Source organism: Cupressus sempervirens, chromosome 3 (assembly GCF_028749045.1).
Source record: "Cupressus sempervirens isolate cs-2001-9-10 chromosome 3, ASM2874904v1, whole genome shotgun sequence".
Lineage (NCBI taxonomy): Eukaryota > Viridiplantae > Streptophyta > Pinopsida > Cupressales > Cupressaceae > Cupressus > Cupressus sempervirens.
In genome coordinates this window covers 836,175,583-836,319,761 of record NC_143120.1, presented here as the reverse complement: position 1 = coordinate 836,319,761, position 144,179 = coordinate 836,175,583, and the positions used below count along the sequence as shown (strand labels likewise).

The 144,179-nt window shown below is 34.8% G+C and overlaps 1 protein-coding gene across 2 annotated transcripts; it reads left to right on the top strand.

The window, feature by feature from the left end:
* Window positions 1-69,782: 69,782 nt before the first annotated feature.
* On the top strand, window positions 69,783-125,803 carry EMB2754 (Vacuolar sorting protein 39). 2 transcript variants are annotated; one of them, XM_089822102.1, is made up of 13 exons: window positions 69,927-70,058; window positions 70,189-70,691; window positions 71,002-71,213; window positions 106,028-106,159; window positions 106,278-106,421; window positions 113,784-113,896; window positions 116,854-117,289; window positions 123,099-123,428; window positions 123,659-123,886; window positions 124,073-124,315; window positions 124,461-124,973; window positions 125,056-125,154; window positions 125,279-125,803. In XM_089822102.1, the coding sequence occupies exons 2-13, from the start codon at window positions 70,235-70,237 to the stop codon at window positions 125,477-125,479; spliced, it is 3,108 nt and encodes a 1,035-aa protein (XP_089678228.1). In that variant the 5' UTR covers window positions 69,927-70,058; window positions 70,189-70,234; the 3' UTR covers window positions 125,480-125,803. The 2 variants fall into 2 exon arrangements, with proteins under 2 accessions (XP_089678227.1, XP_089678228.1); XM_089822101.1 differs by having other exon boundaries at window positions 69,783-70,691.
* The last annotated feature ends 18,376 nt before the right edge of the window (window positions 125,804-144,179 follow it).

Below are 144,179 nucleotides of genomic sequence, written 5' to 3'. Positions count from 1 at the left end.
TTATTTGGTGGTGCAATTAGTTGGATGAGTAAGCGACAGGCTGTGGTCACTTTGTCCACTACTGAGGCAGAGTATATGGCAGCTACTCATGCCTGCTAAGAAGCTATCTGGCTAAAGAGATTGTGTTCAGATATAGAGTTCAAACAGGGTGCAGTGACAATTTATAGTGACAGTCAGAGTGCAATGTGCCTAGCGAAGAACCTGAATTTTCATGCGAGGACCAAGCACATTGATGTACAATATCATTTTGTGAGAGATATGGTCGAGGAAGGCAAGGTGAAGCTGAAAAAGGTAGAGACTTTGGCAAATGTTTCTGATGCATTAACTAAGCTCGTGAGCACAGAGAAATTCAGATGGTGTTCAGAGTCTATGGGCCTCTTGGCCCCTAGCAATTAAGTCCATGATATTTCAGATCCCCTGACTCTTGCAAGGTGTTCGACAAGTGGGAGAATGTTGAGAAACATGTGTCTCAACCTTGCAATCTTTTCTTGGAAAATTCCAGAATTAGTTTGTGGGAGTTTTCCACTTGTTTATGCATTGGAAAGTGGTTAGTGTGTTGTTAAATGAGTCTTGTCCTTAGTAGAATATAGGTAGGCTATTTTTAGATCCTTGATGACTCATTTTGTGACTTTTATGGGGGTCTAGACTAAGAGACAAAATTGTGGACGGGATTACTATTTTTAACCTGTTTGTTTTTCCATATTGGAAATGTAAATGTCAAAAATGGGTAACATGTGGCATGGTAGTTTTGCTCATGGTTTTGTATAAGTGGTTTCCAGGTTGTAAAATCACTATAAAAGGAGGGCTTGGGGAGGTGTATGGGTAATTGAGTTTAGTTTGCAAGACTAGTGCTAGGAGTCTCTCTGAGTTCGAGTTGTGCTGATGCACTCCTTTAAGAACTTGCATTGCAAGTGTATTCTAATCATCTTGGTTTGATAATACATTGTGCGAGTTTTGGAGGATGGGGTTTTTCTCCCGGAAGGGTTTCCCCATGGTAATCATTGTGTTGTGTGTTCTTTGTTATTTTGATTATGTTATTATGCATTTCTTGAGATCTTTGCAATAGTTACTTTGATTTGCATAATCGTCCTCTCAAAGATTAGCGTAGGAAGTGATTTCGTGCACCTTTGCTTCCTTACACTCTTCTCCACTATTCCCAACTTATGTTTCTATAAGGAATCTAAAAATTGCAAACATAAGTGCCATATGTATGTGGAAATTAAAATTCTAATGAGACATTATCCTACAGGAAAAGTTGTGTACACTAATATTAAATACAAAAAAAATGCAAAACATATATTTCTACCTATGAACTACAAACATTAGACACAAGACATTTCCCTCTGTTTAGAAAAAACTATCCATATTTTCATCCACATATATGTGATATGGGAGGATCCACTTATTTTATAGAGAAAACTTCATCTTCAGCTAACTGAGTACATTCTATTTTGCCTGTTTTGGGTGGTCGACATATTGCAGGTAGAAGTCCAGAATGGTTTACTGTGGCTAGAAAAATTGCAGCTCCTCTTCTAGATTTGATGACCCAAAATTTGATGCAGCCAAGATTGACAGCATCATTCAAAGGTTAATTTAGCTAGAATGATTATACAAAAATCGATAAAATCTCCACAAGCATATGGACCCTACCTAAAAGGATCTAGTTGTGTTTCAGTTAATTTTAGAACCTTTATAATTTCTTATTGCGTGCATATCCAAACTATGTACCCTACCTAAATGAAGAGTTCAGACTTTTTTCAGATAATGTATTGCTTATTTTTTTAATATAGTTCCTAGGTACTCTATACAATACCAACAGCCTAATCTTGCTCCTTTCACTTAACTAGAGGGGAAATATTGAAGCAAGCAATTAAAAAACTCATTTAAGCAATAGACACATTAGAAGCTTCAAAAGATTGGCATGAAACCAAGAGAGACATGCAATGTTGTCATAAATGAGATAGACAAAACAGAGAAATTTATCCCATAGCTTGTTGGAGAAAAATATATGCATAAGGCATAAGGCACATACATAAGTCTCATATTGATTTTAATTTTTGATTCCTGAGTCTCATTTATCAGTCAACAGTTGTACATTATCAGTTAATAGCTGTACATTATGAATCACCAATTTGTATGCACTCAACTATGTGCCACAAAAGCCTGTCAGAGTAGTCACAAAATCTTATCATCTATTGAACCTAACATTGAATATATATATATATATATATATATATATATATATATATGAGAGTAGTCACAAAATCTTATCATCTGCTGAACCTAACATTGAATATGTGTGTGTGTGTGTGTGTGTGTGCGCGTGCGCGTGTGTTTGGATGAGTATGATTTTCATCAAGAGTAACTTGCTGAAGTTTTTGAATAGGGTATTTTAAAAAAAAAGTCTCAAATAGGAAAGTGGGCATGTACCAAAAAAATGATAAATCCAACTAATATAGGAAAATATTTTTTATGTGATATTTCTACTAGGAGTCAATTATGAATTAATTTGAGTTAAACTCATTAACCCATATTCATGATTAGTGGTTCACAAGATAACATCTCTCATGAGAAGGAGTGGAACACTTGGCACTCATTACTTCTAGGTAATGCTTAGAGAGGTTCAATTCATATTATCATGAGTGCAATGAGTTATTTGTAATGTCCCCTTCTAATTTCATTTTTGCAAATCATTTATTTAATGTTTTTTCTCCTTTTTCTGCATTTAGTAAATTGGGAACAAAGAACTACATATATGTATAAATTTTTAAACCATAGGAAATGTTAAAAATTACATATTGGAAAATAAGAGAGAAGGCAAAATGATACGCAATCAGCAAGTGATACATGTTTGGGAAGACAAGAGGCATGTTTCTTGCATTTGCAAGGTCCAATTTTAGCAATTACCAATTAGTGGAAGGAAAGTCTAGTTTGATTTGTGTGTGGCATGGTCTCACCATCATTCAGTTCTATCTTCAGCATTGAAAGATATGCCCTATGAAGTTATTAGCACAATTTCTGCAGAATAGTAATGACAATTTGTTAAGATACAGAGGCAGAGTTTTTGACATGAGAAAAATGCCACCAAGGAGGCATTGAATATGCTAAGAGTTTGTAGAGATAGAGCTATATCAATAAGAGTTATCTTGAGCTAAGCCATTGGTGTGCTCAAGATAGGTCATTGGGAGAAATTAAAGGGAATTTACCAGGAAATGGTCATGTGTGTGTTCTGAAGCAACCTTTGAAAGACTCAGAGCTTGCTAAGAATAGAAATTTTGACATCTCTTGGTGTTTAGGGAAAGGAAGTAACGGAAATGGAAACCAACAGAGGAAGAATCGTCTATGAGAAGAGACATGAAGATATAATATTATTGTGAGGAGGTGGTGATGGAGCCCAAATTTATATCTCCATGTGTAAAATTATGTTGATGAAAGGAAATAATAATCATGAAATTATGGGATCTAGTATTGGAATAAAGGATAATAGATTAAAGGCATCCAGATGTACAAATAGTTTGTAAAATTTATAACAGAGGTTATGCTGGATATAGGGCATTCATTGTATCAACAAGGTGGTGGTTCTTGATGAAGTTCATGAAAGATCTGTAGAATCTGATCTCCTTCTAACATGTATAAAGCAATTTATGCTGAGAAGCAACAAGATCAGATAGTTGAACTTCTTGGAAGGAAATCTGATCATCTATCAGTATTGGAATCATTTCATGATGGTTGTAATGAAACTGACATGATAGATGGTACACAATACCTGATCCGAGATTTGGTGATGCGTATTCATAACCAAGATCAAGACATAAAAAATAGTATCTTGATTTTCCTTCTAGCTTATTGGACCCTAGAGCAGCAATCATTATTTTTGAAACATACTAAGGATCCATGTTTAGCATAGCAGGATTGATATTGATGAAGTTACTAAAGCCATGTAATTTTGTGATTCTTACAGAAAAGAGCATAAAAAAGATGTATCATGACTGGTTTGGGTTTCAAAATCTCAGGCAGATCAACGTAAAGGAGGAATAGGTCATACTTGTGATGGGGAAGTTTTCATATTGGTTTCACGATTGGTATATGATAGTTTTGATAAATAAAAAACACCTGCAAGGCAAAAACTATCATTGAGGAGAGCTATTATAAGGACAAAAATGGATCTTCTAGTAGCACACAAAATGAAACCACATTGACAGCAAATCTCTGTGCAGTTCAATTTAATGATAATCCCTCTTTCACTACATTACCACTAAGCTATCCCTACATTGGACTCACAACTAACCTCCACCACTTGGTTATCCCTTAGTCTCCTAGAATCACATTCATGGCATCCATAAAACCCCTATACATATCATATGGATAAAATCCTCATCATCTACCCTTGTCTTTGTCTTTCAACTCTAAGACAGCTCTACTCAAGTTACATGCAAACTATTGCATGATCTTCTACAAGCATGAACTACTAGAATACAATCCTTATCCCATTATCTTCAAAAAATATATGGAAGACCTAAACCATAAAGACAAAAAATCTAAAACAACTCAAAAGACTTACATCCATTTTTCCTTTCTTACAAAGATTTTAGTTTTAGTTTCTCTCAAGATATACATATTACTTTATTCAATAGATATTTCTTGATGCTTCCAATTTTCTGAAGTTTTTATTTTAAGTTATTATCCATGTTTACTTTTTAATATAGAATTTGGAAATACTGAATAATACAAATATATCCTATGCCTAAATGTCGTTAGTGATGGTTTATTAGGATGAAGAGAGAGAACATGGGGTAATGACTTGCAACCTACAATGGGCATTTGAAATGGAAGATGCAGTTAGAGCACACTTAACATGCTTCACGCCCCCTCAAACTCATTTTTGTCCACAATAGAGATCTAGAGAAAATCCATAGAGTTAAATATAGTTTTAAATTTTCTTACCTTTTAGTACCTTCTCCTTTGTCCTTTTGTTTTTTCTTTCCTTATCTCTACAATCCTTGAGAAGAGCATCTAAACTTCGGCCAAAAGTTGTCTTCAATTACACCCTAACAAACAAACAAAAAAGTGTATGCCCATGAATCTCAAAATTTGTTTGAAAGATCTAATCTAATTTCAAAAACTCAATGAATGTACTAGTGGAATGGGAAGGGAGAAAGGTTCTGGGGGTTTTGGGTGATTCTAAATCATAAGCGAAACATGAACACTTCCAACCATAGCCCAGATATGGATGACCACACTAAGAAAGAGTTAATAAGGGAAGAGAAAACCCTTCAAGCAAGACAAAAAAGGTGCATAAGCATAATCGATTTGATGGCGAAATGTATTACACTAGGTTTTCCCATACTCCCTGCATTATTAAAAAGGAAAAAAAGGAACAACCTGGTGGTAGAGGTCTCTGAGGCAGTGGCCTTTAAATTGATGTCATGACATTATGATATCATATAGAGGGTTCTCTCTATAAAATCTATTTCCCTCCAACACAGATCATCAGGTTCAAAAAATAACTTTTTCTCAGCAATGTGAGAATCTTAAATCTCTTCTTCATCACTGAATTTGTAATTTGCAATCTCATTCACTTCTCTCCTTAGTTATTCCATGATTTATTAACAATTTGTCCATCCAGGTCGACTAAATCAATGGCTGCATAATACGTCTATTTCTTACCCTACATTCTTCAAACTACCGATAAATGTTTAGACAGAGGGAATTTTGGGCAGGTGAGATTTCATAATACTAGGGAAGTGGAATTCAAGGCTCAATTAGAAAATGAGTATTTATTTTATATTTCTTTTTAATTTAACATGAGTGAAAACGTAAATTTTAGTTTAACGAGATATATAATAATTTAAATGTTTAAGATGAATATTATTGATGTGTTTTTATTTTATGTTAATTATATAAATTTAGTAGTTGGGAAGATATAAAAATTTAAAAGATTATTATTTTTTAGAAAGGGTTTGAATATGAATGTTCAAGGTTCTATAATGTTTTTGTACATTACTTTACAAATCCTCTTTCGAAGTATTTCTTTTCTTATTGTAGGTCATAAATTAGTTTATTAATTCTTAAAAATTTGCTAAATGTTGTAATCAAATCATATGACCAAAATATTCCTTTTACATTATTTTGTTGTAGTTTTCCAATGTTACAATTTTGCAACTTTTGTGTATTTTAGATTTTTTTCCACAAAATGTTACTAAATATTGTCAAATTGGTCTCAAAGATCCTAAATATACAAAAATAGATTTAAAATCTCAATCAAAATAATTTCAACCCTTTCTAGATACTTTTCATCATTTTATCACTTTTTAGACTATCAACCACTAAATATACAACCTTTGAGAGGGGACATTATACATGCCTCTATTTGTCGTCAATCTCAAGGGTTTTAGTAATCTATTCCTAAATTTTCCATTTATGATCTTAAATAATATAGGAAAGATGGTAATTTATGTCTACATGATTCAAAATTAGGGATGAGACTCAATTTGTAGAATGCTCTAAAATTTCTAACATGAGTCACATGTAAATGAACTTCTCACACAATAATCTTATTAGCGAACAAACATTTCTAGTGAAATAGAACTTCTAATTTATATAGTAGTCTATGACAATTTTATCAAATGTTATTACAAAGGGAAAAAATAATTATTCAATCAAATTTTATTTGGGTGATTGTTTATTATTGACTAGCTATTTAGTCATTTATTTGGTAGTTTATTTACTCACTTTTTATTTCAGATGACTAGTTATTAGCACAACTAATTATTCAATCACTTATTTAGTCATTCATGTGGTAGTCTATTTAGTCACTTTTAGTTGGTTTCTCTTGTGATTTTTACCTAGTGACCAAACTAGTCACTTATTTAGTCACCTATAGTTGTAAAGTATAAAGAAATAGTAGAATGTGATCAGTTTTAGTCACGTGACTAAAATTTTTAGTGGTGTGACTAAAAGTTTTAGTCACGTAGTCACATATTTAACAAAATGTACTAGTGCAAAGATTGAGATACTAATCCACCCTAAAGTCCTCTTGAAGATCATCAACAATAGACCTAAGGGACCTATCTTGCAACATGTTGTCTTCACCAAAATAACGTTCCAACCAATATTCTTCCAAAGGGTCCAAGATAGAGCATAAATGAATGAGAAAGCAAAAAATTCTCTTGTAAATATCACTCTCTGCCCAAAATCTAGTCAGGTTCTTTATGAAGATGATTGGGCATGTGATAACAAGTTCCCCTCTAACATGCAACATATCATAGTTCTCTGTCAATGGGATCGTATCCAGGTTCTCAAGAAGAACATCATCAAATAATTTGTGGAATAGATTGGAAATAAGGTCATGGTTGGCATAGAAGTGACAGGCAACTGCAATGAACATGGATACAATATTTGCATTGGACCAAAATCTATAAGGGTAGTTTATGAATTGAGTCCCAAGAGAACACAAGATAGCTCTCTAGATAACCTTGTTCTTCACTTTGATGATTTGCATAATTCTCTTGATTTTGATAGGCCTGTCAAATGTCATAAGATGGTAAGGGCATGAGAGCTTAATCGGAGTATCCATGGCGAATTGTGAGTCCAAAATAGCAACCACCCAAAATAAATAAGGATGAGAATGTTTGCCACCCTGTCCTCATAAATTCATTAAAGGTTCTCATTTTGGGTAGAGGGCTAAAAACAAATGAGAAGTAAAAACCACTCCAAGTATTAATTAAGAGGTCGTGTATCATAGGACTATATTCTAGGGTGTGAGACCACCAAAAGAAAGAAATGACTAGAAATAATGAAAGTGTGCCGCCAAAAGGAAAAGGTATGCAAATTGAAGATACAAGGGTGGAAGTTGAAGAAATAAAGGTAGAAAGACTAAGAGGAAATAGTGGTTACCTATCTCCTTCCTGAACAACCCAAATAAATTAAATTAAATAGTTAGAGCACTAGATTAAAAATAAAATAAAATGAATTAGGATTTGAGGCTTAAGGAGGGAAAGGATGAGGATAAAGGGTAGTTCCCTCCTTTCCATCTGCTCTCTCATTGGCAAGTTTATCAGCCAAACCATTGTCCTCTTGATAGATATGATTAATAGTTAAGTTATGGATGTTATTTGCTAGATCTAAAACCTTGGTTAAGAGGGAATTTAATCTCCAATTAGGAAAAGACAAATTCCTAAATGTATTGACCACAATTGTAGACTCGACTTCAATTTCAACTTGGTTTAGATTAAGTTTAATGCATAACCTTAACTCTTTAATGAGGGCCTTAAATTAAACTTAATTATTGGTGGCCTTTCCTATAGGTTTCATGCATTGAGCTTGGATTTCTCCTTCACGATTACGTATATAACATCCTATCGTAGTTGTTCCTGGGTTGCCTCTTGAGGCCCCATCACAATTCAATTTACTCCAATTTTCAGCTGTTGGATTCCAGCTACAAAGAACTCTTCTTAATTTACTTTCCCCACCTCCTTTTCCATAGAAAGATGGTAGTTTGAGACCCAACCATTTATTTCTCATTTTGTCATCCCAAATCGACATGGATTTTGATGTGCCATTAAGGTTTAATAGTTTGTTGTTGAGGGTTTCTATAATAAGAGCCTCTATTTTTAACGTAAGTTGCTCTCAAGACATAGTAGAGTTTTTAAAGATCCTCCTATTCCATTCCTTACATAATTCCAAAAGAATTATGGAAGGGGAAATTGTCTACAAACCATGGAAGATTCTACCCAAATGCAACTTTGGTCAAGAAAGCATGAGGGACATAATCGTATTAGGAAAAGCCATCTTAAAGTTCAATTTACCATAGAGCCAATACCAGACTTTAGATGAATTGGAGTAGTTGAGAAGGATGTGATCCTTAGAGGGATCACATAGAAGACATCTTGGAGGACCCTCAAAGTGTAATGCCCTGCTGGGGAACCCAAAAGAAATAAACCTAATATGTTACAAAGTTTACTTAACTTTTTTATTTTGTCTAAACAACATCAAAGTAACAATAATGCAGAAGCAATATATACATACACATCAAGAACACGTAGTCAATTACAAATACAATTTCAATTCCGCAAGGGTTCCTTCACATTGATTCACATTTAAGAAAGTTTTATTAATAAGTTTAAGTCTCAATTACAATGTCCATAATCATAAAATGAATAAACATGTACATAGTCATATAAGCAAATGCATAAGTACAACTAATAATATGAAAGCACATTTAATGAATAACATCCACTACACATGTCATAGGGTATGTGAAAATCGATACAAGTAAATCAATATACAATACAATATCCCATAGAATCTCAAAACACATGATACATAGATACATCAAATGAATAGAAGTCTTCAAGAAAAGAGGAAGAATGATGATGGTACCACTGTATCAAGGGGCATCCAACATCTATCAATCTAAGGGAGACCCAAATGGTAAGAATACACTACCCCCTGACCACGTTGTTACCTAGTCAAGCTTCCACTCCCACTGTGTAGGAGAGATAATGTACAATCCACACACAGATAGTCGAATCATAAAATAATCCTAGCACTAGTACAAAAACAACAATATATTACTAAATAAACTACTAAAATTTGTAGATATGTGACTAATTTTGATCACGTGACTAATGGTAGTTTATTGCCAGACATTTATCTCCCAACCAAATTTATGACTATACTATTTTAATCATTGATTAGGTCATTGATTTAGTCGTTTATTGTTATTACTTGGTAGTTTTTATGGTAGTTTATTTGGTAATTTTGGTAGTTTATTTGATAGTTTATTTGGTAGTATATTTGGTAGTTTTTGGGTAGTATATATGGTAGTATATTTGGTAGTTGGTTTGGTAGTGGATTTGGTAGTTGATTTGGTAGTTGATTTGATACTATATTTGGTATTTTTTGGGTAGTATATATGGTAGTATATTTGGTACTTTATTTGGTAGTTTATTTCCAGTAGTATATTTGGTAGTATATTTGGTAGTTTATTTGGTAGTTTATTTAATCATTAATTTAGTCATATTAGGGCACGATGGAATTGAACCACCATCTTCCTACTTATAAAGCAGGTGCTCTTCCATTGAGCTAGTACCCTTTAAAGAATAATGCAAAAAATTGACAAATTTGTATTTCCAACATTAGATCTACCATGATCGTGATTAATGTAGTACTTATGATAAAGATTCATTTTTCATTGCTAAAGGTAAAATATTCTTGTAAAAAATAAAGGACACTCAAAAAATGTTAAATTGGTAATATTATTAATTTATTTGTACCTTTCTCAAATTAAAACTTCCAAAGATTAATTTCATAGTTAGGCAAATACTAAGACAAGCTTGGTTCTATTTTCTTTGTGATTATAGCCATAAAAGATATCTGTGCATGTTCAAACTCTTTGACATACTAAGATTTAATTGTCTAGGGTATTAAATTTTCCATTTACTATATAAAACCCAAAAAAGCCCAACTATATTGTCAAGAGATTTAGTATACCAATTAATTTGAGCATTTGCCATAGAAATAGATAATACGAGGATAGATAAGAAGGTTAAAGATTATAAATTTTGGTGGGTGCCTATATGTAATTAGGGTAAGAGAATTTAGCAAGTGTGATTGACGAGGTTTAAATTTAGAGGAGAATTCTATGGAATGAAGATGAAAATGGGTAGTAAAGGATCCATTTTGAGGGATGAGATACTTAAATTGACGTAATAAGAAGTCAAGAGGTGGGATTAGTGCACTAGTTTCAGAATCAATTTAGAAAAGTACAAAACCTTGAATCACCAAATTATTAAAGAGCTTAGTTTATAGGAAAAAAGAATGGAAGCAAAGCAAGTCTTGAGAGACCTCTTATCATATTTAAAGCATAAATCATAGTTGACAAACTGGAACTTAGAGAGTACTCTATAAGCCAAAAAAACAAAAATTAACTCAGCAAATACTTGATAAAAAATTGACATCTTAGAAAGAACTAAGAAAAAAAAATCTCATAAATAAGCATACTTTTTTAAAACAATTCAGTTACAAAATGTACTAAATTAAAAATTGACATCTCAAAAGAGAAAATGCATGGTTTCATAGTGAAAAAGAGATGTGAAAAAATCATTTTAACTAGTGTTTGACTTGCATCAACATTTGTGCCATTTTTTTTGTGTCTATAAAATCATGAGACCTAAGCTTGTGAAAACTCTCCCAAGAAAATAAATGTATAGTACTAAGTAAGAGATTTTGAAAAATATGGAATAAACAATGTTCTTCACATTTTCTTGACAAGATAGATGGACGTTAGCACCCTTACCTTCCTAATTACAAAAAATTAGAATCTTTCAATCACTTTTTTTTGAAGAGTGTCCATTCCACTGCAAGACATTGTGAGAAGTAAAACCTAATATTTCACTCATTCAAATATAAGTTCTTATTAAATGGATGTTGAAAAAAAATAGTTGCATCTAAAAAATGGTATTAATATCATACACTTCATAAGAAAAAACCCCACTACGATCCTTGTCCTAAGCTAAATTCTAGTACCAGCCTACTTACATTGTAACCTCTTTTCAAATATTTTGTATCTCTACCAAAAATAAGGCATTGTTTTCTCCGAACTCTTCTAGAAGTAATTCTATTTTTTTAGAGCTCCTATTAAATTTCCTATTAGTAGTATGTATTAGTTTACTAAAAATAGTATTAAGAAAATTGTGCTTACGTAAGAAAAGTTATAATGCTTCATGATGGGCTAAGTTACCTAGTTTAATCCCAGTGTGTGTTCTACCAAAAAATCCATCCCAATATTAAATCGATTTGCATTTATGTGGATGGGGAAGATAATTTTTCTTTCAAAAAAAATACTATTTAAAATAAAGTATGACTCCATGAATGACTTCTTATTAGTTAATGAAAGATTGTGTAGGCTCTCCAACAAACCAACCAACTAACATTATTTGGTGTGCTAATATAGTATTTTTATTACAAGTTGTAGATGGGTTAGATTTCAAGGAATTTTTTATTTAAATATAATAGGATAGCACGAATAACTTATTTTCTAAAGAGCAACTATCTACAATAATGGAGCTTTTGCTGATAGTTTCCAATTGACCATACAACACTTGTTTGGAATGAATAAGAATTTCCTACCCAATGTTTGATGTAGTAGACATAAAACTAGAAAAAAAAGTTGGATTTCAATGAAATGGTGATCTAAAAATAGTAAATCCAACTGGCCAATCTCTTGATCCAAAAAGAAAACTGGTATTGTCAACTTCTCCATCCTTAGTTTAACCACCATCCAACAAGAACTCATATTCGCCACTCCCTCCTCTACCAACATATCTTCCATTCTTGTCTTCTTCCAGATTGGGTAGGCAACCAAAAATTCACAACCATCATCCAAGAGCGCCTTTCCTCCACCTCCTTTGCCTACTCAAAAAAAATCTAGTCCACCAAGAAAGTCATCTGCCTTTGTCTTCATGTAAACAAATATTAATGAGAATAATTACAATATTGCTAATGCACTTGCTCAAAAAATAGTGAAATAAATTTATCTATTTATGGTTTTATGACAATACTAAAAGCCTCTAGAAAATAAAATATACAATGGGTATAGGGCTATACTATTCTAAAATTAGTGTTGAAGGATTTGTGACAACCTTTCAATTGGTTCACCACATCACTTTTATAGTTATGTTATAGATAAGGAATTATGATATAGAGGGAAGATGAATACCAAAAGTCTCTACAAGATAAAATATACAATGGGTATAGGGCTATACTATTCTAAAATTAGTGTTGAAGAATCTATGACAACCTTTTAATTGATTCACCACATCACTTTTATAGTTGTGTTATAGATAAGGAATGTTGAATGGATTACTACACCATTTATTAAGTTTAGGATGAATAAAAAATTATTACTATTATAGAAAATTTGGATGAATCAAACATAATCATATATTTTCTACATTAAGGGATCTGGAAATAGAAAAATTGCTGCAAAAACTAAGATATAGTTAAAGCCTAAAGTAATGGAGAGGGGTAGAGCTAAAATTAAAATCAAGGCTACGAATAAATGGTTAAAAGAAATGACTATGAATACAAAGGCAATGAAATATTTTAGATCAATATTGAATTCATATTTAAATGGCAAATATATCATCTATCCCAGAGGTGAAAGGCAAGAATCAATCTATAGCACTAATGCATTATAACTACATAGTTCAAACAAATAAATCAAAAGTTTAAAGGTAGAAAATTCAAAGTAGGTTGAAATAGTTAAAATTCTTATGTTTTTTCTTAAAGGTTAATGCATCTACAAGTGAACTTTGCAAGCAAGGAGACTCCTCATGGAAAGTTCAGATTTAGAAATTCATGGAAACAATATTTGCAAAGTAGGAAGCATGCTATGCAACCTTGCTTATACTGTTGGAGCTTTTGCATTATTTTTTACACTCATGGAAGCAATATTTGCAAAGTAGGAAGCATGCTACGTAACCTTGCTTATACTGTTGGAGATTTTACATTGTTGTTTACACTTTGAAATTTAGGTAATCAAGAACATATTTCAATCTTTTACAGTTCATAGTAATTGTTGGAACTTACCTCCAAGATGGAAACAAATATAAGCAATTAATTGTTGACAAAGTTCAAACAATCCATACAATTCTTTGAAATATTTTAGGATAAAAAGGGCTAATATTGTTTATGTGTAGTGTTTCATTTTGAGTTGAACATTCACAAAAAATAATTAAGGTACACAAAGTGCAAAAATAAAGAATTGGTAATTTATCCATGAAAGATGGATCAATATATTCATATAGAAAGATGCATCAAAAATTATATTTAAAAATGTATATTTTAAAATTTGATAACTTCCATTGTATTTACAAAGAAAAGAGTACACTACAAGATTCCAAACAAGTCATGAATTTCCCATTAAAATTAATGCAATTGAAATATACATGTAAATAAAGTCAAGTTCAACAAGACAGGGGTCCATCATTGCTTGCTAAATTTAGTGACAGATTATGAAGTTTGATGAGTGAGCTATCAACAACTAAAATACTCCATGTCTTCATCATACCTATGGCCAAAAGTGAAAAATAGGATGGGGGTTAGTCTAAAATGACTAAGAAATGATGAATCCACCCCCAATCCCTTAAAGGACTTGTTATGCCTTTATATTCCAATTAAAAAAAAAAAAAATATAGCAATCTAGAAAGCATCACAGAATGTGAAGGGTACAATCAGAAATTTGTGATCAATTTAATTGTGTATATGCAAACATAAAAGTAAGGAGATGAATTTTAATTGATTAACTCATAAATTTACTCTTTATCTTGAATAAATGATACATATTACAACATATCAGTCCATATCAATCCTATATGTTTCAACAATGGAGTAGTGTGATGAAGTCAAAAGGAAAGGAGAAATCAAAGTATCACGTGTTTTTATCCAAAGAGTTGTTAAAATATGTAGGTACAGGTATTTTATAAATTGTTCCCATTATGATAAGTTAGTATATCAATGGAAATGAAAACTTATGAATTCTAAGATAAAGAAAAGGAATATTTTATGATTTTTCCTACTTGGAAGTTGGTCACAACAAGATTTATAAAAGGTTTTCAAAAATAAAAAAGAAAGATCATTATCAGTGATATACAATGGACATACATTAAAGAAATACAATAAGTTACTAAATTGAAAATGCCAATTTAAAAATATTTACATGTACAAACATTATATTTACTTATGCTCCTAGAGAAGACATAATCAAATAATATCAAGAGGTACTCAAAACTAAACAAAGAGGTTCCATATGACATGATAATTATTGTTCACTAGAGCATCCAAGTGACTATCAAAACTGTACAACAGTAAAGCTCCTTGATATTGCACATGCTATGAGCTAGCTACAGAGAACATTATAAGAATGAACTTACTTTCATGAGGATTGATGATAAATTATGTTCATCTACACATCATAAGCCAATGTTAGCATCATCATTAAAATGAACATAATCACCAAAGATCAAATATAGTTTATAAAATAGGAGAAAAATCATTTTTGCAATACATTTTCTCAGCATATGGGGATGAATTTCAAAATTCTATAATATAGGTTCCCTCTAAAATAGGCTTAGTCATATTCTCTTGCAGCAAAAATTGACATAGATGGAAGAATAAATATAATAATAGTAGTCAAGAACAACAAGTGTCAAAGAGCATCATATGCATCTCATATATCTAGCTATGGCAATAGAGGAACATTCAGAGCTTACAAAGTAAGATGCCATTAATGATAGTTTTGGAACAAGAAATAATACAGCCAACAGTAAATACACAAGGCAATGAAATTTTATTTATTTTACTCATAATGAAACTGGCAGAGAAGATATTACAAATTAGAGATAAGACTCGAAATTGGAAGAGCATTGTGCATATTCAAATGTCTGTAATTTTACAAATAAAAAAATGTGAACAATAACACCAAGATAGATTCATTAAATATCAGTATTGTATGGGAAGAACAAGCATAGTCATATTCTCTCACAACAGAATTGACATAGATGGAAGAATGAATATTATAACAGTAGTCAAGAACAACAAGTGTCAGAGCATTATATGCATCTCATATTTCTAGCTATGGTAGTAGAGGAATATTTAGAGCTTGCAAATTAGGATTCCATTAATGATAGTTTTGGAACAAGAAATAATACAGCCAACAGTGAATACACAAGGCAATGCCATTTCATTTATTTTACTTATACAGAAACTGGCAGAAAAGATATTACAAATTAGAGATAAGAATCAGAATTGGAAGAGCATTGTGCATAATCAAATTTCTATAATTTTACAAATAAAAAAATATGACCAACAACACCAAAATATATTCATTAAATGTTAGTAGTTTATGGGAAGAATATGCTTAGTCATATTCTCTCGCAACAGAACTAACATAGATGGAAGAATGAATATTATAACAGTAGTCAAGAACAAGTGTCAGAGCATTATATGCATCTCATATTTCTAGCTATGGTAGTAGAGGAATATTTAGAGCTTGCAAATTAGGATGCCATTAGTGATAGTTTTGGAACAAGAAATAATACAGCCAACAGTGAATACACAAGGCAATGCCATTTCATTTATTTTACTCATACTAAAACTGTTAGAGAAGATATTACAAATTAGAGATAAGAAACAGAATTGGAAGAGCATTGTGCATAATCAAATGTCTATAATTTTATGAATAAAAAGTTATGAAAATCAATACCAAAATATATTCATTAAATATCAGTATTGTATGGGAAGACCATAAACAATAGGTCTGAAATGCTAAAAAGAAATAATGAAACTCAAATGTGACTGGACGAATTGCATGAACCATCTATCAACATTGCAACAATGTAAATTACAATGTTACTATTTTAAACAAATGAAAAGATCTATAGGAATGTTAATTTTTCATCTTTAGTGAGGTATGTCATAGGAACAATGAGTTTGTATCAAATGAGGAAATAGGTACATAAATATTCATCTAAGTTTTATGGAAGAGGCCCTCATTTCGTCCAACCAACACTAATATACAAGTTCGTATATAGAGACATTCGAGATTTTTGTAACTGGGGTGAAAATAATAATATCATTAAACTTCAGTTGAAATGATAGCCAACAAGATTTAAAATAGAAAAATGACAAGGTGCATTCATAGAATAATGCCCTCATTTATGGTTTTCCCAATAGGTAATGACATTTATTCAATTTTTTTCTTATGAATATAAACATCATCTCAACAAATCTGAATAAAATTTAAGGTAATGACATTTATTCAATTTTTTTCTTATGAATATAAACATCATCTCAACAAATCTGAATAAAATTTAAGGAAAGTAAAATCCGCATTATTGGATAAGGTTTTCTATAAAAAAAAATTAAGTAAACCCTCAAGCATTCCAACAGCTGAACGAAATGTCTGTTGGCTGCAATAATAGCAGAGTCATAATGGAAACCCACAGAGATCTCTTTTCCTTAAACATTGACAGCAAGGTGTAATAATTCTACAAAGTAATATGACATTCTTTTAAACCTTTACAAAAGCTCCACCTCATAACTAGCAATAAATATTAAGCTTTAAACACTTTTGTTGTAGGAAAAGACACTTTAAAACAAAAAAAACTCCTTTCAAATATGGAGAAATACATATGACTAAAATATAGCAAAAATAAAACTCAAGAAAACCCAAATAAAGATCATAGTCATAAAGCATTCAAAGCTTGCAACTCCAGCATACTGAAATTTTTCAAAAGCTAATAAAAGTTTCAGAGGTAACTATGAAAGGAATCCTATTCCATCATAGCCGCAACGTAAGAAATGAGATTTTTTTAAACTCGCAGACATAAAACCATACAAAGATATGGAAAATACTATGTTCACTAAAGTCTTACCCAAGATCACACACCAACGGCATCCGAAACCTTCCCAAAATACAAAAATCAAAAGTCACAAGATGAAGAGATCAGCTCCATTCTCATCCAAACCCTCATTTCTTCCATGTCGGTAAATAGGGGCTCCAGAAAGTTCGTGGAGTAAAGAATTGAAGATGGTAATGACTTTAGGATTTTATGCCCTATTTCCTCGTGGATTTGACAGTTTATTGAAAAGAATTTAAATAAGAGTTACCTTTCTACATTTTGGTATTTTATATTTTATGTTGAAATTTTCTATTTAAAATATTATATCTTACTTTTATAATATATTCTATTGTATTTGCAAATCCAATTCAATGTGATAATTCATTATTTATTAAAATAGAAATTGTAAATATATTCTAATATATTATTAAAAAGATATCTAATATTGATTTACTTTCTAAAACTAAATGTGTAAAAAGTAATATTTATAGTATTTTAGATAGATTTTTTGTGACACTAATATTTATTGCTTAAAATAAAGGATGGAAATTTTAGTTTGAACATGCATTAAGTTTTATTCTCTTATGATTCTAAATTTTAGAAATGAGTAAGAGTTATCTTCTACTTTCTCCACAATGCTATATAAATTTATAAGTAATTTTTATATTTATTGTATTAAAAATATTTAATATTATACTAATTATTTATATTTTATCTAAGATTAAATTTATATAAAAATAAAATAATATAATCTATTAATGTGTTTTTATAATTGTTATATTAATATAATTTAATATATTCTTATGATATTATACAATTAATCATATTTAAATTTAATTATACTTTCACATTATACAATATCTAGATTTAATTGTTTTTAATTTATGAAAAAGATTTTATTATAATTGTTATGATATGATTCATTTTATTAGCATATGCATTTAAACAAGACTGATAATTTTGTTTTCATGTACTTTTTGACTTGATGTATGGATATGTCTACTTGTCAATTTACTATTCATTTTTAATTCAAATATTTTTTTTATACAATTTAAATATATTTTACTTAATTTAAAAATAAAGAGTACAAACTTATTCCTTAACATTGATAAACAATAGATGTTTTACATCAAGTCAAAAAATAATATTAAAAAAACTAAGTATTTAACAATTATAATTAAATATATCTACGTTAGTACTATAGTTTTTTTGAATAAAAAGGTGGTGATAATTTATTGAACCAAGAAGAAAAACAAAGTACACAAATCAAATGACATTTTTAACATTCACTAATTGGTCTAACTATTAGGGAAACTCCAAAGATAATTCCTTTCTATTCCCTAACATCATAAAATTTTGAAATACTTTTAAATACTACACCCCCTACAACTATGAATTTGAACTTCTATAATGATAATAGCAAAGCGCTTGGATAAAATTTGCAACCCTCCAATGAGACCTAAGAGACATACATAATTGTTTTATGCTTTAAATGAAAAACATGGAACATGTTTAAGGGCTTAGTTTAGACATGAGATGAGAAACCACCTAGAAACGAAGTTGAGGGACACTAAAATGAGGAGTGCAAGTGGACTTTGGTGTTGTTTGACCATTGATAGGTCATAAAGAGAAGTGTGGGTTTGGTACAATACCTAGGAAGTTGATCAATTTGATGTCATGATAGGGTGTTGTTACAAAAAAAAGGTTAAAGATGAGTTCCTAATGAGTTTGCATTAGAGTCTATTTTCCCTCCTCTTCATAACAATGTGATGTTTATTACAAAAATTGTAATATTAATGGGTTATTGTTAGCATTATATAATATTACCAAATATGATAATTTGTTTTAAACTAGTGGATGACTACTGATTTCATATTAGATTGATATTCTTCCTATGGCAATGTTTGTTGTGTGCCAAGGTTTTTAGAAGTATCTTGTAGTAGCAAGCAATTGTGGTATTAGCTCACTATGTTTCAACATTTTCTAAATATAATCGATTGAGTGATAGCACTGCAATTTCAATTTACAAGAAAGTACACAAGTTTTTAAGTCATAGATGATTTCCATTTCTATTTGAGTTTGATGCATCACGTTGGCAGTTAGCTAATAATGATGCATTGGTAGGGAAAAAACTTCATTCATGAGTAATAAAAGTTATACAAAGTTAAAATAATGTATTAATATGATAAAAATATCATCTATCATTCATTTTGTCATTTATTTAAGTGACCAATTGTTTAATCATTTATTTGATCATTTATTTAGCCACTTATCTTTGTATAATCTTATGATTTTACCCAATGACCAAATTAGTCATTTATTTAGTCACTTAATCTTATAAATTGCAAATCATTACTATAATTTCATTACTTTTAGTCACATGACTAAAAGATTTAGCCGTGTGACTAAACATGTTAGTCATGTGGTCATTTATTGGCCAAAATTCTACTAGTGTAGGCAAGGAATCTTGATAGCCAAAACTAACTCAAGGGTAACACAAACTATTCAAGAAGAAGAGATAATCAAAGTTGAAAAGACACTCATCCAATACCAACACCAAATACCAAGTCAACATACAAATACCAAGACCAAAAATATACAACAACCTTGAAATCAATGTCAAGTGTCACAAGCACAATGACCAACAAATAACAATTGTCATCAATAAAAGTAAACTACCAATCACTAACTCTGACAATAAAAAAATACCACCAATGAGTAACTAATCATTCATTAATAAAAGTCAACTGTCAACAATAAATAATATCCAACCAATAAGTAACAATTCACAATAAATACACCATCAAAAGCAATATCCAACAAGTACACCACTAGAGGCAAATATGAAAAAATCAGGAAAGAGACTCAGGCTACATACTATAGAGTGACATCACATGAGCTAACTCTAGAGTTACCCTGGTAGTCTCTCAAGACCCCGACCCCCTAGTGACTCTATGTGGAACTAGAATACCCTCTCATGATGATGAGGAAACTAGTCATATCTCTCAAGGTATGATCTCCATTTCATCCTTAGTCTATACAAGCACTCAAGGCATGGACGAGGAAACATCTCTAACTTATCTTTTTTATGTATCTCAAGGAAAAGGGTTAGGCAAGATATTTTAATTACTATGTTATCACTTGTTACACAACTTACAATGAGTTATCATGACAGCCACTTTGGGCCCTGACCCCCATTGCAAGCCACTCCCATAGAAATGCACCTAAACTACCTTCCCAAAAATTGCAAACCACAATAGTGTCCCACACCACAAAAAGTAATATTGATCGAATTTCATTCCTAAATAGGCAACCCAAAAATAACATTGGTTCCCAAAATCTAAGTTCTCATAATTGTTCAATATCATAAAACTCATAAAATATCAATCGCAATCCAAATAATAAAGTTCATCATGATATCCAGTCAAATAATCATAAAACAATCCTCAAAAATGCCTCTAGTGCACATCCTAACTTGGCCAACTAAACAACCCACAAAGAAAAACCATCAAGAAAATAAACATCACAAGACTATAAATAGAATGTTAAAAAACACATAGTTTTCAGCCACATGATTTAATTTCCACCAATTTGTCTTGTTTAGTTTTGTTAGTGTAGTTTTTTATTTTTCCTATTTTGCTAGGTTTTTCCTACACTTTTTAATAATCTCGCTTAGGTTAATAAAGCATGTCTTATTAGGTGAATGGTTGTGAGGTGTCACCTTCCTACATGTGAGCATCCATTAGCTATCTTGGGAAGATACTTTGCTATCTTTAGTCCGATAGATGGTTGCTCTTCATTGGTTGGTGTTGACACCTCCTCCCTCTTCCTAGCCTATATAAACATGCTACCTGGCTTGTATTTGCATCTCTTGTTTTTGCATCCTCTTAATGTTATTTTGCTTCCAGCATTTGCATTACTCTATTGGAGACTAACTCTATGATGTTATTTTGATTTTGTATCATTTGCATTCATAGTTTAGATATTTACTCTTTGCACTAGTTTTCTGGGTTATTAATCTTTTCAGATTCTAACATGGTATCAAAGCTTTTCTATGTGCAAGAGTAGATTTTAGTTTCCTTATTTGAGAGATTCGGGGGGGGGGGGCAAATAAAATTTATTGTAGTTTTTTGAAAAACGAAGTATGCTCTTCTCTTGCATCTTTGGATGATCCTGAGAATCAGAAAAGTTTTCACAAAAACAGTTTTTCTCTAGGGTTTCAATCTCAAATCTGACAACCAACTTGCATATTTGGAGTTTTCAATCAGTTTTGCAGGTTCCAGCATGCCATTGATGGACTTAAGAAGCTGATCCAGCATTTGCATGTCATATTTTGGTTGCTGGGGTCGTTTTCTGATTTTTGGAGCCATTTTTTACTGTTAAAGGCGTCTGATTTACACTACAGCAACATCTTCTGTTCATCAACAAGAAAAACGCTTTCTGGGTTTTGTTTGTAGCCTCGAAAAACCATCTAGGTATTTTTTAGATTTTGCATGCAAGATGTATATTTTTTCAAAATCGAGCATGCAAAGCTATAGCCATACCCCTCTTCGTTGGCAGCCGCAGATTTGAATGCAGTTTTCAAATGTCTCGTTCTTGCTCATACGGACTCCGATTTTGATGATTCTTGTTATGAACTTGGCTATTTTTTTGTGCTCTATCCACTAGAGGAGTTATTTTTTGATTTTCATGCATGAATTCTTCAAAAATTGCAGATTCTCAGCCGTGACTGTGTACAGTTCTCATTTTGGAAACTTCGGAGGATCATAACTTTCTCATACGACCTCGTAACGAGGCGATTCTTTTTTTGAAAGTGCATGATTTTTTTAGTAGATCGCAGCGGTGCTATTTGTTTCCTTGATTATTGTGCCCAAGTTTCACTTTTAGCATATGCTCTTCATGAGGGTTTGTAATGCATTGAAATCAAGACCACTAAGTATCTCTTTCTAGTGGTAGTTGTAAATGCACTAAAATAAAGTGCCAAATAATATTTCTTTGGGGGGAGGGGGGGTTCCTTGATTGAGTAAAAAGGGGGGGGGGGGGGCGGGGGGGGGGCATTGTCGTGGCTGGGTTCTCTTCTTTTTAGCATTTCTTTGCATTCCTTCATCATGGATCAAACAAATATGCCCATCCTAACTCCATACAATTACTTTGAGTGGAAATCGCGCATGATAATTCACTTAAGGAAAGCTGGATTAAATAGGATAACTATGGGACTTGAAACTGAACCTGCTAAAGATGAAGACAAGCCTAAGTGGTTTAACAAATGTGATGAGGCATATGGAACATTGTGTTTGTCTATTTCTCCTGACTTGCTATTTCACATTGAGTCTTTGGACACACCAAATGAAGTATGGACAAAGCTAGAAACATTATTTGGCACACAAGATTCAATGAGGGGTCATATGTTGGAAAATGAATTAATCAGTTTGAGTCCAGGCAATTTCAACACAATCCAAGATTTCTTCACCAAATTGAAATCACTAAGGCTGCAGTTAAAACAATGTGGAATTGAAAAGAAAGATAAACTTCTCAGTATTCTCTCTAAGCTAAGTTCAGAATATTCTGTGTTTGTCTCTACCTTCTATGCTACTAAGGGTGCACTTGGTACTCAATTCACCATGCCATCTCTAGATGATTTTGCTGTCAATCTCACTCGAGAACAGGACAAGCTAATCCAGATGGGCACTCTTAAGTCCTCTAAGTCACATGCCTTAGCAACCAACCAAGGCACAAAAGAACAAAAAGGACAAAGTAGTAACAACAATAGTAAGGATGAGAAACAAATTAATAGTGAGGAAAAGAAGGATCAGATACCAATTGCTTCAAAAGCAACTATTGATACCTCATCCTCTAATGGCGATAAGCCTAAGAAAGAAAAGGTTAAATGTGCCTATTGTAAAAGACCCAGTCATGATGAACATAAATGTTTGAAGAAACAAATTGATCACTTGACATACATTCTTGAGAAGAATAATATTAGTGTTCCTGAGTCTATCAAACAAATTTCTAATGAAGAGTCTAACAAGGCAAAAGAAAACAACAAGGGGAAAGGAAAGGGCAAAGCTCTTGTTGCACTTGCTTCCTCACCATCCACTTGGGTTCTTGATTCGGGTGCTTCGCACCACATGGCTTCATCTAAGGAAGAACTTGCATCCTTGGAGCCATGTACTATGCCTTCTATTTTGATGGGTGATGACACTCCTATTGAGGTGTGTGGGAGAGGGTCTGTTGATGTGGGGGATGGCACATTCCAAGATGTTCTTTGTGTACCCTCATTATCAACTAATCTCCTATCAATATACCAAATCACTCACATAGGTTTAGGCAAGCGGGTTGAGTTCACTCCTGATTCAGTGGAGATACATGAGTTGCATAGTGATTCTGTAGTTGCAATTGGAAGAGCAAATCATCAGTCACGGCTCTATCTATTTTCTCACTTTGTTCCTGATCCTCCTTCATCTATTTTGCTCACTCACTCTAATGATGTGAGTAAATTATGGCATGAGCGGTTTGGCCATCTTAACTTTCGCTATTTGCATCAGCTCAACCAGCAGAGCATGGTCACAAGGTTGCCTTTGATTCAATTCTCAGGAGGTGTTTGCCAAGGTTGCATTCTTGGTAAGCATCCTAAGGAAAAGTTTGACAAAAGTAAGGCATGGAGAGCTTCACAGATACTAGAGTTAGTTCACAGTGATTTGGCTGGTCCATTTCAACATCCTTCTTTTAGCAGGGCCTGATATGTCCTCACATTCATTGATGACCTTTCTCGATATACATGGGTGTACTTTCTCAAACAGAAGTCAGAGGTATTTCATCATTTTCAAGACTTCAAAAATTTTGTAGAAAAGCACTTTGGGAAAGCCATCAAGGTTTTGCGCACAGACAATGGTGGTGAGTATGTCAACCATCGGTTTGAAAGATTTTGCACTTCATAAGGGATTGATTTACATCATTCAGTTCCATACAATCCTCAACAAAATGGTGTTGCAGAATGGAAGAATAGATCCTTGAAGGAAATGGCAAACTGTATGATTCACTCTAGATCTCTTGCACCACAGTATTGGGCAGAAGCCATTAACTGTGCTTGTTATATCCAGAACCATGTTCCTCACCGAGCCTTGAAGGGAGTTACTCCTTTTGAAGCTTGGAGCGGTCGAAAACCATCAGTTAAGCACTTTCAAGTTTTTGGCTCCCCTGCATGGGCCCACATTCCTATAGAGAAACATAAGGCCTTGGATCTGCAAAGCAGACCTTGCATATTTGTAGGTTATCCTGATGGTGTGAAGGGTTATCGGTTGCTCCACCCTACTACACATGAGTTATTCATTGAGAGGAGTGTTCAGTTTGAGGAGGGATCTTCAAGCTCACTTTCTATCACTTCTCCAACTCCTTCTACCTTGACATTGGAGTCACTTGGAATACATGACAGATCTTCTAATGAGTCAGATTCACCTGAACAGTCTTCTACCTCTACTTCTGATGCAGAAAGTGATTCAAAGAACTCACCTCCTTCCTCTCCTAGTCATCATTCAGAGGTTAATGATTCCCCTCCAGATTCTCCATCTTCTTGCCCACTTTGGGCTAGACAGACCTTGCAGTCTGCAGGTGATTGGGTTGGGGATCCATCAGACACCAGGCGAACTCGTTCACAATTCCAGGATGCTCCACATGTCTTCATTGCTACTGCCTCAGATCCATAGTCTTTTCATGAGGCTTCTAGTATTTTTGAGTGGGATACAGCTATGCAGGAAGAGTATAGTTCCTTGATGAGGAACCACACTTGGGATCTTGTCCCTCTTCCTAAAGGAAGAAAACTTGTTCGATGTAAGTGGATCTATCGGACAAAATTTGCAGCAGATGGGTCAGTTGACAAACACAAGGCTCGCTTGGTCGCCAAAGGATTCTCCCAGGTTCCTGGGATTGACTACTCTGAGACTTTTGCGCCAATTGCTCGAATGAATTCCATTCAAATTGTTCTTGCCATTGCTGCAGCTAATCGTTGGGAAGTACATCAGATGGATGTGAAGAGTGCTTTTCTTCATGGTGACCTTCATGAGGAGATCTACATGGAGCAGCCACAGGGCTTCCTTCAGGATTCTTCACTTGTGTGTCGTCTTCGAAAGTCTCTCTATGGTCTCAAACAGGCTCCTCGGGCCTGGTATGCCAAGATGGACTCCTTCCTTCTATCAATTGGGTTCACTCGGTGCCATTCTGATCCTAATGTGTACATTTTGCAACAGGGTGATTCACTTCTATTTTTGGTTTTGTATGTTGATGACTCGCTAATCACAGGAAGTTCTTCACCCACCATTAAGGCTGTCAAAGTGGCCCTTCAGGACAATTTTTTGATGATTGACTTGGGCTTGTTGCATTACTTTCTCAGGATTGAGATCCTTCAGTCTCCTTCTGGGATCACCATCACACAATCCAAGTATGCTCTAGATTTACTCTCGAGGTTTCATATGGCTGACTGTAAGCCTGCTCCAACTCTCTTCCTTTCTGGAGTCAAACTTGAGGGTCAATGTTCTTCTCCACTTGTTGATGGCACTTTGTACCGCCAACTTGTTGGGAGTCTCATTTATCTGACTCATACGAGACCTGACATCTCCTATGTTGTAGGCATGGTCTCTCAATTCATGCAGGAGCCCCATGAGTTACATTGGAAAGCAGCCAAGCGGATCCTTCACTACATTCAGGGTTCTCATAGTTGTGGGATTCACTACGCAGCAGGTATTGAGCTTGATTTGGTGGGCTACATAGATTCAGATTGGGCAGGTGATTCTGAGGATCGCAAGTCTACTCCAGGGTATAGCTTCTCACTTGGGTCAGGTCCTATTTGTTGGTCGAGCAAAAAGCAGTCTGCTATTGCTCTGTCTTCTACTGAGGCTGAGTATCGGGGGGCTGTAAATGCCGCCACTGAGGCCATTTGGATTCAACATCTTCTCACTGAGTTTGGTATCCAGATTAGACGACCATCATTCATATTTTGTGACAACCAGAGTGCCATTCAGATCTCATGGAATCCAATTCATCATCAACGGACCAAACACATAGAGGTCCACATGCACTACATTCGGGAGCTCATCCATGGTCATGTCATTGACCTTCGCTATTGTCCGACTTCCGAGCAAGTTGCTGATATCTTCACCAAACCCTTCACTGAGAGCAAGTTCCTTCATTTGCGAGCTTTGCTGGGGGTGCGGGATGCTTCATCTTTTGGGGGGGCCTCTTCCTCTCACTCGGAGTCCTGACTTTTTTGTGGGGGGGTCTCTTTTCTCTCTCTTTTGAGAAATCTTATGTACATGGGTACCTCATCAGGCTTGACTTGCTGGGACCCATTTCTACATCCACCTAAGCTTCGCTTATGGGGGGGTGTTAGTGTAGTTTTTTATTTTTCCTATTTTGCTAAGTTTTTCCTACACTTTTTAATAATCTCGCTTAGGTTAATAAAGCATGTCTTATTAGGTGAATGGTTGTGAGGTGTCACCTTCCTACATGTGAGCAAGTTTGGGTCATAAGGATGTATTTAGAAATAAAGTAAAAATATATATGTTAATATAAATCATTATGTTGATATACTTATTTAAAATAATAAGTATTTAAATACCCAATTTTTTTGTGCATATAAAATATCATACAATATTATCATGTTATTAATTTAAATAATCTTAAATTATATATGATTTAATTAATATCATATACGTATATTATTATATTAAAATATTGATATTAATTTTAATTTCTAAAATATTAATATGACTTCTATTTAAGTCTAATATTAATATTTACTTTTCCTTTAATTCATAATGCAACTAGAGATAAAATTATTAATTTAATTTAATTATTTATAATTTCTATCATAAAGCTAAATAGTTATTAACTAAATGATTGCAAAGTGAACTCTACCACAACTTCTCTTAAAATATAATAAAATTATAAATATTTAATTTTTATTTTTTTTAAAATTATTTTATTTATGGGTAAACAGCAGAAGCCTAGGTTATTTTTATTATTATTAAGATTTATTATTATTATGTGTTAATCATGAGTAGATTCGAACCTAAGACCTCTCCAATGAGAAGCTTGCAATTTACTGATGCGTTGTAGGCTCTTGCCTGAAATTATAAACATCTAGATACTAACTTCCCTCTTGCATTAATAAATATTAAATTATTTATATCCAACTAAGAGTTTAGTTAGACTTAAAAAATCACTAATTTTACTAACATTCACTCTAACTAAATGAATAATATTTATTTAATTTTTTAGAAATTAATAAATAATTTTAAAATTTTATTTTAAATTAACTAAATTACTTTAAATTAATTATTTTTAAATAAATAAAACTGAAAATTAAGTTATATAAAAATACACATGCAATTAGTATTTTTGCATGTCTTTGATCTCTCAAATCATGCAACCATACTATACTTATTTTTCTATTTTTACATATTTATTTTCACATGCATGTAACCATACTATACTTAACTTTCTATTTTTAGCATATTTATTTTCACATGCATGTAACCATATTATACTTAGCTTTCTATTTTTAGCATAGTTGTTTTTACATGCATGTAACCTTACTACACTTAGCTTTCTATTTTTAGCATATTTGTTTTTTTTACATGCATGTAACCTTACTATACTTAGTTTCTATTTTTAGCATGTTTGTTTTCGCATGCATGCATAAGTTTAGTTACAACATGTTTTCCTCTCAATTAATTTTTTTTCTTTTTTTTCAATAAATTTTTGCAATTAAACTATTTTAGATACAAGAATAATATTTATCTATATTTAAAAAATTCATGATAATCACATCGTTCTAAAGACAAATTTAAATTGAAACTCTGATTGTTCAATATATTATTTTTCTCCCAATTTTCAATAATGAAATTTTCGTTATATTAGAAAGGGGTTTATAAGAATACAATCACAATAATTTTTTACAGTTTTTCTATAATTTTCTTCAGTCAAGTTTCTCAATTAATAAGTTTTCCTTTATCAAAATCTACAACATAATTTCTTATTCAACAATCACTACCGTAAATTAATAAGCAATAAGCAAACACCTAGGAAGACATGAAGTAGACAGATCTTTCAATAAAATTCTACAATGGATTTTCAAACCCTACCTCAAAATCACATCTAAAATCTGAGACAATATGTGAATGCATGCAAATACAAACCCTCTAAAACTTTCAACAATTCTTTTGATCCAATTTTGAATTTTGCTCTCCAAAACCTGTGTATTTAGAAATGAGCTCTAATTTCCTTAATAAAGAGTTTTCTCCCCAAATCAAAGCTTTGATCAAAACTCTTTATCTTTAATTACTATATTTTAATTTTCATGCACACACTTTATGCAATTCAATCAAAATAAACTTTATTAAATTAAAGCTTTCTGTCTCTTACTAAATCATGCGATATTTTTAATATAATATTTATTAATTTAACTAATAATATTATTTAAAATTTATTAAAAATAAAACTCCTAAATAAATTATTATTAAATTGAATCAATATAAATACACCTAAATTATAACTTTAATCAAATCTTTTTAAATTTAATTCTTTCATGCATATTTAAAAAACTTTTTAATTAAAATATTCTTTTATATTTTATTTTCCTCCAGTTATTAATTAGTGCAAGCACTAATTAAAACATAGTTTATTAATTAAATTAATAATAATAATCAAAGCTCATTGTTTAAATGCAACTCTAATTTAATTATTATTAAATAAAGCAATATTAAATCTTTAATATTTTGATATTTTAATTATCTCTTTTTATCCAACTTCTTAAATTAAACTTTCAAATTAAATCTTTTAAACTAAAGTACATATTTAATTAATTAATAATTAATTAAATATCATCATATTCTATTCTCTTTAACCATTTTTCTAAATTAAGACTTTTAAAATAAAGCACATATTTAATTAGTTTTTTAATTAATTAAATATTCTCATGCTTTTTTTAATCAAATAATATTTAATTATATGATTAACCCAAATATTATAATTAAAGCATTTACCAAATAAATCACATAGTGAAATCCACATAAAACCAACATTAGCAAAACATACCAAAACTCAAAATCAAGCACCACAGACAAATATAAATTCATGGGTTTTAAAAGGGTGGAAAGTCAATTATGAGTCCTCTTTGCAAGACAAGTATTTAGGCTATGGCTAGGATTAGACTTGAACATTATCTCTCTATTCTTAGCACAGAGTTATTGTGATAGGGCACACTCATCTTGGCAATTCAGGGAAGTCAATGCCCGGTACCTACATTTTGCATAAAAGACAAGCATGTACATGTAGATAAATATATCTAAATAAATAGGCAATGGCAGGGACTGGTACATCATGTAGATCCTGACTAGCAGGTGACTACAACTCCCTCCCTTAACCACATCAAACACGACAAACAGAAAGATTAAATGACACATGCACCATACACATGCAAGTATAAGGTAAGTACCATGATAATTATAAGTCAAACATCAAATGCTCAGATAAATAATGCATCATTACGAATATGAAGTAATCATCATTAAAGCATCATCTGACATTACATGAAAGGAATCACATTTATTAACTACAAATTATTAAAGCATCATTAATGCACTAGTAACCATTTTCATTAAACAACACATAGAATATAGTCAACTAAGTAATCATCGTTGATATATCTCTCGTCCAAGTTATGAAATAATATCCTTGAAACTAACACATCCATGAAATATAATAGAAAAGCAAACTATAGGTGGGCACTACACAAAACCTATCCTTCTGATTCTAACAGTTGTCAAGATCCTTTTTTGAAGGGCCAACCATGTTAAGGTTCTAACCTTTGGTAAACATAGGGGATGCTAGCATAAAGAGCATGAAAATTCCACCTTAGGGTGGTGGTTTAGATTGGTCGAATAGTTGTAGCCATCCTTGGTGTTACATTCTCCATTTTTGGATCCATCCCATATAATCATATCTTCTGATCCTATAAAGGTCATATTTATATCCTTTAAAATATTCAACAAAATTGATTCTTCTTTTGGGGGGATATGAAAGATAGAGAATGATTTCCATTTCCATCCATGTGAGTAATCATTATCCTCCTCTACATAATTGATTAAGAAAGGCCCTAATCTATCTTCTAGGATAGATCTAGTGGAATGAATGGCTATGAGTTTGATAATAATTGGATAGCCACCCCAAGAGTACGTCCAAAACCTTATTTGATCTCCTTTCCCAATTTTATGGGTGACCCTATTTAAGATAATTGGTGTGCAACTTATCATAAAGTTCCATAAGTTAGAACCCTTTGGGGGATTCTTTGTTCTAAGGATACTTAAGGTGTCATTAGGTTGTAGATATTTGTTAAATAGTGTTCTAGCCCATTTTAGGTAAGGAAATCAAATCATTCTTCAAATTAGCTTAGCCCCTAAAGCCATAGCTTGATCCTTCAAATTCTTAATGTCAAAGCCCCCTTCTTGCTTGGAACGACAAACCTTATCCCATGCTAGGAGAGAAATTTCATTTTTATCTTCTGATCCCTTCCGTAAATAATTTTTTAATATTTTATTAGGGTCTTCTCTTATCTTTGATGGTAACTCTAGCATCGATAACTGGTAGATTGGCATACTAGACAAAACTGACTTTAGCATAGTGATTCTACCAGCAAGGGAAATACACTTTTCTTTCCATGATTGAATTATTTTCCTAACCTTACTAGTGAGGGCATCCCAACTAGATGCCTTTTTCTTGCCCTGTTCAAGGTAAACACCAAGGCACTTGCATGGCAAGGTACCTTTCTTAATATTTCATATCTTGCTAATAGCATGTTCCTAGACGACAAAGTATTGAAAAAGAAGATCTTAGATTTGGGTAGGTTAATATCTTGGCCTGGAGCTTTCATATAAGAATCAAGGACACTTTTTAAGGCATATACTTCTTTAGCACTAGCTTCCACATATAACATGGTATAATCAACAAATTACCGATGGGTCATTACCTCTCATCCTGGATATCTAAATACCTTAAAGGGAGTATTTATTTTTTAAGTTGCTCAAGACTCTTCCCAGAGTTTCAGAAATAGTAATGAAAATAGATGGGGAGATGGGGTCCCCTTTTCTTAATCCACAAGATGGTGAGAAGAAGTCTTCAAGGGAACCATTGACCAAAACTAAAAATTTAGGAGTTGAGATTCATAAATCAGGTTTACCCATTGGTTAGAAAACCCAAAGGTGTGAAGACATCTATAGAGGAACCTCCGGTCAACTTTTTCATAAGCTTTGCTAATGTCTAGTTTGAGCATCATGCTAGGAGCCTTATTAATTAAAAATGAAAGGATTGTTTCTTGTGAAATTATAATTCCATTGTTGATAGATCTACCTAGGATAAAATAATTTTTTTCATCACTAATTAGCATTGGAAGGAGTTTAGTCAAGCGGTTGGATAAAGTTTTTGACAGTAAATTATATAGATTATTACATAGGGCTATAGGCCAATAATCCTTAAAGCTTTCTACATAATCTTTTTTTGGAATCAGAGCAAGGAAAGTGTGATTAACCTCTTTAAGGAGGCCATTTGAGTTTCTAAAACTTTCCAGGGCATCTATGATTTCATTACTCATAAAGTAACAACATTTCTAAAAAAACAAGTAGGACAACCATCCAACCCTGGTGATTTATCCAGGGCCATTTGAAAACGAGTTTTTGTTACCTCCTCCTTCAATATTTTCTGTAGTAATAGTGTATTTTATTATTTAGTAATAATTTTAGGAATATTATTAAGTTGTGCATTTTGAGAATTCAAGGGGGATCCTTCTAAATTATTTAACATATCTTCAAAGTAAGAAACTACCTCACTGGCAATATCAATGGGTTGTTCCACTACGTTATTGTCTTTATTGTTATTATTAATTTTAGTTATTTTATTGATAGCTCTTCTCTATTTGGTACTATTATGATAGAATTTGGTATTTTTGTCACCCTCGCTTAACCATGTTTTTCAAGATTTCTATTTCCAGTATTGATGCAGGAGCATCCTGGGTTGCCTTTTTATCCTGCTCATTTTTGTTCATTTTGCATGTTGATGCCGAGTTATTGTAGCTCTAGTGGATGTCGAGTTACTGTAGCTCTAATGGATGCCAAGTCACTATATCTCTAGTGGATGCCAAGTTAAAGTAGCTCTAATGGATCCGAGTTACTGTAGCTCTAGTGGATGTTGAGTTACTGTAGCTCTAATGGATGTCAAGTTATTGTAGCTCTAATGGATGTTGAGTTACTATAGCTTTAATGGATGCCGAGTTACTGTAACTCTAATGGATGTCGAGTTACTGTAGCAATCTAGTGTTGACCAAGTGTTCCTTCATGTGCTGAGTTACCCAGTGTATGCCAAGTGACTCTTCATGTGTCGAGTTACCCAGTGTATGCCAAGTGACTCTTCATGGGTCTATGAGTTTGACTAAAAAATCACAAAGTTAAATCCTGATAGCAATATCACAATTTGACTAGATGTGGAAATTATCTCCTACTTATCAACTCTTCATGTGTTGAGTTACCTAGTGTATGTTGAGTGTCGGCATTTGGATGTGATTTCTACGAGCTGACTTTCAAGATTTATTTTGATCATGACATTTATGTTAAGATCTTTTCTTGGGATGCCTCCAAACCATTGTTGGGTCAGCCTTCCTCTGTGTAATGTTCTAGAATAATTTGTAAGCTATTTTGGCAAGTATATATAGAGTGTTTAGGCTTAGAGTTAGGTAAGTTTTTGGGGAAGAAAAAAAAGTTTTTGAGAAGAGGAATTCGGGGAGCAAAATTGAAAGTACGAATTTGAAGTTGGATCTTTGGATGTGAATGTATTTGTAATTGGCTGTAACCCAGAAGGCCTTACAGCTAGGCATGTATGAAGATATTTTGATGAATCAATAAAATTATTTCACTCTTCTTCTTCCTTTGGTTGTTGTTCATTATGTTTGCTTCCATTGTGTTAACTCTTATAGGGTGGTTTGGATAGCTGGGTGAGCCTTTGGCCCTAGTTATTCATCCTTTGCCCGTGTCAGTTGGTATCAGAGCTTGAGGTTCATCCTTGTGGAAATTGGATCGTGTAGAACCCTAATTTGGATTTGGTTTTAGGGTGGCAAATCTACAAATTTGACTTATAGCTTGTAGAGGGTTGCGATCTTGCAGTAACCTAATTTGTAAAGATGGTTTGTGGTAGAAGAAATGTCGATGATGCTATATTGGATCAATTGAGACAAATTGCAGCCAGATTAGATGCTATGGAGACATCCTAGAGGAGAGGAGCACATCTTGATGATGTAAGTGATGATGAAGCAGCAACACCAAACCATAATCCAAAACCTAAAGAATATCAAGATAAGGAAAGATTGTTGCGAGTATTGTGTAGGAAAAATTCAAAGCCTATTATAGAAGTTGTTCCTTATGATGGAAAATTGGATACCAATTCTGTGTTGGATTGGATCTCTAATATGGAGAAGTTCTTTGAGTATGAAAACACTCCTGATAATAGAAAGGTGAAGTTTGTAGTCATTAGGTTGAAAGGTCATGTATCATTATGGTGGGAGCACTTGCAAACTGATAGGCAAAGGAGAGGAAAGGAGATCAAAACTTGGCCAAAGATGGTGAATAAGGTAAAGAAAAAATTCCTCCTTGTTGAGAAAAATGAAAAAATTGAAACAAAAGGACATGACTATGAAATAATATACCGAGGAGTTCTATAGATTGGACATCAAATCTGGACATGCGGATGATGATGTTGAGAAAATTGCAAGGTACATTAATGGATTGAGATATGGAATACAAGATGAAATAAGTTTTGTGAAGTTGGAAAGTGTAGAAGTATATCAATATGCCTTAAAAGCTGAAAAGATCTTAACAAAGAAGCATGAACAAAGACAAAGAGGTAGGGGTGGTAGATTCCAGAGAGGCATAGGTAGATCTTATGGTGAAGGTGGCAAGTCTAAAAAAATTGTGTAAGATAAAGGCAAATTTGAATGGAAGACTGATGACAAAGGCAAGACCAAATGGAAAAGTGGTAATTCTTATTGAGGAAGCACTAATTCTTACCAAGGAAGAGGTAATTCTTATTTTAGAGGTGGATTTCATGGTAATTGTTTTAGATGTGGTAAAGAGGGACATAGATCTTTTGAATGTAGATCCTTTAAAGGTGGGCAAGGTAACAAAAATGCTGTGATTCAAGGAGATGATGAGGGTTCACCAAGTGGACCTGAAGCTGGAGAAAATTAGATGGTGAGAAGAACTATTGGAAATGATTGAAAAAGATCATTGTTGAAATAATCATATGGAACTGGTAAAGAATGTTCTCAATCATTGTTTTGTCATTGATGTCAAACTTGCTACTTGCAGGAATGACAATTGCTTTAGTGATCCAAATACTATCAAGTGGTTGATTGACAAGGAGGAGGCAATCAATAAGCTGTAACTAGAACACCTAGAGAAAGGTTGAAGTTATGATGTTGAAATGAAGTAGAAGGATCAACTAAGCCATTGATGAAAAAGTGTATTAATGACAGACACAGAGAACAGGCACATTGAAACATATCAAATATGTAAGGTTTTAACTAAGTCATTTGTAAAGCCCAACTAAGTTCATTAGAGAGAGGGAGCCGAGCAAGCTAGTAGGTGCCAAATAGATTCCTAGTTGAAGTTGAGCAAGTTCAACTTCAGATGCCGAGTGAACTTCAAGTGCCGAGTGAACTTCAAGTGCCGAGTGAACTTCAGATGCCGAGTAAAATCAAATGCTGAGCAGATACAAGTGTCGAGCAGAAACAGATGCCGAGCATCAAAAAACCAATACTGTCGAGTAACACAGAGATGCCGAGCATCAGTAAATCAATAATGCTGAGTTGCTGCATTATTTTGAAAATTGAAGATTCACCAGATCCAAGCCGAAAAGGTTGTTATCTAGAAATCTGTGAATTAAATGGAAGATAAGAATGATGAGCTGGTGGCACAGAACACCATGTAGAACATTTTTGGAGATTACAACTAGAGTCTAGACGAAGTTTCTAGATAAGAGCAAGATATAGGGTAGATACATTGTATCCTACCTAATCCATTTGAAACCCTAAAGTTGGAAAGGAAGAATCAAGCGGCAAAGGCAAACCAGATTTCTATTTAAGAAGTCATAAGGTCATGAAGCAAAGAGAGGAGAAGGTGGTCGAGCATAAAAGCATGAAGTGTTGAAGGAGGTGCTAAGGAGAAAGAGAGCACAATTACTCTGTTTTGATAAGAAGACCCCAAATATGATTGCATTGGCATGATGAGTAAGAAGACTCAAGGAGACGTAGCTTGAGAGGAAGACAAGCTCTCAGAGCTGAAGTGATTAAAGCCAAGCAAAAGGATAGAACTGAAGAGTGATCTGAAATTTGCAAAGTATGTTTTAAGTTCTATCAGATCAACATTTCATTATTGTTACTCTCTAGCAATTGTAACAGTTAGTTTAAATCCTATGGACTTAGGTTGGTTTAATAGCCATGAGGTAAATCCTTTAACAGGGTGACATTCCAAGTGAATGTTCTAAAGTCCTTTGATCAGGCCCATTCCTAACAATATGGTGAAATCCTCTAACAAGGTCACATTTAATAGTGTATTGTAAGCCTTTAACAGGGAAGGCTTTTAATAGGGCATCACTTTAGAAGAGTGAGAATCAAGTAGCATGTTACTGGTGGTTTTTCCCAAATTGGGTTTCCACATAAATCATTGTGTCATGTGTTAATCTTGCATGTTTTATTGATGCATGTTGATTTACTGTAAATTGATAATATAGTTTATCTAAGTTTGGATTGATGAAAAGTGTATGGATACATTAAAACTAGAGAAAAAGTAGTATTAGGGCATTTGGGCCTTGAATAATTGATTCACCCCCGCTCTTAGTTATTCTAAAGAATTCTAACAAGAACCTTATGTAATAAGGGAAGTGATGTAGAACATGTTTTAAGGAGAAGTCTTTTCAAGACCAAATGTAAGATGGTTGGAAAATGCTGCAAGGTGATCATTGATAGTAGAAGTTCTACAAATTTGGCATCAGAAGATCTGGCTACAAAGTTGCAATTGCAGAGGCTGAAACATCCCAAACCCTATCATGTTTCATGGATCAATGATGAGCATAAGATATTGGTAAGTGAACAATGCCTTGTGAAGTTCAAGATTGGACATTACTTTGATGAAGTTTTGTGTGATATTATGCCTATGGATTGTTGTCATATTCTATTGGGTAGACCTTGGCAATATGATAGATATGTTGCACATGATGGAAGATTGAATTAATATACTCTTTGGGTAAATGGGAAGAAACAAACATTACTGCCCTTGATTGAAAGTCCAAATGAGGTTAGTTGCACTACAATAAAATTTTGCATGGTTAATGGGAAACAATTTGAAAAAGAAGTGACGAAGAATCAAGTTTGTTTTGCCATAGTTCCTAGAGGACCGAGTGTTGGTAGTTGTTGGCTCCTGATTTAACAGTTTTGGAAACAACCAAGAAACCAGAAAAATGCATCTAAGGCTAGCAAATTCCTATGATGAATGCACCTGATTACAGTCTTGGGCCAACTATAAGGATAAATCCTTCTTCACTTCAGGCTCTGTTAGAACTAGGCGGGTGGACCTCAGACTCTTTATATGGTACCAGTGTAAAGGCATACAACTGAATCTGGAAAATAGATAAAATCCCTTAATCTTCTATGTTTATGCAAGAATTCATGGATGAAATAGCTAATAACAGAGCACATGAACCTGAGAAACCAAGTTAGGGAAAAATCTTTTAACCCTTAAACACAAAAGAAAGATATTTGATTAAGATTTGAATCTCAGCATAACTCAGGTATGCAACAACATAGAACATGCATCCTTCAAGCTGGCCAATCCCTTATCCATTGGGCATCAACTAAACCTTAACATGTAGAGGGATACCTAAAGTATACTCATATATTCAGGCATCTAATTTATCTATTTGATTTGCAAATGGACATCAATATTCATAACAACTCTCGTACTTACGATAATATCCTCCTAGTGTAACCTGTAACTCTATTAGTATAAACAAGCATTTACTTGGCTCTTTGTTCCAATAGCAAATCTATTATGATATACAAACTTAAGGGATTGCAACTGAGTTCAAGCTCTTTGTTCTCAAACACAAAACATTACAGATAACAGAAGAAGGAAATGAGAATCGGAATGAAACTAAGAAGGTTAAACTCTTTGCATTAATTTTCTTGAAACCAATACATCATCTGCATATCAAAACTTAGAAAATACACAAAGAATGACTGTGTAATATGAAATGCCTCAAAAGGAATATAATATGTTGTTCATAACAGAGGAACACTAAGAAAATTGGTATCACAACTCTAAAAACTAGAGCCAACCTTGTGGTCTCACAAGTCCTTAAATTGGAACCCTTACAATAAGCAGAAAAGGAAGATATAAAGGAGAGAAGATCTTTCTGGGTCTCTCATGGGTGTGCAAACTGCTTTTGTTTTTGTATACTCTTTATGATTTTTTCCTTGTCTTAAGCCTCTCTAAACCCCTATTATGCCATTAATTATTAAGGAATATAATGCATTTAATAAAGTCTTAAGGTTTGAAAATATTTCTTGAAAAGAGTGGATGTTCATATACATATTGATATATTGTGATCTATTCTGCTACAGGAACTAAAGATGTGAGAATATGGAGTCGGCCATTTAGTTGGAAGACCAGTTTTTGAAGTTGTCGTTTTGTTATAGTTTTGAATGGCTCTGTTTTGGCCAAATGTTATTTTAGCCAGACTATTTTATAAATTGTTATGTATGGCTAGCAGCCAAAACAAACTATTATCCATGTTTAGGAAACAGGCCAGCGGCCATTCTAGGTAGTTTTTAATATGATTAAAGATTTTAGGCTAAATAAGTGAATGTAAATTAAAAGACATATCAATCGCTAATCCATAAAAAATACTCTGTTCCAGATTATCTCTGAAGTTTTAAAGCATGGTTTTCAAGTAGCAATTGGTGTTTTATCTCTCACCTCACAAACCAGAGGAGGGCCCCCTCTTGGGAAACTTGGTGAGACTCTAGTATATTACTTTATAAGTATTTCTTATTGATTGCATGTGTTTCTCTTAGTTTTGATTGTGTGCATTTATAATAAGGTTTCCATATATGTTTGCTAATCAAATTCATTCAGAGCTTGTTGATTAATCATGAATTCAATTGTTTGATGGAATTATTGACTGTGATAGTCTCATAAAGAAATCATTTGATGTTTCTGTTTATTCATTCTGTTCTTCCTACCACTCCCATTCAGCCTTGGCACTCATAATATCATCTTCTAAATTCACTTTACTGTATCCTTTCAGTCGTTAAACCGTAATACTTGCAACTTCCTATCGCTATTTACAATATCCCTTGTTGCCCTTTATCAACTTCCTGCCACATCTTGTATTTGAAACCAGCCCGTTGGAAACAACTTCCTGTCGTAGTCTAAGCAGATTACATTAAACAAAAACTCTACAACAAGCATTCATTGAGATTAATTGTTTAAAAGATTGTAATTGATTGTTAATAGTATTTGGGATTAATTAATTAAAGGAGTGCTAAAAGTATTTGTGATTAATTGTTTAAAGTGTGTTGATAATATTCATAGTATTCATAAAGACATTGTGCTTTGTTTCTAGGTGTGAACTTTAGATTAGAATCCATTTGCAAAAGCAGTTTTAGATATGTGGTAATTTAGACAGTTCAATTTATCGACAAGTAGCAATTGCATTCATAAACCTCTTGATTTATTATCTTCACCCCTTGAGAAAATAGCCGTGATATCTCTCGCAAGTCCACGATTCCCGGATTTGACATTTTAGGGGTAATTTTTGATTCAACTATATCCATATAAAGGCCATCCAATTGAACCTTAGTTTTACCCAACATTTTTGGCACTATTGCCGGGGAGAGATATTAAAGGCGTGAAACTATAATAAGTCAAGATAGGAACAATGAGCCCTTGAGAAATCTTGAGCAATTGTCGACCTTGCTTCGGATAGTACCTTTGGTTTCCACTGCAATAAATCATTTAGGTGCATGAATAGGCCTAGAGATAGTCAAGGTAGATTTGTTAAGAAGGAATCCATAGGTAGCTCAAAAAATCAAAAATCACAAAAAGAAAAAAATCCATCAACAATTGAAACCAAACCAAGCAGTGAAGTTAAAATCCAGCCATTCTCTCAATTCACCTCTCCTACTACACCCTCTGAAACTGCTGAACAGTTTGCAAAATCATACAAAATTAGGTGTAGTAAGCCTCCAGAGCCTTAGGAACAACCCTTTAAGACATATTTTACACCTTGGGCAACCAAATTTTTGGAAGAAGTCATGGCTGACAATGTCAAAAACAACAATGTAGGGGGAAATAATGATGAAAACAATAGGAATGAAATTGTTCAACATAATACAACCTTTGAATTTCCTATTCAGCCTCCCATTGATGATGCCCCAATGAAAAATATCCCTCACTCAGCACTTCCTATATTTCGAGGGTCAACCTCCGAGGATCCTGATATGTTCCTATTCAAATTTGATGTCCTTTGTAATAGCTATGATTATCAAAGTGATGCACAAAAATTAAAGCTCTTTCTAGCTACTTTGAAAGATGTTGCATTACAATGGTTCATGAGTCTTAGGGATATTAGGACATGGAACCAAATGAAAGATGCTTTTCTATCAAAGTATCAGTAGTACTGTAAGACCAAGGAAGTATGGGATGAAATCTTTCGCATGACTCAACAAGAAGAAGAGTTAGTTGAAGATTTCTTGGAACATTTTGCCTTTAGCTTACAATGCTCATGACGTCCTAATTTAAATTCAGAAACCGTCAAGATGCTTTTCCTGAGAGGAATTTGTGATGAAACCATGGATGCCTTAAATTTGATTGGAAAAGTGGTATTTCTAAAATGTCCTTTGAAAATATTTGCGATATATGCAGGAATTATTCACGGTCTCATCGATCTATTCACAGGAATTCAAGTAAGTTTTCTACTATGGGTAATGCATCACGTATTTCCAAGCATGAAATTGGTAATTTATTGGAAGATCTTAAAACTGACTTATTAAACCATATGGGCAAACAAATTGACATGTTGTATTCTCGCAAGAAACACGAGGAAGCTGAAAAGGCCTTAGCAGCATATTGTCCAACTTGTCATAAGAAGCATGGACCGGAGGATTGCCCTTATAATCGAACTCATGTAGCATCACTTGAGGAAGCTAGTAAGACTTCAACGCTACGACCTCTTCTTGAAGGGATGATTCCTATGGAATATACCGAAGAACCAATTTATTATATGGCTCCACGATGCCAATTTTTACCCAGAGGGTTCTCCAATGAATATTTTTTCGGACCACCTCAGCAATTCTCTAACCAAGGCCCATGGTATGGAGGTTATCAACAACCTCAACCTTATCAGCAATGGCCCCAAAGCTTTCTGCCTAGTACACAACCATGGCATCAAACATGGAGGCCGCAACCTTCATATCCAACTCCTCCATCATCATATCAACCTTATACGCAATCCTATTTGCCACAATAGTCCTTTCCTCCATCGCCATTAATAAGCCCCTATCAACAACCTCAACAATTTCTTCCTCCCATACCTCCATCTTCTTTGAACCCACCTTCAAATCCACCACAACTACCTAAACCCACATCCATGCCAACTCAACCAAATCCAAATCCCAATAATAAACCTCCTCAACCAATCTATCATAGTGAAGTGACTAATTTTCCTACCTATCCTGTTAACTCGGTTGAGTTGGATGGTGTACACCTTAGATCTGGGAAAGCTCTTAAAGGACCTACTATCACAGAGCTCCCAGATGAACCTGAAGAGGAGCCAGAAAAAGAACCACACTTTCTTGATTGATTCATTCATAAGCCAGAGCCTAAAGAGCCAATACTTCATGAGTTTGATATTCTAAATGAATTACGCAATGTTAACATCAAAAATCCTCTTTTGTAGGCTCTTAAGGATGTACCAGTATATAATAAGATGATACAGGAACTATGTATCAGACGATCGAAAAAGAAGGATCCAAAAACTGTTCAAGTTATTGGACAACTTGCAGAACTAATGTTGGGAAATATCAGCATCCCAAAATATGCAGATCCTGGTAGTCTTGTTATCTAGGTAAGTATTGGTAAAATTGTTATTCCTAATACACTTGTGGATTTAGGTGTCGCCATAAATGTAATGACAAATGAAACAAAAATAAAATTATCCTTAGAGGGACTTAGACCTACTCCTACAGTGCTTCAAATGGCTGATCGCTCCTTAGTCAGACCAGTAGGGGTTATAGAAGATGTCATCCTTTCCATTGATAGTTGGGATTATCTAATCGATTTCATGATCCTAAAGCCTAAAGCTAAGTTGGGGGGATATCCTCTCATCCTTGGAAGACCCTGGTTAGTAGCAGCCAATGCCCACATTAATTGTCGGTCAGGTAACATGGTTATTTCTAATGGTGAGCAAACAAAAGAATTAACCTTATATCCTCCTACTCAAACATTATTAGATACCGAGGATCCAACCTGGGTCAACAGTGATTCAGACGACAATGTTCTAGTCCTCACCATTGGGAAAGTACAATATTTTGAAGATCCAACTGATGAGGCCATTTTGGTAAATTTTCTTCAGAATAGGTATGAGTCTAATGATATCCTGGAAACTATGGTTTTTCCTTCTCACGCTACTATTGACTGTCCTTTTGGTAATTTTCCTTTAGTTAGCAATCCTAGATCCATTCAACACTTCCTCACGTTACATCAGCTTCTGCCACATTCATGTTTATATAGTCCATTATTATCTTTAGAAAAACCAGAAACATCATTAAGACCTACCTCAGCCAAACCTATGGAAATCCTAACTGGGCGTACCCTTAATATTAATCCATAATTAACACCAGCTCAAGTTAAGGATCTCATAAGTATGCTTAAAGAACATAAAGATGCTTTTGCATGGGAATATCAAGACATGCACAGTATTCATCCTGACACTTGTACCCATCACATTTATATTGAGGAGGGAAGTTGCCCAGTTTGACAACCGCAACGCCGACTCAATCCTGCCTTGTGTGATATTGTCAAAGAGGAACTCCAAAAACTTTTGAATGTTGGATTTATTTATCCAATTTTGGATAGCAAGTGGGTATCTCCTTTGGTTTTCATTCTAAAGAAAATTGGTAAGTGGCGTATTTGTGTTGATTATCGAGCTTTAAATAAGGCTACTAAGAAAGATCATTTTCCATTAGCTTTTATTGATCAAGTCTTGGATACTCTTGCAGGGAAGTAATTCTTCTCCTTTTTGGATGGATTTAGTGGTTATAACCAGATCTGCATTGCCCCAGAAGATTAGGACAAAACTACTTTTACTTGTCCATGGGGAACCTTTGCATACAATGTTCTTCCTTTTGGGTTATGTAATGCTCCTATGACATTTCAACGTGCAGTATTAAGCATCTTTGCCGATCTAGTTAATGATTGTGTAGAAGTCTATATGGATGGCTTTACTATTCATGGAAATACCTTCGAAGAAGCCAAAGATAACTTAGAGAAAGTGCTTAAGAAATGTATTGATACTAATTTATCTTTAAGCCATGAGAAATTTCATCTGTTGATGACAGAAGGAATTGTCTTAGGTCATTTAATCTCATCAAAAGGTATAGAGGTTGATCCCAAAAAGATCCAAATAATTCAAGATCTCCCCACACCTTTGACACAAAAAGATGTTCGGAGTTTCCTTGGTCATGCCAGATACTATAGGAGATTCATTCAGAACTTTAGTAAAATTGCTTCTCGTTTGTTTGCCTTGTTAGTTAAAGACGTTGTTTTCACTTGGACCCCCAAATGTCAAGAGGCCTTTGAAACCATTAAGAACAATTTGGTAACTACTTCTGTTCTTAGAGGTCCTAATTGGGGATTACCATTCCATATCTACACTAATGCTTCTGATTTCTCAATGGGAGCAGTGCTTGGACAAAAGGACAACAATCTCTTCTATTCAATCTACTACATTAGCAAGAATTTCATTGGTGCTGAGGTAAACTATACGGTAACTAAAAAAGAATTTTTAGCTGTTGTTTATGCTATTAATAAATTTCGGCACTACATTACTGGTTATAAGGTGTTTGTTCATACTGATCATTCAGCAATTCAATTTTTAATGAATAAACCTCTGGTAACCGGTAGGGTTATTAGACGGTTGCTTTTATTACAAGAATTTGATGTCACTATACTTGATAAGCCTGGTCGAGAAAATGTGGTTGCAGATTTCTTGTCCCGGATACCTCAGTCAGATAATGAAGTTGTTCCTGTTGATGACTCGTTCCTTGACGAACACCTCTTTGCAATCTCTACCAAAAGTCTGTGGTATGCCGACATTGCCAACTATTCGGTTACATGCAAATTTCCACTGCACTTCTCCCCTCGTGAGCATCGTAAGTTGGTGGGCCTCAGTGGACAGTATACTTGGATTAATGGTCTTCTATTTCGAACCGACATTAACAATATCATGCGTCGCTGCATTCCTAAGGAAGATGTGATTGACATTCTGCGTGCTTGTCATACTGAACCTTGCGGAGGACACTTTGCTACTCAACGAACTGCTCAAAAGATTCTGACTGCAGGTTATTACTGGCCTACACTTCATAAGGATTGCAGATATTATGTTCAACATTGTGACCAGTGCCAACGCATGGGTCGTCCTACACGATCAGATGAGATGCCACTTCACACTCAGCTTTTTATTGAGCCTTTTGAAAAATGGGGCCTTGATTTTGTTGGACCTATTAACCCACCTTCCAGAAACAAGGAATATATTCTTGTTTGCACAGATTATGTCACAAAGTGGGTTGAATTAGTTGCACTAAAATATGCTAGGGATACCAAAGTTGTTGAATTCTTATATTTTGAAATCTTCACTCGCTTTTGTGTTCCATGCGAAATCAGTACTGATCAAGGACCTCAGTTCACTTCAGACCTCATTTCTACATTAATCAAGGAATATGATATTCGCCATAGGAAATCATCACCTTATCATCCTCAAGCGAATGGACAAGTTAAGGTGACTAATTGGGAATTGGAGAATGTCCTTACCAAAACTGTTGCACTTCATAAGCATGATTGGGCCACATGACTTCTTGAAGCTATGTGGGCCTATCGTACTACATGGAAGACCACCACTAGTCTGACCCCTTATGAATTGGTTTATGGTAAGAAGGTTGTACTTCCTATTGAGTTTGAGATTAAGAATCTTTGAACTGCACTTGAACTTAGATTGAGTCTCTCTGATGCTCAAAAGGAATGACTAACCCAACTCCACTCCCTTGATGAGTTACGTCAAGAGGCACTTCTTCATACCAAACTTGTTCAAAATCAACGAACATTATGGCACACATTCGTCAGCATTCTTTTTAGCCTGGTGATTGGGTGCTTTTATACGACTCCCAATTCCAAGATTTCAAAGGTAAATTTCATACAAGGTGGCTAGGACCTTATGAAATTGAACATGTCTCTAACAATGGTGCGGTTCAACTCTGCACTGTGGATTTTGAATGTCGCAAGCTTCTTGTTAATGGTCATCGATTGAAGCTATATAAGAGGCCTCTCTCGAAGGACACTTTCTTTCTAGAGATTGCCAAGGAACTCATCACGGTTCCCTTCGGTCTCCTTCAGCATTAATAATATATATATATATATATATATATATCATATACTAAATATATATATTTATATTATTATTAAAAAAAAAAAAAAAGAGCAAATGAAGAAGCAAGATTCAACGATGAAAACCAGGTCTCTGCCGTTGTTGGCCAACTACTTGTTGAAAACTGGATAATCCAGCGACTTGTAGTTGTTCGACCTTCTTGATGTGAAAACTGGTTCAGTAGCGCTTCCAAGCGGCACTTGATTGAAAACCAATTTTTCAGCGGTCTTGTGTCATAAATAAATTCAAAAAAAAAAATCGGTGCTAGTTGCGACAAGAGGTTTCCTTTTTCCTGTCACACTTCTTTGTTCCTTGTTGGTTGCAACAGTAAGTTTTTAGATCTTGTCACCATTCTCTTGGTGTTCCTCCAAAATGGACCTCCTGTCGCTTCACATTTTTCGGTTGCCTACACTACCATGTATCTTTCCGCTATGGTGGCTACTTGTTTGCAAATCTTTTTACAGTGGATTATTTCTTCCTCCTCACGTGCCTGCTGTCATTTTCCTCGCGGTTGGCAGCTCTGTCCTGTTTTGCTGCGACGATCTCCTTGGATTTGCTGATGCCTTCACCTCGCCTTCCTCGTTGTCCCCACATCAAGAAGTATTTTCTCACCTTCTGCTTTATTTTATGTATTTTATTTTCTTAATAGTTATTTGGCATGCTCGGGATGGATCAACTGCTTAAGCTGGGGGGGTTATGTGCCATGTTATCATATGCCCTTATTTAGTCATCATTTCCACACCATTTATTACATGCTCCTCTCTATTATTCCTGATTCTGCGCCACATCACTTATACACGAGCCTTTTTTCCTTACCAGCTAATTATATTTATCATGCCATTATTACTACTTTTTATGGTATCATCCTTATTTCCCTATTGCTAAATCCGTTTCATATTTCCTGTCTTTCATTTTCGCCATTATTTTTCGCTTATTCTCCATTGTGATAAACCTTTCAAATTCTGTCGCTTTTCATGTGGGAAAACATCTTTGCTTTGAGCCAGAATCTTTGGATAAGTTGTATGCTGATGAGGAAGCACTAAAAATTTTTACTCATGCTGGATGGACAACCTTCTTGAAACACTTGTGTGGATTTGATGTGACCATAGCCGAATAATTTGCCTCAGGATTTTAGGGAACTCATGCTACTATTCAAGGATTACATTTTCCTATGAATGTAGGGACAGTTGCAAAAGTCACTGGTTTACTCCAAATTGGTGATCTTTTCTTTCCTACTCCATCATCTAGGGTTACAGATTTGAAGCCTCACAAAAAGCAGTTTTTGCAGTGAAGAGAATCGGTTGAGAATGTCCAGGGGCAAGGGGTAGCAAGGAAATCACTTCCAGAGCCATGGGATTCTATTGCAAAATTATTAATTGATTACATCACCTACAAAGGGCGCTTCAAGTATGTATTTGCCCACCATTTCTGCTTAATGTTACATTTACGATATGGTGTTCTTGTTAATTTGCCTTATTACCTATTTTGTTCCTTAAAACGATCCTGTGACCAATACAATCGGGGGCATGTTGATTCCTTGGCCCACCATGGATTAATTAAGCTTATTGTCAACCATAACCTTCGCCTGTCTCAACCAGCTCTTGAATGGGATGCATTTGTGAATCAGACCCCTATAAAAAATCCTCAACATCCTATCGCCAATGATACCCCTGAAGCTAGTTCTTCCAAAAAGCGGTGTTTGAAACCCTCAAGCCTACCAAAAGAAAAAACCTTAAAGCTTAAAGGAAAAACGAAAAAGGAAATCTTGAAACTCAGCCCTCATCCCATGATTACGCGAAAAAAATAGCATACCCCTAATAAGTTGCAAAGGTTAGTCGAAACAATAGAATCTGTAAGTGATATGGAAATTTTGAGAAGAAAAGAACCCCAGACAAAGAACACCCAGATTTTGAGAAGGCTAAGGACCCAGCAACGTAGAAATAAAAAACAAAAACAACAAAAAGAAGATTCTACCCATAAGAAACCAATGTCCGAAGAAGAAGAGCCACTTGAACAACAAAATGAAGAAGAAATTGCACACCATGATACTAAATTCAGCGAAGTATTTGGTGAAGAAGTTGGGGAGGACACTAATGTTGAGATTAATAAAGAAGAGGGCATTATGGAAGATCAACAGGAGGATCTTGAAACTATAAAATTATAGAAAGATGTCCATGAAGAACATGCTTAACAAGAAGAGACCGTAATGCAGGAACACTCCAATACCCATACTAATATGATCCTTTATCAGGGTATAAATGTCGAGCATCCTCTTCTTGAAACTACCCTTGCAATGGTTGATATCAGTAAAGATAAACTCCCTATTGCTCTTACAGTTCACAATGACCCTAATCCAATTGCTACAGGAACAAGTGGAATTTATGAAGTTCTTGACATTGAACAAGGTATGTCACTCTCTTCTAATGCAAAATTATGGAAAATGGTCACTCAACTCCAACAATCCAATCAACAGTTGCAGTTATAGTTACAAGCACTCATCTCTCAGGAAAAGGGAACCATTGGTACAACCAGAGTTGAAGCAGATACAAAGATACTTAATGTGAAGCCTATTGGATCCAGCCAAACACCTCAATTGCATGAGGACATGCAAAACCTCTAAGCTGGGGGGAATGATGGGTGTGCAAACTGCTTTTGTTTTTGTATACTCTTTATAACTTTTGCCTTGTCTTAAGCCTGTCTAAACCCTTGTTATGCCATTAATTATTGAGGAATATAATGCATTTAATAAAGTCTTAAGGTTTGAAAATATTTCTTGAAAAGAGTGGATGTTCATATACATATTGATATGTTGTGATCTATTCTGCTACAGGAAGTAAAGATGCGAGAATATGGAGTCGGCCATTCAGCTGGAAGAATAGTTTTTGAAGTTGTCATTTTGTTATAGTTTTGAATGGCTCTGTTTTGGCCATATGTTATTTTAGCCAGATTGTTTTATAAATTGTTATGTATGGCCAGCAGCCAAAACAAACTATTATCCATATTTAGGAAACAGGCTAGCAGCCATTCTAGGTAGTTTTTAATATGGTTAAAGATTTTAGGCTATATAAGTGAATGTAAATTAAAAGACATATCAATTGATAATCCATAAAAAATAATTTGTTCTAGATTATCTCTGAAGTTTTTAAGCACGGTTTTCAAGTAGCAGTTGGTGTTTTATCTCTCACCTCGCGAACTAGAGGAGGGCCCCCTCTTGGGAAACTTGGTGAGACTCCAGTATATTACTTTGTAAGTATTTCTTATTGATTGTGTGTGTTTCTCTTAGTTTTGATTGTGTACATTTATAATAAGGTTGCCATATATGTTTGCTAATCAAATTCACACAGAGCTTGTTGATTAATCATGAATTCAATTGTTTGATGGAATTATTGACTGTGATAGTCTTATAAAGAAATTGTTTGATGTTTCTGTCTATTCGTTCTGTTCTTCCTACCACTCCCATTTAGCCTTGGCACTCATAATATCATCTTCTGAATTCACTTTACTGTATCCTTTCAGTCGTTAAACCATAATACTTACAACTTCCTATCGCTATTTACAATATCCCTTGTCGCCCTTTATCAACTTCCTGCCGCATCTTGTATTTGAAACCAACCCTTTGGAAACAACTTCCTATCACAGTCTAAGCAGATTACATTAAACAAAAACTCTGCAACAAGCATTCATTGAGATTAATTGTTTAAAAGATTGTAATTGATTGTTAATAGTATTTGGGATTAATTAATTAAAGGAGTGTTAAAAGTATTTGTGATTAATTGTTTAAAGTGTGTTGATAATATTCATAGCATTCATAAAGACATTGTGTTTTGTTTCCAAGTGTGAACTTTAGATTAGAATCCATTTGCAAAAGCAGTTTTAGATATGTGGTAATTTAGACAGTTCAATTTATTGACAAGTAGTAATTGCATTCATAAACCTCTTGATTTATTATCTTCACCCCTTGAGAAAATAACCATGATATCTCTCACAAGTCCATGATTCCCGAATTGACATTTTAGGGGTAATTTTTGATTCAACTATATCCATATAAAGGCCATCCAATTGAACCTCAGTTTTACCCAATAGTCTCTCATCTGAATTTGACATGTGTCCCCCTAAAAGAGTCTTCAATCTGGAGTTGTTGAAACTAAACTTCCTCATCTACCTACACCTTGAAAACCATAAATGATGCCAAAATATTTGCTATATGCCCACTTAAAATATGCAAATATCTCATGAGGGAATATCAAGAAATCATCACAATCTACACTGAGGCTCCAAAAATATGATCTTTACTTGTCCTATTTGCTTTGCCATGAAGATCAACTTGCGCAGTTGCCAGAAAAAACAATTGCTTCAACTACCTCCAAAACATTGAATTCATCCTTACAATGGCTGAAGAAGTTAAATTAGATGAAAATGAAAATGTATCTAAATCTAATTGCAATTTCATCTGCAACATTAAATTTTCACCTCCTCTCTGTATAATTCCTACTGCAACTCTTCGGATCGCTAGATGAGATTTCTGTGTCCTGGCTTTGAGTTCCACGCCATATTTAAGTCTCAGTAACTGTTACCTCCAAATTGCAATCAGCTTTAAATTTTATCTATAGATTTTTACCACATCGGGCAGTTCTAATTTAAAAGGCAATGAACTTTATATCCTTAAGAGTGGGGCCATGTGTTGTTGAATCGCTATCTCACTATACATATCCTCCGAGCAACTCTTCGTGGTGAGATAGCGACGACCATCGATCTGAGAGCAAATCAAAGGTAGAGAAACTACACAAAGTACCCTGAAGAAGTGGTGATCCCATACTCACTATGTTGCATAGACTAAACAACTAGCAACTTTCCATAGCGAGATAGCGAGGACTGTTGATTCTAAATTAATTGTGTGGAAGACATTTGATGCATTACTGAAGAGAAATATGGTGGGCCCCTTGTCGCTATGTTGTTTTTCATAGCCTTCGCGCAACTCACCATAGCGAGATAGTGACGATCGTAGATATATGATTGATCTGATGATCAAAATCTTTCATATGTTTCATGAATTAGGGCATGGGTCCAATTATTGATGATGTGAGAAAACCTTGCTCCGTTGGCATATAAATTTGTATTTTAAAAACTTGGCCATATTACCACGCTGCATGTGTCCCACCGTGTGTTTTTGTTTACCAACTAGGCACTATGTTGCTAACGACAAGAAGAACAAGTTTCTCGATAGCGATATAGCGACCTCTGGTGCCGTCACTTTTCCTAATGTATATGTGTATCCCACTAGATGCCATTGTGTGCCAAAACTTTATAACTAATATTTGATGGAGCATTTTCTGGGACCCACTTTCTCTGAAATGTTGCCATAGGATTACTTTTCGTCAAGGCGCTATGTCGCTAACGATGAGAAACACAAATTCCCTGATAGCGATATAGCGACCTCCGGTGACTATACATAATTCAGGCCCAAAACATTAATGCTTTTGACATAACAATAAAATTGCACATCCATTTGATGACACCACCTTTCAACTTAGTGGCAGTCGTTATGTCACTAAGGGTAAAACACTTGCATCTTTTCATAGCGAGATAGCGACCGCCGTAGATCTTTCAGGGATTGGGCGATGAGAAACAAAAAGGAAAAGGGGAGACTCGGGGCGCAGAAAGTTTGAAAAGGATGGAGAACATTCACATGTTTTTAAAAGGTTTTCGTGCCATTAGTAGATCCAGTCTAATTTTTTACCTAGGCAAGGGAAAATTATCATTCAAAAAATCAGACCAATAGTTGTAACGACCGAGTAGCAGAAGCTAGTAATGATCGAGTGACAACAAATAGTGATAGTCGAGTACCAATAGAAATTATAGAATTGCTGAATGAGTATAAAGATATTATTACTAATAATATTCTTGATGGTTTACCTCCAATAAGAAGTATAATTCATTGTATGGATCTGATTCCTAGAGCTAGTTTGCTAAACAAAGCACCATATAGATTGACACCTACAAAGGATGAAGAACTTAATAGACAAGTGCATGAGTTGCTGTAGAAAGGTTTGATCAGAGAAATCTTGAGTCCATGTGATGCACTTGCTATATTAGCACCTAAAAAGAATGGAGAATGGAGAATGTGTACTGAATGGAGAATGTGTACTGATTCTAGAGTCATTAACAAGATAACAATGAAATATAGGTTTCTTATGCCAATGATGGATGACATAATGGACTATTTGAGTGGAGAAAAGTATTTTACCAAGATTGATCTGAAGAGTGGCTATCATCAAATTAGAATCAGAGAAGGTGATGAATAGAAGACTGCTTTCAAGACAAAAGATGGTTTGTATGAATGGTTGGTTATGCCTTTTGGTTTGACTAATGCACGTAGTACTTTCATGAGGTTGATGAATGAAGTTCTGAAAAGATTTTTGGGTAATTTTGTGATTGTTTATTTGGATGATATTCTGATATTCAGTAAGACTAAGGAAGAACATCTTGAGCATATTAGACAAGTATTATAGAGGATGAAAGAGGAAAAGTTGTTGATTAATCTAAAAAAGTGTTCTTTCATGCAAAAGGAGATTGTGTATTTGGGATTTGTGATTTCAGGTGATGGTTTGAAGATGGATCCTGAGAAGGTTAAAGTAATTTTGGAATGGCCTACACTTGAGAATGTGGGAGAGGTAAGATAATTTCATGGTTTGGCTAGTTTTTACAGAAAGTTTATAAAGAATTTCAGTGTTGTTTGTAATGCTATGACTGAAACAATGAGGGGAGATAAAAAGGAATTCAAGTGGACACATGGAGTCGATAAGAGTTTTGAGACTTAGAAACAAAAAGTTGTTGAATTACCTATATTGGCTTTGCCTAATTTCGACAAAGTATTTCAAGTTGAATGTGATGCAAGTGGTAATGCAATAGGAGTTGTATTAAGTCAAAAAGGTAAACCCATTGCTTTCTTTAGTGAAAATTTGAATGATGCTAAAAGGAAATATTCTATGTATGATCAAGAATTTTATGCTATTGTCCAAACATTGAAAAAGTGGAGACATTATTTGATTCCTAAAGAGTTTGTACTATATACTAATCATAAGGATTTACAATACTTGGGAAGTCAACATAAATTAAATCAGAGACATATGAAGTGGGTGGAGTACTTGCAAAGTTTCACATTTTTTATTAAGCACAAGAGTGGAGTTACTAAAAAATTTGTTGATGCACTGAGTAGAAGACATTCTTAGTTGACTGAAATGAAGATTGAAGTTCTTGGTTTTGATAAAATGAAAGAGTTGTATGATGGTGATCATAATTTTTCTAAGGTGTGGAGAGATTGCAGAGCACCAAATCTGACAGATCGCATAAGTAAGTTTGATATGTATTTCATTCAAGAAGGTATGTTGTTCAAAGGTATTCAGTTGTGTATACTTAGAAGTTCTATGAGGTTGAATTTGATTAAGGAAAAACTGTTGGGTGATGCAACGCGCTCCCCTGCACACAGGTGGTTAATTATGTGATGTTCCATGTTCACTAACAGTCATGGCTTTTGGTGCAACGGCAAATGGGCCCTACAATTGGTATCAGAGCCTGGTTTTGGCTTGGTCATGGGTTCAAATCTTCCCGGTGCCTTCCCGACCCGCGTAAGCACCTGGTATGCGCGTCGAGGGGGAGATTGTTGGGTGATGCGACGCGCTCCCCTGCCCACAGGTGGTTAATTATGTGGTGTTCCATGTTCACTAATAGTCATGGCTTTTGGTGCAATGGCAAATGGGCACTACAAAAACATAGTGGTGGATTGGCTAGACATTTTGGAATTGATAAGACATTGAGTTTGTTGAAAGAGAAGTATTATTGGTCACAAATGTATAAGGATGTTCAGAAATTTTTAAAGAGTTGTGGAGTTTGTCAAGTTGCAAAAGGGGTGAGCCAAAATACTGGTTTGTATACACTTATTACTGTTCTTGAGAAACCTTGGACTGACATCAACTTGGATTTTGTTCTTGGATTGCCTAAGACAATGAAAGGGTATGATTCCATATTTGTTGTAGTGGATATATTTTCTAAGAGGGCTCATTTCATACCATGTAAGAAGACATCAGATGCTGAGCATATTGCTGAACTTTTCTTTAAAGAGATTGTGAGATTGCATGGATTACCAAGAAGTATTATTTTTGACAGAGATAGTAAGTTTGTTGGTTATTTTTGGAAGACTTTGTGGAAGAAGATGGGTACTGAGCTAAAGTTTAGTTCTACATTCCATTCACAGACAGATGGACAGACAGAGGTTGTGAATAGAAGCTTGGGTAATTTGCTGAGATGTTTAGTTGGGAATAAGCCAAGTAATTGGGAGATGGTATTGGCAAAAGTTGAATTTGCATATAACAATTTTGTGAATAGGAGTACAGGGAAGAAACCTTTTGAGATTGTTACGGGAATGCATCTTAGAGGTATATTAGATTTGAGAGATGTTGCTGGTGAAGAAAATAAAAGCGCTGCAGGAGAAGAATTTGCTAATTTTATGGAGTCTTTACATAAGTGAAGTTGAGATTGGAACAAAGTAATCAAAAGTATAAGGAGAATGTTGATCAGTCTAGAAGACACCATGATTTTCAAGTGGGTGATGAGGTGATGGTTCATCTAAAGAAAGGAAGATTCCTACTTGGAACATACAGTAAGTTGAAGATGAAGAAATTTGGACCTTGTAAGATCTTGAAGAAGTTTGATAGTGGTAATGCTTATGAAGTTGAGTTACCTGATGACATGGATATATCACCTATATTCAATATTTCTGATTTCTATAAGTATCATGAGTCAGATGATGAAGTTATTGTATCAGAAGACTATCCTAAGAAGCAGATTGAAGAAGTTGAATAGATATTGGATCAGAGAGTTGGCAAGAGCACAAGAGGAAAAGATTACTATGAATATTTGGTGAAGTGGAACAACAGGCCTATTAAAGATGCTTCATGGATTTCTCAATCTGAGTTGGATTCAACTCAAATTGTGACCTCTCAATGATTCAGGAGAATCATTTCTTTCAACCCCGGTTGTCTAATGCAGGAGCATCCTGAGTTGCCTTGTTATCCTGCTCATTTTCGTTCATTCTGCATGTTGATGCCGAGTTACTATAGCTCTATTGGATGCCAAGTTATTGTAGCTCTAGTGGATGTCGAGTTCCTATAGCTCTAGTGGATGTTGAGTTAATGTAGCTCTAGTGGATGTTGAGTTACTGTAGCTCTAATGGATGCCAAGTTACTGCAGCTCTAGTGGATGCTGAGTTACTGGAGCTCTAATGGATGCCAAGTTACTATAGCTCTAATGGATGCCGAGTTATTGTAGCTCTAATGGATGTCAAGTTACTGTAGCTCTAATGGATGTTGAGTTATTGTAGCACTAATGGATTCTGAGTTTTTGTAGCTCTAATGGATGCCGAGTTACTGTAGCAATCTAGTGTTGACCAAGTGTTCCTTCATGTGCTGAGTTACCTAGTGTATGCCAAGTGACTCTTCATGTGCCGAGTTACCCAGTGTATGCCAATTGACTCTTCATGTTCTGAGTTACCTAGTGTATGTCGAGTGTTAGCATTTGGATGTGATTTCTGTGAGCTAACTTGCAGGATTTATTTTGATCATGACATTTATGTTAAGATCTTTTCTTGGGATGCATCCAGACTATTGTTGGGTCGACCTTCCTTTGTGTAATGTTCTAGAATAATCTGTAAGTTGTTTTGATAAGTATATATAGAGTGTTTAGGCTTAGAGTTAGGCAAGTTTTTGGAGAAGAATTTTTTTTTTTTGAGAAGAGGAATTTGGGGAGTAGAACTGAAAGTGCAAATTTGCAATTGGATCTTTGGATGTGAATGTATTTGTAATTGGTCATAACCCATAAGGCCTTACAACTAGGCATGTATGAAGATATTTTGATGAATCAATAAAAGTATTTCACTCTTCTTCCTCCTTTGGTTGTTGTTCCTTGTGTTTTCTTCTATTGTGTTAACTCTTGTAGGGTGATTTGGATAGTTGGGTGAGCCTTTGGCCCTAGTTATTCATCCTTTTCCTGCGTCAAGTATAACTCCTCTTTGGCCAAAATATCCTCTAGTTTTAGCCTTAGGTTTCTATCTTTGTCATATAACTCTTCATCTGTACCTCTTTTTACAACTTTTGAATTAATGCAGGCTATGTCTACTTCAATTTCCCTTTTGAGTTCAAAGATGTTACCAAAGTTAGTTTTATTCTCATAAATAAGGCTTTGTTTTATTATTTTTAGTTTCTGAACAATCTTATATGATCTATACCCTACAATTTTGGCATTAACCCACCAATTTTCCAAAGCTATAATCAAAGATCCATCCTTGAACCACATTAATTCAAATTTAAATGGGTTTCTAGTTGGGGTATCTTCGGTCTCTATTGATAAGAGGTCTGGGTAATGATCAGATCCTAAAAAAGGTAAGGTTTCTGATATCATGATAGAAACTTCTCTAGGTAGGTGTCATGACCCCTCCTAAGAGAATCCTATAATTAGATAAAATATAATAATAATTCATATACTATTATTGATTATTCACAAAAGGAATAATATTGATAAACTATATAGATAAATACTTATGATTTATCTATTTAATTATATTATTCATAATAATATAATTTGTAATTATTCATAATAATAATTCTATTTAATTATTTATATTATTCATAACAATATAAATTATTATTTAAATATAAACATATTTGGTTAATATGTAAATATACATATTTAGATCTTGAAACTAATATCATTTAATATTTATACAATTAATTGTAAATTGACTTAATTATGAATTGATCAATTTAATATCGATCAATTCTCCCTTATAATTATATATATCAAATATTTTATAAAATATTATGAAATGAACATATTCAAGAATAATATTATAATTGTAATATAAATATGAATAATATATTACTTAAAAATATGAGAAATAAATATTATTATAAATAATATATAGAGTAAATATACTATATAATAATATAACGAATAATATAATACTAATATATTATTTATGAATATTAAGTATTGCTACCATGAACATCAACTTGTCATTGATAAAGGAACACCGATTATAATAATAAATAAGCCATGGGAAAAGACTTTGACATGGCTTACACATCAGCAAATAGCTGTCTAAATATATTTTAAAATCAATTGTAAATACCATGACAAAGGTGTGAGCATCAATCAATGTTAAAGACCAATATTAATGGTTAAAACTGCAACTGTGCACAATTGGCTAATGTCTCATCTATTAATATTGATTGAGGGTGAAGGTTGACAATGAAGTAGTTAAAAAATGGTCAGAGGTACTAAGTCGAGTGGATTACATAATAATCGATGAGTATGATTAAACATATTATATTAAGTAGGAGATCAAATTGTTATGTTGGTAATCCATATCTTAGTAACAGTTAGTAAGAATAAAGATTTAATGTACTTGAACAATATCATGAGATGCAATGTCAGCAATGACTACTAGCTAGAATGGAAGGGTGCAATGGCTATTCCCTACAACACTAATCTAGTAAACTACCATTGGTAAGACTATAAGAGGACTCATTAAGGGAGATAAAAAATTTATATTTATACTAAAAGGATATAAATAGAACCCAACGTAATTGTGTGATTAGCAATGGTCAGCAAAGGACCTAACTTTTACTCTCAAGAGTTGCAACGATTGATTGGTAAAGTATAAAAGAAAAATCCAAGACATTCAATCAAGAAAGAAGAAATAGGTAATAATAAAAAACTAAGCCTCACATCAAACAAAGAGAGAATAGACAAGAAAACAAATAGAATATGGGAAAGAGTTATACATAGCAACTTGTATGTTCATCCAATTATTAACAGAATCATCGTATGTGAGAAGACTAGTGTTTTAATGCAAATTACAGTCATGTAAAGAGTTGCATTTGAAGTCCACAATGCAACAATTCATCAAGTGACTTTGTTTCTCATATGGGAGATTGCAGAGAAGAAACTACATGAACGACAATGACATATACAAAGGAGACTAGAGATAAGAAAAAGGGAATGAGAGTCACGTACATAATGAAGGAAGACTATTAATTAATGAGTTATATCCGAACTGGCATTAAAGAGAAACTATTTCACATATTAATCTATTTTACATCTGTGCAATGGATCCACAACAATATCATAAGCAATCAATCAAAGACTTCGTTGTTGGCCTTTCGGAGCATACAGGTTATAAGATCAATAAGAGATCTAAAATAGTAAGATATCTAAACAGTAACAATTCTATAAGGAAAATATGGAGAAAGGAATACAAATAAAGAAAAAATCTGCAAAAAAATGAATGACCTAAAAAAGGTTCATTACAAATGGTATCAAAGCAGGTTTTCTTGCCAACCTATGAAACTTTATTAGAGATAGTTACAGAAAGTTTTCTTATCAAAGCAAGGCTTGGGAATAAAAATGTTAAAGATTATTTCAAGGTAAAGAATTGATGGTTTGTGTTCTCAGTTCTCCTATTGGAAAATTTAGGCAGAGAAATATTTTTATCAAAACAACAATAGCGTTGGCAAATCCACAACAAAATAATAAGATTGTACAAATTGCATACCTATTTCAGTAGTTTAAACCAGACTCATTAACATCTCAACAACCCAAACTCAGAGATGTTGCAACTATATTCCCAAACTTCACAATTAAATACGTCAAATTCCATCTAAATGTGTGGTAGTCAAACATATAATCCGAACACTTAATGACGGTGCTATGTGGCAAGCATAATAGTAGTCTGGAGGAAGCAAATACTTTGTTAAGAAAGTCAGACTTGACCTATTATGAATTTGTAATTGTGAATGATTTGGCAATGCAAGATGTTCAACTACTTCTAACTAAACAAGTGCAAAAGTGATTGGGTTTAGGAAACTAAGCTAATTCCAATTCTATCAATGGAACACTTGATGATGTGGTGAAGAAAAATAATTTCTTGCTTTAGCAATGGAAACAACTACGCATAGGAAGGTGCTATCTTGTAAAGGAATGTGGATGATTTTCGTATTGTTAACAATTATTCAATTACCCATTTTTGGTGCAATCCAAATAAACATTCCTAATTGGAGCTAAGTTTGTGCAATCCAAATAAACATTCCTCTTTGAATTCACCTCAAAACGGTTTACCATGGATTTTGTTCCACCAACTCATCATAGTTATCTTCCACATGCTTCACAAAATAGTCGACTCAAATTTGTCAAATCCATGATTTAACATGAATACTACCACTCGACATCAATATGTTGTCACTCAATTTCCATATTGTTCTTCCACTCGTCTTCAACTAGATCACTTGAAAAACACTAAAGTTTATTGGTGCTTGACATCAACTAAACTTTACTCGACTTATACTGTATCACTCGACATACATTGAACTTTGACTTTTCTCAGCTCTAATTGATTTTTTTCTCAACTTGCACTAACTTTTCTCGGCACCTACTATCCACTCGATCAAGCTTGGTAGACTAAATTCTCTTTACTTGTTCTTCTAAACTTTGTTAGTGTATCCAACGTTTGCAACCTTAAGTAGATAATCAATGCAATATATCATCACTATCTTAACTAATCTTTGTACTCCTTTTTACATACCATAACTCAACCTTTTCTCTAGGTGCTTTTGTTATCTCATTTGATCAAATCCTCTTCATCAATCAAACAAATGATAGTACTCAAATAAACTATGCAATTGTCTTATAGGCAAGTAGCAGGTTTGACATCAGTGACAAAACAATGATTGAAACACATTCTCATACTTGGATCAATCTATTTGCAACAATCTCCCTCTTTGGCATTGAAGGAATATGAGTACAACAAGAATACCAAAAAGGTAATTCCTTGTATTGAAATTTCTCCTTCTATTAGTTTTCATCTTCTGTATAGGTTACAAAAATTGTGTTATGATCAACAAACAATCAACTCATCCTTATGACTCCCTCTTGATTACTTCCACTTTCTAATATTCAGATATCTATCTCTCTTATATCTCCCTTAGCACTATCTCCCTCTTACTAGGTAGATGTAATCATTTCTCCTTCTATAGTAGTCAACAGGTACACTATCTCCCTCTAAGTAGACATTCCATGTTTCTTCCTTGATCTTGCTATGTTTGGTATTTTGTATTTCTCCCTTTCTATATTTCTCACTTTATTTCTCCCTCTTTAAACAAAATGCCAAAGACTTGTCATCTTAATATGCATATAAGAACATTTTCAATTTCTCCCTTTGTCACCTAGCTTGTGACTAATCTGTAGCTCTAACTCTTTGATTACCTTAGGAAACTCCTAAAGTAAGATCCACTGCATCAATGTGTAACATATGTCAATCAACTCAGTTGATGTAGGGCACTTCTCATGCTTCTTAAATAGCCTTGGATAGGGGTATCACCCCTAGTTTACCTCTTAGATAATCATGAGCATCCTTAGGTAATGTTTTTGTGAAGATATCAACTATTTTCTCTTTTGTATTCACATATTCTGTTTTCACCTCTTTGTCTTGAACTAACTCTCTCAAGTAATGATACTTGATTGCAATGTGCTGAGTCTTTGTATGCATCACATGATTCTTTGATATATTTATAACACTTGTATTATCACAATAAAGTATCACAAGTTCAGTGATTTCCTCCTTCATACCCTTGAGTGGTTGTTTGATCTATACAATGTTTCTACAATTTACTATAGTAGCAACATATTCAACTTTGGTAGTAGATTGAGATATGTAGTTTTGTTTCTTGTTAGTCCATGTAACCAACATTTTTCCTAAGAAAAATGCTCCTCCACTAGTGCTCATTATGTCATCAATATTTCTAGCCCAATTAGCATCAGTGTAGGCTCTCAACTCAAACTTCTCATTTTCTTATAGTATAGACCATAGTCTTCTGTACCTTTCAAATATCTCATTATTCTCTTAACAACCATCAAATGATCATCCCTGGGATTAGAAGAGAATCTTGCAACTATCCCAACAAATAATGCAATATTAGGTTTTCTATGTACTACATATTGCAATTTGTCAATCATAGACCTGTACAATGTTTGATTCACCTCAGCTAGATCATCATTCATTGACAATTTGTGTCTTGCCACCATAGGTGTGCTTATTGGCTTGGAATCTTCCAATCCAAAAGTTTTCAGTAACTCCTTTACATATTTTGACTAAGTGATGTATATACCATATTTCATTTGATGTACTTGCAAACCCACAAAGAACTTGATTTCTCCAAACATAGACATATCAAATTCTTTCTTCATTTTACTTGCAAAAGCTTTACATAAAGTATCCTGACCTCCAAATATGATATCATCAATAGAAATTTTAGATAGTAAAATACCTTTTCTTTTTTTTGTCTTCAAGTACAGATTGCTATTATCATCAGTCCTCTCAAATCCAATCTTCACAAGATAATTGTGAATCCTTTCATACCATGCTCTTGGTACTTACTTCAAACCATATAAAGCTTTGTATAGTCTACATACCATGTTTTTGTTGCTAGCATCAACAAATCCTTTTGGTTGTTCTATATAGACCTCTTCTTCCAATATGCCATTCAGAAATGTAGATTTAGCATCCATTTGATAAACTTTGAAACCTTTGTATGCAGAGTAAGCAAGTAGAGTTCTTACACCTTCCAATCTTGCAATACAAGCGAATGTTTCTCCATAATCTATCCCTTCTTTTGCATACCCCTTGAAAACTAATATTTCCTTATTCCTTGTGACTTCACCATTTTCATCTAACTTGTTTTTGTACACCCACTTGGTGCCAATCACATTTTTATCTTTTGGTCTAGGAACTAGAGTCCATGTCTTATTTTTTTCAATCTGTTCAATCTATTCTTTCATGGCTTTACTCCTCCACATCTTCTAAGGCATATTTTACTATCTTAGATTCATGCATGCTAAGAAAACATGTATCACTTCTCAACCTAATTCTTTTCATTGGTCTTGCATCTTTATCTCCAATAATTTGTGCAGAAGGGTGATATCTTTTGATATACTTTGAAAATGTTGTTTTTACTCTATTTTCCTCACTTGTTATGTCAAATTCTAAGTCACTATGTACTTCTCTATCAGGTATTTCAACATCTCTTTCATGTACACTAATCTTAGAATTAGAATGTTCCTTAACTTCATTCTGGAACTCGACATCTAATTGTAGCTAGGTTCCTGAATGCAACTCAACATTGATTGTATGTGACTCGGTAGTCACTGAAACTTGTTGTTGATTTGCAACTTGATTTACAACATCTTCATCAGCAGGCATACCTTCATAAAAGTATACAAATGATTTTAATTCCTCTGGTTCCTTCATAGGTTCAACCTCATGTACTTCTGTATATTCATCAAATTTCACATTTGCACTTTCCACAACTTTGTTAGTGTTAGTATTTAAACACTTATAAGCTTTACTTCTTGTGGAATAGCCAAGGAATATACCTTCTTCACTTTTTGCGTCTAGTTTACCATTCCTAAAATATTTGAGAATATAACACTTGCTTCCAAATACCTTTAAATATTTTACATTGGGTGAGTATCCATACCATAGTTCAAAAGGTGTTGAATGAGTACATTTCTTGACTTACACATCATTCAAGATATATACAACTATACTTACAACCTATCTCTAGTATTTCAAAGCAACATTTTTCTCCATCATGAGTGTCCTGACATGGTCCATTATAGATATGTTCCTCCTTTCAACAATTCTATTTTGTGGAGGGGTTATAGGTGCAAATGTTTGTCTTTTGATTCCTCTATCATTACAAAACATCTCAAACTCATATGATGTAAATTCTCCTCCTCTGTTAGATCTCAAACATTTTATACTTTTACCTATTTCCTTCTTAGCTCTTGCTAAGTACCACTTAAACATTTGGAAAGCATCAAATTTCTATTTTAGAAACATAATTGTCATCATCCTAGAATAATCATCAACAAATAGCATAATGCATTTATCTCCTTTGTAGCTTTGCACATCAATTGGTCCACACAAGTCAGTATGAACAATCTCCAAAATTCCTTTAGAGGTGCGAGTCTTACTCTTAAAACTAGACTTTGTCATTTTGCCTAACTGACATTGTTTGCAAATTATATTATCAGGTTTCTTCAACTTGGAAAACCTTTGACTCTCTTCATGTTACTTATACTAACCAATTTATCAAAGTTAACATGACATAACCTCTTGTACCATAACCACACATCATCAAATTTTACAACTAGACAAGTAGCATCATGCATATCAAGATAGAATAGATTACCTCTATTCTGATCACCTTTTCCCATTAGTTTTCCATTAATGTCATTTATCTTAGCAATCTTGTTCTCAAACTCAACCTTGTAATCTAAACTATTTAGTTGTGACACACCCAACAAATTATAGTTAAGTCCTTCAACATAATAAGCATTTTCAAATAAAATATTTTCTGTGAGTTTGATAGAACCTTTTCCTTTTATTAGATGGGGTGCATTATTACCAAACCTTACACTATTTCCATCACAATAATTCAAGGTAGTGAACTTACTTTTATCTCTAGTCATGTGATGTGAACACGCACTATTAATGACCCATCTGTCATTCTTGTTGACACAAGACACTAATGTAGTTGCCTCATCCTCATCAAAATCATCCTTTATTGCAACATACACCACTTCATCATCATGATCGTCAGATCCATCTTTGGTTTCCTCTTCTGCAATGTAGCAAGACTTCTTGCCTTTGTCTTTGTAATCTTTGTTGTCCCCATTTCAATTCTTGTATTACAGAAACTCTAATAGCATAAATGAGCCACAATGTTCTTGAAACTTTGCTTAATATAGTCTCATCATCTACCTTACTAGTAGATCCTCTTACAACATTAACAACATCTTTTATCCTAGAGCAATATTGAGCAAAATTCTCACCTTCTTGCATCCTCATATCATCAAACTTACCTCTAAGACTTTCAAAATTGGCTCTCAAAATATTTGCATCACCTCCATAGATGGTGTGAAGAGCATCCCATATCTTCTTTTCACTATCACAACCCTTGATGTCATCGAACTTGGCATAACTTGGGGCAAAGGCAATCTCCAACATTGCCTGATTGTGTTCTTTCTTCTTTTTAATATCTTCAACAATTAGGGCTCTAGCAAGATCAACATGCTTAGTGGCAATGGTAGATTGTGCATGGTCTCCAAGACCTCCTAGGTGTAGCTTTATCAAACTTTGTCATGTAGGCGAGTTGTCCCTGTTAAGCTTGGGTACCTCTCTTTTTGACATCTTAATCTTTTGCTTCCAATACCTTCAAATTAGTCCTCTTAAGCAACTGGGCTCTAATACCAATTGTTGGAATTATTTGGAATAATTGAGAGGGGGGTGAATCAATTATCTAAGGTCTAGAGGTAAAAATAAAGCTTTTCACATCTTAGTGAACCCATATCCATAAAACATATTCATCATGCATGCATCCATTAGATCATACAATCACTTAAACTTGTAGGTTACTGTCAAATCAACTTTGCAAAAATGTAAGCATGAAACATAACAGATTCAATAACACATTTGACACAATGATTTTATATAGAAACCCAATTTGGTAAAAAACCACCACCAACATACTACTCATTCTCACTCTTCTGGAGTGATGCCCTGTGAAAGGCTAACTCTGTTAAAGATTACAATACATATTGCTAAGTATGACCTGGTTAGAGGATTTCAATCACCCTATTATGAGTGATCCTTGTTAAAGGAATTTAGATCATTCACTTGGAATGTCACCCGGTTAAAGGATTTACAAATGATTGTTAGGTCAACCTTAATCCAAAGGATTTACCCTAGTCTAGTAGAAATGATTAAAAAGTAATAATAAGGCTTGATTTGATAACAAATTACAACTCACTTGTAGATTACAGATCTCTGTTTCAGTTCTCCATTATGCTTGGCTTTCACACACTTCAACTTTGTTAGCTTGTTTTCCCTTCAAGCATTCATACCCTTAAGCCTTCTTACTTTGCTTGGCAATAGCAATCTCTTTTTTTTGGTCTTTGAATGAAGCAATGCCTTAGACCTCTTGTCAAACTTAAGACTCAAACATTGACCAACCTTGCTTCTAACCAACCATCTCTATAAATAGAAAATTAAGATCTTTTGTCATTCATCCTCTATCGTCCATTTCAGGGTTAGGTAGGATTACGTAGGATTCATTGAATCTACCCACCTTTTCATTTTTGTCCCTTCTAGAAACTTCTCCTTCAATCCTCTTTGAATTCACCTCAAAATGGTTTACCATGAATTCTATGCCACCAACTCATCATAGTTATCTTCCAAATGCTTCACAAAATTCAATAAAACAAAATAGTCAACTCAGATTTGTCAAATCCACGATTTAACATGAATACTAGCCCTCGACATCAATATGTTGTCACTCGGCTTCCATATTGTTCTTCCACTCGTTTTCAACTAGATCACTTGACAAACACTAAATTTTGCTGGTGCTTGACATCAACTAAACTTTACTCGAGTTACACTGTATCACTCGACATACACTACACTTTGACTTTGCTCAGCTCCAACTGATTTTTTGCTTGGCTTACACTAACTTTTCTTGGCACCTACTGTCCACTCGGTCAAGTTTGGAAGACTCAATTATTTTTACTTGTTCTTATAGACTTTGTCAATGTATCCAACCTTTGCAACCTTAAGTAGATAATTAATGCAATATATCATCATTGTCTTAACTAATCTTTGTACTCCTTTTTATATACCATAACTCAACCTTTTCTCTAGGTTCTTTTGTTATCTCATTTGATCAAATCCTCTTCATCAATAAAATACATGATAGTACTCAAATAAACTAATCAGTTATCTTACCAGCAAGTAGTAGGTTTGACATTAGTGACAAAACAATGATTGAAACACATTCTCATACTTGGATCAATCTATTTTCAACAATGTGTTGGGAATGAACTACTTCCACTCCATTCCACAAAGATGCCCTGAGAATTACTAAGTTTTCACATCTCATCTGAATGGGAGTTGCTAATAATTAGGGTTCAAAGATCTAGTGAGGGAATCCTTATAGCTTCCCACTGTGAGGATTTTTTTATGTGATTCCACTTGATGTTTCTTCAAGTTTGGCACCCTAGGGACTTTGATCACCCACTCATGTGTAATAGCTAGAGGAGATTGATCGCTTGACCTATATCCAAGTAGTATGGAATTAGCACCAGTAGCCACTGAAGGGATTTGAGTGGGAATCACCCAAAGATTCTTGTTTCTTGCTAGTTCCCTTGCCTTAGATTCGAGGGATTTCTTTGGTCAGGATTCGATAAATTTCCTAATTTGCATCACTTTGAAGGATATTGAATCTAATTAGCATGATGTTTGGTCATGGAAGCAACTAGAACCCTAGCCCCTTTCATTGAAGTAGGATGATTTGATTCTAGAGAAGAAAAAGAGTTTTGGGTAAATAATAATGTATGTTAAGATATGATAATTAGTATATTATAGTACTATCGTGTTTATTATAATATATATTATTTATTATATAATATGTATAAAATTTACAAATAACATTTTTTATAATTTAATTTGTAATATTATAAGTATATTAGGTTTTTTGTATGTTGTAAAATTATATAGCATATTTAATATTATCTGTAATTTATTTTTATTCAGAAAATGTAACCAATGTTGTAAAAATAATATACCACTAAAAGAAGATATTTTACATGTGTTGGCTAACCATTCATCCATAACTAGACAACCCATTAAGAAATGGCATTCCATATACCATAGCGATTCCAAAACCACCACCCCAATTAGAGAAAACATAAAGACCACACTTAAGAACAAGAAGACCTAGTAAAAAATGCAAAAAATCTCTTCTCATAAAAAATGTTAGAGTTTAATTACTAGGAGTTGTAGATGCCCTGAACATTAAGATTAAAATTAAAAAAGACTCCAACCTCCCTTTCACTAGCGTGAAATAATAACCAGTTATATCTATCCAAAGTATTTCTCACTAAAACCATCATTGGATGAATGAATTAATTGTTTTAATAATGTCCATGAGGCCAAAGAATCCTATGGGACCCATTAGACAAAATAATTGAGCATCCCTTCAAGATTAAAAAACACTAGGCCTTTTGGAGTTGCTTCTTTAAGTTTTCCCTTCAATAGGGAATATTGACCACTAAATTTGTCATCTTGACCAATTGCTCTTCCTAAAAAAGAGTATCTAAATTGCCATTTTCTAGAATACCCTGATAGCTGGAGCGGATGTCACTGTATGTTAGGAATTTCAGGAGAAAGTGTCGCTCGATTTGCACCTCTCCCATGTTGCAAAATAGATGTATTCTTTCCTCCCAATCTTCCTTGGGTATCACCCACCTACCCATTTCACATCTTAGATGATGAAAGCCCATCCTAAGTTACGGTATGAGTATCTTGGCTCTCCATTTAATATTTGCTCCTATACATGCTTTCTCCTCGTGGGTTGTTGTTGGGTTAAATTCTTTGACATAATAGTCTTTTTCCCACCCATTTTGTTTTTGACCATATGCAACTCCTGAATTTTTCCTTCACAAACTTCTATATCTCAGCTTTGTTATTCAAGCATTCATGCATATTGATATTTCATTTTTTTATCCGTTTAACATTTTATTTCATCCATGTGTTCTTTCTTCTATCCAACCTCTCTTCCATGATCAACTTAGGCCAACAATGACTTTCCACAAATATAACTAAGATCTCAAACCACTTCACACTATTTCAACTATCCATTACTCAAACAAGGAAATTTCAATAGATACAAATCGAAATAGCCAAAAAAATAAGTGTCACATGGTGGCCAATATTTGTTGAGAAATTAATCATAGTTATAATAATTAATGTAATATTATTATAATATCTAATATAATTAACATTATACTATTTAATTAATAACATATAATTTAAAATTATCTATAAAAAATAATTTAAAACTCTATTGAATCGTATATTGCTTAACAAATATAAATAGTAATATTATTTCTTAAAAGATAAATTTGAAAAAAATAAAAGTAAAAGACAATGTAAGTAATAATGAGATTTCCTAATAAAATATTATGTATATGTTATCTGTGTGCACATATATTTGATGCAGTACAAATAGATATTTGTTATGATAATATTTCATAATAAATACTAGGTAACATGTCCAAGAAAAGTGCCTTAGAAATTGTGATAGACATAGTGTCTTTGTGAAATCTATGTAGTAAGACCCCAAATTGATTAGTCCATCACTGTGTGAAAAAATATTTTTGATCAATTTAAAACTTAAAAAATTTACAGGTTTAGATGAAAATAATTTAAAAAGCTTTCAAAAATAAAAACACTTAATCATAATTGGTTGAAATAAAGTTCTATTAATAACTAGTTAAAAAAAATGATTGTAATAGTATATAGCCTATGACAAATACTAAAAAATAAAATACACACACCCCTTTAGGCTTTATCATAGAAGGCATTTGTATAGATAGAGTCAACAAAATCATCCAACCATTGGTCATCATTCACATCATCAATACCAACCTATTTCCTTAGGAAGTCTCACCCAATAACCACTCACCTTCAATAGTAAGGCCTATAAAATCCAGGCCTAGATGGAAAAGTTATTTCGCAACCACTGCTCCTAGTTGCTAGAGTATTGGTATGTCCGAGCAATCCAAGAAATAATCGCCCCCAATTTTGCCACCACCATAATATCAATGTCGTTGAGAAGCATGTCTTGAAGACCTCATAGAGAAAACGAGGCACTTCTACTTTTTGATCCCCAGGGTCCCAAAAAGTTGAGAGAAAATAGGAGGGTATATCATTATTCACTCTATATCTACTAGCACTTGCACTAAAAGGAGGTCAATGTTTAGGTCGATAGTCACTATAAACTGAGAATTTGAGAGATTGTTCAAGCCTAATATGCTGCACATTAACTCTAAACATAATATTAACCCTTTTCCTAATACTAATTAAATCCTAACCCTAATACTATCTTTAATCTACATTATATCTAAGGAACTTACATTCAAAGCTAGTTGAACCCTATTGCTAATTCTTACTTGAATTCAATTATAATCCAAAACTCCAAATTTTATCTTAGTTAATTCATTTTTTTTCCAAATATTTTCAAATCATTTGATATTGTGATATTTAAAAAATAATAATATTTTTCTTGTACTCCAAGACATTAAAAAATAGACTAAAATAATAGAAACAAAAAAATTCTAAAAGAAAAAGAATATAACTCACAACCACTAGAAAAGAAGGGTGGACATGACCGCCCTAACCATTTCTTTGGCCGACTCGTGATTATAAAAAGAGATACTAGATTATTTTTCATGCAAGAATGATTATACATAGAAATATAACAAAATATATTAAAAGAAAATGATTAAAATAAAAAAAATCTCATATAAGAAATTAATTTGGATTATAATATAATAAATTAAAAATAGATCTAAAATAAAATATCTAAATGTTTGGACCCATCGCTCCTTTACCCTTAAATCAAATTGGTAAAAATACATGGATGATACCAAAATGTTTCTGTATTGATTGTGATAATCAAGAATTAATATGGTTAATCTCTTTTGGCCCTTTTGATCTTTGTTTCCTTGTCATTTCACTCCCCTTATGGATGGTTCAAAATGTTGAAGAAAAATATTTGACATAATGAAATTAAAACATAATCAATATTTAATTAAAATTAAACTTCTATTAAATTTTATGATAATAAATATATGATATAATTTGCAACATGCATGTATATTTAAACTTAATGAATTTATCATTTTATAATTTAATAATTATAAAAAATATGTAAATTATGTAAAATTTTAATATTTATTTATTTATTTTTGAGTTTCTACAAATAGATAATCAATATGACACTACAAATTTTAATTGTAAAAATTAATTATAGATTCTTTGAAGGATGTGTTTAGTTACTTTGACTAAACAATGGAATCAAAAATTGTTCTTCCATATGTTTTGATAAAATCCTATTAACTAAGAAAAAAATATAACATTTTTAATAAATAATTGAACTGTACTAAATTTTTAAGTATTAAATGTATAACTTGTTCATCACTTGAATTTAAATTTAAATTTAAATTTTTATTACAAATATTTGAAATAAAAGAATATTTCTAAACATTTAAAATAGGTATCTCAATTCATATTTTTCCTTAAATTTATAATTTTTCAAAAAAAATGCACCAACACCAATTTCGTTTATCGGCTCCTTAAATCTCTAGTAAAACTCCAAGTGGATCCAAAATATCTTAAAAAATGAGGTTAAAATAGAATCAAATAATCTTTAAATAATAAAATAAAGTACTAAAAAGTTATCCCGAAATTTTCGAAAAAAGAAACCAAAAACATTAGATAGGACATGCGTCGGACATTTAACATTTCATTGTAATAAAATATATTGCAATGTTGTATTTTTAATTTGAAAGAAAGTAATGTAGCAGAAAATACATTTCATTGTAATAAAATATATTGCAATGTTGTATTTTTAATTTGAAAGAAAGTAATTTAGCAGAAAATACACTCCCAAGAATTATGATATAGCTTACTGTAATTGTTTGGAACGTGATTCGTCCAATGTTCTATCTCAGCTACTTATCAAATACGTACAACTGCAAAATTTTATGATTCATTTATATTGTGAGAATGCCCAAAAATCATAAAACCATCTCTCCTTTTAACATTTAATGCAGGTATTACGAAGTTTGACGTGGAAGGGCAGTTCAATTCAGTGATCCATGATTTTCTGAGATAAGGAAAATCATGAACAGGTAGCTAAAATTAAAGCATAGAAAGATATCTAAGCATAATAGGTAATTGATTTTGATCAGGATAATACAGGTCCTTGGCAATAACCTGTAGCATCACTGATTTATACCACTAGCTCGTAAATAATTGTAGATGAGCAGTATCTGAATTTTTACGGGATCAGAGGAAGGAGAAGAAAATGGTGCACAACGCCTATGATTCATTTCAGGTAGTGAAGGGATGTCCTGCCAAAATTGAAAGTGTTGGGGTATGGGGGTGTCGAGTATTGGTTGGATGCATTGACGGTTCCCTCAGAATATACGCCCCCGAATCATTATCGATCAGCAGCAATGGTAAAAATAGTAGAAGAGAGATCCCCTCCGATGGCGGCAGCAGCACCATGGAAGCGGAACCATACGTGCTGGAAAGGACTTTGGTTGGATTTTGCAAAAAGGCGGTGATATGCATGGATGTCCTGCAGTCGCGGAGCTTGCTGCTGTCACTTTCAGATGCCATAACACTTCATCGCTTGCCAGGCTTTGAAGTAGTTGTCTACATCGGAAAGACTAAGGGTTCCTCTTCCTACGCTTGGGATGATAAACGCGGTTTCCTTTGTGTAAACAAACAGAAGAAATTGATCATCTATCGGTATGACGGTAAGTAAGGTATACGTTTATGTATGATTAAATTCGTTAATTGAAATGAGCCAACTACTCAAGAAAATGATAAACAAATTAGATCATACAATGTAGTATATGCCCTCTTTAAAAGGCACGATTTACAAAAGCAGGTTAAACTTTTATCAGAGTTGATTATGATCGGTCCAGTATCGGGGCAGGATTATAATTTTGACCTTGCAGCCCTTGATTGGTCCTTTCTGTTCGCAAATTTTTTATTAGGTGAAAATTATGGCTTTGTTTCAGCATAACTACATTGTGTGGTTACAATAAGATCATTTCATTTCAGGTAGCCGAGAATTTGTGGAAATGAAAGAATTTGCTGTACCAGATTTAGTAAAGTCGATGGCATGGTGCGGAGAAGGCCTGTGTTTGGGAATCAGGCGGGAATATGTTATAATGAATACTCTTACTGGTGCCTTTTTTGAGGTGTTCCCCTGCGGCAGGATCGCTCCACCTTTAGTTGTTTCTCTTCCTTCCGGGGAGTTACTCTTAGGCAAGGTACATTTTACATCGTAAGGCTTTTTCATCTACGATTTCTGATAATAATTTTTTATGAATTTATTCAATAATTAAATGTTAAAACCTTCCTAATTTAACTATGGTTTTTCTACTTTGATGCACTGAATTTTTTGTGGCGTATTGGCTTCTTCATTAAAAACTATATGTTTATTAACACACCATTAGATAGATTATCGTTAACTATACCATGTCGAATTCATTAGATTTTATGCCACAAATTAGAGAACTTTGAAGAAGTTAGTGTGGAATATGGTGCTATATCATGCGTTTCCATGTAGTGTTTATCTTAATAATTTCTCGATCTAGGTTTTGCGGAAAGCTACCAATCCTGTATCCAGGCATTCAACCTATTAAGTGTAACTTCAAGGAATATTTATTCCATTTCTTGTCTTGGTACTCTGTTATCTTCTACACTAAATAAGCTTAGTGCATATCTATTGTGCATATAGAAGCACTTGATGTTAGAGCGGAGATTACCGCGGATCTTGAGTGCTGCCTAACATTGTGGATTAGAGATTGCTTCCGGGAGCGGTAATTTTTTTCTGTATATGTTAACATGGCTGCAATTGCTTGAATAAGAAAAATGTAATAGCTTGTAACATTATTCAGTGGTTCGAGAATAATAAGTGACTAAGAAAAGATTGACATATAAGCCTAATTAGTTATATACATTAGTTCTTTTCATAACTAGTATGTTTTAATTTAAAAATTAATGTCTATGGGTGGCCAAGAATTGCCCTTGGAATCAAAAAAGAGTACATAGCTAAAACATCATGTATTGGAGTGCTTAGGTATGTTGTTGAATAGATTAACAGTAATCTCTAAGATAATGAAACTCTTTAGAAAAAAACATGATGAAGCACATGCGTTGATTGAAAGATCAATCCAAAGCTATGCCAAGAGCTGTTTTTTCTTACATTTGAAGTTCATAATCAGTGTGAGAGTTCTGGTTCAAAGTAGTACATAGCATAGCAGCAAATATCGGTCGGGGAAAAAGTTGGCAAAACCGCTAGTATATAGATAAAAGGTAAAACGTCATGTAATGGGAGTTTTTAGGGCATGTTGTACAACGATTACAGAGCAAAAACATGAAGAAGCATTAGGCCTTACTGAAAAATTAGTCCTAAGCTATGGCAAGAGATATTTTTTCTTACATTTGAAGACTATGAAGTCAGTTTCAGAGTTCTGGTTTAAAGTTTTAGTCACTACATAACATAGCGGCAGAAATTGTTTAGGGGAAAATTCGGCAAACCAAAGGTATACGATTTTTTTTTCTGAAAAATAAGGAAATTTTTAAAAAAAATCAATTTTAAATAAAAACGTAAAAATTGGTAAAAAAAAAGAACAAAAACTACTTAAAAAAAATGCCAAGTGTAGATATACATATTATATCATGTGGACTAGACAAAAGGGAAGAAAAAAAGCTTATTATATCAAGGTATTTAATCCAACTGCTAGTCATGAGGAAAATCCGAAAAAGCATATATCGGGGCTACTATTAAATGGAAAGCAAAAATGCTCATTGCCCAGCTTAGAACTAGATCTCATCAATTCAGATGTGAAATGGGTAGATGGCGGGTGCCTAAAGAAGAATAGGAGGACAGGACATGCTTATTATGTAATAGGGAGGAGGTGGAAACAAAGTATCACTTTGTTATGGAGTGGCCAGTGTACAGGGACATCAGAACTAGGTATGCGGAGATTTTAGAAAGCAGCAACCTAAACTACCTATTTGAAGAAGAGCAGTTGGGCAAAACGGCAAACTTGATTATTAAAATCCACCGGCGCAGAGAGGAGTTAATCAACAAGTTACAGCCTAATCAAATTATTTTTGCCCTTTTCTGGGGGCATGTGCTGATTGTGGGTCCCATAGGCTGTTGTGGCTTCGTGGACGTTATTAAAATCTTTCATTTCATTTCATAGAGAAATAAAATAGCGTTTAACCCATGAGTTCTAGAAAATAGATTTTGATTCTAAGCTTTCTATGAGAGAAACCTTCTTGTGTTTGTTTTAGACGAAGACAAAAGAGGCAATACTAGAAGCAATTCAAGCTACGATATTAAAAAAATGTATTTAAAATGCAATTCAGCAGTCTGATTTGTCAAAACAGATAACCTATGTCAAATTAGCATCAATGGTGATACTGAGGGGAGAACCATATGTTCAGATAATTCATAACTCCATGTAATGCTCTTTTTAAGTTTCCAGCTCTAAAGGTTCCATGCTGTCACAAGAAATTTCAAATAAAGAACACAAAGCGTAAAGGAAATGCTAACATAATAATAGAATCTGAACTGGCATATACTTTAAGATGCTGCCTCTAGAGGCTTTTTAGTTTTTACATGGTACGAAGCAACTTAAAAGTTTCCTAGAAACAACTATCAAAACCATGAGAATGTAATTGATAAATTAACCATATCAAAATTGGAGTTTTGAACCTACAACTAATCATAATGAATGCGCAGTGTGATGACAGGCAATCTAGATAACACACAAAAATTATATGCACGATATATTAATGCCACACTTACTCTATTACAGAAAAATGGTTCTAATCTACTCTATGTCATTCAAAGAATTATCTCCATCCAAGTAGGCAATTCCAGAATAAGACATCTATGCATAGTCAGCCATATTGTTGTAGATCCATTTACTTAGTTACCGGATTCATGCCCTAGAGGCTGGATCCGGATTCGGATCTGGTCCAGATCTGGATCTGTGGCTGGATTCGTCCAGATTTTTTCAATTTTTTTTCCGATTATTTTCTCATAACCATTATGGATTTGATCAATAGATTCATACCAGAATCATAATTTCATACTATGAAATGATTTAGAATCATAGATACATACTATGAAATGATTTAGAGTCATAGATTCATACTTTGAAATGATTTAGTTTTAGAATTATGTATATTTCTCTCGTTTATATATATATAAAGATTACACGAATCCTCCATGAGTCATAATTGGGAAAACAAAAAAACCACGAATCCATGGATCCAATTCATGTGCCCAAATCGGATTCGTTTCACGAATCGGTAACTAAGTCTATTTATTCATTGATCTCCTTACACTAGAGTGTGTGTGTATTGCTGGCTTAGTAACATATATTTTACATGATTAATATTTTGTTAAGTAATATGTCTTATGCATTATTATAGTGAGGAGTTTAGATTGGAAAAACTTAAAGCCAAATATGCCATGGCTCGTTGATGTAGCAACATCTGTTCTTTTAGATCTATTTGTTGAACAATCTGGATAACTAGGTGGGGGGTTGAATCAGTTAACACAAAACACTTTTCACAAACTTAATTAATCAGGAGCAATCTAAAACCATTCGGTAAAAGAAATTTGAACACGAAATCACATAAACACCACACACAATGAACACCATAATTAACGTGGAAACTCAAGATGGGAAAAACATGGAAAAGTTCTGATGACTAGTACACTGGTTAAGGTGATTTTTACAAGGGCCTATTCTTGGGTGCTCACTACTGGTATGGCTCACTGATAGTTGGGTAAAGTGTCCTGATACAAAAATGATTGATTGCAAAATAGTCTTACAGACAAAATTGAACTAATAAAACTGCATCTACATATGCATGACGCCAGTTGCCGTTAAGAGCACAACATCAATTGTCTGCACAAATCTGTTTAGGAATTTTATACCAACCTTCAACAATCTCTGCAATACTGGATACTTTTTCCTGTTACTAGTATTTCTCTGACTTCACTATTCTTCTTTGCACCTTTTACTCTGTTCTCACACTTCACCACCATATATCCGTTCATACTTACATACTCACTCTCATATCTAGATAAGAAAGATGTTTTGTATAAATACACACATATCCATACACATAAGTCGGCCTAGCAAAATATGTTAGCTTGAATATGGAAAATAGTATTGAGATATTCAATAATATTCAACATGCTAGCACCGGACATAAAAGATAGGTTGCACATAGGAGAACTCCATACCATACTACCATGAGACCCATAGATAGGTCATACATAAGACAAGCACAATCACCGAAAGATAACATGTGAGATATATCCTGGAGCCGTTAGGGACACCACAACCAAGACGAAGTCTTGATTTTCACAAAATTCAGCACCAACCGAAGTATGGCACCTAATAGTATCTGATAGATCAATTCTGTACATCACTTGGAGCGCAACATCTGGTGCATATGTAATGCCAACAGCAACAACTCAATACTATTTGTATCCTTCAGCTAAGATAATGTTACAGAATCAATTTAATTTGACCTTAAAAACAACACCAAGTACACCAAACTAGCAAAAAATTCTTACCCAATTCGTCTTCTGCGATATCAATGAAGTGAGGATTCCCATAGAGATGATGAAGAATGTAAGAGGCTGCCTAAATCTGGTACAATTCTTTTTTTCCAATCTCCCCTTTTCATTATTAACTGAACAGACATATTACCAAACAGTTTGCATATGAGCTGCTACAGTTTTCCATATTGTTGTTTAACAGTGTTTGCTTCTGATTTTAATGACAATGTCTGTATGCATGATTAGACTCTTCTTACTTTAGTTTTGAGTTTCCAGCGTATGCAGATTTAAAGCTTCAAAATGAGTATTCCTGCAAAGAACAGAACTTACCTTCCCAAACAGCACAGCTGAAAAGATTAGATATTTTCAAGTTGTAGATTAAAATAGTGACAAGGGCTGACCTTAAATATATGCAAATATTGAATTGTTAATGAACATATATTGCTTAAGAAATGTAATAACCAGTCTCTGGAATAAGTTGCTGCAAACAGATATTACACAGCAGCATTTTCAGCAGCCTTTCCCTGTGCATACCAATCAGTAGTAAACCCCACTGTTTGAGCAGAATCGGAGATTGAGTGAACTAGGGCTTCTAGCTGCACAAGTCAAACTTCCCCAAGGTTATGTCTAGCCTCTAAATCCTTTGTGGCAAGTACTAGTAGACAAGCCATATCCCAAATGTCCAGAATGAAGGAGAAATTGCTTCAGAACAGATGCCAATATTGATTGCCGAGTTATTTTTACCAGCTTATGCCAAGAAGAATCCTAAGCATACACTAAGTAGAGGAAGGGACATTTTCTCAATAATAGTTGCATCTCTCCATCACCAGCCATTTGATATTCACGCAGCCTCAAATATTTAGCTCAAACATATACTTCTTTATATAGTTGAAGCTTATTAATACTGGGACATATTTGGGTAACTATGATGCAATACAAGGCAGAAGAATCCCCAGAGGAGAGGTCCTAGCCCCCAACAAGTAACCACATAGTGGAAACACAACACAAGATAAAAGATTTGATACTAAAGCACAACTCTTTATTCATAAAACAACTAATTACATGCAATGTGTCTGGCTGTAAGGCCTTCCGGATTACGGCCAAATTACAAAGCAACAGTTATGCGAGATCCCTCAAGATCCAACCAAAACCTAACCCTAGCTAGCTGTAACACAACAACTATCTAGTAGAAATCTCCAACAAGATTTGAATTTGTGCTCGAAAGCCACCAAGCTATCTCCTTGTTTCCTCACCAAGCTACTAGCTCTGCTTATACTTCACTGTCACAGCTACTTCTTCTTTTCCATGCTGGATGAGAATGACTCAAGACTCTACAAGACCCCCTCTTCTCCATGTTGGATGAGAATGACTCAAGACTCTACAAGACCCCCTACTTATACCCAACTAAGCCACAAGTCGGCCTAGCAAGTTACAAATTAAATAAACCCATACATTAAATGCATATTTAAGCCACAAGTCGGCCTAGAACATATATTAAATACAAAATGCCTTAGTAGGCTTATAACACCCATTAAATGCACATAGGATAAATAACCAAGACCCAAATAGGTCCACACATATCCCTGCAATCGCTCCGTGACACGAGCACATGCTACACATGTTAAATGCTCCAAGTGGCCAACCAAAACCTCAAGAATTCCAGTCGACAAACCATATTGCCGTGTATCAACAAAACTGTTGACGCTTGTTGAGCTCCCACAAGCATCACCAAGCAACAATACATGTCGAGCAACCAACACATGCCGAGCAATACTGTATAAGCCGAGCAACACAGTGTATGCTAAGTAACAGTATGTGCCGAGCCCTTTAGCGACCAAGCTCTTCAGCCAAGACTACACCCAATAATCACTGAGCATCCACCCTTCTTCAACTGAGTAACACTCCAAGAACTCTCTAAAGCAACTACCGAGCATCCCTCTAAGAAGTCCAAAGTAGTCACCGAGTAAACCCACGATACTCTTGCATCAGACTTCTTAGGTAAATAGAAAAAGTGTGTCCCACACTTTGATGCTCAAAGATTTGCAACCAACTTCATCTTCACCAAAGCTTTCAAATCCATCAGGGACAAGAGAACTGTTGACACAAAAGTCTGCACCCTTGCTTGAGGTATGACCCTCGAGCGACCTTGTATAACATGGAAATGACCTGCAAGTGTGGGACTTGTGCTTTGAGGTCAAATCTTCGGAGAAGGCCGGCTTCCTCACTATCAGGGTACCTAAACTACTGCTTGAGAGGAAAAAGGAGAGAGAGAACATAAACTAAAATGTTGAAAGCGAAAGGGGGTGATGCACCGAGATAGAACATGGTTACAATCTCTGCCCATGACTGCACAACACATGAATGGAATATCCAAATACACAGATCTTGACTCTATTATACCCTCCCAAAACTCACATGCAGGTTTGGAGTTAATTAAATGCTGAAAGGAAAGACATCTTCAGAGTGCAACAATCATCAACAGATTAAACACAACATATAACTCTAAGAAGTAAGGAAGAAACATTCAAAACAAGGCAATAAACATGCACAAATAATGAATGGTAAGAAGAGGTAAGAAGTAGGAATTTCATTAATGGAAGGCAAAAGGAATACAATTACAAAGCATAAGGCTACTGCAAAAATACAACCAGAGAAGAACCCTTAAGAAATATTTACAACTTGCCTTTATAGAGTTCAGGCATAACTCTGATTTAACGTTGAGTTCAAACCCTAACCAGGTGGAGTTGAGTTGTAGAGGAGAGCAATAGTTGAAGAATCAGAAAGAAATCTGATCATGAAGTTCAATCTGATGCTGGAAGTGATAGGTAGGGCAAAAACAATGCATCCAGTTGCAAGAGATCAAATCATCGAAAATTTGATCATTTCATGCATTAAAGAGGCATGGAGTGCATTGGCATCGTGGAAACAAGGCCCAAGAAGTCGCTGGGCATTGAAGGATTGGCCCTGATGGCATGTCATGGCCACGAGAAGCCAAATCGCACCATTGGCACAAAACATTGGGAGGGATAACATAACGTGTTATCCGCTCGCAAAATTGTAGAGTTGACCGCGGGGGGAATAATGATTTCCCCGGAATTGAATGTTGGCCGTCGATATAGATCCTCCATTGAAATGAACAACCCAGATGTAGTGAGAATCTCTCCCAACGATAGATTAAGCTGCCATTGTTGATGCAGATCTTCCCCTCGAGATGGACGGCTGAGATGTGAGAGAATCTTCCTCAATGAGAGATTAAAATGGAGCTGTTGATCAAGATGAGCTTTAATTCCAGCGGACGACTGAGATGCAGTGAAGAGACTCCAAGATGAGCTAGATCCAACGATTTTCGTGCAATTCTCGGCTTCGGAGCGTTGAAGGAACAAGGCAATTGCCAGAATGGTGACACGCGGTAGCATCTCGTGCCTTACCATTTGACAGAACAGACGAAGATCTTATAATCTTTCGTTGAATCTTTGTCATCGATTTGCGCAATGCATGTTGTGTAAAAAGCGAACGCCAGAGATGGGACCCTCCGCCACGTGGCGCAATTTCGGACTTCGAAGCTTTGTGGAGACTCTGCAACATGAAGAAATGCCAAAATGGCGACATGTGGCAGCATCTCGTCTGCATGCGTGTGAAAGTCTGGACCTTGCATCTGCTGATATGGAGTTCATGAACCAACCAATCGTGGACAACAAGACTCTGTCATCCACAGGCCCACCGAAGCCAACTTGTTTGGAGTGCTCAGCATACGTGGCAAAATTCTGGACCTCAAAACCTCGTGGAGACTCCGTAGCATGAAGAAATGCCGGAATGGCAATGCGTGGCAGTATCTTCCGATTTCGGGAGGATGGACAAATGTTCTTATGAAAACACGTGCTACATCCCAATTTTTGACCTAGCTTGAAATATAGCTGTTAAGGTTCACATGAAGTCAGTTGGTAGTTTAATTTGATATAATCTGGCGAAATGGTAAGATAGTTAGTCGTTATGATTTCAAGTGAAGATGACATGCTAGTTATTCGTTAATCGTGAATTCATGGAGTTAAGATGAAAGGTTAACTGTTATGATTATTTATGAGTAAATAATATATAAATTAATTTTGAAGAATTTCCTTGCAGGGAGCTTGTCGAAGGGGTGGAAGCATTGTTAGAAAAGAATTAGGTAGGGCATCATCCTCACTGGGCAGACTGGTAGAGGACCTAGCGATTTGGAAACATGGTACATCAATGGAATTGCACGAGTTATTTAAATAAATAATTTAATTAGAATAATTGGGTTAAAATATATAAAGTATCCCAAAAGACTTTAATTTACCTTTCATCATATTATTTTTTAATTAAAATTTAATTATGTGCATTTAAATATAAAAATGATTTAGCACTATTATAAATTAATAATTAATAACTTGATGTTGCTTGTGCATATAAGAATTTAACAATTATAATAACATTTGATTATTATAATTTCTAGTCATAACTTTTCAACTCCTTTTTCTCTTTTCCATTCTTTTATGTTTTCCTTGTTAATCGATTAAATGCTTGGAAACTTGAATCGATTGTAACCTTCCAACTTGTGTTTTTGTTTTTAATTGACTTTCATTGAATTAAATGTTTGGGGAAAACTAATAGTTTTCTTGATAACGTGTGTAGCCAAGAAGTCTTAGTTTCATTTTTTTTTTAGAGCCATGGTTGGGTTTGTATATTGGAGTGTGCCTCTCGAATTCTAGGGGGAAATACTGGGAGAACACCTTCCATATCACTGAGCTTCATCCTGTTTTCGGCATCCTGCAATTGTATCCATCATCGTCCTCCTTTTCTTGGCAACCCGTGATTTTATGTTAGCCATATTGCAGAGGTTAAGTTCGGCCCTGCTCGTAATCTGCTGGGAAAGTTATATCAATTGTATTTCAACCACTGAGCGAGGGTTGATAGTTTACACCAAGTGCGGACTCTTTCCAAGTTGGAATGAGAGAGAGACGAGTAAGATTACCCATTTCTTATGATCATTTTCTTTTAATTATACTCTCCTTGTTATCATGTCTGCTTTTTGGGTCGGCAGTCTATTATGAGAAAGGAAAGCTGTACAGAATATAAGATACTGCATTTTTTTTATACCAGTAAATCATTTTTCCATATACCTTCGACTTGAAGTATGAATATTCCAGTCTTTAATTATGGAGCTTATGTTTCAGACTGCCGTCTGCTTACTTTATTATCATTGCCATTAACATATGATAATTCAAGCGTTTTCCTATATTGCTCGAAAGTGTAATTATTTATTTTCCCTTTTAAAGAATGTTATCTACTCTAGTAAATCAAATATATCCTGTTATAAATTGAAAAAAACTAAGATTGAGATAATGAACCCATAACATGATAAATGTGTTTTCATTCATGGGATAGAAAATAGATTCATTATGTAGCTTGATGTAATTCATGACATATGCAAAAATTAACCATCTCAGAATCAGGTACTTCCAGTTATAAATTTGCAATGGAGGTCTTGAAAATCAGAACACCAAATCATTAGCAATGATGCATGTTAAGGTGAAGTAATGAAAAGCAAATCCAACGTACTAGAACTAATTTAATCACAGACTGAACCATGATGGGTGGAAATAGATTTCTAGTTCTTGGAAGCTGTTCTTAAATTATAAATGATACTATATTCATAAGAGTATATATCAATCGTGCATATAAGAGATAGAAATGCAATGTAAGCTGAGAGCAATTAAATTTGACTTAGAATGTTATACTTTTATTCAAACCATATAGAGATATAAATGTTATCGTAAATCTGAACACCATGGAACTTACCAAGCAATAGGGTGGAGTTAAATAATTAGTCATTCAATTTAGAGATCTTTAGAGAAATAATTATGTAATCACAGTTAATGAAATGTTGGATGCATGTTTAATTGACAAACCCGGTTGTTCTAAGGATTCCTAACACCTGGGATCCACCTGGCTGTGTAAGCAAGAAAAAAGGATGACGAGGTGAAGGAGAGGAATCCATAATAATTTGAGCTAGAATCAGTTAAGACATTTCAATATTTATCATTAATATGAATTAAGTAATAGCTTATGCATAATCCTATTATGGTGATCTCCTGCTGCCAAGTTGTATGGCATGTTATATTTCATGATGCCCAGTGGATGGTAAGATGTACCCTAACAATTCCGGGTAGGGAGGGCCTTTCTCGTTAAAGATCGTGTGAGGACAAGGTTTGGTCCGAGGTTGGGTGGTAAAGCCCCTGACAATGTTTCACCTCACTTAAGATGTCAGATATGAGTCAGACAAAGATAAGCTATGCATTCAATTGTTTATCAGGAATAGGTATTATCATTTTTGTTTATGAAGAGGTGAGACTGAGTTGAGTTAAATTCAGTATTATCATTATTTTACACCTAAATAGATTTGTGAATTGTTTTCATTTATATGAATGTTGATTATAAATATTTATCTAATCTTGAGAAACGGTCACAGATAAGTAATCGGAAGGAAAAGAAATCTGAAGCCCTAATTGATTGGATGACAGCTAGAACTTTAATTGATACAGTGGTATCGAAAGCCCTAACTGAATTTGTGGTATCGAAAGCCCTAGTTGAATCCGTGGTCGTGGAAGCCCTAAATTGAATCTGTCATCGCAAAAACCCTAGATAGAATTCGTCGTCGCGGATGCCCTAATTGAAATTTTGTGGTCGCGGAAGCCCTAAGTGGTAAAGCAGTATCAAAAGCCCTAAATAAACTGATGGTAATTGATGCCCTAATTGGTAAGATGATATGTGATGCCCTAATTTAAATTATAGTTGTAATCATCAAACGAATTTTTGAGATAGCAGTTGATTTTGAGAAATTGTTAAAGTGTATTTGTGGACTAACTCGGGTGGTTGCAGAAGCATACTTATATGATTTTCAGTCTCAGCTTTTCTAAGGTATGTGATTTCAATTTTTGAAGTAATTTCATTAAAAGGTATTTCAAGTATTTAGTTAAGAAATTTTTGTTTAACTGACTTTAACGATAAATCTTTTTCACATGAACATGACTGATATAACCGCTTTCCTATGAAATGAAATAGTAACTGTATTCCTTGAGTATGTTGAATGTTAAATTAGACCCGGGAAATCGGGATGTTACAACATGCAAGCCGTCAGATCTCATCTGCGTGGGTCAACCCAACCAAGAATAAACCGAGTAACTCGGAAAAAGAAGAAACTGCAGCTTGGTTAAAGAACAAACCGAGTCAACTTGGTCAACGAAGGGGCCGAACTAACACGAAATGTTAGCTGCCAACCTTAGTGGGTTAACCCAAAACCAAGAATCCAACCTATTGAAGATCTCTCGGATCGGATATCAGTGATGGGCTGAATGGGGGGCAAAAAGGCCAACAAGAACCAATATGCAAATCATCCACATTTGCATCATTCCTTCAAACACTAGAATCACCCTAATCACCATTAATCAATCAACATGCAACTTATCACATCCATCCATATCAACAACAAGTTCATCCAACTCTACATCCACAACAACAACATGAAGATCCAAAACCAAATCCACATTAACAACAATATGCAAGCCCTCATCAACACAAGCCAAGCTCACAACACCAACGATCTCATTGCTCACAAAAAGATGCTCTGCAACATGTAAATTGTCACCCAAAACATGTTGATTATCCACAAATAGGTGTTGTGCAATTTCCATGTTAGACACAACCAACTGATCATGAAAACAAATATCATGTCAAACATCAACAAGGTTAGGAACTTCTTCAGCAACAACCACAAGGTGCTCTGCAAGTTTCACATCAGACTCCTCAAATTGATCAACAAAACCAACTTCCACCTCGACCTTGCCATGCCCTCTTCTCTCTCGAACAAGTCTTCTAACCGGCCATACAACACGCTTCCGGATTGGTAGATTCCAACTCCATAAATTCTATGAAACTGAACTATTCTTTCCTTAACTCAATCGGTTAAACTAGTTTCCAACCGAGCAGACGTCTCAAAAATCTTCTCCACCACATCACAGAGATCTTCAATCACCCTAGGGTCCAATATTCTCATAGGCATCTTCCAAGATCTTCATAAACCCAAAGCAATAAATCCTACTGAGCACCTTGTGACAGAACTGAGTTGTTTGCAAGTCAGATCGCAACCTGCCACCTCGCACGAACAATCAGGAACAAATCACAAGGTTAGGAACATGAATCTGCAATACAAATCACATGATCTCTTTGCTCCAACAATCACCTGCTAGATGTAATTTTCCGTCTTGGCAATGTACACCAATCAATAACACAATACAGAGACACTGAGATTAGTTGAATCCAAGCAGATCGTACAGTATCAGGGAGGTAGGTATGTAGGCCTTATGACCTGAGATAGAGGACCGTATGGTGGAGTGGAAGATAATATGTGGGCCGTACAATGATGTGGGGTGTCTGTGGGCTTACTTTGTATGGTGAAGGGGTGTACGGAGAGGAGGCCGTACGACAATCAAGGGAAGGCCATATGGGAGTCAAAGGGAGGCCTTATAGTAGTCAAAATTGTAGTATGATGGTTGGTTTGGATGATGTGTATGGTGAGTACGGCTGAGGGGGTACCTTGATAGGTGAAGGATGTGGCAAGAGTGGATGGTGTATGGAGGAAGGTGACGGATTGTGTTTGCTACGCCTGAGTATTTTATGCATCCATACAGGTACACCACTTGCTAATAATTTGTAGATGATAGAGAAACAACAATAACACTCCTGATTTGCTAGATAAAATGCTGCTCCAATTTGCCAGATTTGAGCCAAACCATACAAACAGAATAGGGTGAGGTTGAATCCCATCGAAACCAAGCAAGTCAAGTAGGGAAGATCTTTCACTTCCGAAATGGCGAATAACAGAGAACTCCAATAGGAATTCACAGTATAGAGAAAATAATCCAAATTGCATACTTAATGACTACTTACAAGCTGTGCTTAAATACCCGTTGGGGAAAACTTTCCGAGGGTGTACAAAGATAGCTGCTGGCAACACAAACTACAGAAACAAAATAAAAATGGGTCCGAGATATATTAAATCAATCGGCCTAGTTACAATAGCTTAATTAAAATTTATTTTATAATGGGAACATTACACCAGATCAAACCTTTGGCTCACCAAGATCAAACCTTCAACTTTGATAAACTCCACCCAGGGTTCTGGTGCAAACTGCCTCACTTTTGGTGATCTGTCTACATGCTCAGGAAAACTTAAGCTTTGATATCACTTGATGTAGTACAAGGCAAGAGAATCCCCAAAGGAGATGTCCTAGCCCCCAGCAAGTAAACACACAACGAAAACACAAGATACAAGATCTAATACCAAGTCAGCTCTTTATTCATAAAACAACTGATTACATGCAATTTGCCCAACTGTAAGGCCTTCTAGGTTACGACCAAATTACAAAGCAAGTAACTGTTTTGCAAGATCCCTCAAGATCCAACCAAACCCTAACCCTAGGTATCCGAATCTGTAACACAACAACAATCTGGTAGAAACCTCCAGCAAGATCTAAACTTGTACTTGCAAGCCACCAAGCCATCTCCTTGTTTCCAAGCCTCACCAAGCTACTAGCTTTGCTTAAACTTCACTCTCACACCTACTTCTTCTCCATGCTGGATGACAATGACTCAAGACTCTATAAGACCCCCCCACTTATACCCAACAAAGCCACAAGTCGGCCTAACAAGTTACACATTAAATAAACCCTTACATTAAATGCATATTTAAGCCACAAGTTGGTCCACAATAGATATTAAATACGAAATGCCTTAATAGGCATACAACACCCATTAAATGCACATAGGACAAATAACCAAGATCCAAATAGGTCCGCACATGTCCCCACGATTTCTCCACGACATGATCACACATTACACGTATTAAATGCTCCAAGTCGGCCAACCAAAACTTCAAGAACTCTAGTTGGCAAACCATTCTGCCAAGTATCAGGAAAATTGTTGAGCATGCTTGCCGAACTCCCACAAGCATCCCTGAGCAACAATACATGCCAAGCAATACAATATAAGCGAGCAACACAGTGTATGTTGAGAAACAGTATGTGCCAAGCCCTTCAGCGATCAAGCTCCTCGGCCAACATTGCACGCAATAATGACCGAGCATCCACCCTTCTTCGACCAACACTCCAAGTACTCTCTAAAGCAACTACCGAGCATCCCTCCAAGAACTCCAAAGTACTCACCAAGTAAACCCACGATGCTCCTGCATCAAACTATATTATCCAATCTCAATTGTGGCCAATAAAGAACGCAATAAAATTGATATGCAGCTCTTGTAATGTTTTGCTGATGCAAATATTTGTTCAAACTTTAGAAGTTTTCAATTATATGATCCAGTCAATATGCATTGCACTAACCACACATATTCATTCTTCCACTATATTGAAGAAAGTCCACTAAGATAATTATTTTCCACCACAATATTCATTTAGATCCTTTAGAATAATGTAAGCTTAGTAATTTACAAAATAGTAATATGTTTCTAGAGTCATTCCTGCGTTAATAGAGTCCAGTGGTTTTTTATGGTAATATTATTCCTGTTAGATTTTTATCATTGTGCACTAATACTTTGGCCATATTTTATTAATGCCTTCACTTAATAAATTATCGAGCTCCTTTACTTTGTTCCTCATATTCCCAATACTAATCAAGTTAATGGTATATTAATAATCACCAACATTAAGAATGACATATATGATTTAGTTTCCATTTATACATCTTCAACAAATTGCAATTTTTTTTATGACCAGTAATAATATTATTTTATTAAGACATATTTAAAATCTACTAAGTTACAAAATGCCTTAGGTTTTCATCATCAATCTTCAACACCTTTCCCAAAATCCCCAACCCCTTTCATAGATCAAATGAGTACATTTATAGCATTTTCATTTGGAAATTTTAATTACATCGATCAATAGACTCACACTAACTCCTTCAACTTAATCAGACCATCAAAAAACTTCAAAAAGCCATCTTCATTCTTCATGTCTGACTATTAAGCGTCAATTGCATTGCTCCCATGCATTCTCAAAAAGATGCTTTCCAAAACCTGCACCAAAAAGGTCTAGCCATGGAAGACAAAGCCTCACCCCTGGTAGCCCACGCGTACCATCACTCTGCCACGCCTTCGCCATTTTGATGGTCGCCTCCTTGGTACACCCATAGGAAAAACAAGGCATGCTTAGTTGCCTGTGTGCTAGAAAGCAGGAATTTTGTCCTTCAATTTCACCCATTCTCCTGCAATGTTTATTCTTTAGAAGGGGGAAGACCAAGATCTGCCCCTTTGATTAGGTTTGATTAATCATTAATACACAAGGAAGTATCAATGCAAAACCTTAATGCAAAAGGAATGAATATCTTGAATTTATTTCCTTCTCACCTCCATCTTAAGAGGGTTTAAGCAAGAAGATATGCCATATAGAGCTGAGATATAAAGATATGATAAGATGATTAGATTTGTTGAAATGGAAAAGGGGAAAATGACCCACCTTGTAAAATACAAATCTGAAAATAGACTGTCAAACGACCTCTGAAAGGGCTGATTTTGACATTGTGGATTGAAAACTGCAAGAAAGACAAAACCCATAAATTGTTCGACCACCTGTTAGGGTTGACCTAGAGCATCAGGGGCGCACTGTAGCCTTGATAGAATGTGTCCAACACTGATTCTAGTTTCGTAGTTTCGTAAAAAGCCGAAAAGGGTACTCAGATGTGTAACTTGTTCGCCAATCCAAAATTTGCAACTTGCAAAATAAAGGCTTTTGTTTGTTTGCTGTTGGGGGGTTTACCTCAGGAAAATCCCACTTTAGGAATTAGCCTTGAATTGAAATAAAGATAGAATGCTAGCAAGTAACAAGTATAGATTTAACAGGAAACAATGTAATCTATGAATATGCTCTTCAATTTGGAATGTAATCAAGTATGTAAATGCAATAGCCTTGACTCAATTTCAAAACCCTAGAAAGAAAATCAAAGTAAAACCAAAATATTTGTGAATGAATGTACTTGATATCCTCCTAATGAGTGCATGCAGATGAATGTAGATCTTAAGAGGATGAATGTAGATACAATAAGAGAAGATAAGATAATGATATTAATGTCCAACAAAAGACCACCAAAAGGTCTATGGGATTGGAGGGTTACAACAATGAGGCAACAACAGGAGCACCCAATGGTGTCTGAAAACAAAAGCATACAACAAAACAAGAAGAAGAAAAGAAACAGAGAGAGGTCAAGACAAAAGACTAGGAGTCTTTTCTAAGTAGAAAGAAATCAGTCACAGAAGGATAAGCCTGCCGATGGGTAGAAGCTTTACTTTGTCTTTGAGAACTTGTAGAGGAGTGTCGTTGTTGCAAATAGCCGATACGAGATCTGGCAGATTTGGAGTGACTGGAGGAGATGGTAGAGCTAGATGACCTTTGCACACCACACAAAGGAGATAATGGCATGAAAAAGGTAGTAATGAGCTTTAGTAGAAGTATGCCCGTGAGGAAGTAGTGACTGTAGAGTGCTATCACGGAGCATAGTGGCCGCCTGAAGATAAAGTGCAAGACACTGCTGATCATATTAACTGAAGAAATCACAAATAGAGAAACACTCCCGGAATAGATAGAAAAATCTCCCTCTTATCTCATAGTAGATAGGGTAATGGAAAAGAAAGTGAATCTATGTCTCAGTCTCATCCAAAGTATACAACTTACAAATCTGCTCTCTGTTGTCAGTATGATGGTCGGTTTGAGCTTGAAGACGGTAAGAACCAACTCTGAAGGACCCTAGGGAGATAAGCAGGGCGTGAGACCCCTGTTGAGAAAGGTAGCTAGGACAGACAACAATCCCATCAAAGATCTCCAAAAAGTGCTCCACATTAAAGGACATCCTCAAACGTAACCCAACAGGTGGGTTAATCCAGGTAGTGGCAATGTATTGTCTATAAATGTCAAGTCTGAGATGTTCATTTAATTCTTGCCGTGAGGGGAGAAGATGAGCAAGGGCATTCAACAAGAACTGGTAAGGGGGAGGTAGTCAATATCCACCCCAATCGATCCCAGCAAAGAAGTCTGTGCATACCAACAGTGAGCTCGAGAACCAGATTCAGAACTCGTAGTAGTAATTGAAGAACAGTAAGCCAAGTAGGAGTACCGATCATGGTCACCAACCAAATCTGTGAAACCACGTAGACGATGGAGGAACCAAATCAGATCAAAAATGGCTGCGAGACTGAAAGGATGAGCACCGAACTTAGCAAGAATGATACTATGAGGAGTGAACCTGTGATGTCTAATGATACGCCGTAAAAGCAATGTCTGAACCCGCTCGATCGATGCCCAGTCAGAACCAAGGAGAGATGGGCCCCAAACCTCAAACCCATAAAGAACTGTCGGTCGCACAAGGGAGTCCAAGAGGGATAACTTGGATGAGGTATGTTGAAAGTGATGTCTAAAGCACTGTTTCTCATGCATAGCAAGAGAGCCCATACCTTTGTTGACCTGGGGCTAAATTGCCGGTCTCATACTGAATCGTGCCCCAAAAAACTTAACCCCCAGATATGTATAAGATGAAGTGATCTCAATTTCCTGTCCCTGAAGAAAAAAGTGAAGATGGGAAGTCTTCAAGCAATTAAAGATCATGACTTGAGTCTTACCCAGGTTAACCACAAGCTGTTGCTGGTCGCAAAAGGAAGCCAAGCCATCAAGAAGCCTTTGTAAATTGTCTAGAGAGGAAGCAAGAAGAACCACATCATACGCAAAAAGAAGATGCAACAAAGGATTTTGAATGTATGAAGGGAGATCTTAAATGTTAAAATGCAGTAGAAGATTGTTGCCTTGTTTCCCGTACTTGCCAAATTGCAAAACTTCCACCTTTTTGAGTCAAAACTAGTTAAAAATGAGCCGGACTTTGAGCTTTAAAAGAGTATGATTTATTGTGTTTTTAGTAATTTTATGATCTTGAGGTCTTCGACTCGTTCCCAGCACTGTCCAACACTTCGAATTTTTTAAATTCAACACCTAAGTCCCAAGTTATGACAGGTTAATGAAAGCTCTCAAAATGTGTGTTATATTAACCTTTAAACATTAAGAGGTTAAGAAATGGGTTCAATGCATGTAATTTCATTCTAATTCTTAACCTCTTTACCCAAAAAGGAGTTAAGAAAAGCACTTCAAAAATGTGTTTTGAACACCAAACATTAACCTCCAAAAACCTAAAAGGCTAAGCGGAAGATCCAAAACATGTGTTTTGGAGACGATTCTTAACCTCTTTGCCAAATATAAGAGGTTTATGAACCTCAATAAAAGTTATCTTGTGTGAAGGACGCAACCAAAAACGTTGACAAGGTTTCTTTGGTACTCATGAGTGAAAGCAACGAAGCTGTGAAAATTGTAGTTTGGAGATCTTAGGGAAAGCATGCTAATCATTTGACAAAATTATATTGTCATCTGTGACAAAGTTTTGAGAAATAAAGCTCGAAGGAATGCGAAACCACAAAATCATAGATCAAATGATGTGATCATTGTAGTGCATTTATAGGAACAATGTTATAGTAGAATGTTTGCGAAAAAATCTAACATATGTTCTTCTCAACAATACCCATGCACGATTTGAATGTTTGGTCAGATAAAGAGAAACCATGGAAGTCGATGAAAGATTCAAAGACAATGTTGAAGCTTAATGATGATAACCACTATCATGGAAGCTATACAAAATGTATACTTAAACAACATATGTGAATAGCTCAACTAAAGGCCAAGTAGAGAAAAACTCTATTAAATGCTGAAATGTTAAATGATACCGGTTCTTAAACTAGCCTTCCATTCCATTGATGAGGACACAAATTATAAATAGTTATAAATTTGTAGGTGAATTCTATTAATATTAGTGGATCATATATGGGCATGAATTCAACCACACAAAGAATGGGAGTTAGAGACATGTAATGGGCATAGTGAAAAACGTTTAAAATGATAGAGTAGATGCAAAGCATGGGCCTTCCCTTGGCAAACCATGATGGGGCTTTCATTTCCCATTCTTTCGAAGACATGCAAACACATAGATTGCAAGGTTATCAAAGATTATATGAATTGCAGAATTATATACAAAGTGAGTGAATTGTTTGACAAAGTGCCTCTTGAATGTTTGCAGCAGAAATGAAGTCGAAGTACACATAGAAATGTAGTCAAAGGCATAGATACGCACAGAAATGGTGGAATCATAAGCAAATGGTATAATGAAGGTGGCTATAGGTCGCAATGATCGATGAGAGATAAGTCTCATTGAGTGCAGGGGTTGCTTGAAATCATAAGACTTGTTCGGTTGACTTCTCATCCCTTAAAATATAACAATTACATCATAAAGAGTGATCTTGTTTGATTATCATATTCAAACCCATTATAAATGTTGGATTGGGTTCTCTTTGCAACATATTTTAATTGATATGAGAAATCGATCCGTCTTCCATCCCTTAACCCGATAACTATAGTGGCAAAGTTGATTGATAGCCCCCTTGCAGAAATTGCACCAGATGTTAAACATCATTTTATTTATTTATGTTGGACCCTTGAATGGTAGTGAATGTCGCCCCAGTTAAAATGCACACATGTACCAATATCAAACATTAATGCTGGAATCCTTCGATGTTCTCAAAAGTTAAAGACCAAAAGTGGGGCCGATTTCAAATCTTGGTTGTTCCTTTAGAATATTGGGACCTCGATGCATTTTTGTTAGATGAATCAGACCTATCATTCATTGGGGAAGTTAATAGAAGTATCCACTAGTTTTAACAAAGACGCCAAAGTATCGTATGGAGCATAATCATTTCAAAACCAGTTGTGAACACTCCCTCTTTCAAGGTCAACTATTGAAACATATGATGAACTAGTCTTGAGGAGATCCAGAACTAGTAGTTTTTTAAGTTGCTTCTCGAGGAAAGAGCTCTTTAATAGAGTTGTATATGGCTTTCATGTTCAATCATGATGTGTTTTGTGTGCAAAGGGTGGTAAGATTAAAGAAAGTACAATAGAGGAATTTGATTGCACCAATAATGTTTTAGTGAAATTTGAGTAGATTTCTTTGAAGAGTAAATTGTTCGGGTGCATTACTACTTTGTCTTCAGTCAGGGGTGGTTTTGACTGAGCAAGTTTAGCCAAACGCTAAAAGTGGAACATTATCCTTTTCTTGTCGCATGTCCAAATGGAAGCATTGGCAGTAGTGTATGGACATCTCCTTAAGTATTTAAAAGTGGTGGCATTGGATATTATAACCCAAATCTTGATTACCTTAGTGTGCATACATAATGAAATGGAATTGTGATGATAGAAGGCATAAAATATGTGTCCTCTAGCTATGAAATGATCAAACAACTTGTTGATGCGCATAATGGGCTCATGTTATTAAAGAGCTCATATCTAATTCAATGGGAGCTTGTTTATAGAATAAGCATCGGACGAAATTCAAACAAAAATGGAAAGATTTTTAAAGGAAACACAATTACAAAGAAGGCTTCTATTTCATTGTTGAGATGTTGTCAAATACTATAGTTGAAATAGTCTCTATTACGACAAGTGAGTCACTAAACATACTCTGGTTTATATGCATGCAAAATGTCTAGATGGAAGTGTAACAAGAAGAATGTAGACACTTGGAGTGTCATGGAATTTTAAAAAAAAAGTTTGTGGAGCTCTAAAAGTATTTTTGCCATAAGCACGAGATTAACACTGAAGGCATTCTTAAAATTTTTGTCACACAAGAAATAGATGGAAAGCTATCTCAACAAAGTCAACAATTGGTTCTATTCAAAGATTTCAATTTGTGAAAGATATATAAATGATAGTAACAAAAGTTCTAATGCATCATCTTTCAAAAATGATGGTAAAGAAGACACTTATTATGTGTAGTTAAAATACACATACTTCATGGCCAAATTGCTAGTAAATTGGTGATCTATGAATGGGAAGAAATGTACAGTCATGTTAGTGAGGTTATTTATTTGATGATTCTGTCAAATATCATATCTTTCAAGTATGACTTTGTAAACAACAACTTTTGTTATTTTGGGTTAATTTTGTAGAGGTTTATTAACCTCTCCCAAAACGCATAAAAGAGAGTTTCCGAAGAAGAGTTAGTTATGTGAAAAAGCCTATAAATACAAGGCTAATTCTAATGTAAAGGGGGAGATAAATTTATAAAGGGGAAATGCTGGAGGAATTTGTAAAGGGACATTTGGATTTGCATTATACATTTCGTTTTCTTGAACTCGTATATTTTCAAGAAAATAATGATGAACTCATCTTTTCGTATACCTCGAATGTGTTCATTATTTATTAAATCATTCGCTTCTCATATGTTGAGTTAGTAATATCTTTCACAGTGATGCAATCTGATAGTCTTCCTATTTGACAAACGTATTCATTACATGGTATCTTGTTATGAATATATCAAAATGACATACCTTTTCATATGTCAAGGTCTATCATTCATGTTTTGTCATCATTACATTTATCTTCTTGAAATCTCCTTGTAACCGGTTATCCACTATGGAATTCCATTCAATGTTCGTATGTATACCTTTTGGGTTTTTGTTATTAATCTTATTTAGTTTCATGTTCTATCCTTTCATACTTTCAGGTAAAAAGTACACAAAAATCCAAAATACTCAGATCATATAAGGGAGCTGCCCCTCTCAAATGCAGAGGAAGATTACAAGTTGATAGTGATCGGTTGCAATCTCCCCAATTGTTGGCACAATTGTCACTTCTTATAGGGCGAATAGGGTTAGTTTCATAAATAACTTCATAGTGACAAATATGTTTACCAACAAAGATCTAGCATAAACTCCAATAGCTTGAATGCATAAATCCTCGATCTTCAACGAAGAGATAGCTTGAATGCCTTGAATGTTTGAAGAGAGATTGAGAAGTTGAGAGCTTGAGTGCGAGTGTTTGAATGTGAACTTGATGGATTTGATGGCTGCATGATGTGAAAATGAGGAAATGGAAGGGTTTGTATAGAGCTCGAAATTGACTAACTCTCGCAGGTAGGCTGACCTGCGTAAAAGTTTGCACCCTGAAACTAATTGGATACGAGATCCAAGTAAAGGACCCAAAATAGGGTCCAATTAGAGGTACATTGCGACCTTGATTGGCCCATTAGGGGCACAGTGCGCCCCTAACAACTAGGGGCCAAAACCTTTGGAATCCCTTTGAGATCCTAAAACAGGTCCCGGATACCAGAAATCAGGCATAGAGTCTGAGATATATTGATTCAGTGCAGAGAGAAGATTCCAAGTGGATGGATGAAAGGAAGGTAAAGGCCTAGGAGGATAGATCCTACCTTGAGCTTAATGCCATGAAAATAAGAGCTTTAAAGAGGATCGATTAGGTCTTACCTCAAGTCCTCCTAGGAGAAAGGATAGAAGAGGGAGGAAAGAAGGGAAGGTGCAAGGAGATTGATAATCTCACATTAGATAGGTGCTAAACCTTCATTAAATTGGAGTGCATTCAATTTAAGACTATACAGTAACACATATTACTTATACTGTGCGCTCTTGAATGCATGTTATATTCATCCTTTATATATTAGGGAGATTTCAAATTTCATAAAGATTGTAAGTCCAAAGAGAATATTCCAAGTGGATGGATGAAGGGAAGGGAAAGGCCTAGGAGGATAGATACTACCTTGAGCTTAACGCCATGAAAATAGGAACTTTAAAGAGGATCGATTAGGTCTTACCCCAATTCCTCCTAGGAGAAAGGACAGAAGAGGGAGGAAAGAAGGGAAGGTGCAAGGAGATTGATGATCTCACATTAAATAGGTGCTAAACCTTCATTAAATTGGAGTGCGTCCAATTTAAGACGATACAATAACACATATTACTTATACCATGTGCTCTTGAATGCATGTTATATTCATCCTTTATATATTAGGGAGATTTCAAATTTCATAAAGATTTTAAGTCCCAACAAGAGCTTAATTAGGTATTAGATTTTACTCCTCTTTTAAATACTTATTTTTTATATTTTACCCTTCTATTTTCTTTTTTTCTGTCTAAGCGTATTAATTAATCGCTTCTATTTTCTTTTTTTCTGTCTAAGCGTATTAATTAATCGCTCACATACAATTTTCAAACATACATAAATTATTAAATACATCAATTATGCCCGTACGTATATTTATATAGACATATACCATGGTTACCGGGAGACCCGTCTCCCCCCTAAAAGTCGCGTCTCGGTCTCGGAGACTTTTTGTGTCTCCGGAGACCTCAAAAAAGGTTGGAGACTTCATGACAAAGTCTCCTGAAGTCTCCCTGTCTCCTAAACCAAAAAGTGAAGTCTCTCCGAAGTCTCCTGATAAAATATAAATGTAAAATATAATATTAAATAATTTTATATATTTTAGCCCTCATTTTAATGTTTATAATGCAAAAATTAAGACCATTGACAATTTAAATGATTAAATCATTTAAAATATTTTATTTAATAAATTAATAACTTTAAAAACATTAGAAACACTATAAAAAAATTATTTTTATTCGACAATTTAAATGATTAAATCATTTAAAATATTTTTGGAGAGATGATTTTTTGGAGAGCATGATAGCTGAAGACCTTGAGATGGATGATCACAACCTTGTGGAGTAGATGATAGTACCATCGACATACTAATACTAGATATATTTCTATTTTTTGTTTATTGTACAAAGTGTTCATTTTTGTTTGCATATCGGCAATTCAGCATCAAACTATACTTTTTTGAATTTAAAATTTGAATATGTAATGATAATCTCAGCGATTATCAATCTAATATGATGGTGATCATATCCAATATTCGAAAAACAAATATGTCTATGAGATACAATATTGTGATCATGTGAGTTTTGAAATCTTTGACTCTATGAGTCTATTTTAATTTTTAATGTGACATTACTATTATTATTTACTTTAGTCTTACAGTACTACTATTTTCAAATTTTGTATTTAGTATTAGACTCTTTAAACTATTAAAAAAATTTAAAAAAAAAATTTGCCGTCTCCAAGTACCCCCATCTCCTATTTGAAAAATTGCCGTATCGGTACCAGTACCAGTACCAGAGACCTCGAAGTCTCCCCGTCTCTTGGTGACTTTGACATATACGTGTGCACCCATATATGCTCATATAAACTTACCATACAAATGCCATAGGAAAAACACATGATAATTCACAATTTTAATTTTATATCAAGATCAAGACAACTTAATTTTAAACACTAGCACTCATTGATCGAATCATCAGACAAAATGATACCTAAGTTGCCGGTTCGGATTTTGGTACGGATGCGGGTTTGACATTTGGGTTCAAAATTCATCCAAATATATTTTGGGTTGGGTTTGGATTCGTCTGTACGAAAACATATCTTTTTTTAAAATATGTGTGTGTATGCAACAACAAATAAGTCCATAACCACTCTGCTAATGGTAAAGTGACATAGGAAAATACACCACCATATCTATGTTTCAATATAATAGGATATTAATTACATCATTTAGCCATACATACAACATCATACACTTGCTTGGTCGCATGCATGGGACATATTTCCATATCAAGGGACAGTTTGGGAATGAAAGGAATCATTAAAAGATAAGTGCAGTTATCTGATTTTTTTTAATATATTGGTTAGAGGATTTCTAACCAAGCTATATCAAAAGTTGAGATTGAGATTTGAAGCCCTGGATTCAAAGAATATATCAGAGTTTTTTTGAAGAAATTCCTCTATAATCGTCAACTTGGACTTCATCAATTGTTAATTTGGATCTCCACCATAACCAAGTTTTCATTTTCACTCACAAATGCATAAATGACATATAAATCACATTGTTTGGACTTTTTAGTGGTCGCTTTTAGGGTTGGGAGGATCAAATAAACCAAATTAGGCAAAAAAGCACTTTAAAAAAAGTAAAAACAATTTGTATTGAGATCAAATTCAGCTCAGGTTCGGCTGCTGGTCAGAAAATTCTTCAAAATTCGCTCCGAATTCTGCCCAGATTCCTCTGACAGAATTTGCAGAGAATTTGTGGCTCTGTAGGAGAATTTGAGCAGAATTTGACAAGGACGAGACTTTGGACAGAATTGAACCAGACTTTGAGGGTTGCTGGAGAGAATCTGGTAGCTTAGCATAATACCTAGACCAAGTAACTGACTTCCTATCAGAATACTAGGGACATAGGGGTGCCTATTTGGATCATAGTAGCATCTCCAAATCAACAATTGTTTGTGGATTTTAAGGCATGCTCAGACCTTTGTAGCTAGGTGGAGTCGATGCTTGGTATTTGCACACTCTTGCCACACCAATCAATAATGTATATAAACTCTAATGACAAAAACATGTAAGGAAGGAGAAGTGCAACATCGTGTAGATCTCTTGCAGGAGTCACTATGACTGCCTTCCCTCATCCAACATACACACCAAGCAGAGAATATATAAGACATGATGGATTAGTAGGGTTAGCTTAAACCAAAATCATAATCATGAATCAAAAGAAACCATATGCATAGTTGCAACATTCATATAAATAATGTGTCAAGACTCAAAACCATGTTCTGAAAGAATAGTATAAAATATGATCCAAAGTATGATGCTAAAGCAAGATCAAAGCATCCTTATGCAATTCTAATCACATAATAGTTCTGCAAGGGTGGGCATCATAAGATAACTATATGCCTAAACTGCTAACATGTTATTCCATAAGAACATGAGGGTGCTATCTGAATACATATCTAGCTGATATTAATTTCATCAAATAATAATCAAATCACTGGAGTCCATATCTCACAATAGATGGTATCATTAGGATTGATTTAGAGAGTTATCATGTAGATGGAAATTATCACAGATAATGGGAGTCAAACACAATCTTACAGTATTGTATCTTCTTAGTCCTATTATTGTCAAGCTGAATCACATAACATAGCAGTTAGGACCAAACAATTAGATAAAAACCTACCTTCAAATAACCTCAGTGTACTACTTATATCTCCTAGTACTTCAAATTATATGTCAAGGTTTGAGGGGCATTACATCTCACCTCATGGAATCCCAGACAAGAATGTGATCCATCACTGTTGGTGGATTGGAGTAGAAGTTAGTATAACAACCCCTGACATCAATTGACCAACTATTACCTCTCCGGCCAACCACTAAAAAACATGACATTAACAGTTAACCTTCAAATGCAAGTATCTCAACAATCCCAACTCATTGTAATCAACCCATCATCATTTGATAACACCCATAATAATGCTATGGAGTGATCACAATAACTCGAATTTTCCCAAGTAGAAGTGGGAAATAATTGAGTTGTGCCCAGAGGATGTACCACAACTAAATGCACTGAAGCTTTCAAGCGCACAATACCAAATCGCTCCTTGATTGAGGTCAACACCAATGCTGCGAAGGAACTAGTACAACAATAAACAATTTGAAATATCATTGAATACATAGGAGTCACGAGTATGAAAGCAACTGAAAACCCGTCTCCTATGATCGTCCACCCCCAACCACCCCCAACTAGGATCAACTCATCTGCTGAATGAAAAAATCCATCCAATTCATCTGTAGATCAGAATCTGAACTCGTGTAAGCTGATCTGAAAGTGGATTGTAATACTCACTTTAGGAATTGACCTACATTCCCACTCGATGACCAAACCTCATCATTAGGATCTGCACCTGTGTCCCAAATCATTTAATTCTATTCTACTACTGGAACCATAAAAAAATTCCTCATCCAACTTGAAGAGTGCATTATCAAATGTCCAATCAATATCTACCTCAAACAAGGAATTATCTCTAAACAGATGATTGTCCTTTACACCAAACTCATACCAAGGTTCTAGCTAGTCCAAACTTTTATTACTTAATCTTTTGGGCCAGTTGTTGAAATCATAAGACTGTTCTATGTTGTCTAAGTTCCTTAATCATGTCCTTGATAAATTCAGTCATTGCATTGTCCTCCTGCCCCCCTAAAATGATTGGTTACAACAATTTGATTTTCCGATTCTTGTAGAGCCACCTGTGCATTCTCCAATATTTCTTGTATATCACTAAACTCCATAATAAGCTTATTGATCTCATCGTCCCTTTCCTTTAATTTATCAATATACAGTTGAGAACCTTTAAGAAAAGATTCCCGTCTGAAAGTAAATACAAATATTCAAATTTCATTAATTCAAGGAGTTACTTTGACCACTTGCAAGTTGCCAAAATAAGAATATTTTTTCATGCCTTATTACCTCCTTTCAATTTGAGTTTTCTAGTAGAGATCTTGAATGATTTTGTGAGTGTTTTCTTAATGTGCTAAGGCTGCAAAATCATATCATGAGTAACCTTAAATTGATTCTTCAAAGTATGTTTCTCATAATCATCTTTTTAAAATGCCTTTTTTTGAGTTGGTCCTCCAAATCAACTCTTTGAGTGTCATCCTCTTGGTAAGTTTTAGACTCACAAGTTAGAACAAACCTTTGGTCAATAGGCAACTGACCATCTACTGCGACAATTTCAGTTTTATATGATAAATCTTCTCCCATCTCTGAATGTATGACTACAACTGCTGTTACATCATCATCTTCAAATGATTTATCATCATGTGAAAATTCTTTTTCTTCCTTGGAAACATCTTGAGATTCCAACATGCTCCTTCCTTGACTAAACTATCCTTAACAAAATGTTTGTCAATAACAGCTCCCAAGCCACCAATCTAAAGGTTTGCTTCCCTTACCTATAACCACAACTGAATCCATCTCCTTGCAAGCATTCATATTATTTTGTTTGTGCCAAATTGTGGGATTTCTAATATCTATCTTCTTGAACGCTGGTCCAAACTGTCCCCACAAATGTGATTAGGTGTCCAAGCCTCCTGGCTTGTTCTTCTCTCTTATCATTCGATTCTTACTCTTTCTGGAAGATCTTGCAACCTTTAAGCCCATTAAGATCAGTTCATGTTCAGGTATCTGTTTCTAGAACCTTTCAGTCTTTTGCACAATTAACTCTTTTGATAACTCGTAAGCCATAGGTCAAATGATATGCTCTCTCCAAATGGCTAACACACCCAATTGCAACTGCCTGTAGCTATCATCATCTTCATCCATAATTTAAGACAAAATAGTTTGCATACAAGCCCTTATATTTTCTAGATGATGCTTTCTGATTTCGGTTGAAAAACAGTGAAATATTTGTAGAATCAATTTATCATGTTTGAGATCCAACATAATGACAATTTTTTTGGTTCTTGTCATAACTTCTAAAACCTTAGCACTCTTACCAAAAGTAGGGGCTTTGAGAATATGTAACCCATCTAAGCTCTCCATAATCAGCTATAGAACCTTCTCCAGTATGTCATCATTATAGGGTGCTACAAGAGCTGTTATCCTTATGATCTCACAATGACAAGAAGCAACAACTCTCACCTCTTCACACCGATGTGCTAATAATTTGTGCTGGAACAAAGCAAGCATTGAGGGCTGCAAAATCCATTTCAGAAGTCTCCAATTGGACTAGTCTACTTTGGACAAATATGAATCTATTGGCCCCAACTTAAAGAGAACAGCATCAAGAAATTTCCTGGACTCCAATTGTAATTCAATTACATAGAGCCAATTTCCCAATCCTTTTTCTTTCAGCAAGTTTCTTAACTATTTACTAGTAAATGGGTTATTAAATTGTTTCGAGGAAAGATCATTTTTATAATTTTATATAGTCTTCGTTTTGCTAATTAAATCCTTTAGTTTGGCAGGATACTCCTGCATTGATACCACTGTAAGAGGCCACTCAAATCCAATCCAAATTTTTTTCTCGAGTCTCCTTTTCTTTATCAACTGAACAGACATATTACCAAAGCTGCTGCCATTTTCCATAATGTTGTTTGTCAAAGTTTGCTTCTGATCTTAATAACAGTCTTTGTATGCTAAGTGACAAGGTTCAAATTCTTATTCAAGTTCATTGATCTTAAAATTCGAATGAAATTCAGTAAGGGTAAAAATTCGAAATAAAAAACCGACATTAAATTTAAGTTGTATGTATTTTTAAATAGTAGTAATATATCCGCAAAATTGCCAAAATAGTTTAACATAATAACTCATTCTCATTTTAAAATAAAATAATATTATATTAAATATCATAAAATTCGGATGGAGTTCAGAAAGTGTAAAAATTTGATGAAATTCAAATCTCAAGTATGAAATTTGATGTATCCTGTGACTTACTTTGTATGCATGATCAGACTTTTCTTACTGTAGTTTTGAGTTTCCAACGTTTGCAGACTTAAAGTTTCAAATTGAATATTATTGCAAAGAACAGAACTTATGTTACCAAACATACACAGCTGAAAATAGTAACTCCTTTCAGATTGCAAAAAAAATAGTGACAAGAACTGGCCTTAAATATAGTCAAGTATTGAATTGTGAATGAACATTTATTGCTTAAGAAATACAATAACCAATCCCTGGAAAGAAGTTGCTGCAAATAGATATCACACAACAGCCTTTTCTGCAGCCTTTCCCTGTGTGTACGAACAAGCTGTAAATCCCCATGTTTGAGTAGAATTGGAGGTTGAATGAACCAGAACTTCTAGCTGCTTAAATCAAACTTCCCCAAGGTTATCTCCCTCCGTGACAAGCACTAGCAGACAAGCCATATCCCAGACATTCAGAATGAAGGAGTTGCTTCATTACAAATGTCAATATTCATTGCAGTGTTATCCAGCTCATGCCAAGAAGAAGCCTACGCTCAGCAGATGAAGGAATACTTTCTCAATAAGAGTGGCATCCATTGCCAGCCGTTTGATATCCACACAGCCTCAAATATTTAGCTCAAACATATACTTCTTTATATAGCTGTACCTTAATAACACTAGGAAATATTTGGTTTCAACTATATTGCCCAATATTAACAATGACCAATAAAGAACCTATAAAGTTAATTTGCTGCTTCTATACTGTTTTGCCAATACAGATATTTGTTCAAACTTTAGAAGTTCTCACTTATTATGCATGGCACTAACAGCACAAATATTCATTCTTACACTATACTGAGCGGAGTTCACTAAGAGAATTATTTTCCACAGCAATATTCATTGGATCCTAATAATGCAAGCCTGGTAATTTCCAGAAAAGTAATATCTTTATTGAGTCGTTTGTGCACTGATAGAGTGCAGCAGGTCTTTACGGTAAGATTACTAGCCCCTGTTGAAATTATATCACTGGGCACTTACACTTTGGCCAAAAATAGTTAATTCCTTATAGTCTTAATAATTTATTAAGCTCATTTAATTTGTTCCTCATATTCTTAATAATTTATCAAGCTCATTTAATTTATTCCTCATATACCCAATACTAATCAAGATCATAGATTATATGAATAATCATCAATATGAAGAATGACACATAAATTAGTTTCCTCTAATACATCTTCAGCAGATGGCAATATTACTTTGAATATAATATCCTTATTTTTTTTCAGATAAAAAACAGAAGGAAAAATATTATTTTTGGAACAAGACTTAGAGCCTTAGAGTTTTGTCACCAATGGAGACTTCAAAATTCTTTGAATTCTGTCACAAATCTACCCAAGAACTAAATTGGGTTTCTGTTCAATCTACTGATTAAAACTCAAGGTTTTCTTTCCTCAGATTTCTGAAATCAAGAAGCTATCAGCTCTTCAAAGATATTAATTAAACAAACATGATTAGAATGAGCTTCTCAATGTTCTATAATAGCACATCACTGTGACTCTTCATTTTCCCTTTGCTTGTCTCGTGATGTTTCTTTTATTTTTTCTCTTTATTTTTTCCCTTTTAATTTGAAAACGGGGAAAAAATAATAAAATGGGTATTAATCATTCAGTAAGCTCCACTAAAATCATTTTTTTGATTGTTAAATTATGTTTTTAATTTTATCAATATAAACTAAAGCTTTAAAAAGTCCATGAAACTAGATGGCCATGCCCAAGAAACCAGTAAGGCAACCAAACCCTATCATATACTACAAACAAACCCGGGTGGGATACAAAAAGCTTACATCATGTACAAGCTTGCCAACCCAAATTCTAAGTATAAAGATCCTCTGGCGGTGGATTTCAAGCAAAACGACTAGACACAAACACTACTTACATATTGTCAATTGTCCCAAAAAAATGCATCAGATTCTTCACAAGGAAGTGACATCAGGAAACTGGAGACTAAATATAGCACAGAGGTGGAAGGATGGTGGACCATAACTTCCTAGGGCAGACACCCGAGACCATGACCGTGCCCCTCTCCATGCCCTCAGGCAGGCTTGCACTGCCATCCTTGAGCAACACCATGACCACGGGCACCACAGTGTCCACGACCTCAGTCGCCATGACCCTTGAAACTAGATGATCATGTCCAAGAAACCAGTAAGGCAGCCATGAACAACCTTTCACCCAAACCCTACCAGATACTACAAACCAACTCAGGTGGGATATAAAAAACAACAGAGTTACGCCATATACAAGCTTGCCAAACCAAATCCTATGTACAAAGATCCTCTCATGGTAAATTTTAAGCAAAAATCCTACACACGAACACTACCTACATATCGCCAATTGTCCAAAAACAATACATCAGATGCTTCACAAAGAAAGTTACATCAAGAACCTGGAGACTAAATATAGCATAGAGGTGGAAGGATGATTGATGATTAGTTGATAACTGGTTAGGGCAGATGCCTGTGACCACAACCGTGCCCATCTCCATGCCCTTGAGCAGGCCCACACCACCATCCTTGAGCAACACCCGGACCAGGGCACCACAACGTCCACAACCTCCGTTGCCATGACCCTTGACTCTCCCCCGCTCTTGCATTTCAGTTTACGCCCTTGCTTAACTTGGAAAGGTTGGGGTCTATCTGGTTCTTGGGGACCCCCGGGGCAGTAATCAACTCCCAGTTATGGTCTTAGTCCACAAGATGGGCCTGATACTTTTATGTCTCTGCGTTCCTCTCTGGGATATTTCCCAATGCCCTGTGCAGAAGAAATGGGTGCAGATGATGAGGCACCCCTAGAAATCCAATCCAATCTCTATGCGTAGCTACAAATCCTCGTCCTAGGACTGCATATTACAGAGTTTCATCCAAACCAACATGCCATTCAGGACGAACACTCTGTAAGAACCCTGTTGGTTCAACCCTGAGGACTCCGTTTTGGCCATTTTACAGTTTGTCAAATGGTTGGCATGCAATGCCTAAATTATGATGTTTGAGCTTATATGTATTCACTTTCTTTGTATTTGAATATAACTTTATATTCAAGAAGTTGAGTTTTATACAATGATAAAAAACGCATTGCAATAAAACTTTATTTGCAATCTATTAAAACCTGGTACTGATCACAGCCAATAATTACTATCACAGAATTGGGCGTAGTGTCTGAGAATGCCTGTACTTGGACACCAAGGCTTGGTATGCAAGAAGGAAGCACCAAAATATCCAGAATGTGCCCTTTTTGCTCCTAACATGACTTCTCCTTTTCAATTGTGGCCTCTATTAGACCCTGCCACTGCCTTATTAATTCAAAGGCAGGCTTGCATAGGCTGCAGTCTGCTTTGTTTTGTCTTTCCACCCACTGCAAACAATCTGAATGTAATTTATTCAATCAAACCCCAATTTTATACCAACATTAAGCACATTCATGACCTCTGTGTGAAGCCGTAGTCGATCTGCACAATTTATTGGATATCTCACCAATTCAAAGTGCCAATAACTGGAGAAATTCACAATTTCTCAAGCCAAATACGGCTGCAACCCTTGCACAAATTCTTTTCTCAATATCAACAAAAAGCCAAGTCATAGAATGGTTTGACTTTTGGCTTTTTGGCTATATATAATTCTAGCAAGTCTTTCTTCAGCTTCACTTCTCACATGGCTTGAAAATATATTTGGTTTTGATTGAGATTGCATTCACAATTAAATTATAACTCCCTTCATATTTCTCACATGAAAAACACTTTGCTTCCTTTTAGTTAATTCATTAAATGTTAAAATCTTGCTAGGTCCGAATTTAAAAGAAATTAAAAAGTGAAAAGCTTTATGAATACAAGAAGTGAGAGATTTAGTTTGAATGCAGCTTCTGGTTTGTTGTGTTCCCAACATTTGTGCAAACATTCAGGATGTTGTTTTATATTTTCCATGTGCATCATTTGCTTTTCCACATATGCCTCCTCATAGTACATAGACTGCTAGAATTGCTAATAGAAGACAGGAAGATGCACAATGTAAGGTTTCCTGTTTAACTTCACGAAGGTTTTGGGTTTGAATGACCGCTACTTTTGGTAATTGATACATCATGAAGTTCAAAGTCTTCTTGCTGTTGGCCCTCATGCCCCACTCATTCATTCTGCTCAATCTGCTGCCAGAAATCTTGAATGCAGGCAACATATATATTATAGACTGCTTGCTGTACCTTCATGCCATCATGAATACTTGTGTACCTAAAATTTCCACTGCTCTCCAAACTAAATTTGATTATTTAGTAGATGCTACCTCACATCTCTTCCCAGGTCTTCCATGCTTACAGGAACACCAGTGTTCAATTAGTATCTTTAGTCCTTACCAAAGAAGAGTAATAAGCACTTATCCATATGAAGCATCCAGAAGCAAGATTAGCCTTGAGTCCATCTTACATTGAAAGCACAAGCTGTAACTTTTTATATTACATTATACTGCTCTAAATTAGCTGGAAATATAATACAGTTACGATACCCATGTAACAATCTATACAGAATGACAATAGCAACTTGAACACAGTTTCAAGTTTCAACACAACACCTCCTGTAGCATTTACTCAAACTACTAATAGTTAGTGTAACATAATATTAGAATACATACATATTGCTTGAATACCGAATTGTATGATATTTCAATTTCTTGATTATGTAGTTAATATGTATCTGTCAGTGTTTGCTCTTATTTGACAAACAACCACAGAAGAACAAATTCATGTTTGAGACTGCCAATTTTTTTAAAATCAAATAAATCATATATGGCATCCTTGATTAAAGCATTCTATTAGTTACCAGTTGTTGGTAAGAATGCAGTGTGAGGGGGATCAAATGTCTCCTTGCACAAGTTGTTTTTTGGTAGGAAGAAGGTTTTGTGAAGTTATAAGGTGTGTGTGCACATGCATGCATGTGTGTGTGTGTGTGTGTCTGTCGATAGCTATGCTTGTATGTATTTGTCTACATTTGTGGGTGCATGTGTTCATGTGATATTCACTTTTACATAAATCTCTGCGTTGATTATATGATCCTTTTTCTTCATTTCAATTTTTAGGAATAATATTTTCATTGAATTGTAGAAATAGTTTATCTTTTTGGAGGATTTTGAAGAGATTCTTAATGCTTTGAAATGGTAATAGAAGTTTTAACTTATCACGAACAGGATAACATTGGAGTCTTTGTAGACCAGAATGGTAAACTACTTCAAGAAGGAAGGTTATGCTGGTCCGAGGCACCTGCCTCTGTCGCTATCCATTTGCCTTATGCTATTGCCCAACTACCACGACATATTGAGGTTAGCTTCTTGCTCTACTCAAAGCCTTGAGACTTTTTTCTGTATGAAAATTCACCACCTTTACAGCTATACTAGCTTTTTGGACTAGATTTGATTGTTTAACCTATAATTACTGCAGATCAGATCACTAAGGGCTCCTTATCCGTTGGTTCAGACATATCCCCTCCGGGATGTTCATCTTCTTTTGTCAAGCAGTAACTGTGTTGTTGCGGCATTAGAAAATTCTGCTTACTGTCTTCTTCCAGTTCCAGTTGGTGCACAGGTGTGAAGTGAGCTTTTGGTTTTAATAGTTTTCTAGTTGTTGTAATCTTGCCAATCAGATCTCGCAGCTTGTGAGTTTTAATTCTACTTAGTGGTTTCTTATGGTAATATTGCATGATTATTAATCATCTGCTTACTTCCTCCAGTGATTGCTACCCATCATGAAAAGGTGGAATTGAGAAGAGTATTGCATTTAAGCATAAGATGTAGCAAGGTGATGTTGATACAATTAAGTATCATTGAAAAACAGTCAATTGCTCATCCAACCAATGTGTGCTGTGCAAAACCGTAAGCACAAAAAACAGAAAGTCAAAACAGCTAATTGGGATCTAGAGGAAGAAAGCATCATCTTGAAATGTAAATTGACAGAATTGCTAAAAATGTAACGTTCTTCAGGGACAAAGTTATGAAAAAAATCAGAAAGGTGGTGCTCTAAAAAGTTATTTGTAAAGACTCCAAATTATAAATACCTAAACTTTGCCCTAGATCGCAACTTTTAATTAAACTAAAGTAGTTTTAGAGATAGCTTTCATTTTGATTGAGACCCTGCAAACAAGTTAGGAAACATTTATGATCTCTTTAATTAGAAATTAGCATATATTAGAAGTATAGATCTAATCACAGCATTGTTTAAATCAGTTTAAGAAGGCTCAAACATAGAAGAGCTAAGATAAGGTGCCTTAGAAATCCTCTACCCTAGGCACAAGAGTGGATATACCATCCCGCTTGGCCTCATGTGGTGCATGCCATCCATATGAGGTGGAATACCTAGTGAGGTGTCCTTCAACCATTCCCCTCAGTCTCGCCACTTGTATCCTACTTCCTATGATTGTACATTGTGAATGCACTTGCTTTCCACGATAGAGAGCATGAGGAGCATTCACAATATAGGGTGTCCTAGAAGTCCATCCTTTCCGAGCCCAAGGACAGCACCCTTTGTACCCCTTTGGCCTTATGGGACTCCCTGGTCTTACAACATGAGATGGGTACTTAGAAGATGATCCCATCACTGTTCCCCTCCCTGTAATTCCCCATTTTCCTGATGGCCGACCTTAAGAATCAATCAGTACATATAAAGAATTCAATATTAGCCATGTATCCTGTTACCTGTATATGTGATTGTCAGTTATCAACAGCATATCCGTATCTGTAATGACAGATAAGATAGTATTTACTATGCTATACTAAACAGATGTAATAACAATGCATCATCAGTCACTCTTGTGCAGATATCGACAGTACTTATAATGCCATGTATAAGGAACTCATCCAAAATACCACAGTATATGATTGAATTTTCTGTGTATATTATTGACTAGAAATTTTCTGCCCATAATGATCTTCTCTTGGTCTGTAATTGTGTTTTTTTGTCTTGGTTGCTGCAGATACTTCAATCTATCTTCTTCGATTGACTTCCTTCTGTCCTTTTCTATATTCTTTCTTTCAGCACTTAGTGATCTTTACTATCTTCAAGGGGGAGCAAGAGTTTGTGAAAATCTAAATTTAACTCTTCTTAAGTGACATCTCCTTCCATTATGACCTTTGTCCCTTCGCTTTCGGTTGTTTCCATTTGTTAAGTTAATAATCATACCTCATTGATCATGGTTGCTTGATTCAACAGATCACACAAAGGAAATTATCTTTTATTAGCATGAAGTGTTTGTATTAATCTCTATGGTGATGGGGTGTGTATCGACGAATTAGCCCTTTTTGGTTGGGATTGCCTCCACCCATTTAGTAAAATAGTCTATTGCAGTCAGAATATATGTGTCTTGCACTCGTGTAGGGGTTCAATGGGCCTATGAAATCTAAATCCCATTGTTTAAAAGGTTCATCTATGTAACATACCAAATTACTAGACTGAATAGTTAGATAGAAAAGTCTGAAGTTCATATCTTGAAACAGAAATCCGAAAGAATGTAAAACAGTTAGGAAATGTAAATTACATAACCATATTACCGAAGTAAACATCTTTTACACGTTACAATCCATTTCATGTGAAAGTAACTGAAATATTCTTTCAAAACTGAAATAACTAACTAACTGATATCTATAACAGTTCAGAAGAAACTAAATCATTCCATATATTCCATGAATTATATAATAATTAAGATAAATGAACTAGCAAGATAAAATCCAGAAAAAAAAAAAAAAAAAAAAACATACTGAATCTAACTGAGGTATTTGAAGAAGTTGTTCAAGCCTCGACTTTCTAGTAAGAGGAGAAGCATTGACATAGGTTTAACCTCCCAACCACGGACCTTATAAATCCCCACACAATCTTTTAACAAGAAAGGCCCTCCCTACCTCGAGGTTAGGCTTGGGCACTACAGTCCAGCGATCGGATCATACTGGTGTTTAGAATGTCTGAATAGGTGGGCATGCCTGATTAACTGGCACCACTAACATCTTGTGATGAAAAATAGGCAAGCATGCCTCTAAACGACCTTGGCCAAGGATTTAGATGGGTTTCTAATACTCAATCACCACCGCTCAACTTGACAACAGGGTACATATTGGACAAACATGAACTTACTTGGATATTTTGTTGGAAATTATTATAAAACTTATCATGTTTACATACATTGAAGTTCTGATTTCTGTTGCTTTCCTTGCAGGGATCCTTTCCTCTTCACCCCCTTTCATTGGCTATTCCAGCCAGGGTGAGTCCTTGGAAAAAGTAATTTTCATTCTGATATAGATCATTTTGATTAAGCATGGATTCCTATCCATTGGCGGGTACATTGCGAGTAACAAACTTGTGCAATGATGTAAATCAGTTCTGGCAACATGTCGGGCTTATATTTTATTACCACACTATAGAATAGAACTTGTGGCAAAGTAAAAGGCAAATATTATAGACATAAGAGAGAGAAGAAAGAAATTTGATCTCAGTGAAAATTACTCATTTTGTACATCGACCTCTATTTGAAATTAAAAATTTCAGAGATCTTGAACAAAGAGGCCATAGAGCCTCGACACAGAACATGAACCGAGTGCATAAACTTTGAACATATAATTTGATGCATTGATTTAAAATCATAAAAATTGGGTGCATAGATATTGAACATAAAATCTGATGCATTGATTTGGAATCATAAAATTGGGTGCATAGAGGTTGAACATAACCTAAACAAAAGTCTCTTGCGTGGTTTGATGGATGCTTCAACCGCACGGCTTAGAGCTCACTCTTGCTGTGAATGAAATGAGAAAATAATAGGGAAAACCAACGTCTGTACTAAGAAGTATTGTGCTTAGAGGGAGGGGAAAGAATATCGTCTAAAGTCAGACGTGAAATGTTTATATCCTTCCTTGGGCCCAAGCGAGCCACGACTCAATGTGACAGTTTTTCAAGATCATCGATTACAAGGTCACTGAATTTTAAAAAGGTGGCCCTAAGTGTACATGGTCACCTCTCATTGAGAGATATATGTTTGAATTATTAAAGAGTTCCTTTTGGAAAACTTTTATATATATATATATATATATATATTTAAATGATTCCACCATGCTATTATTATATCTAAGGTCGCCATTAAAATGCATATATCTATATACATGCGTAGTTCGGAGAAATATGGTTTATTTTAACATCCTATCCTCTTGATACACACACACACATATATACATATACATATACATATACATATACATATACATATATAGGTGAAGATTAAAGACAATGGAGATGACATCACAAACAACAAAGGTAATGGTTCTGAACATGAATTTTAGTAATGATAGCTATATATATTTTTTTATGTTTGTCCAAGTAAGTCATGTTTGTCCAGTGGTGTACTCTATTGTGAAGTCGCTAAATCCTTATCAAGGTAGTTAGAGGTCATACCTGGCGATTGAACAAATGGATTAGAATAGTGCCCCATTCCTTAAATCCCGTTTAGCAATGCTTTCTCCCCTTCGTCTGCTCTTGCAACCACTAGTGCAACATTTCCACAATGATAACAAGTTCTCCCATTTAAATTCAATATTAGAATATATCACAAAATAATTGTAGCAATGGTTAAGTACCATTATCAATAACAAGTAAATATAATAAAACAACGGTTAACTACCGTTTTCCACAAACAAATAAACATGATAACTGATAACCAATTCCATTATAACAACCACTTCCACATGAAATAAATGGTTAACTATAACTTCCCTTTTCACATGATCAAGAAAATGATAATTTTCCTAATCATCTCAATGGCTATAACTTATTTAAGTCAGGTCAAAATTTTGGGATGTAATAAATCCTCCCCCTTATGTTTATATCGTCCTTGATGAATTACCAATAGAAATTTAAAGGTGCCTATGTAATCACATAATGTTTTTAAATTAAAAACAAGAAAATGTTAATGCTCCGGTCATGGAGAAAAGATGAGGAAATTTCTGGAAGATATCATCATAGTCTTCCCAAGTAGTGTTCTCTTCATTATACTGGACCCACTAGACCTTGCATTGAGTTATGTCTTAATTTGGTAAACGAAGCTTACGCACCTCGAGTACTTTGAGTGGTTCTATTTCTACCACCCTTGGTTCTTGTACCTATAAAAGATTCCAATCAATTATGTGTTCATGATGAGTGAAATATTTATTAATATATGACACATGAAAGACGTCATGCATCCTAGCAATGGCTGGAGGGAGTGCGATTCTATAGGCTACTAGGTTCACAACTTCCAACACCTCAAAGGGTCCCACATATCTTGGGGCCAATTTGGCATTCTTATCGAACTTGATGGTACTCTTTTGGGGTTTTACTTTTAATAGAACCTTTTCTCCAACTAAGAATTCCCTGGGTATTCTTTTTGCATCTGCATAACTTTTCTGTCTATCATTTGCTTCTTTCAATCTCTCACGGATTTGAATTACTTGTTCTTCCATCTCTTTTAGCATTTCAGGCTCAATGACAATCCTGTTTTCAATACAATTCTAGCTTATAGGAGTTTTGCATTTACGGCCATATAGGCCTTCAAAAGGTGCCATCTTCATAGCGGATTGATAGGAGTTATTATAAGAAAATTCTACTAAGGGTAGGTACATCTCCCACTAGTACTGTCAATCCATGCAATAAACTTGTAGAAGATCTTCCTAAACCTGGTTTACTCTCTTTGTCTGGCCATCGGTCTTTGAATGATAAGCAGAACTAATATTTAGTTTGGTTGCTAAAGCCGAGAATAGTGTTTGCCAAAATCTGGATGTTATCCTGACATCCTTGTCAGATATAATCTTTTCCAGAATTCCATGAAGTTTGAAGATTTCTTGCACAAACTTCTGAGCAATTTTTGGTGCTCCATCGGTCAAATTACCGGGTATGAAGTGGGCCACTTTGGTTAATCTGTCTACTACCACTAAAATGGTGTTGTGTTTTCTTCAAGTCATGGGTAGTCATTGTATGAAATCCATGGTGATTATCTGCCATTTCCATTCTAGTACTTTGTTTGGGTGTAGGAGGCTAGCTGGATAGCGGTGTTCTGCCTTGACTCTCTAGCACTCTAGACATCCTGCTACATAATCCGTTATTTCTCTTTTCATTCCCTTCCAAAAATATAGGGGTTTTATATCTGTCAACATCTTAGTTACTCCAAGGTGTCCTGAATAGGGGGCTGAGTGGAATTCTTCTAAAATCATTCTTCGAATTTCTGGTGCTTTGGGTATGTACATCCTACCACCATACCTCAATAGTGTAAGTACATCATAGTTCTTTGCCATAATTTGCTCCAAGTTTACATCCACAAACTTCCTGAGATCAACATTAGTAGTAGCAACCACAGTCAGCTTATCGGAAAGGCAGAAGAGATAGTTTAAGAGGCATATTATCTGCCTTTAGGCATCCAATACGTTCCAGGAGCATTATAATAGAAACACCATACTTCCTCTTGCAGGTTTGCAGAGGAGCGGGGGATGAGGAAGGAGGAAGAGGGGGGAAGGATCCCCGGTTGTGTCCAAAGCCATGAAAATGGTTGCAGAGAAATCAAACCTAGGGATCAAACTAAACAAGCAAACAACACGACATATGCAACACGGAGAGACCAACGATGTGAAAGGAATCCTGATGACAAGCAGCAGAGGAAAATGCAGAGGAAACCCTTTCCACGAGCAACAACAGCAGTGACACCAATCAAAATATTCCAGTGGAAGAAACTATTTAACTATACAAAATCTCAAACTAAATGCACTATAACATACCTGTAATATATCTCCAATAAGTGCCAACTAGGGTAGTTCTCCCTCCATCAAAATTGATTTCCAAAAGAGGATTTTCATCCTCCAAAGGTTTGAGACAAACTACGTTTGATCTTTGAACTATGCAGGATTCTTCTTCTCAGATAAGCATATGGCAATGAGAGCCATGACTATCTTTTATTATATCTCAATGAGAAGCATAACCAGATGCAGTCAAAAGATGAATAGGCTCAAAACCTGCGCAAGAGCATACCAATTGGAATCTACCATGAGAAGTCTGCTCTGCCAACCTCTTGAGGAAAAGGATGCATTAATGGAGTTTTCAACATCCCAGGCCATCATTATCCCTGATGCTCCTTGAGCGAGTTTCTGATTTCTGTTTTAAAACTGCTGCTATGTCTCTGTCTTTCTGGATTACATCTTTACTGATATTTTCCAAAAGGATTATATGAGCTCATTATATGTGATGGTTCTTCTCTTAATGCAACTCTGATAATTACTGACATTTAGGGGTTCTACCCTGTTATTTTTTGTATATTTTTTAACACGAGTTCTTGTAACATGTATGATGTATTTCTCTATCTATCTACCTATGTATTCTCAAATTTTTGTTAAAAACATTTGTGGAACTGTTCATGTTGATGGAATTATTGCCTTTAGTTTTTGTCTTTTGATGCTAGGTACTGATTGAAAATAAATTTAAACCCTAAATATCCATTTCTAATGTCAGGTGTTTTTTGTAACAGCAATGGAAGCAATGAGCAATTTGATTATGAGGGGAGAATGCATTAATATGCAAATGAAATATTAACTGACGATACCAGGCATATCCAACCATCAATCTGCCTAATGTTAATAAAATGATGCAATAGATTATACACGTGTCATAACATATAATATTTAAACAGTTTTTGGAAGCTGAATGTCCATTGTAATTGAAATAGGTCACTTTTCTACCATGTTAGCTCTGGTTTGGCTGTTTTGAGATTGAATAATTTTCTTTTAGGAAGCTTGTAAATGGGGTTGAACTTGCCATCTGATCTCATTTCTTGGTTTGCTTGGTGGTCATTGAGTGCGTTGGTTTGTTTTGATGGCCATATTATATATTTTTATTCTATGAAATTAAAAGGGATTTTTATTAATGTAATTCCGGAATTATACTGAGCCACAGGTAGTACAGCTAGCAGCATCTGGGAATTTTGATGAGGCATTGGCTTTATGTAAATTACTTCCACCGGAAGACTCGACACTTAGAGCATCTAAAGAAGACTCCATCCATATTAGGTATTTCTTAGCATTTAGTTATGCTATCAAGTTTTAGGTATCTTTGATGTAATTTAGATTAGGTTAAGCAATTGAGTAATAAAATTTTGTATCTTGATTGGTGATAAGCATGCATTCATCTTTTCTAGTTTACAGCCTCTTTGGGAAAACAAAATCTTGGACCAACTGTGCATTATTTTGAATCTTTCTATGTTAAGACTTAAATTCTGTTTTTCCAAAGCAAAATTGCGTGCTGAGCTTATAGTTTTTGCAGTCTTTAAATTGATGGGAAATGGAGAAAAATTGGATATTTAGTTTGAGAAAATTGAAGTGAGGACAAACTTAGAGACAGACAAGGCTGAATCTCTAAGTCGCTGAGTACTGCTTCCTATTTTTCTCATTTGTTTAGAATTATTGATGGTTATCTTGTGACCTCTGTGTTTATTCTATCAGCTCTATACTCTGTTTTTGAAAATGTCAAGCTGGTTATGGATGAAATAGGGCAGAAAATATAGTTGCATGTCTCCTATTTTAATTCTATAGAATTAAATGATGTTAAATTTGAGTCTATAATAATTATCTGGTTTGTGCTATATTTGGCTTTCTTTGTTTTGAGGGTCTTCTGTAGAGTTAAATCTCTCTATTTTTGTTTCTCTCTCTTCCGTAGATTACTTCTATTTCTAATGGTCACTCTTCTATGTTTTCATATTCTCTCACTATTCAATATGGAAACTTTCTATCTCATTTAGCATGTATCTATTTCACTTTCTTTGTTCGTTATAGAAACATTCTTGTGTATACTAGTATATATAGATCATTATGATCTTTGTTTAATAAAACTTTCACCATAATATGGTATTAGAGCAATATTTGTTTTGAAAAACAATAATTTCATTATTGAAATTCTCGGAGTTATTTTTCGAAATAGGTTTTGAAAATCTTTAATTTCTTCATGAAATTTTAGACACATAAGATTTTCAAATTGTTCCAATTGTTTTTTGTAGGATTGTGAATATTTTCTGAAACCCGACTAGGGTTTATCAAGAAATTTTTTTGGGCCCATTTTAAATCAAACTCGTGGTCTTTTTCTCCTATTTTGTTCCTACAAAATGTCAGTTGAAATCACACGTGGTTCGCAGTCTCAGCCGTCAAAAAAAAGTTGCATATTCTTGGTGGGTTTTTGAATATCTCAATTAGGTCGGTCTCTGTTTCTTTTGGGTGCATCATTTTCCATGTCTCAATTTTCAAGCTAGTGGATTCAGAATATAATTTCAGATTTTTGGGTTTTTCTAGCTGTCTTTTGGGTGTCCTTTCATTTTTTTCTAGGTCTTCCGTCAATTTGCCTCGAAGTTCATTCACTCCTTTTCAAATATTCATGTTTTTTGCATAAAAAATGTGTCATGGCATCTCACACCAACCTTCTCTTGGAAGGCAGTTAGGGATTCAATGGAAAGAACTACAACACTCGGAAGTAGAGAATGATGACGATCTTCAAATACCGTCGCCTTGAGGCACTTGTTCTGGGTATTGAGACTCATCCTACCACAGTCGATGCTACTCAAGAGAAGTTTGATGAGTGTAATTGTGAAGTAGTTATGCTCATTAAGCTTTCTGTTATTGATGATCAGCTGCCTCAAGTGCCATCCGACAAGACAACTACAAAGATTTGGAGTATAGAGAAGGATCTCCACGAGACATTAGAGAAAGTAAAGCCTTCTTTTTGAAGAATCAATTATTCTCTATTATCATGATGGATGAGCACATGTCCTTATATGAACATCTTCTAAAGACTAAGGACGTTAGAGATCAGCTTGAGGCCATTGGCTGCACAATGGAGGACGAGGATATGGTGGTCATTACTCTGAAAAGTCTGCCACCATTTTATTAGCACTTTATTGATACACTCAACATTATTGCAACTAATGTTGACCTCAAATTTCCAGATTTGTGCGCCAAACTTCCAAATAACAATGCACAGCCTAAAAAATGCTGCTGAAGATAGATCACAAAACACACACAGCAATTAATTGTCCAAACTTTAGATGAACATGCAAACCATTTTTCCAAGTTGATCACAAATCTGGAGCTGAAATCAAGAACATCAAAGAAGGACATGGTTTCTCAAGTGTGTTCGTTTGCCCAGGACATCCTGAAGTGTGGGCCAGGATGGATCCACTTGGGGAAGAGTATAAAGTGGAGATGCATTGCTACATCTTTTGCAGGTAGTGAAAAAAGGAATAGCTTTAGTTCCTTAGGATATAAATAAGTTGGAAATAGATTGCCAGAGATCTAATTGTTAACGTTGTATGGAAAACTGCAATCAGAATTTTATTCTTTTTAACCAACCATAATTATACATAAGTGACTCTTTCTTTATTGAAGAATATATTTACAATGGCATAATATTGATTTATAACATTGCTACTAGTTTAGTTTGATACCAGAGTTAATGAACTATTAGAGGCGGCAATGAGTTTTTATTGTTGATGTATCAGCAATTGACTCCATTTCAGAATACAGTCTGTCTATTTTTTGTATGCCTTGTGGCAATCAGTAGTGCGTTTGTCATTCTGCAAACTTTTCAAGGAGGCTTATAGGATTCTCAGCAATTGGTTTTACATGAGCTTATCTTTTATGCATATAGAAGCTTGGCATATATATGTTTCTTCCTTGTGTTTGATTCCATTGGAGAATATGTGTGTGACACTTGTTAGCTAAATACATTTTTCAGATAACAACTTGAAGAGAATTTCACAATATCAATTCTAGAAATTGTATTAATTGTGCAAAGTGTCTTCTTATGTATCTTTCCATGGCTAAAAACTCAATTTATAGAGACTCAGAAAAACATCATAGAAAATTAATCCCCTATGTTCACTCTGTTTGGGCTTCGAAACTTGATTTCTGGTTATTTATAAAATATTAAAATGTACTTATCATCTTTATAAATCTATTCTCTGATAAGATTTTTGAAACAGGTATGGCCAATATCTTTTTGATAATGGGAGCTACGAGGAGGCAATGGAACAATTTTTGGCATCTTCACTAGATATTAGCGAGATATTGGCTTTATATCCTTTATTGAAACTTCCAAAGGATTCTAATGATACTCCATCCAAGCAAACGCTTGAACCTTCTTCCAATATTTTGTATGAACAACACCTTACAAAGACATTTTCTAATGCATTGGATGAAGCTGAAAGCGGATCCCTGTCACAGGATGAAGAAAAATATAAATCTTCAAGTGGAAAGCTAAATCATAATTCTCTTAGTGCTCTTATCAAGTATCTGTCAAAAAGGAGAAAAAATATTATTGGAAAAGCAGCAGCAGAAGACACAGATGAAGTTGTTGCAGCAGTAGTCGAAGATGCAAGTTCATCTGCGAATTCTTGGAGGTCAAGCAATTCAATCAAGGTGTGCTCTTAGCCAGAAATATTGCTGATTTTTGGTGTAATGATCTATGCATTCTTTTATAAGTTCGCCTTTTATATGTGTTGATTTTGTACACTGCACTTCATTTGAATACAAACATGGTAGCTGGATGGAGCTTGGAGATCAGCTTAGTTATCTCTGCAGTATTAGTTGATTCAGATTGGGGTTGTGCTATATTCAAGTGGTTAACATCACTTATATGTGGGACATTGAGGCCTCTATTTTTTGTGATAAGGATATCAGTTCCTCTTCATAATTTTCCCATTATTTCCTGTCCAACATCACATAGTACTAGTCTTCTAGTTTTTTGATAAATTGAGTTTAAGATATTTTCTGCTTTTTCTAAAAGCGAGCAATAAAACACAAGGCTGATTGATACCTGCTGGATGGCTGGCTATGGACTTCTCAGCTGTTATATCACATGCCTAAACTTCAATAAGATTAGATTATGCAAAAGGAGCCTGATATAGAGCTGGTAATGATAAAAGAATAAAACAGTTGTCAGTGCTAATACCCCTCTGACATGACAATGGTTTGTGTTTCATTCTTCATGTTGCTATCTGTTCTCGAATAATGTCTCTGTTTCTAGAACCCAAAGTTTTAAATTGATTTTCCATCATTGTTTACAATTTTAGGACCTCAAACATTTTGTTGATTCTGAAGCAATTGTTTTGTGTTGATAATTTTTTTTGTTGTTATTCATCCAAATCATTTTGATGTTTAGTGTCTTAATCTCTGTCTCCTAAGTATGATAAAATTTTGGTGTGGTTGTACATAAGACAATAAATCTTTTCTAAGAAATTTCACTTTCAGTTAAAATGATTTCTTGATAAGAAATGGCAATGGCTTCCATAGTAGGAAAGCTTGGGCCTGGCAACCCAAAATTTTGACTTGGACTTGGGACTTCCAAGAACTGACCAAGAATTTAAAAAGAAAAAGAAAATGAAAGAAAAAAGAAAGAAATTAATACATAAGAAGTGCAGATAATAAATTTTAAGAACATAATAAATCTATCTTGGTAATCAATCTGTTATGACTTAAGAAAGAAACAAACTGAAACAAAAATGGTTTTGAAACCCTTGCTGGAGTTTTCCTACAGCAGTTGCGTCTGAGTCTGAAACATCCTGAATTTCACTTAGGAACTTGCAAGTTACCTGGCAGGATTTGATCTGCAAGTCCTTGGCTAGTAACCGCTTGCCAAAAAAACACAAGTCACTTGGGAATCCTGCAAAATTTAGCAGAGCTGAGCAACTATGGTGCACACCTTAACATCATTTGTATGGGCCTTTCATGTTCATCCTTCATGTTTCGTTGCCTAGCTGCAGATAAAGTATATTAGCATACTGGATCAAATATATTAAATTATACCATGAACTAGCTTCCAAGTTCCCGTCTCAATTTAATTTATAGATTCCTTGATATAATAAGTTCACAATATACACTCAATAAATAAGTTCACAATATACACAAAATAAGCAGGTTTCTACAGAAACTGTAGATAAGATCAAAGACGATCTTATTAGCTAAAATTACAATAAAGTGCATTATTGAGTACTAAATAAATAATAAACCATTATTTTAATACTCTCCCTTGATGCTCAATCTATCAACAACACCAATTAGAGTCCCTGAATTTTACAAACTTATCTGGACGAAGGGACTTCGTGAGAATATTTGCTGTCTGATCTGTTGTTGGAACATACAACAACTGAATGGATCTGTCTTCATCAAGTTGCCGAATGAAGTGACATTGAGTTTCCACATGCTTGGTTCTTTCATGGAAGATTGGATTCTTGGCAAGTTTGTGAACTCCCTAAATATCACAAAACAAAGGAGGTGGACCAGCTTGAAATATTTGCATATCTGCAAGCATCCGTCCAAGCCAAACTGCCTCACAAGCTGCTTTAACAACTCCAAGGTGCTCTGCTTCTGTCAAGGAGAGAGCCACAACCTGCTGCTTCCGCTGTTTCCTACTATTCCGTGTGATTGCACCAGATCCCAAACTGAACACATACCCAAATGTTGATTTTTTGTCATAAATGAACCCGTCCAATTTGAATCTGTGTAACCAAAGAAGTCTAGTATTTCGACTTTGTGTGTACAAGAGTCCAAACTCAGAAGTGCCCTTCACATAACGAGCACATGGTTCGTTGCTACCCAATGATCAACCTTGGGGGCTGTCATGAAGTGTGAAATGTAGCTCACTGCAAAACTGAGTTCAGGATTAGTGGCAGTGAGATAGATGAGACTACCCACTAGCTACCTGAACAATGATTCATGTACTATTGGTGAATCGGACTTAGCTGATAGCTTGAGCCCTTTTTCCATGGGTGTGGAGGCAGGTTTGCAATCTTGCATTCAGAACTTATGTAGAAGACTTTTAGCATACTTGGACTAGGAGATGAACATATTGCTCTCTATTTGCCAAGCCTCAATACCTAAACAATAATGGAGAAGTTCCAAATTTGTCATGTAAATGAGCTCTACAAACTTTGTTTGAGCTCACCAATCAACTGCTCTAAGCTGCTAGTAATGATTAGGTCATCAACATAGACAACAAATAGCAAAATCTCATTACCAACCTGTTTGACATAAAAATTAGGATCAGATGGACATCTCTGATAGCCATGACCTATGAGGTACTTATCAATCGTGATGTACCAAGCCCGAGGAGCCTATTTTAAGCCATAGATTGCTTTCAACAGTCTGCACACCTTGTGTTCTTGACCGACAACCTTGAACCCTAGAGGTTGAGTCATATAGACTTCTTCCTTCAACTCACCGTTGAGGAAAGCACTCTTAACATCCATCTATGAACTTTCCAACCAAACTGTGCTGCTAAGGCAAGGGCAAGCCAAATTGTACTCATCTCGGCTATAGGGGCAAAAGTATCCTCATAGTCAGTGCCTTCTTTCTATGAGAACCCCCTAACAATGAGACAAGCCTTGTACTTTTCAAGGGTTCTGTCAACTTTGTATTTCACCTTATACACCCATTTGCAGCTAATGGGCTTCTTCCATGAAGGAAGATCAGAAAGGACCCAAGTGTGATTCTTTTGAAGACTCCGATATTCGGCTTTCATAGCCTTTTCACACTTAGGTATCTCTTTAGCCTCTGAATATGTTTTAGGCTCATAAACAATATGAATGTTGGCCATTAGAGAAAAATTAAAATTATGTCGTTTGCTATTGTTTCTAGATGATTTACCTTCAATGAGCTCTTCATGATGAAGATCACCAATAGTCTTAGCCCACCATTTGGGCCAAAGAATAGAAGAACCAACATCAGATGTTGAAGCTGAAATTGGTATTGGATTTGGAACAGGTTCAACAGGTTGAAGATTACCATCATCCGGAGGAAACTCAGGTTGATCATTTTCAAACTGAAAAGCTGCATCAGCCCTCACATCAGGTAGACCTAGTGGAAGACGAACACCCAAATCAAAAGCCTTCAAAGGTTTATCCTCAGAATGCTGCATAGATGGGGATGGGTGGAAAGGTCCACATGCTTCATCAAAGACAACATCCCTCTTGAAGACAAGACAATCAATGTTTACATCTATCAATCGTTAAGCATTATGGTTGTCATTGTACCCCGTGAACATAAGCCTTTGATTCTTGGAAATTAACATTGAGTGCTTGGCATGTGGAATCCTTACATAAGCTAAAGTGTCAAAATTTTTGAGATGATTGATCCTAGGTAGGGGACCTATTAGGGAGATAGACTAGAGTGAAAACTGCTTCTGCCCAAAACTCATTAGGAACACTTTTGTGTTGTAACATGGAATGAACCATCTCAACTATAGTACACGATTGGGCTGCTCTACAACACCGTTTAACAAAGGAGTGCGTGGTGTGGTTAATTGACGTTTTATACCATGTCAGAAGTTGGAGTATGTTGTGGAACAAAATTCCCCCCCTTCCTAGTTATCTAATCTAAGAGTGATTATACATCAATCAAACTTTTTCTACCAAGGCCATAAACTTCTGAAATACAATAAAAGCATATGATTTTTGTCTAAGAAAGTACACCAACATTTTATGACTGAAATCATCAACAAAAGCAAGAAATACCTATGATCGGTAACAAAAGGTGTCTACATTGGCCCACAGGGATCAGCATGAACTAACTGAAGTACCTTAGAGGCTCGCCATGAGTCACCATCCATGAATGGTGTCCTGTGCTTGCTTTCCAACTTGACAAGCTCCGCAAATACCATGATGTCGAGTTTGGATCTCATGTAACCTACAAGTCCCTCTCGAGCCAACCAAGAGAGAGTGCACATTTAAGTGCCCATACCGCTGATGCCAAAGACCAGAGATGGAAAAACTTGTGGCTGCCATGGCTAACTTCGTAGAATCACCAATATCCACAAGTCGATAAAGACTATGATCCTCAATGCTAACAACTACAATAGTGCGAGTGTCCCGAGCAATAATCAAACACTTGTGTGAGCTGAATACACCATCTAGCTGAGGAGAATTCTGCATGATTTGACTGATTGAGAGAAGATTTAGTTCCATGCTAGTAATATAGTACACATTGCGGAATATGAGATTCCTCTTACCAGAATGTACTTGAACAGTGCCCTTATTGACAACTGTGTATTCTCCTCCTCCAAAAACAATTGAGTCAGTGAATGGAGAGAAGTCAGTGAACCAATCATGTCGATGAGTAAAGTGGTCCAAAGCACCTAAGTTAATGTACCAGGCAGAAGACTTCACATGATCTGCAGATCTTTTAGCCATAAAGGCATAAAGGTAGATTCTTTCTGCTCAATGTGCTCGGCTACATGTGCTCTCTATTGAGACCCTCCTTGCTTCTTCTGTTCAGAAGCCAATTGCTGACTACCTTCCAACATGATGTTGGTCAACAAAGCCATCTTCACATTTTTTGAGACATGATAAACAAGAGACTATGAAGATGCTGATTGCACGAAATTCTATGCATGAATTTCAATGCACTAAGACAGGTACAAATTTTAAATTTGAAGACCCAAAAAAACCCAAAAAGATCCAAAAGAGATCTCAAAAAACCCAAAAAGAATCTGAAATCAGAATAAAATTTTGACTATGTAGAAATTGAGGCACAAAAAATGAGGTGTCCAAAAAATTCTGACAGCCCAGATGACATCTTGATAAGCCCACCAAGAATTTGCTAGTAGTTTTTCACAATGACAAAGGACCTGAGAATTTTGAAAGAAACCCTAGTCATTTTGGCAATCCCAAGAAAATTGCAGTTTTGACTGTAAAAAAATGGTGGAAACAAAAATGTTGGCACAGATCAAAGACAAAGGGTGTTAGAAACCCTAGATGACACTAGTCATGGCGACTGGTCTAGAAGGATGACACCCAGGAAGTCGCAGGTTTGCAGAAATAAAAAAAGCAGGCTGATTTGAAGCTGTGATCTGCTTAAAAATGGCGACAGGGGAGGCAGGTTGCAGACAAATAGATGCCGAAAAACGAAGAGGGAGTAGAGGACATCATTTGCATAGAAAAACTCTGCTAAAAACCCAAAAAACAACCAAAACCGCAATTTGCGGAGGTAAAAAGCGCTGCTAAGAAAACTAATTAAAACCAAAGATCCCATTAATTATGATTTTATAAAAGCTTGAATGCATTACCTGTTGAGCATCATACACCACTAATCATGAGCATTATTCTCCGAGTTATTTCAGTAATTCTCAATTGTGTTATTTGTTTTGTCATTGAATGCTCTTAAATTAACAATGGCTTCTATACATTAGTTTGATGAACTGAAAGAAATTGTTATCTGGATTTTAACATTTCAGTATGGTAGTAATATTAAAGGAGGCAGAAGTGCTAGAGAAAAGGCAACGATACTGGATACTGCTCTTGTTCAGTGCTTACTGCTCACAGGACAGTCTTCTGGAGCACTAGAACTTCTTGGAGGTCCAAATTATTGTGATGTAAAGATTTGTGAGGAGTTCATGCTGCAAAAAGGTCATTACTTGGAATTGATAGAACTGTATAAGTATAATGAAAGACACAGGGAAGCTCTTAAGCTTCTTAATCAGCTAGTCTCAGGTTCAGATTCTCTTCCTGTACCTCCAGCAGACACACAAAAGCTTGGGCCTGAATCAATTATAGAATACTTGAAGGTACAACACAACTCAAATATATGTTACATAATAATGATTATATGTTTTTATAATAACTAGTCAGTACTTTTCAAAGTTCTAATGCATATCTGTTTTATTGCTAGGGAGCGATGAACAGCAATCTTATATAATTAGGTGTAATAGTACATTTCTTATTCTTTTTTACTAACATTTTAAATGGTGCCTGTTATGCTTGTTGAGCATCTTAGTTGATCTTTTTTGTGTTGTAGCCACTCGGGGGCCTTGATCCTGCTCTTGTGCTAGACTGTTCAACCTGGATTCTTGAATCTTGTCCCCAACAGACAATCGAATTATTCTCATCTGCGGACCCGCCTCTCCCTCCAAATTTAGTGAGTTCATACCTCAAGCAGCATGCACCGCACATGCAAGTTACATATTTAGAGCATATGCTTGTCCTGCATGGAAATGCGCTTTCTTCCAGCCTTCAGAATGAGTTGGTAAGTTTACCCTTTCTTATATTTGGTATTTTACATAAGGTTCAATTTTATAATTTTTCCATAGCAAGAGTACTGATGTTGGAATCCACTTTAGTTTTTGGTGCTTCCATCACAATTCCAGCTTGCAAATTGTATAATTTATCAATTTCCATTGTAAGATCGAGTAGCGTGTTTGGTGATTTTCAGGTGCAAATTTATCTTGCAAACGTTCTTGAGGAGTATGCAGAACTAAAAGGTCAGGAAAAATGGGATGAAAGACAAAATTCCATTGCTAGGCAGAAACTCTTAGCTGCTCTGGAGAAAACTTCTGGTTATAATGCTGAGCTCTTATTAAAACGTCTTCCACCTGATGCTCTTTATGAAGAGCGTGCCTTTTTGTTGGGGAAAATGGAACGACATCAACTTGCCTTAACATTGTATGCACATAAGGTACTCCCTTTCCAAGTGCTTTCTTTTTTCATGCCAAATAATTTAATGGGATATCTGGTAAAATACTTTTATCCCATGAAAAGATATGGAATGTCTTTGCTTCTATGGATAACTCAGTTGTATTGATTGTATTTTCAATGAGTAGCTTCGTGAACCTGAGCTTGCGTTGGGTTATTGTGACCTTATCTACAACACTGCTACCTCGGTAATGAGTGGTAAGAACACAAGTAGTCTAGCAACTAGTCAACAACGCCACTCAGCCCAGAGAGCAGCCCTCAACATCTATCTTACGCTCTTGCAAGTCTATCTCAACCCTCAAGCATCAAAAAAGGAATTTGATCAGACGATTGCTGTTCTTAATTCATCAAAGGAACCAGCAACTTACAAAATTGGTTCTGCACAAAAAGCAAAGGGACACAAGTCCAAAAAAGTTGTTGAAATAATAGAAAGAATTGAAGATAACAGGCAAAGTGTTAGTAGTACCAGCACTGACAGTGCTCCAGAAAGTGGACGAAGTGATGGAGAAGAATCATTTGAAGCATCAACAAATGTTGAGGGAGTGATGCTGGATGATGCATTGAATCTCCTCAGCAGAAGATGGGACCGTATCAATGGTGCTGAGGCCCTTCGCTTGCTACCTTCAGATATTAAGTTACAGGTAGATGTTACAGGTCACATTCTTTTATGTTCTTACTTTGTGCATATTATGATTCCAGGGTTAACTTTTTATCTTTCAACAGCTGTTACTTCCATTTCTTGAGCCACTACTGAAAAAATCAAGTGAAGCCCGCCGCAATTTGTCAGTCATAAAAAGCCTCCGCCATAGTGAAAATATGCAGGTATGAACAATAGGAAAACATAATTTTCTGGGATTCCCCTGATTGCTTCTGTTCTTTGGAGTAATATATATTGCATTTATTTAACAATTATTAAAAATGACTGTCATTTTAATTTCCCTAACAGGTTAAAGATGAACTCTATAATAGTAGAAAACGGTTTGTGAAGATTAATGGGGAAAGTATCTGTTCTTTGTGTAATAAGCGGATAGCAAGCAGTGTATTTGCTGTTTATCCAAATGGTACAACTGTGGTGCACTTTGTTTGTTTCCGAGCTTCTCAGACTGTCAAGGTTGTCACTACTGCACCAAGCATGAGAGCATCCTAATTTGTATTTTTCTGTCCATGCAATCAATGTTCTGGCTGAATGTCTACTGATTACACATAATTTATGTATATTTTAAGCCACTTCTTCCCCAGTTTGTATTGGTCAACATTATAAACTCAAATATTGATTAGGACATTTCTTGTTGAGTAGGTTTGAGCAACAAGCGAACTAAGCATTTGAACAATGCAACAACATTTCTTGAATGAATTTGCATGGCCTAAAAAATACCGTGTACATATGCTAGGTACTTTGGTGTCTTATATTCTTCAAAAGATCATTTGCAACTTGATCATGGATATTATAATACAGCTACCTATTCTGTGATCATCGTTGTTTTCCATAGCTTTGCCTTTGTTTTGGGGATAATTTTGAATGACAAGAAATGGAGGTTACATTGATTAAAAACATTTGACTTCAGATCACTTTGTAATCTATACTAGTAGGGTGTATTTACTTGTTTAGAATACTGTTTTCTCAACCATGCGAGCGGTTAGTAAATGTCTTAGGCTTGATCTTTGGCATAATTTGTAGATGTCAATTGTATAAATAGATTTTTCTTTCCTTTTTGTTGATCTTTTTGTATGATGTCAAACAAATCTAGCAAAAGATACAGGGTTTATGTTTATTTGCAACTACAGTTTTGTGTGGTGTAAGTGGTAGATATAACATATAATTTAATTGGTAAGAGCAATTGCTTTGGCTGATCCTAGCAGAGTTAAAGGCTCAACTGTGGCTGATTCTAGTAAAGGGTTTAACTCTGTGCTTATCGTATTTAATTGAGATTATTATTTATTTTCATGGATATTGGTTGTAGTTCATTATTTTCTAAAATTGTATGCCCCCTTACTGTATATCATTGATTTTTTGTACTATATATTTATTATAGTATAATGTTATGTTGCTCCGGAAATGCCGCATGAGTCCTTATTTGCTTCACCCTGTGAATCCCTTTATGGTGACAGCTGCTTCCACATGGTGGGCATAGCAGGCAACCCGATTTGGACTACCAAAAGACTTACCCAAAAGAACCAAACTTGTTTTTGACACACTTCATTTGGCATCCCCCTCTTTTAAGGACACTTTTAAAAACCTATTGTTCATTCCTGCAAATTTTGAAAGTACTTTTATTTTTTTCTTACAATAGCTACAAACTGAGTGCCAATAAGAATTGTATGAAAATATGCACTTCTAAAAAAATTGCAACTGAAAAATAGTTTGTATGAGCTCGAATGGAGCAAGGAAGTTCTAAAACTGGTAATTACACCTGTGACAAATTATATTTTCTGGAAAATCTGTGCATAAAAATAAAAAACTGTCTTCAAGATTATCCCAAACAAAAAAAATTGCTCAAAAAATGGTCAATCTGAGCCTTAGTTATTAGTGTTTGCAAATTCCCTTAAAAATCAAAACTGCAAACGAAGATGGGGTACAAAGTTTTAAAAAATCTACTGATGTCAATATAGGGGGATAAGTCTTTGGAACAAGAGGACAAATGGGCATCAATTTGGGGATGATAAAGGGTTGGGGTACTATAGTATGGTATTTAAAATGCTAGTTATAAAAAAGATGTATAAGATTTATGTTGGCATAATCGATGCAATGATGGTAGGAGATGATTGGAGCTCTCATGCTACAAATTTAGTTGCATGATGATCAATTATTGTGTTGTCATTGATGTCTTCATTGATGTCAAGTATTGACCTAGTGTTGCTAGCAAGTTGTTGAGTATGAGTGTAGTGAATGAGATGTTGTAGTGAGTATTAGAGGTTTCTATTCTTATGGGAGACTTGGTGATGTCTCAGTTAGTCAAATGTATGACCACTGATGTGTAAGAATAAGTTATGATTGGTTGAAGGTCAACAATTCAATTACTACAATAGTTGGTGACATGCAATAGGTGATTTGATTGTTTTAAGAAGACCAGTCACAAGAGTAAGAAAAACATGGCTTGTAGAGTTTTTGATTATGATCACAACTTATTTGGATGATTGATGAGCGTTCTGAATATAAATGAAGTTTTTGGATTAATTGTTTGTGTTCTTGAGCTTCTAATGATAGATTGGGAATTGGTGACCGTTATGAATGAATTAGTGAATTTGGTCGAGGTAGACATGATGTGGTGTTGTGTCTCAACGATCATGGATAATGATTTGGTAGCACACAATGCAAGTGTTTCATGAAGATTTGAGAAGGGTTTGTTTGATCAAAATGTGTTCAATTGTTCTTCATGAATTCAAATGTAAAGTTAATAATGAGATGATGTGGTAGAAGAAATTTATCGTGTGCATTGAGATGTGTGTTTGGGTGCCTTGTGTTCGATTGATGCATCTGAAATTGAAAGACAAATGTGTTAGGGCAAGATTAGGGCAGTGGAATGCTTAGGGTTTCACATAATGTTATATATTTGATAAAGGAAAATAATTGGTGTGTTGATCGTGGTATAGTTGATGTAAGAATGCGCAATCAAGCTAGAGGTTGGTGTGGAATGAAGTGAAGTGTTTGTGTGCACTACAGTGGATTTGATCAAACAAAGGAGGTGTTATTAAGTAGATCATTCTACCTGTTCTTTCTTAATAGTTGCAATAATAAAATCCCTTAACCGAGTGGATCCTAATAGGCCCTTTATTGTAAATTGTTTAACAAGGTGCTACTTTAATTAGTGTTCTAAGTCTTCTAACAATGCTAATCTTGACAGGGTAAAACTCCTAACAAGGTTAGAGGTAAATCCCTTGATCATGTGGCACTTAACAATGCCTTTCTAAACTCCTAATAGGGTGTACTTGAGAAGAGTGTACAATTTGTGGGTACTAATTCCCACTATGTTTTTCACCCAAGTTAGGTTTCCATAAGACCAAGATATATGTGTCAAGTGCTGCATTATCTTGTGGATGTGGTTACATGTTTAATGCTTTCATTTTCTATTATTAAGCTTATACTGTGATAAGGGTTTGAGTGGTTGAAAAGTTGCATAACCAATAGATTACTAGTTCACCATCCCCCCTTAGTAATATGATCCCTTAGGATGAACAATTGGTATTAGAGCCAAGGTCCTCTATGGTGGTGAAGCTTAGCAACTTGAAGCAAAGATCCAATAGTGGTGCAAAAGGAAGGTCCTAAGTCCGCAAGGGAGAACTACCAGTGTGGTATGGAAGAATGAAGCTCTATCTCAAAGATATGGGTGAGCAATACTGGAATCATGTTGTTGCAAGATATGTTAACCTTGCGGGAACTCTCCTTGTAGATCAATTAAGGATGCAACAAGAATATAGTGCTACGATGGAGGTCATTGCAAGTACTCTTTTTGAAATAGAATTCATCAATGTCCAAGATCTTGAAACTGCTCATGAAATGTGAGAAATTGAAGGCTATCTATGGTGGCGATTTACATGCACATGAGGCATATGTAGATAGCCTAAAAGGAAAGTTTGATGACTCACGGATGATGGAAAGTGAGAACATTAAGAAAGACAATCAAATGATCAAAGATGTGGTCATTGTTGTCAAAGGAGTTGGACTCTTGAAGAAGAAAATGCAGTAAGCAAGACTTTGAGAACTTTATTGCCTAATAATGCTATTAGGTTCTCAACTATTCAAGAAGTAAGATCATTAGGAACACGAGTTGATACACTTGATGCTTTAATAAGAAAGTTGACTGCATTTGAGTTGAGCACTTTTGACGATATTTTGCCTATGGTGTAAGCTTCATTTAAGTCTTCCTTGAGTACTCTTGCTCTGTTAAGGAAAACAAAAGATGTTGTTAGTTCTTCTAACCAATATATTGCCCTAATGATTATGATGTTGGTCTAAATCACAAGTCAATATACTTGGGTGGTGGGGGGGGGAGTGAATTAGTATACTCACTAAGTTCAACATTTTACTTTAGATCATACTTCACACTTATTTATGGGTTAGTGCAGGCTATAGCTTAATCGGTTAGGAAAAGCAAAAAAATATTCACATGGAAATAGTAACACATAAAACAATATTTATCTCATGGCAACCTGACTAGGGAAAAACCATGATGTGTGAGTCGATCCCCACAAATTTACACTCTTATGAAGTGTGGCTGATCAAGAGCTTATCCTTGTTAAAATATTACAATGAAACATTGAGGTACCACCTTGCTAGGTGATTTAGATGGGATTTGTTAAGATCTTTCTCTATTAAGAGTAACCTAGTTAAAGGGCTTTAGAACACAAGGTAATGTGTCACCCCATTAAAGGATTTGTACAAAGAACTTGCTAGGATCCACCATCATCAAGATATGTTGTTTCAAAGGTAAGTAAACAAAAGAAAAGTGATCTAACAATTTAGCTACTAAACTTAGCTTGGTATAGATCTTTAGTTGGGTCTCTTGATTAGTCTGCAATTCTTCTCTACCTTCTCGAGTTTGCAATCTTCAGACTCTAATCACTGGTGTACTTGGCTCTTTTGGCTTTTAACACATGATATCCTTGTGTTGTTCTATCTCAGAAGCTTCTCCTAAAATTTCCTTAGCACCCCAACTCTTCAAAGATGACCTCTCTTTTCACTCTTTCTTCTCCTCTTTGAGATTCCTCTTAGCTTGACTCTTTCTGGATCTGTGGCTAATTAATTGGCAATCTAATATTTTCTCTTTTCATTCCATCTTTTATACCTCCCTTTTAGCTTCACTTGGAAGCTTCAAACTACAAATTCAAAATTTGAATTGTCACCCTACTACTAGCTTAACCTCCCATTGCAATAGTGTGTCACTCCTGTCATATGTAGCATGTTCATATAGGAGTCACAGGTGCTATGTGCCTTTAATGGTTTGCTCTAGCTAGGAAGAATTAAAATTAAAATTCTTCCAACTGTTCCTTGATCTTTACTCCCATCAACACTAAATGTAATGTAGACAACACTATTACCCTCTACATGACCAGACATTCATGAGTTTCTTGCTTGATGTTCATCATGTTGTCTAGGTTAGATCTACTTGTTGATATGTTCCTTTTGCTTAGCTACCTGCAACACATGCATACCTTCCTTAGCATGCTCCGTCTAGGTGGATCACATTTATCTCTGCCTTTCTTGGGCTCCCATATCTTCTTCGACTTAGACTGCTTATGTGAGTTAGAGTTACACATTTTCGTTGTGCCTTACTACCTGTCATGTTTTCTTCCTATGTGTTGCCAACAATGAGACACCTTTAATGACTAAGTCTATTTGTTTGTTTACCACCTAGTCTACAACACTTAGGCTATCGATCTCCTCCTTTGGCATCAATGGCAACACTTAGTCAATTGGACATACTTGTGCTCTTAGTTCCTTATTTCATTGTCTCCCCTTGAGATAGTGCACTTTCATGCATTTGATCATTTGCAACTTTCTCAACTTCTCCCAACTTTCTTCTTTGTTTATTGTTTCTTCTTTTCTCAACTTCTCCCACTTTGACAAAAATGCCAAAGGTGAGCATATTTTCGTGCTTCTTGTGCTTGACTACTCCCCCTATTGGAGTAGTCCCTCGTTCTCATGAATCCACCTTTACAAATTTTCACTTCTTGAGTATGGATTAATGCCACCTGATCAAGGCTTTAGTTTAGGCTGGATAGGGGTAAGACCCCTAACCTTTCTCTTAGATACTCAAACCTATCATTTTGAAGAGGCTTTGTGAAAATATCTGCCAGTTGTTCCTTGGTTGGTATATATTCAAACATGACCTCTTTTGTTTGCACCTATTCCCTAAAAAAATAGTACTTGATAGATATATGCTTAGTTGTTGAGTGTATAGCCAAGTTTTTGGATATATTGATTGTGCCAGTGTTATCACAATTGATAACAACCAGTTCCTCCATTTTCTCTTGAATTCCTTCAAGCAATTATTTGATCCAAACAACTTGAGTGCACTTTATTGTTGCAACAACATATTTTGCTTCAACAGTTGACTGTGATATGCAACACTTCTTCTTGTCGATCCATGCTACCAATCTTCCTCCAAGAAAGAATGCACCACCAGTTGTGCTCTTTCTATCATCTATATTCCCTTCCCAATCAACATTAGTAAAAACACCAAGTTCAAAAGTACCTTTGTGAGGATACTATAGGCCATTCTCTTTAATACCCTTCAGATATCTGAAGATCCGCTTCACAACTACCATGTGTGATTTTGTTGGGTTGGTCGAGAATTTGGCCACTATTTGAATTGCTTGTGCAATGTCTAGTCTATTGTGCATCACATATATTAGTTTACAATCATGGACTAGTAATGTGTCTCGTTCACTTTAGGTCTTTCATCTTCCTTATATAATTTGCAATCGGTCACCATTGGGGTACCTACTAATTTTGCTTCCTCCATGCCGAATGTTTTCAATACCTCCTTCACATACTTGGTTTTTCTGATAAAGATTCCTAATTATAACTGTGACACTTGAAGTCCAATGAAGAATTTTATTTCTCTAATCATGGACATCTTGAACTCCTTCATGGCTTCTGCAAAATCATCACTTAACTTATCATCCCCTCTAAAGATGATATCATCCACAAAGATTTATGCAAGTAGAAAACCTATATGTTTTTCATGTTTCATATACATATTGTAGCTGTCATTGGTTCTTATGAACCCAATCTTTATCAAGCATAAGTGCAGTCTCTCATACATATGCTCTTGGTGTCTTTTTGAGTCCATGCATAGCTTTTCTCAATCTACATACTTGATTCTTTCCTTTCTCAATTTCAAACCCTTCAGGTTGTTCTATGTAGAATTCTTCCTCCAGAACTCCATTTAAGAATGGCAACTTCACATCCATCTGGTATACTTTGAAGTTCTTGTGAGTTGCAAATGCTAAGAGTATTCTATCTCCTTCAAGTCTGGCTAGTGGTGCAAATGTTTCTCCATAGTCTATGCCATCCTCTTGGGCATATCCTTTGTAAACAAGTCTAGCCTTGTTTATGACCACTTCTCCTTCTTTGTTTTTCTTATTTCTGAACACCCATTTTGTTCTGATGACATTCTTGTCGTCAGGTTGGGTTACCAAGGTCCATACATCATTCTTCACTATTTGATCTATTTCTTCCTCCATGACCTTTCTTTAATCTTCATCTTTTAGAGCCTCACATGCTACTTTGGTTTCCATGTGTGAGAGAAGACATACAACCTCTCTTGCCTTTCTTCTGGTTATCACTTGTGCATCCTTGTCACCAATAATTTGATCTACTAATTGATGTCTTCTTACTTTTTTTGCTAGAACTAGTTCTTCTCTAGATGCCTCAACTCTTTGTTCTTCTTGTCGATCTCCTTTTGCTTGAGATGATATATCTTCTCGCAAAGGTTCCTCCTCTACCGATACTCCCTCCATTGTATTACTTAGTGGGATGTACTTAAATTGTTTGTAGTCCTCTAGTTCTTTCTTACTGTCTTCCTTATTCTTTTCAAGGAATTCATCTACCTTTATATTAATAGGTTCCACAATCTTGTTTGTCCAAAGTTTCAGACATCGATAAGCTTTTCTCTTGGTAGAGTATCCCAAAAAGATACCCTCATCACATTTAGGTTTGAACTTCCCTTGGTATTTATCTCTCTTGATGTAGCACTTTCTTTTAAATACCTTGAAGTAGCTGATAGACGGTGTGTGACAAAACCACAGTTCACAAAGAGTCTTCTTTGTCCCTTTCTTTATTTTTACCTAGTTTAAAGTGTATGCAATTATGCTTACAACTTCTCTTCAGTAGATCTGTACAACATTGTTTTGGATCATCAATGTTCCTACACAATTTATGATGGTTCTGTTTCTTCTTTCTACAACATTGTTTTGTTGAGGTATTTTGGGAGCTAACATTTTTCTTCTAATTCCATGCTCCTCACAGTAGCTTTCAAATTCTTGTGAGGTGAACTCACCTCTCTTATTAGATCTTAAGGGCTTCAATGCTCTACTAGTCTCTCTTTCCACTTTTTCTTTGTAGACTTTGAACATGTGGAAGGCTTATGGATTTTTCTTTCAAATAGAAAATCCACATCATTCTAGAAGAATCATCAATAAATAGCATAAAGTATATGTCTCTAGATACACCCTTCATCCTCGTGGGACCACACAAGTTAGTATAAACTAGATATAGTACATTTAGATAGATGTAGTTTTTGGGATTGATTGTGTTTGTTGTTTTTTGTATTTTTGGGACTAATGCAACAAACACCAAATACAATCAATCGCGTAAACTACATCGATCTAAACTATGTATTATGGAAATCTCTTCATATCAAGTACATGTTCTGAAGTAAATTACTTGCTAGAGAAACTTGATCTTGCCAACATTCCTAGCTAACAATCCTTACATAATATTTTCTAGTTTAGTAATGGGGAGTAAACCCTTTACATAGTTCTTCCTTTCTATTTTAACAATGCTTTCAAAATTAATATGACATAGCTTTCTATGACATAGGTAGCTATTATCATTCTTAACTACCATACAAGTATTACTAGAAACATTGAGGTAGAAATAATTACCTCTTCTTTGTTTTTTGTTGGCCAACAACTTGCCTGCCTTGTCAAATATTTTGCATGACCCTTTACTAAACTAAAATTTATAATCTTTTTCCAATAGTTGAGCCATGCTCGATAGGTTATATTATAATCCTTCTACTAGATATACATCTTCATAGGTAGTGGATTCATTTAGGGTTACAATACTTTACCTATCACTGTGCATGGCGAGTTGTTGCCGAATTTCATCATTCCTCCACCATAAGCTTTGCTCTTGTGGAACTTTCTCTTCACCTGACACGTGGTGTGAAAACCCAATATCTATTATCCAATTCTTGTGGATACTAGTAGTAGTTATCAGGATTCTTTATACCCTTTCTTTTGTAATGGTGACAAATGATACTTCATCCTCGTCATCTTCCTTGTCACTAGTTGACTTTTCATTAGTCACCCCTTCTTCAACAATTTAGCACCACTTCTTCTTTTTTGGCTTTGACCACATTTTGCTAGAGCCTTTCCAATTATTGTTTTCTCTCGAGTCGTTGGTCTCCTTTCTGACAGGTTAAGGACATCTAGCAACATAGTGTCCTACCTTTTTTAGTTAAAGCATTTGAAATGAAGCTTACCTTTGTATTTCCCTTTCCCTCTGACAATTCTTTTTGCTAATAAAACCTCCAACTCTTCTTGTTTTGCTTCTTCAGTGTATAGACTTTCCAACTCCTTGTGTCTAGACATACTTGGTTCTCCTTTTTCCTGTAGTGTTGTATTTAGAGAAACCAAAGCTTTGAATGTTGTTTCAACACTTGATGGTTGACTGTGGTCAAATTTTCTTAGTTCGAATGTAGTGAACTTTCCTATCAAGGCATCAAGTGATACCTCCATCTTTTTTATTGTTCTGAGCTCTTGAATAATTGACACCCTTATAGAATACTTGAGCAAAAGGGTTCTCAACATCTAGCTCATACACTCATCTTCCAATATTACTCCACTGCATGCTCTGATGGCTAGCACGATGTCTTTTACTTTCTTTCCATAGGCTTTTTTCTCTTCACCTTCCTTCATTTTTCATGTAATCAAACTTTCCTCACAAGCTTTCAAATTTTTCCCTCATGACACACTTGTCTCCACCATGAATGATGTTTAGTTTCTCCCACATTTCAGATGTTGTCTCTAGTTCCTCCACATTTTTGTATTCATATTATGAAAGGGTGCTTGCTAGAGCATCCATTTGGCCATGTGTAACTCCTTCTCCTTCAACTCATCTAGAGTAAGATGACCTAGTGATTGAACATATTTGACCTCTATATGGGTCCAATAAGCATCTCCAAGAGTCTTTAGATGCAAACACATTTTTTTGTACGATGAGCTGAAAACTTTGGTGCCTCTCTTTTGAACATCTTGCTCTTTTCCTTTATCTATTAAAATCTCTTCTCTTGAGGACGTTTCTCAGCTACCAATTGTTGGTACCAATCACAGGTTAGTATACTAGGGGGGTGAATCAATATAGTCACTAAGTTCAACTTTTTATTTTAGATCATACTTCACACTTATTTATGGGTTAGTGCAGGTTATAACTTAACTGGTTAAGGCCAAGAAAAAGCCCTTCACACGAAAATAGAAACACACAACACAATATTTGTCTCGTGGAAACTCGACTAGGGTTAAAACTATGGTGTGTGAGTCGACTTTCACAAATTTGTACTCTTATGAAGTGTGCTTGGTCAAGATCTTATTGGTGTTAAAAGATTACAGTACTATGAGGTGCTACCCCATTAAGGGATTTGGATGAGACCTATCAAGATCTTTCTCTATTGAGAGAAACCTAGTTAAAAGACTTTAGAACACAAGTTAATGTGTTACCTTATCAAAGGATTTGTAGAAACAACTTACTAGGGTCTACCCTTGTCAGGATCTTCTCTTGCAAAGATAAGTAAACAAAAGGAAAGTGATCTAACAATTTAGCTACTAAAGTTACCTTGGTATAGATGTCTTTTAGGCTCTCTTGATTAGTCTAAAACTGTGCTCTGCATTCTTCAGACTCTAATCACTAGTGTACTTGGTTCTTTTTGATTTTGCACACAATATCCTGGTGCTGTTCTGTCTTGGAAGCTTCTCCTAAGATTTCCTTAACATCACAAATCTTCATAAATGACCTCTCTTGTCACTTTTTTTTCTTCTCTTTGAGATTCCTCTTAGCTTACTTCATTCTAGCTCTGTGGCTAAGTACTTGGAAATCTAACTTTTTCTTGTTTCATTCACTCTTCTTTTATACTACCCTTTTAACTTCACTTAGAAGCTTCAAACTATGAATTCAAATTTTGAATTCTCACCCTACTGCTAGCTTAGCCTCTTGCTGCAGTAGTGTGTCACTTGTGTTATATATAGTGTGTTTGTACAAGAATCACAAATGTTATGCACCTTTAATGGTTCTCTCTAGCTAGGAAGAATTCAAATTCAAATTCTTCCAACTATTCCTCAATCTTTACTCAGATTACCATTAAATTCAATGTAGAGTGAACTCTTATCCTCTACATGACTAGGCAATCATGGGTTTCTTGCTTGATGTTCATCATGTTGTCTGGGTTGGATTCGCTTACTGATTTGTTCCTTTTGCTTATTTGCATGCCGGACATGCAGAGTTTCTTTAGCATCCTTTGTCTAAATGGATCACCTTTATCTTCTCCTTTCTTTGGATCCTATATCCTTTTCCACTCAAAGCACTTATTTGAGTTAGAGTTATAAAGTGTCGTGCCTTATCTATTGTGCCTTACTACTAGTCTTCCCTTTTGCCAACAATGAGAACACCTTTAATGATAGAGTGTACTAGTTTGTTTACTGGTTAGTCTACATCACTTAGGCCAACACATGAATCCATCATAGCTGAAGTAAGGGAATATGAATAGATGGAAGAATTTCTATCTAGGAGTTTGTCTAGAGGAAATGATAAGTACAAAGGTAATATGTCTTTGAAGTGTTTTTCATCTAGAAATATTGGTCATATTGGTTTGGGATGTCTTGAAAAGGATAAGAATAACAAGCCAATAAAAGATAGAGAAAAGTCCAAGAAGGCATGGTATTTGGATGAAGGTGTCACTAATGAAGAGTCTAATGGAAAAGATGAAGATGGGATAGTATTTGTTGGACTGAAGGAGGATCCATTTGTAGTTGGTGATAAGTAACTTATTTCCAGTATAAATCACATGGAAATTCGATCATTGATAGTGGTTGCTCTCTTCATATGACCGATGAAACAAGCAAGTTAATTGAAATGGAAGAATGTGATAGAGGATTAGTAAGATTCAGTAATGATGATCCATGTTTGGTGAAAGGTAAAGGTTTTATTGCATTGAATAGTAAAACAAATTGTGATAATGTCTATTGGGGTTAAGGTTTGAAATACAATTTTCTAAGTGTTACACGGTTGAATAAGAAAGGATATGTGCTAGAGTTCAAAAAAGACGTGTGCCGAATTCTTGGTCAATCAAGAGATCTAATTGCTACTAGTGAATTGAGAAAAGATAACTTGTTCCATCTTAACACTACAATTAGAATTCATCCATTTGCTAAGGTTGAGGATAGTTGGCTATATTGTGAAATGTTTCATCATGTAAACTTTGACAATTTGAGCAAAACAAGATGGAATTTGTAAGGGGATTGCCATATCTAGTTAAACCTGATTGTGTGATGTGTAAAGATTTCCAGTTGGGCAAGTCAACTAGTTCAAGTCTCATCAATAAGTCATACTCTTCTACATACTATTTTATGTGGTCTTATGAGAACTAGAAGCTATCATGGTGATAATTACATTATTATGTTCATGGGTTATATATTTTATAGAATGACATGGGTTATATTTCTTAAGGAAAAATTATAGGCATTTCACTTGTTCAAGATATATAACAACAGAGTGGAGAAAGAGATAAGTAAGAATTTGAAATGTATGAGATTGGATAGAGGAGACAAGCTCACCTCACATGAGTTCATTTCCCACTATGAAAAGAAAGGAATCAAGAGATATATTTCTACACATACTTATCCATAACAGAACTATATTGTATAAGGGAGGAATAAATCAGTTGTTGAATGTGCAAGAGAACTAATGATACAAAAAGGTGTTGTTAAGGTGTTTTGGAGAGAAGGAAGGAGCACTTTAGTATACTCATTTGCCTAATGTGATCTATTTCAAAGTTTTTGAAAGTACGTGCTACGTTAATAAAGATGATAATACATGAAAGTTCGATCCTAACATTGATAAAGGAATATTATTAGGATACTCTACAAATAGAAAAGCCTATGAGTGTCTAAAGCAAAGAACCAACAAGATAGTAAAAAGTACAAGTGTGAGAGTTGATGCGTTCTCAAAGTATAATGATGTATTCAACAAGAAGGAACCAAAATATTACAAAGGGATTGCATTTATACAACTCGTAGAGAAAGCTGTTGAAGATGAAGATCAACAAGACAATAAAGACGAATTGATATAAGAAGAAGAAGAAGAGCTTCCTAGAACTGAACTAGTATTGCCAAGGTATGTAAAATTGAATCACTCTGTTGATCAAATAATTAATGATAGAAGTTATAGTGTGCTAACAAGAAGAAAGGAAATAGAAATGTAATTATTTTCTTTTTGATTTTCAACCTAGAATAGTAAAAGAAGAAAAATGAAAGATGATGATTGGGTGAGAGCAATGGAAGAAGAGATGGAGCAACTAAAAAAGAACAAGACTTAGATACCTTGAAGTAGTTGATAGATGGTGTGTGACAAATCCACGGTTCACAAGGAGTCTTGTTTGTCCCTTTTTTTATTTGTACATAGTTTAAGGAGTACACAACTGTGGTTACAACTTCTCTTCAGTAGATGTGTGCAACATTGTTTTGGATCATCAATGTTCTTGTACAGTTTATGATGGTTCTATTTCTTCTTTCTACAACATTGTTCAACTCATGTATTTTGGGAGCTAACATTTTTCTTTTGATTCCATGCTCCTCAAAGTAGCTTTCAAATTCTTGTGAGGTAAACTCACCTCCCTGATTAGATCTTAAGGGCTTCAATGCTCTATTGGTCTCTCTTTCCACTTTTTCTTTGTAGACTTCAAACATGTGGAAGGCTTATGATTTTTCTTTCAAATGGAAAATCCACATCATTCTAGAAAAATCATCAATAAATAGCATAAAGTATATGTCTCCAAATACACTCTTCATCCTCATGGGAGCACACAAGTTAGTATGAAGTAGATCTAGTACATTTAGATCGATGTAGTTTTTGGGATTGATTGTGTTTGATGTTTTTTGTGTTTTTGGGACTGATGCAAAAAACACCAAACACAATCAATCCCAAAAATTGCATCAATCTAAATTATGTATTGTGGATTCTCTTCATATCTAGTACATGTTTTGAAGTCAACTACTTGCTAGAGAAACTTGAGCTTGCCAACATTCCCAGTTGACAATTCTTACATGATATTTTCAGGTTTAGTAATGGGGGGTAAACCCTTTACACAATTCTTCCTTCCTACTTTAACAATGCTTTCAAAATTAACATGGCATACCCTTCTCTACCATAGCTAGCTATTATTATTATTCCTAACTACCATACAAGTATTACCAGAAATGTTTAGGTAGAAATAGTTACCTCTTCTTTGTTTTTCTATGGCCAACAACTTGTCTATCTTGTCAAATATTTTGAATGACCCTTTATTAAACTCAAATTTATAATCTTTCAATAGTTGATCCATGATTGATAGGTTATATTTTAATCCTTCTACTAGATATACATCTTCATAGGTAGTGGATTCATTTAGGGTTATAGTGCTTTACCTGTCATTGTGCATTGTGAGTTGCCAAATTTCCCCATTTTTCCATCATAAGCTTTGATTTCGTGGAACTTGCTCCTATCACTTGACATGTGGTGTGAACAACCACTATCTATTATCTATTTGTTATAGATACTAGTAGTAGTTATAAGGGCTCTTTATAGCCTTTCTTATATAATTGTGACAAAGGATACTTCATCCTTGTGATCTTCCTTGTCACCAGTTGACTCTTCATTAGTCACCCCTTCTTAAACAATTTGGCACTGCTTCTTCTCTTTTGGCTTTGACCACTTCTTTTTGGATTCTTTCCAATTATTGTTTTCTCTCAAGTCACTGGTCTCCTTTCTGACAGGTTTAGGACATCTAGCAGAATAGTGTCCTACCTTTTTGCAGTTATAGAATTTGAAAGGAATCTTACCTTTGTACTTCCCTTCCCCTCCAATAATTATTTTTGCAAACTAAGCCTCCAACTCTTCTTTTTCTATTTTTTCAACGTATAGAATTTCTAATTCCTTCTTGGTTCTCCTTTTTCCTGTAGTGTTTTAGCTGGAGCAACTGAACCTTTCAATGTTGTTTCAACCCTTGATGGTTGAATGTTGTTAAATTTTTTAGGTTCAAATGTAGTGAAATTTCCTATCAAGGCATCAAGTGATACCTCCCTCTTATTTATTGTACAAGCTCTTGAATAGTTGACACCCTTAGAACATATTTGAGAAACAAGGTTCTCAACATCCTTCTCACACACTAATCTTCTAATATTACTCCATTGTATGCTCTAATGGCTAGCATGATGTATTTTACTCACTTTCCATAAGATTTAATCTCTTCACCTTCTTGCATTCTCATGTCATCAAATTTTCCTGATAGGATTTCAAATTTAGCCCTCATGACATGCTTGTCTCCACCATGAATGACCTTTAGTTTCTCCTATATTTCATAGGTTGTCTCTAGTTTCTCCACATCTTTGTATTTAGTGTATGACGAGGTGCTTCCTAAAGCATCAATTGTGGCCATGTGTAGCTCCTTCTCCTTCAACTCATCTAGAGTAAGATGACCTAGTGGTTCAACATATTTGACCTCTATATGGGTTCAATAAGCATTTCCAAGAGTCTTTAGATGTAGACACATCTTTCTACACCATGAGATGAAAACTTTGGTGCCTCTCTTTTGAACATCTTGATCTTCTTCTTGAACTATTAAACTCTCTTCTCTTGAGGACCTTTATTTATTACGAATTGTTTGTACCAATCACATGTCAGTTTATTAGAGGGTGGGGGTTGAATCAATATACTCACTAAGTTCAACTTTTTACTTTAGATCACACTTCACACTTATTTATGGGTTAATGCATGTTATAACTCAATCGATTAAGGTCAAGAAAAAACATTCATATGAAAATAGAAACACATAAACAATATTTATCTCATGGGAACTCTGTTAGGATTAAAAAAATGCCGTGTGAGTCGATTATTACAAATTTACACTCTTCTAAAGTGCACCTAGTCAATAGCTTATTAGTGTTAAAAAATTACAACACTATGAGGTGCTATCTTGTTAGGGGATTTGGATGAGATATGTTAAGATCTTTCTCTTTTAAGAGGAGCCTAGTTATAGGGCTTTAGAACAAAAGTTAATGTGTCACCTTATTAAAGGATCTATACAAACAACTTGTTAGGGTCCACCCTCATTAGGACTTACTCTTGCAAAGATAAGTAAACAAAGAGAAAGTGATCTAATAATTTAGCTACTGTACTTAGCTTGGTATAGATCTCTGGTTGGCTCTCTTGATTAGTCTACAACTGTGCTCTTTCTTTTCTTGGCTCTAGAACATTTAGAGTTTGATCATTGGTGTACTTGGTTCTTCTGGATTTGACACACGATATCTTGGAAGCTTCTCCTAAGCTTTCCTTAGCATTACAACTCTTCAAAGATAACCTTTCTTGTCACTTTTTTTTCTTCTCTTTGAGATTCCTCTTAATTCACTTCTTTTTGGCTCTGTGGCTAATTACTTGGCAATCTACCATTTTCTGCTTTCATTCCATCTTCTTTTATACTACCCTTTCAGCTTCACTTAGAATCTTCTAACTATGAATTCAAATTTTTAATTCTTACCCTACTGCTAGCCTAGCCTCTTGTTGTAGTAGTGCGTCACTCCTATCATATGTAGTGTATTCATATAGGAGTCACAGATGTTATGTGCCTTTAATGGTTTTCTCTATCTAGGAATACTTTAAATTCAAACTCTTCCAACTATTCCTCAATATTTACTCCCATCACCATTAAATGCGATGTAGATTGAACTCTTACCCTCTACATGACTAGGCAGTCACGAGTTTCTTGCTTAATGTTCATCTTGTTGTCTAGGCTAGATCTTCTTGCTGATTTGTTCTTTATTCTTAGCTTCATGCTGCACATGTGAACTATCCTTAGCATCCTTTGTCTAAGTGGATCACCTTTATCTTCTCCTTTCTTGGGATCCCATATCTTCTTCCACTTAAACCACTTATGTGAGTTAGAGTTACACATTGTTGTACCTTATCAATTGTGCCTTACTACCTATCTTGTTTCCTTCATACCTTTTGCCAACAATGACAACACCTTTAATGACTAAGTCTATTGGTTTGTTAACTAGCTAGTCTACAACACTTAGGGAAAAATATGAATCCATCATATTCAAATTAAGGGAATATGAAGAGATGGAATCATTTCTATCTAGGTGTTTGTCTAGAGGAAATGATAAGTACAAAGGTAATCTTCCTCTGAAGTATTTTTCATCTAGAAAGATCAGTCATATTGGTTCTTGATGTCTTGAAAAAGATAAGAATATCAAGCCAATGCAAGATAAAGAAAATGTCAATAAGGCATGGTATTTGGATGAAGGTGTCACCGATGAAGAGTCTAATGGAAAAGATGAAGATGAGATTTTATTTGTTGCAGTCAAGGAGGATCCATTTGTCCCCCCTCTTTCCCCCTTCTCTTCTCTTTTGGTTCTCTCTCTTTTTTCCCTTGTCTGCACTATGGTCCTTTGTTTGAGGTCATCCTTTTGGTGTTTAATTGTTGGGTCACTCCTTTTCCTATTCTGACCTATCTTGTTGATATTAGCTTTCTTGTTTCTTTTCTCTTGTTTCCTCCTTCACTTCTTCTCTTCATTTTTTCTTTGCCTTTGATTGGGGGTCTTTCTTTTGTTGTGTGTGTATGTTTGTGTGTGTGTGGATATATATATATATATATATATATATATATATATATATACACTATCCTATTTATATTTTTTCATATTTCTACACATTCATAGTTTTTTTTTCTTTCATGCATTTACATATATGGTTACACACACACACACACACACACACACACACACACACACACACACACACACACACACACACACACACACACACACACACACACACACATACATATACATACATATATACATACATTATCTATATACTCTCATTTTTTTGTATTTTCTTGCTCATTTCTATTTAAGTGCTCTTTTCTTTATATATATATATACTCCTAGATATGCACACACACACACACACACACACACACACACACACACACTTATACATATACCTACATATATTTATATTAATATATTCACGTATACACACACACATAGAGAGATATGTGTGTGTGTGTTTTCTTTACTTTCTTAGATTTTGGCTTCTATATATATATATATGGCCCCGCTTCTTTTTGTGTTTGTATGTCATTAGTTTTTTCTCACTCTCTCATTTATATAGGTAAGCATATATATATATCAAGGTAATTACATATTAGTAGATTCTGGCATATATGTGAGCATTTTTATATATGCATGTTTTACATATATGTATGCATGGATACATCTTATTACTTATATTTTCTTTTTAGTCAATATTAACCTAGAGATTAGTTTAGTGGCTCTTGTTATTTGATTTAATATTTTATATATTATATGCTTACCTATTTTGCTTGTAGTTGCCTTTTATTTTCCTATTTTTTTCCTTCTTCCTAGCTATTAATAACTATTAATAGGTTGTATATATATACTTTTATATATAGAGTTGTATATATATATATATATATATATATATATATATATATATATATATATATATATATATATATATATATATATATATATATATATGTATGTATGTATGTATGTATGTATGTATGTATGTATGTATGTATGTATGTATGTATGTATGTATGTATGTATGTATGTATGTATATATATACATATATATAGATATGTATATGTGTATATATATGTATATATATACATATATATAGATGTATATATACACATATATACATATATTTACATATATATGTATATATGTGTATATATACATATATGTATATATATGTTGGAAATATAAGAGGAGTAACTAAGAGGGGAGGGGTGAATTAGTAACACTAAAATAATTTCAAATCCCTTAGATGTCAATACAA

Bases quoted from the DNA above. Each gene is read 5' to 3' on its own strand.
- EMB2754 (XM_089822101.1), top strand. From the start codon at position 70,235: ATGGTGCACAACGCCTATGATTCATTTCAGGTAGTGAAGGGATGTCCT. The intron at 106,160-106,277 runs GTTAGCTTCTTG...TAATTACTGCAG, and splicing joins AACTACCACGACATATTGAG to ATCAGATCACTAAGGGCTCC. The intron at 117,290-123,098 runs GTGTGCTCTTAG...TTAACATTTCAG, and splicing joins GGTCAAGCAATTCAATCAAG to TATGGTAGTAATATTAAAGG.